Raw genomic sequence first — 144,179 nt, 5'->3', positions numbered from 1 at the left:
TTCCTGGCATCAATCATTTCCTTCTAGATGATTCTGACAGCAAGAGAGCTGAGATTTTCCAGAAGAGCTCCATTTCAGGTCATGTCCTCATAAATCAGATTGAGCAGCCCTCCCACAATCCACTCCAAGGGCTGACTCTGGAGATGGCTGGAGATGGCTGGAGATGGCTGAGGACCAGCCCAGGACCCCAAAAGAGAAGTTAAATGCAACAGGCCTTGTACCCTGGAGGCATTTGAAAAACTGAAGCGAAACAGCCAAGCAGATGGAAGTACAAAAATACCGCAGCTTTGTGTTTTGCAGCATTTTCTAATCAAATTTAGAAATATTATTATTAATAACAAAAAAGTTAGAAAGCAGTCCACAAGGAAGAAGCAGCAAGGAGAAACACCAACTAAAATAGATGTAGCTAACACTGTAGTGCTGAAGACGGTGCCCCCTTGTGAAGATTCAGGGAGACAGCACCAGGTTAAAGAAACTCAAGAAACTCCAGCAAGCTGGAGAGCCGGGAGGAAAGACATCAGAAATCAAAGTGCAGCTGCTCTTTTTGCTGTTTAAAGCATTATATATTAGCTACAAATTTAGTTTGTTGGCCAACACTCAAAAGTGACATATGGCCAACAAAAGGTTCAGTAGAGTTTTCCATCTGCCGCTCAACTTTACCACGGTTTCCATGCATGGGGCTCAGTGTCAGAGCAGGCTGCACTTCAGAGTCTTTTCCTGAGCTGTATGCCAGCTGTTAAATGGGCACTACCCTAAGCCAGCTTATGCCACCAATCTAGCAGAACAGTTGACAGGATGATGTGAGTTTTCTGAAATCTGTTCCACACTCAATTCTAACTGCCTTCCAGGATCCATAGACCAAAAAGTATCTGGATGGATGAGCCCCTGGAATGACACAGGTGGGGATGCCATAGGTTCTACAAGTAGAGTTCTCCCAAGGAGTCCATCTGGATGGTGTGCAAAAAGCCTGTGAGAGACGACTAGACTCTGGGTTCTCGTTAAAACCCACACCCAAAGCAAAGGAATTGGCAAGCATTAATGGCTAGTCCTGGAAACTGTATCTACTGGTGTTAAAACGCAAGGGAAAGAGGTTTATTTTCCTGGCTCTGGATTGTTCATTTTACCCACCTTGGAACAAGAATTGCTTGCAATAAAGCAAACCAGGGTGAGCTGGTCCAGTTCACCCTCAGTTTTCACACATCCATCAACCTGTACATGCCATCCAGCTGCCTTCTGCACCCAAAATTCAGGGACACCTTAATGGTCCTCCCACATTTCACTTTGGGAACCACACTGCAACAGGGGACAAAGTTTTACCCAAAACACAAAATGGGAAGAGTCTAAGTACTCATGATCATTCCAACCCTTTCCTAATTGGTGTGCTCCTTAAAAGGAGAACTTGAATGATTAATGATATTCACGGTGGTTTGTTCAAGTAAAAGAACAAAGCCTGTCCCAAAATGTGATTTCACTGCATTTCGCACAGTGCCATCATTTCTCCTGCCTCTTCTGCACCTGTTGGAAAAATACTGCCAGAGGCAGAATGAGATTCAGGGCTAGACTCAAAAAAGCCCTGTTACTGACTCCTGTTTTGAATTCATTGGCAGAGACACGGGAAGGGCAGAGGAGAATGGGGGAGGAAAGAGACTCATTGAAATACTACATAGGAATTGATGTCAAAAATAAGTCCCTGAGTCTGTGAGGAGGTGGCACGAATCATAACAATGAATCATTTGCACAGAAATCAGCTCTCAGGTGACAGACAGTGAGGATTTAGGGAGATGGATTCCTCCTAGGTTCAGCAAAGAGCTGAGGCAAGGAGGCCAGCAGCATTTGGGGTTTGGCAGAGAGTCACCAACTCCTTCTCCAGTGTGCTGACTTAGCAAAAACTCAATCCTCAAGGAGCCAGCCTCTCTAGAGACTATAATTTTTTTTAACCCCTGTGTATTTGAGGGAAAATTTAATCCTTCTGCCTCTGACCCATTTACAGTGAACTCATCAAAAAGTTGTTTTCCTTTGTCCTATTTGATGGTCACTAAGTTAGAGTCTGATTTAGAAATGGCCTCTGGTCCTGGAAAAAGACCCAAACCAAGACCAAAACTCAGACCAAGCTTCTGCTTTAATTACAAAGGGCAGGAGGTTGTTCCTTTTGGGTAACACTTAAGGAAAAGGAAGGGGTCTCTGTGTTTTTAACCTTTCTCCAGCTCCCTTGCTGTCACCACCCAATGCGCAAGCATGCACACACACACACCACACACCCACTCATTTGAGGAACTGAGTCCTGGTCAGAGGCCAACAGTGGAACAGGATGCCTGAATGACTCTAGTCCATAAAGTTAATTTGGGTCATGGTAAAGCTGTGAATAGTAATGGTTACAAAGCATGATCATTAACCATTAACTTTAGAGGTCCGTCTCTGTATCTGTGTCTGTGGCGCTGTTGAGGGTTCCATGCCTGCCTCCCAGCTTGCTAGTACTGGTACAGAGATAACATGCACAATCCCAGGCTGCTCCCCACCAATCCCCACCCCTCTGGCCCACTCCAGCTGGGGCTTCCCTGCTTCTTCCTTACCAGGAAATACTCTCTGGAAAATGAATATGCATCTCTTTGCTTTTGTAAGGACAAAGCACAAGTGAACATTCAACAAGGATTGTCACCTCCGCCCACTGTGAACAGGTAGGATCAGTGGGGACCCAGGTGATGTGATTTCCAAATGCTCCTCCTGCCCAGAATTCACCCACAGAAGGGAACCTGAACCTGTAGAAGGAGGAATTGCCATTTATTGGGTGCTTATGCACAGGTTCTGCACTGGATACTCTCGAGAGGTTAACTCAAGGGTCATCAAAGTTTTTCTGTAAGACCCAGATGGCAAATATTTTAGGCTTTGTGGTCCACAAGGTCTCTGTCATAACTGCTCTACTCTGCCATTGTAGCTTCAAAGCAGCCATAGATAACAAATACATGAATGGGTGTGGCTGGGCTCCCGGAAAACTTGATTTGCAAAAACTTTTGCCAATCCTTGGGTTAACTTACCTCACCTTCTTAAACACTCATGGGGGGTAAGAATTGTCCTCTTTGTGAAATGCCTCTTCAAGTGTAATCACTCTTGAGAAATTACTCAACAAATCCTAATTGATTTAAGAGATTTGTTCGAACATTTTTGATTAGTTGTTCCAAATTCTGTGTCTCCTCCGAAATTCTGATTTATTTGATGAATTGATTTATTATCTACTCTCCTAGAGCTGAGACATGAGGGAAAAAGGAGATCCTAAGAGTAAATGTAAATATCAGGAGATGGAAAAAGAAAGCCAGAGGGAGAAAAGGAGGGGAAAAGTTACAGAAATTGTGAGTGAGAACAAGGGGTGCAGTGGATGAGTGTAGATTGAGAAGGAAGGGAGGGCAGTGCTTTAAGAATAAACTTTTATAAGGTTACAATGTCCCAAATTTACAGGAAAAGTTTAGGCAATGTCACACTGTAGTTAAAAGCATGGTCCCAGAAGTTAAAGTGCCTGCATATTTTGCCCATAACTGGCTCTGCTTCAGATAGGTTTTGGGACCTTGGATATTGTGAACCCAGCACCTCAGTTTCCTCATCTGTCATGTAGGGAGTGATAAGACTGAAGCAAGGATTAAATGAGATAACATACATAAAGTCCTTGGCAAAGTACCTGCTATGATGTGAGTGACCAGTAAAGGCTGTTACTGTTATTTTTGTATGGTTGTCACTGAGAACAAGCCCAAAGAAGAATTCAAAAAGGGGATATCAGAATGAAAATGCCAATTCTAATTTCACAAATGCTATTAGCGGATATTCTATTGCCCCCTCTCCCTTACAATAAGAATCTTATCAGTGGGTCAACTGGACTGCTCAGGCTAATAAATGAATTGTAAATAGCAACACACACTTAGACATAGAATATGCCCCTCCATAAACCTGGAATCTATCAGTCCTTGCTCCAAAGAAGTCTCTTTTCCCCATCTTATAAGCTTAAATGTTTTGTGTTTTAATAGTTGATCACTAATACAACAGTCTGTAATCAAATCACAATGCTAGAACTTATATTTCTAATCATTTATTTCAAAATTGCTTTGTCAAGGATTTATTATGGGTTGAGTAGAAATATAAGAAAAAGTACAAGAACTTCTGGGAAGATAGTGGATTAGGGACCTACAGGACTCACTCCTCCTACAAAAACAGCTAGTGGACAGGCAGAAACTGTCTGAAACATCTGTTCCAGGGCTCTGGAGGCCAGGAAAGCACTGTACGGCATTCCAGGAAGAGCAGGATGAAGAGGCTGCAAAACTGTAATAAAAACTGTGAGTAACTCACCCTGCAGCAGCTGCTGATGCATATCCTCTGATCTCGAGGATAGCCACTTGGGGTCCAGTCCCTGGCTGGTTTCTGCAGCTGGAAAGGGACATGGAAGCCCTCTTCCCCAAGAACAGGAGGTGGCAGGCACAGCCAAGTACGGATCATGGCTTTTGATCAATGAATTCAAATCCCTGGGTCCCAGCACTGAACTGCTGTTTCAGCCCACCCTGGACAGGGACCAATGCAGCCATTGTTTCAACCCCATCCTTGAAAGGGGTGAAGGTGGTGGAGGTTTAAAGATGCAAGACCTCTCTAGGTCTGTGGGGAAGAGTCTTCTGAAGAGCACCATCTATGGGCAGGACAGGAAATTGCAGCTTCGGGGAGTCATGAAAAAACTTTTTGGCATCTTTCCTGACCCTCTCCCCAGGGCTCTTTGGAACTGGTCTGTGCCCCCTTCATGGGTCCCTGCCCCTGCTTTAGCTGGGAAATACAGACTTTGGAAAGTCCTCTCCAAGGTGACCCTCCTCCCAGAATTTACCCTCCAGGCAAAAGAAGCTAGAAGCAACAAAAAGGGAGTAAAAAAAATAATAGAGGCAAAACAAAAGCAAATGGAACAAATCAAGATTCTCAGAGAAGGAACAGAGGAAAGGAAGCTTTCTTCTGGGGATGAGACAATTACACAAATAGTACAATCTTTAAAATTGTACCACATACTCAGGGCAAGAATCAGATAATTAGAGCTGAAAAATCTGATGAATTAAGCATAGGCAATTTTAAAGGACTAAAATAAGTTGAACCAAGTGTCAAAGAAGTGTCTTAACACAAAGCCAATTAACAATAAAACCCTAGGCAAGAAAGAGATACTGACTTTCAGAGTTAACTCATCAAGACAATCAGATGCCTAAACATCTGGAGAAATTACAATCCTTATTAAAAAATAAGAAGGTATGATGCAAAGGAACATATTAAAGTATTGGAGGAGACACAGAATTTGGAACAACTAATCAAAGATGTTTGAACAAATCTCTTAAATCAATTCAAGGAGATGAAGGAAAATATACATAAAGAGATAAAGGATATTAAGAAGACACTGAATGAGCATAAAGAAGAATTTGAAAGCATGAAAAGAAGCATAACAGAATTTATGGGCATGAAAGTCACAATAAAAAGTTAAAAATACACTAGAGGCATACAACAGCAAATTTGAACAGGCAGAAGAAAGAATCAGTGAACTATAAGATAGGACAATCAAAATCTTACAGAGAGAAGAATGAATACAGAAAAGAAAGGAAAAAAATTGAGCAGCGTCTCAGGGAATTGAATGATAGCAAGAAATGCACAAATATATGCATCACAGGTGTCCCAGAAAGAGAAGACAAAGTAAAAAGAGCAGAAAGAATATTTGAGGAAATGATGGCCAAAATTTCCCCCACTTTTATGAAAGACATAAAAATACATGTCCAAAAAGTGCAATGCACTCCAAACAGGATAAATGCTTATAGAGCTACTCTGAGACACGTACTAATCAGAATGTCAAATACCAAAGATAGAGAATCCTGAAAATGGCAAGAGGAAAGCAATTTGTCACATACAAGGAAACTGCAATAAGATTAAGTGCCAGTTTCTCATCAGAAACCATGCAGGTGATAAGGCAGTGGTATGAAATATTTAAGGCACTGAAAGAGAAAAACTGCCAGCCAAAATTTTTTATCTGGTATAACTGTCCTTCAAAAATGAGGGAGAGTTAATATAGTTACAGAAAAACAGAAACTGAGAGAATTTGTCAACAAGATACCTGCCCTACAAGAAATACTAAAAGGACTTCTGCAGGCTGAAAGGAGAAGACAGGAGAGAGGCTTGGAGGGGAGTGTAGAAATGAAGATTATCAGGAAGGGTAACTAAAAGGGCAAAAAGAGAGAAAAAAATAAAACGCAATATATAAAAACCAGAAGATAAAATGGCTTAAGTAAGTACTGACTTTTCAGTAATAACTTGAATGTTAATGGATTAAACTCCCCAATCAAAAGACACAGATTGGCAGAATGGATAAAAATGTATGATCCATCTATATGCTGTCACAAAAGACCCACATTAGACCCAAGGACATAAATAGGTTGAAAGTGAAAGGTTAGAAAAAGATATTCCATGCAAATGGTAACCAAAAAAGAGCTGGGGTAGTTATACTAATATCAGACAAAATAGACTTTAAATGCAAACTGTTGTAAGAGACAAAGAAGGACACTGTGTATTAACAAAAGGGGCAATCCACCAAGAAGAAATAGCATCATAAATATATATGCCCCTAACCAAGTCACCCCAAAATACCTGAGATAAACAGGCAAAGCTGAAGGGAGAAACAGACATCTCCACAATAATAGACAATTCAATAAACCACTCTCATAAACAGATAGAATACCTATACAGAGGATCAATAAAAAAACAGGAAACTTGAATAATAAGATAAATGAATTAGACCTTATAGACATATACAGCACATTGCCCCCCAAAACAGCAATATATACATTTTTCTCAAGTGCCTATGACTCAGTCCCCAGGATAGACAACATTTTAAAAAGCCTGAAATCATCAAAGCACTTTCTCTGACCATTATGGAATGAAAGTGTAAATCAATAACATGTAGAGAACCAGAAAATTCACAAATATAGGGAAGTTAAACAATACACTCTTAAACAATCAGTGGGTCAAAGAGGAAATTGCAAGAGAAATCAGTAAATAACTCTATATGAATGAAAACAAGAACACAACATATAAAAACTTATGGGATGCATGAAGGCAGAGCTGAGAGTGAAATTTATAGCCTTAAACACCTACATTAAAAAAGAAAAAGCTAAAATCAAATCCTTAAATACGCACTTGGAGGAATTAGAAAAAGAACAGCAAACTAATCCTTAATCAAGCAGAAGGAAAGAAGTAACAAACATTGGAGCAGAAATTAATGAAATTGAGAATAGAAAAGCAATAGAGAGAATTAACAAAACCAAAAGTTGGTTCTTTGAGAAGATCAATAAAATTGACAAACTGTTAGCTAGATTGTAAACAAAAAAAAAAAAAGAGAGAAGATAAAAATAAATAAAATCAGAAATGAGAGGGAGGACATTACTACTGACCCCACAGAATAAAATGGATCATACTATGAACAACTGTATGCCAACAAATAAGACAACCTAGATGAAATGGACAAATTTCTAGAAACACATGAGCAACCTACTCTGACTCTAGAAGAAATAGGAGACCTCAACAGACCAAATACAAGTCAAGAGATTAAATCAGTCACCAAATCCTCCACCTTCACTGGTGAATTCTACCAATCATTCCAAAAAGAATTAATATCAATTCTGCTCAAACTCTTCCAAAAAACTGAAGAGGAGGGAACACTACCTAACTCACTCTATGAAATCAACATCACCCTAATACCAAAGCCAGATAAAGATACTACAAGAAAAATTTTAAAGACTAATTTCTATTAGACGTAAAAATCCTCAACAAAATACTTGCAAATTGAGTCCAACAGCACATTAAAAAAATTATGCACCTTGATCAAGTGAGTTTTATCCCAGTATGCAAGGGTTGTTCAACACAAGAAAATGAATTAATGTAATGTACCACATTAACAAATTGAAAGGGGAAAACTATATGATCATCCCAAGTGATACAGAGAAGTCATTTGAAAAATCAAGCATCTATTCTTGATAAAAACAGTTCAAAAGATCTGAATATAAGGAAACTTCCCCAACATGATAAAGGGCATTTATGAAAAATCCACAGCAAACATCTACTCAATGGTGAAAGACTGAAAGCTTTCTCTCTAAGATCTGGAACAAGACAAGGATACCCACTGTCATCATTGTTATTCAACATTAAGCTAGAAGTTCTAGTTATACCAGTTAGGCAAGAAAAAGAAATAAAAGGCATCCAAATAAAAGGCATCCAAAAGGAAGAAGTAAAACATTCACCATATGCAGACAACATGATCCTATATATAGAAAGTCCTGAAAAATCTATGACAAAAATACTAGAGCTAATAAATGAGATCAGCAAAGTGGTGTGATACAAGATCAACACTCAAAAATCAGTAGTGTTTCTATATACTAGTAATTGGAAATCTGAGGAGGAAATCAAGAAAAAAAAGTCCATTTACAATAGCAACTGAAAGAATCAAATATCTAGGAATAAATAGAATCCAAGATGTAAAGGATGTGTACACAGAAAAGTACAAAACATTTGCTAAAAGAATCAAAGAAGACCTAACCAAATGGAAGGACATTCTGTGTTTATAGACTGGAAGACTATATATCATTAAGATGTCAATTCTACCCAAATTGATTTGTAGATTCGATGCAGCTCCAATCAAAATTCCAACAGCCTACTTTACAGAAATGGAAAAATCAATTATCAAATTTATTGGAAGGGTTAGGGGCCCTGAATAGCCAAAAACATCTTGAAAAAAAAGAATGACGACGGAGGACTCACACTTCCCGACTCTAAAGCATATTATAAAGCTACAGTAATCAGAACAGTACAGTGCTGGCATAAAGATAGATATATTGACCAATGGAATTGAATTGAGAGTTCAGAAATAGATCCTCATATCTACGGTCAATTGATTTTGGACAAGTCTGCCAAGTCCACTCAACTGGAACACAATAGTCTCTTTAACAAATGGTGCTGGGAAAACTGAGTATCCATATGCAAAAAGAATAAAAGAGAACCCCCTCTCTCACACCTTATACAAAAATTAATTCAAAATGTATGAAAGACTTAAATACAAGGGCAAAGATCATAAAATTCCAGATGATAATGTAGGGAAGCATCTTCAAGATCTTGTGGTAGGCGATGGTTTCTTATACACCCAAAACACAAGCAGAGAAAGAAAAAATAGATAAAAGAGACCTCCTCAAAATTAAAAACTTTTGCATTTCAAAGGACTTTGTCAAGGAAGTGAAAAGGCGCCTATTCAATGGGAGAAAATATTTGGAAACTACATATCCGATAAGGGTTTAATATCCAGTATATATTACAAAAAAAAATCCTACAACTCAAAAAGAAAAAGAAAAACAACACAATTTAAAAATGAACAAATGACTTCAATAGACATTTTTCCAAAGAGGAAATACAAATGGCTATAAAGCACATGAAAAGGTTCTCAACATCACTAGCTATTAGGGAAATGCAAATGAAAACCACAATGATCATTTCACACCTACTAGAATGGCCACTATTAAAAAAAGCACAGAAAACTACAAATGTTGGAGAGAATGTGGAGAAATAAGAACACTTATGTAAATGGGAATGTGAAATGGCACAACCACTGTAAAAGATAGCGTGGCAGTTACTCAGGAAGCTAAGGATAGGATTGCCATATGACCCAGCAATCCCATCACTAGCCGCATTCCCAGAAGGACAGAAAGCAGGGACTCAAACAGACATTTGCACAATGGCATTCATAGCGGCATTATTTACAATTGCCAAAAGATGAAAGCGACCCAAATGTCCATCAACCAATGAATGGAAAACAGAATGTGGTATATACATATGATGGAATATTACTAGCTGTAAGAAAAAACGAAGTCCTGATGCATGCAACAACATGGATATTGAAGATATTATGTTGAGTGAAATAAACCAGACACAAAAGGACAAATATTGTATGATCTCACTGATATGAAATAATTGGAAAAAGCAAACTCATAGAGTTAGAAACTATCATATAGGTTACCAGGAGATAGAATAGGGTTAGAGATAGAATAGGGATAGAGCTGATGCTTAATTTGTGCAGAATTTCTAATTAGGTTGATTGTGAATATTTGAAAATGGATAGTGGTGATGGTAGCACATTATTTGGAGTGTATTTAATAGTGCTGAATTATGTATGTGAATGTGGTCGAAAGGGGAAGTTTTGGGTCAGGTATACTAGAAAGAAGAGGGGAAAACATGGGACTGTATAACACAGTGAACCCTGTTGTGCATTATGACTGTGGTTAATATTACAAATATAAAAATGTTCTTTCATGATATAACAAATGTATATCTCTGTTACAAGGTGTTAATAATAGGGTGATACATGGAAAAAATAAACCTAATACAAACTATTGGCTATAGTTAACATTCTTTCATCATTTGTAAAAAAGGTTCCATGCCAATGCAAAATGTTAACAATAGGGGGTATTTGGGAACATTGTATGTTTTACATGACTTTTATGTAAACTTACAATTTCTCTAATTAAAGGAAATAATAATTTTTTTAAAAAACATTATGCTAAGTTAAAGAAACCAGGCACAAAGAACTATAGATTGTATGATTCCGTTTGTATAAAATGTAAATATAAATAAATCTATAGAGACAGAATTTGATTAGTGGTTATGTAGGGCTGGGGAAGGATAGAGGGATTGAGAGGTGACTGCTAAGAAGTCTGGGGTTTTTCTTTTTAGAGTAATGAAATTGTTCTAAAATTGATTGTGGCGTTGAACACACAACTCAGATTATACTAAAAGCCATTGATCTTACACTTTAGATGGACTGTATGGTATGTGAATATATCCCAATAAAATTGCTTTAAAAAAAGTGCAAATTAGATAGAATATAGTGATCAGGATACACAAGACTAACTAATTTCTTTTGCATTTTTTTAAATTCAATTTTATTGAGATATATTCACATACCATGCAGTCATACAAAGCGTACATTCACTTGTTCACAGTACCATTATATAGTTGTGTGTCCATCACCAAAATTAATTTTGGAACATTTTCCTTACCACACACACAAAAATAATAAGAATAAAAATTAAAGTGAAAAAGAACAAAGTGCCTCCCCCCACCCATTTTTCTACTCATCCATCCATACACTGGACAAAGGGGAGTGTAGTCCACATGGCCTTCCAATCACATTGTCACCCCTCATAAGCTACATTTTTTATACAATCATCTTCAAGATTCAAGGGTTCTGGGTTGTAGTTGGATACTAACTACTTTTTAACTATTTCTATTTGCATGAAGCCTGATGAGACCTTGTTCGCAGCTCTTGATCTTAATGGGTCAACATGTAACAAGAGCGTTTAAGGTGAAGAATAAAATTTCCAAGCAAAAATGTAACCAATAAAAGAAAATTTAAAAATGAGACTTGGAAATGGAATGTCTCCCTGACTCTAAATTCTCACTTATCATGGAGCCCTGCTGGTCTCATCAATCCTTCCCAGTCTTTGAGAATTCAGACATGACTAGCTCTGCTGTCCTCTTACCACTAACAGGACAAATAGCAAAGTCTCCCAAGCCTGGGTGCACTTTAGAATAATATAGGGACCTTTTCAAAATTAGTAATGCCCAGGGCTTCCCCAAGAAGTTCTGGTTTAGTTAGTTTGAGTAGGACTGGACAACAGAATAGTTTTTAATTTTTATTGAAATAAATATGCATACAGAAACATACACATAATTGTACAGCCCAATGAATTTTTACAGTGGAACACACCCGTGTCACCAGCACTCAGATCAAGAAACAACATGGCCAGTACCCCAGGACCCCCCTTGTGCCCCCTTCCCCAGGGGAACAACTATCCTGACTTCTTAAAGGCATGGATGAAGTTTGCCTAGCTTTGTATTTGATATAAATGGAATAATATATTATGACATTTTTATGCTTAAATAATCTTTGTTTTAGAATAGTTTCAAATTTACAGAAAAAGTTCATATAGTACAGAGTTTCCATATACCCTGTGTGCCAGTTTGAATGTATTGTGTCCCCCAAACGCCATTATCTTTGATGTAGTCTTTTGGGGCAGAAGTTTTGGTGCTGATTGGATTTGCTTGGAATGTGCCCCACCCAGCTGTGGGTGATGACTCTGATGAGATATTCCCATGGAGGCATGGCCCCACCCATTCAGGGTGGGCCTTGATCAGTGGAGCCATATAAATGAGCTCACTCAAAGAGAAGGAACTCAGTGCAGCTGTGAGTGACGTTTTGAAGAGGAGCAAGCTTGCTAGAGAGGAACGTCCTGGGAGAAAGCCATTTTGAAACCAGAACTTTGGAGCCGATGCCAGCCACGTGCCTTCCCAGCTAACAGAGGTTTTCCGGACGCCATTGGCCATCCTCCAGTGAAGGTACCCGATTACTGATGTGTTACCTTGGACACTTTATGGCCTTAAGACTGTAACTGTGTAGCCAAATAAACCCCCTTTTTATAAAAGCCAATCCGTCTCTGGTGTTTTGCATTCTGCAGCATTAGCAAACTAGAACATCCTGTACCTAGCTTTCCCTGTTGTTAGCCTCTTCCATAACTGTGATACATTTGAGTGTGACTCCTTTTTAACTGATTTCTTTCACATAACATTATGTTTAATAGTTTTATCCACATTATTGTGTGCAGTTGTTGAGCTTTCCATTGCATGAACAATCCATAATTATTTGTCCATACGACTGTTGATGTGCTTTGGGATAGTTTCCAGTTTGGAGCTCTTAACAAACAGGGCTGCCATGAACAATCTAGCAGTCATCAGTGTTTTAAAAAGCTCTCTAGGGATTCTAATGTGCAGCCAGATCTGCAAACCATTAATACAATCTTGGCCAAGTAATTCATTCTCCCTTGGATTGTGGTCCTATGATTTATTATGACTTGGACTTTTCTCCTCCACAGTGGGCCTGGGAACCTTGTACTCCCCCAGTGCATGGCAGTGCTGGAGACACAGTAGGTCCTCAATAAATGCCTGATTTTTTATCAGTCAATCAGTTAGGTTCTCATGCTTCACACAATCCTTTGTTTTGGATTTGGGGAAACCATTTCTGCACAGCAGCAGCATCTCTTCTGCTGAGGAAGCGTTGCACAGCTGCTGCTTCTTCCTTTATCTGGCCTGAGGTAGGCTTTCTCTCTGGTCCTCATAGGCTGGGGCCTGAACAAGTGTTTTTGGGATACACTTGAAAGGCAAATCCTGAGTACAAATTTAAGGGAGGCAGGATGCACAATGAGCCCAGGTCATCCAGGTGGCCATCTATTGGCCAGTTGTCGTCCTTCCTTTGTATATTGATTGTTTCCAGACTTTGCCCACTGTCTAACTGACTGTTTATCCTTCTCTTATTGATTTTTTGGTAGCAACTCTTCATATACAAGGAAATTAAAGCCTGTTTTCTTTTCAGGATTTTGTTGGTCATTGACTTTTGTGTGTGGTGGCCCCTGGTTTGGTAATGAAGACTCCCACTGATCTAGCTCTCAAACAACTTTTTCAAACTCTTCTCCCACTATACCTCTCCATAACCCTACAAAGTTGAATACTTAATGATTCCAAATCATAACAGGCATGTCAGAGCACCTTGTTTTTTTTTTTTTTAATTCCCTTCGCTTTGCCAAGATCTACCTTCTTTTCCCTCCTGTTATTCATTTTTTCATTTTTCAAAGCTCAGCTTAAATGTCATCACCATTCTAATGTATTTCTATTCTATCCTATCTTAATTCTTTCTTTATCCACAAATCCATAGCACTTAATTTATATTTATTTAGCCCTTATTTTATTCTGCCTCATCTTACAATAAATGGTTACTTATCTGATTTCCTCTAAGATGGAAAGTTGATTGAAGGCAAAAAGTGTGTCTTATTTCCCCTAATCTCTCTTCTGTGTATCAGGCACACAGCAGGTGATCAGCAAATGTTTGCAGGCAGTTGAACTGGCAACAACCAGCTCTGATTGTTCCATGCCAGCTTAACGTGTGCTCTTCCAGTTTCCCACTCATCTTTGGTTTATTTGTGTTGTACTCCTTGAAATTCCTTTGGAGGATGTTCTCTTTTCTCCTCATCACTCTAGATCATACACCTGAATTTGCCCTAGAGGAACCATTTATACACCCTTCTCCATTATCCTCATATGCCCTGCTGAGTGGGACTAGGTCATAGCAACTTAACTCTGAAAGAATGAGTTAGGAGCACCACAGGGCTCCAGTATAGGAACTCTCATCTTTGCTATTGTCATTCTAGTTGTGCCTACATTATTGCACGAGCATGTTATCAGTACATTTGGGATGAGGCAAACCTACCTGCAAACTGGCAATCTTGACCTGCCCAATCACAGAGCTTTGTTAAGTTGTTAACTCAGGAATCCAAAAAACATAAACAACCAAGACATGATACAGAATCCCAAAGTGCCTGAGTTCCAACACCCATATAGATGTTACTGTACCCAAGTGGTCTCCAAAGGGTAAGCCAGATGATTTCTTAAGAAATCTCACATGCAGAAATACAGCTTGCATTGAAAGTCTTTATGTCTCTGGTGACAGATGAAGAAAGATTTACCTTCATTATATTCTGAGATTCTTGGTACAGCGATATTTAGTCCCCTAGCCAGTAAGCATGGTGGAAACAGATAAACTCTGCCTTCTCTCTCCAAGCCATCCTCCACACTATGACCAGAGATGTCATTATGAAGTCCGACCATATCCCTCTTCTGATTCAAAATGTTCCAAGGCTCCCCATTCATACAAGGCCACGCATAATCCAGGACCAAGCTTCCTCTAGAGAAATAGGTCATTCCCCACTCCTCAACCACACCGTAACCCTGCCACTCTACTGTCCATTACCCAAACACACAGGTTGTCACTCTTCCATGCCTTGACTCATGTTAATCCCCTACCTGTACTCCATCTTCCATTGCCCTCCCAGAAAACTGGATTTCAAGTATACCTCTATTGCCACTACACCATATTGCAATGAATCAGAATCAGGAAGTCATTGTAGACTAATTCCTTTTTTGTAGAAACCAGCCACGATAAAAGTGTTTTAAAACATTCTTACCCTATGGGCATGAGTCTGTTTAAGATGGGATTGTAGGTTTTCCCACTGGTGATGGAGGCTAGAACACAGAATGCCGTCGGTGCTTATACACCATTAAGACTTAATCACAAATTCCTGTTATATTACTTTAGGCAACCAAATGTCCTAATCAGATTCCAAGCTGATCAGAGGGCTGTCACTAAAGCTTTGTTTACATATAGCAGAATATTTTGAAGCAGACACTTCAAGTTTTAAATATTGGTTTTTGAAAAAACTAATCTGCACACATTCCTGATTCTTAGCCCATCTCTCAACCCCACCCACCTCTGACCCATCACCATACTTGCCCCCATATGTGAGCTTCACAATATCCTTACTCCCACTTTCTTTCTTATCTCATCTATGATGGGGTAAATGTCAGAGTTTGGTTAAGAAAGGCCTGGTAATAAGGAATGAGGCGAACAGTGCAATTGTGCATAGATATTTTTTGATAGTTTTTGTTAAGATGAAAGTTTAATAGCTTTTTTTAAATTCAAATAAAACCATATTCTCATGCCAAATTACCTAAATCAAAATGTCACATAACCACAGAAATGGAAAACATTAATTGCTGTGGCTTGGGGATGGGGTGTGAAGGAACACTACATTTCACTATATATAATTTACACCTTTTGTGTTTTGTATTGTGAGTACTACCTTTTCACCGAAACATATATGAATGTTCTTTTAAAGTCACATTTGCCCTTAGCATACCCCTTGCACTGAAAGCATTTTGGATACTAGGAAATATGCACATCAACTCCAGGAGGGTACAAGATTAAAATCCTCATTAATTCCAATGTATTTGGGTCACAGGTTTATTACAGATGGAAAATTGCAGCCTGTCTTAGAGGCGTTCGCTCTTTCCAGTTATTGGAGCTAGAATCTAGAATTGATTGTGAATTTGTAAATAATAATTGAACACAAGGATATCGATTCAGCATCAGTCTTCCCATGGGAGAGCTGGGGAATTATCCAATACGTGTCTGAGAAACAAAGGCCTCTTTAGAAATGCAAGCTCGTGTTTCTTGATTGGGGATAAATATTACAGTTTGGTAATTCAAGACACAGCCAACAATCTTGCAATAGTAGAGTTTATTGGCTTATTTATTTTTTAGAAATGAAATCACCAAAATACAACAGGCTGCAAATTTGTTTCATTTGCTCTCTTCAGTCAACTCCAGATGACTTATAAGAGTGTTACACTTTTATAGACTATCAATAGTTTTTTCCCTTCAAAAAGCTATTTTAATTCCTTATTGATGCTTTTCTTAAAATGCCCTGTCTAGCCACCACTTTATTGATGTCAGAAGATAAAAGAGAAAACATCTAGGGAAATGGAAACATGAATTTAGTGAGTACAACCATTGCTTTTGTTTAAATACGATTCACTAAATTACCTCTTGCAATGCAAATAAACCAAGCAATGTCTCCGTTGCCCCCCAGAGTACTAGGAACACTAACTGAGAAATTCCCTGTACACACCTCTGCTCTTCTCTCCTGAAACCAGATAGCATGGCATAGAATTAAGCTTTGGGGCTTTGGAGTTAGTTTTTAACAGTCCATTAGCTACTCGCTATTAACTTTGGCCAATTTTCTTAACTTTTCTGCCTCAATTTTCTCATCTGTAATAGGGACAACAGTTTTACCTCTCTTGTGGTGTAGTTACGTGGAGGAACCAAGAAAATGCGTGTAAAGAGCTTGACAGTGAGTGAGCATGGTGATTACATCAAAATACAGCAGAGTAACTTGGGAACTGCTATCTGGGAACTGCTCTATTCAGTTACCTTCTCTAGTAAGCCATTGACTCACCGATAATCCTTGTGTGGAGATCCCCATGCTCCCCACATTTTTCTGTCTCATTCTGCCTTAGGGATTCCCCATGTTTGATATCTAGCAATTTATGTCTGAAAAACCCAGAGACGTTGGCTCTTCTCTACCATCTTCTCCTCTCTGCTCTTCTGCTACAACGATACTGCTCTTATGCACAGACAGAATAGTGGGGGCCAGTGGTTTCATTCAATGGGTAAGGGAAGCCCCAAACCATCTTCCCATCCCCTCCCCTGCAATCATCTCTGATCTTTGGGGAATGCTTACAATTACACCATTGTCTCAGCTAAATCTTCAGGTAAAGAGAAAAGAATGAAAAGGAGAAAGGGAACAGAATTTAAACTTTCCTAAAAAGAAATGGAAGGTGATCACAATTTATTCTAATTTACCTCAGACTGGGGATTAAGATGTGATGGAAAAAAAACATGGTTGCCTGTGGTTTATCTTAAAACAATTCCACAGACCTTTGCTTCAAGACCTCATCAAAAAATATGCATGTGGATTACCCTTTTTTTTCCTCTGCCTACCCAAATCCTACCCATCAATCAAGACTATTCCACGAGTATTCCATCCTGAAATGAATACTCCCTTCTTGAAAGGCCCATAATGCTTTGTAACTTGATTCTAGCCCTCATTAATTCCTGCCTTATTTTTGAGGTTGGTCATGTGTTACAGCTTGGGGTGACTATTCTGTAGCTTTTCCATTGGGCTGTCAGAAACCTGAGATCAGGGCTCCTACCTTCTCTGTCTTTATTTCTCAATTTCTGCTTGTAATCAATGTTCATTTTCATGTTGTGTCATCCTTATTATTCCAGCCTGCATTGATAGCCCCATTTGTTGTGTGAGCAACAATTATTAGAGACCCATACTTAGTGACTTAGTGACATTATATCATCGCAGCCTCAGAAACCATGACATAAACCAATGAATAATCAATGGCACAGTTTTTAATGGCACAAATAAAAATGAATTACCTGCCCATAAGCATAGGGAAACAATTATAGCTGGAACTCTTATGGGGGTGGTGATGTTTAATAGTGTGATACAGGAAATATCATGATGCTACAGAAATGGATGGTCTATTAGCTCCAATCTGCAAGTGACTTTTTCCACTCAGAGAGGCTGCAAATCCCATCAATGATCAAAGCCCTCAAAAACTCCGGCTTCTCATCCCCAAAATACTAAGACTCACAGAAAGAATATAGCAGTCCAATTGATCTCAGAGCCACAAAACTTGGGAATCTATACGAACATAGGAAGCATAATGGGTGCATATTGAAGGGAAACAAGGTCTTCTAAAGAATGTATCTAAAGAATATATCTGATGGACTCAGAGCCAATAACATCAGAGCCAGAAATATCATTATCTTTGTTTTTTTTCCTTCAGTTTAAATCATGCCCTTCAGGACTGAAGAGATGTGGCCTCTCGGATTTTATTTCAGCCCTTTTCCCCTCCAGTATTTGAAAGATTCACAAGGATCCCTAGAACTGAGGGCAGGTACTCCGTTCTCTAATGACTAACCTCTGACGTCTTCATGAAGTCCACTTAGTCCCTTTAAGTCTGACTGCCCCAAAGCAGGGATCTAAGCCCATGTTGCCTAGGAGCTCCAGCAGCCATTTTACTCTTGAAAGTCTTGTTCCCTCCCAGGGCACTGCTAGGGATCAGGGCAAGGGTCCCAGTTGCCGCCTGGATGGGCTGGCTTTCAGAACCTTCTAATGACTGGGACTTCCCCACACTCACCTGTCCTCAAGGGGTCCCCTCTTTGCCTCTCCCTTCCAGAACACCCAACACCATCTCTTTGGTGAGTTTAAGGGTTTATAAAAACTGGAGGAGGTTTTGCCCTCAAGTAGCTTGCCCTCTCTGCCCAGCAAAAGTCCCCAAGGTAAGAAATGCAAATAGCCTTGTTTCACCGTATGAAACAGGGAAGTAGGAGGAAAAGCAGGGAAAATCCTTACCAATTAATATTTCAGTCCTATGATCTGCCATAAACAAAGATTCTGTTATAAAGGTATAAGAAGGATGCTGCTATCCCAGGGCACATAAGACCTTATCAGATTAGAGCAAGATTGACATGCAGCAAAGAAACCAGTCTGGACCAGAATTTGCTCACAGGTTATCTCCAAGTTCCTTAGTAAGGAGAAAAGAGAAAAGGGTAAATAGCAGATCCTGCTACATATCCTTCCTTTTTGGTTTGAAGTTTTTATGTAGGAAGGGTGAATGATGTTTTCATTCATTCTCTATGACACTTTTACCATCCTCATAAAACCCAACTTAAAGAACCCTTTCAAGAAGTGTTAAAAACAGACACCCGGTTTCGATGTGCCCACTTACTTGAACACCAGAGTCAAAATGGTGGACAAAACCAGATAAGCGTCTCCCTCTGAGAGAACTGACTTAACCCAAGATTATTTCCAGGTATCCTCATGAAATTTTTGCACAGCATAGATTTGAAAACTAGCAGACGCTTTTATCCCATTGATCACACCACTTGGTTACTGAGGAAATGGAAATTCTGGAAGTTGGCCAGCCATGCTTAATCTAAAGATTTGTGCTTTCCAAAAAGGAGTGACTATAAACCGAGCTTATCTTTCCCATCGCAGACACGGTTTACCCAAGGAGGAAATTTTCCAACCATAATATATGGTTCCCAAAGTTTTTCTTTTTTGTTTTTCCTAGTTTCTGGCCAAACAGTCCTAAATGGAACAACAGAAGAATCTTAAATAAGTGTGGTGAGCAGGCAGCCAGCCAATCTGCATACACATGGGGAAATAATTTATAACTCTATTTTGTACAAGTAATCAAGAAATACATATTTATCATTAAACAAACAAAAAACTCTAGAAATTGTATAGATAAGCTAATAGTAGAAAGTAAGAATTGCCCATAAACCTATCACCTAATAATAACTACTATTAATGTTTTTGTAAATATTTTTTCAGATTTTTTCATACACACAATAAGTAGAATATATATCTAAGTCTTACAAGAAAAGAGGCATCGTACACATTATTTTTTAACCTATTTTTTCATTTAGGAATATATTTCCATATAAATAAATAAACTTCTATTTAATAATTTTAATGTCTTCATAGCAATCCATTGTAACATAATTATTTTACTTCTCATGTAGGTTATCTCTAGTTTTTTTTTTCTTTTTTTTTTTTTGACATTATAAACAATGCTACAATGAATGAATCCACTCTAATGTATTTCTGGCCATTCCCTTATAACAAATACCTTAAAAAGGAGTTTGAGGTCAAAGCTGTTTAGATTTCATGGGTTGTTTTGATGTACATTGCTAAATTGTCCTTCAGAAGAGCTGTTCCAATTTATACTCCCACTTGCACGGTGTGGGTGAGAGTCCAAAGTATTAATCTCAATACTATGCAATAAACTAACTGACAGACTGAACTTCTCTTTGTAACTGGCAAGAATCTGAGGCCCTTACAACATATTGACCATCATTTTGCACACAAACAAACCTAGAAACAAAGTGCTTGTATTGATAGATAATACACACGTTTCACCTCCTGCCCAGCACCTGCCCCAAAAAATAACCCCTTGGGAGGTTCTCATTTGGCATTACCTCCTACATCATGTTATGTTTAAAAACCTAATCAATGTATAAAAATGTAGCTTATGAGGGTGACAATGTGATTGGGAAAGCCATATGGACCACACTCCCCTTCTTCCAGTTTATGGATGGATGAGTAGAAAAATGGGAGCAAAAAAAAAAGGCACCCAGTGTTTTTGTGTTCTTTTTTACTTTAATTGTTCTTTTTCACTTTAATTTTTATTCTTATGATTTTTGTGTGTATGTTAATGAAAACGTTCAAAAATTAATTTTGGGGATGAACGCACAACTGTATAATGGTACTGCGCACAATTGAACGTATGCTTTGTATGACTGCATGGTATGTGAATATATCTCAATAAAAATGAATGTTAAAAAAAAACACCTAATCAAATCACCATCTGAGTCTCATATTCTTAAGTGACTAGAGGCTCTTTAAGGTCCTTGCTGTTCTAAAAATCTATGGTTCCGCTCCACAAAGGGAAAGGAAAAGGCCCAGGCCCCTTAGCCAGGAGCAGAAAGCCCTTCGTCTGGCCCAGCCTCCTCTCCAGCCATCTCTCTCGCTCCCTCTTTCCTTCAGGGGCAACTTCATGCTGGCCATGCTATTTCCTGAGCAAGCCAGGCCATTCCTGAACTCTGTCTTTGGACCCAGTATCTCCTCTATCTTATAATACAACCCTTCTTGTCTTCTTCATCTGGAAAATGCTACTCCAAGAGTCACTCTGTTAAGACCTTTTTTTTTCTAAAGTAATTATATATTAATTTATTTTCTTTACTCATTGGGTGGTGTTTGGGCAAGATAGAAAAAGGGGGTGCTAGGTTGTGGATGGTCTGAGGGCCTGGGAAGGAATTTTGCCTGGAAATTCCACCTTCAGCATTTGAACCCCAGTTTACCTGGGATCATCCCTATCAGGGAAACCAAAGGTAAAGAGTTACACAACAGAGCCATAGATAAACACAGTTCACCTTACAACCAGCCTAATTATATGAGATACTCAAGTTCCTCAAAAATATTTCAAATGATTTTTTAAAATATTGGATTAATGTTCAGAAGCTCCACAGATAAGATACCATTCCCCATCCTCAACCCCTCATTTTTAAGGTACAGGTTGTGATATCGGCCCTGAAGGAGTGAATGTAGGGCTCCTTTTTGACTTTGTAAACCTGGTTCTCTTAGCTTCTCTCCCAGGGAATGCAAAAACAGAAGCTTTACTTCTATAAGGAGTTTTTTGGTTAAGATAATGTTTTCCAAACTTTAATACTTTGTGCCGCCTTCACTATCTTTGCCATATAGAGGTGAAATATTCACTTAGTTTGCAATCAACTGGCTCCTTATTTAATTTAAATTTGTTTTTTTTAAATTCAGTTTTATTGAGATATATTCACATACCATACAATCATCCATGGTGTACAATCAACTGTTCGCAGTGCTATCATATAGTTGTGCATTCATCACCCCCAATCTATTTTTGAACATTTTCCTTATACCAGAAAGAATCAGAATAAGAATAAAAAATAAAAATAAAAAAGAACATTCAAATCATCCCCTCATCGCACCCTATTTTTCATTTAGTTTTTGTCCCCATTTATCTACTCATCCATCTATACGCTGGATAAAGGGAGTGTGATCCACAAGGTTTTCACAATCACACTGTCACCCCTTGTAATCTACATTGTTATACAGTCATCTTCAAGATTCAAGGCATTTACTTCTAGCTATTCAAATATAATAAAACCTAAGAAGTGTTATCTATATAGTTTGTAAGAATGTCCACCAGAGTGAACTTTCGACTCCATTTGAAATTTCTCAGCCACTGAAGCTTTATTTTGTTTCATTTCGCATCCCCTTTTTGGTCAAGATGTTCTCAATCCCACGATGCTGGGTTCAGATTCATCCCTGGGAGTCATATCCTGTATTGCCAGGGAGATTTACACCCCTGGGAGTCAGGTCCTATGTAGAGGGGAGGGCAGTGAGATCACCTGCCGAGGTGGCTTAGTTAGAGAGAGAGGCCACATCTGAGCAACAAAGAGGCACTCAGGGGGAGAATCTTAGGCACAATTATAAGCAGGTTTAGCCTCTCCTTTGCAGTAACAAGCTTCATAGGGGCAAGCCCCAAGACAGAGGGCTCAGCACGTCAAGCTGTCAGAGTTTAGACCTTTTGTTACTACACATACAACACTAGTGGATTGCAAAGATCCAGGTCATGTCTTTCTTTTCCATGACACCTGGTACTGTCTGTATCTCCTGGGTTAAGAACTTTGCTGTGCATACTGACAATATTTAACAAGTACTTGATAAAGGTATGAATAATTAAATAAATTAGCAGACTATAATTCTTCCCAAGTCCCTCTGTGACATCCCTCAGAGCCCCAGAGAGTAACTCAAACCTACGTTAGCTTGAACATTGTCCCTTTGCACATCTATGGGCCAGGGTCTCCTCCAAGGCTTGCCTCAGATCCAGGATCCTCTCAATAGTATGCTCTTCCCTCTTTCTGATGAATAAGCACCCATTACCATTTCTCATTCCCGGAGTAGGAAAGGTGATTAAATGCAGTCCATACACACATGCCGAGGGGTCATCTAGGTATTTCCAGCCATCCATATTAAGGGAAGGTGGGGCATCAAGGGAGAGAAGGATGATTACAGAAATTCTGGTTGAACAAAGGTGAGCTGATAAGTACAAAGGGGATAAGATCTTTGCACTCCCTTCCAGCAAAGACTACAACATGACAGGGAAAATAAATGAGAGGAGATTACAAGGGGGGCGGGAATGCATTTCCATTGCCATCAATTTTATCATGTAGGACTCAGGTTAAGGGCGCAACATAAATTACCCTCAAGCAATGTGAACATCCTGCATTTAGGAACATCAAGTAATGCTTTAGAAGAGCTAACACTGCAAAACACAACTCCCAATGACACTCCCTCCCCACTATTTTCATGCAACAAAACAGACTCCCAGCTGTTTTTCAAATCTCTTCCAATGAAAGACATGTTTATCTACTTGCCATGAAATTGCAGCACCATAGCAGAACCACCCCAGGGTCTCCAATGGGCAGCAGGTCCAGACTTTGATAGTTGTCACTGTGGGCAGTCCTTCATTCAAACTGCCCTCTAGACCTGTAATGGAATTAGCTCAGCACTTTGAGGCAGTGAAATACAATGTTTAAAAGTAAGGACTCAAACAGAACATGTACACCAATGTTCTTAGCAGCATTAACAATAGCCAAAAAGTGGGAGCAACCACAGTGTTCACCAACAGATAAACAAAATGTGGTATGCACATACAATGGAATATTATTCAGACATAAAAAAGACATTTCTTATACATGCCACAACATGGATGAAACTTGAAGACATTGTGTTGAGTGAAACAAGCCAGACACAAAAGGAAAACTGTTGCATGATCCCTTGTATATGAAATCTCTCAAATATGCAAATTCATGGAGACAGAAAGTAGATTACAGGTTATGAGGGGCCAGAGGGAAGTAGGGGAGGGGAAAAGGGAGTTAGTGCTTAATAGGTACATAGTTTCTGTTTGGGGTAAGAAAAAATTTTCAGTAATGGATGATGGTGATGGTAGCACAATATTGCAAATATAATTAATACCACTGAATTGTGTATTTGAAAGTGGTAAAAATGCTACATTTTGAGTTGTATATATGTTACCATGATAAAAAGTTTGTTTTTTTAAAAAGAGAAGTCTTCACAGCCTGACACTCCTGGGCTTGAATTCCAGCTCTGCCATTTTCTATCTGTGTGACTTTAAGCTTTTGTTACCGCTTCTGTAAGATCTCCCACCTCTTGGTAGTATAAGATTTTCTTCTCAAATGTTACTGTTCAGAGGGGCAATCCCAGAAAACCCTGTCTAAAATGTGACTTCTTTTCACTCTCCATCTCCTTGTGTAGCTTTACTTTTCCTCCTAGCACTTATCCTCACCAATGTTCTGTAATACAATTTGGTCATTATCTCCCATTATTGTTATAATCTATCTATACATAAATGTATACATAAGTTGTATATATTATTCAGTCATTTTACCCCATTAGTAGGTAAACTCCCTGAAAAAAGTAAGGTCTTTTTCTCATTCACTCTTGTATACATGGTCCTTAGAAGAGTAGCCAGTACATATTAGGAAATTAATCAATATTTGTTGAATGAATGGATGAGTTTTGTAATTGTAACTATCATTGGATTGCTATAAGGATTAAATCAACAATACACAAAAAATGTTGAGCATATTGCTTAGCATACCAGGTACATACACTATATGGTACCTAGCAGTAGTAGTAGTAATAATAATAATAACAGTAATAATAGACATCCCTTTTACCAGTCATTTTAAAAAATCTAATAGTGAAAATATGACTTGGCATAGTCTTGTTTTTGCTCTTTAACAAATAATCCAGTTTCTCCCAGGAAAGAATTTGAGGTAACTTACAAAAATATATAAACCTAGCAGTACGAACATACCATAAACTTCTAGAAGATTTTTTTACAGTTGTTGATAAAATTTTAATGCTTTATTTACTTATTCACATATTTCATGGCAAACACAATGAACAATCACATTCTTTTCATAGACAAGACTTAATGAGTCCAGTGATCAACCTTTGGAGAAAGAAGCATGCAGATGACCCTAACAGAATTACAGTCAGAGGTTTGGTGTCAGCCCTGCTGGTGTGAGTGCTGTTGCTGAGTTGTATTCATGTGTCATTCTCTGTCTTTGAGAGCTTTGCATCTGTATCTGCTGAAAACAGCTCTTGTAAAACACAGTAGTTGTTTCAATTTGTGGCATGAAATAAACTTTTCCATCATAAACGTATTAAATGGTCTTCAATATTGTGCATCACAGAGCTCATACCTGGAACAGATTTCCCCTTTTTCTCCGTGTAGATTTTTGCTTCTGTACTCCTGTGTGGTTAGTTTTGTAGAGTTTCACTTGCCTGCTCATTTCTATTCATTCTTCTCTTTCTGAAGTGGCCTTTGTCCATAATTGTTATCTTGATCTCTGCTTTGTTATTGCATATGAATGTGTTATAAGATTCTCAGAGTCTTTATTCGTAATTTAGATTTACTCTTCTTAAATTATTTAATTAAACAAACAAATGCTCAAAAAGCTCATGAAATTTTAGATTAAATTAACAAAAGCTTAGATAGGAGTCTTTGATTAAATTAACAAAGACTCAGAAATACTTTTTTTTTTTAATTAAAGAACTTGTAGGTTTACATAAAAATCATGCCAAAGTAGAGTTCCCATGCACTGCCCCATTATTAACACTTTGCATTAGTGTGTACCTTTGTTACACCTGATGAAAGAATGTTATAACTATACTATTAAGTATAGTCCATTGTTTACATTAGGGTTCGCTGTTTCACAGTACTATTTTTTCTTTATTTTATGTAAAATACATGCTACCTAAAATTTCTCCCTTTAAACATTCAAATACATAATTCAGTGGTGATAATTATATTCACAACATTACGATCAACACCATCCATTACCAAAATTTTTCCATCATTTCAAACAGAAATTCTGTACCAATTAAGCGTTAACTCACCATCAATGGCTCATACAATATTTGTCCTTCTTGTGTCTGGCTTATTTCACTCAACATGATGTCTTCAAGGTTCCTCCATGTTGTAGCCTGTATCAGAACTTCATTCCTTTCCACACCTGAATAGTATTACATTGTATCTACCACATTTTGTTTATCATTCATCTATTGATGGACACTTGGGGTACTTTGCTCTTTAGGCTACTGTGAATAATGCCACTATGATCATCAATGTGCAAATATCTGGTCAAGTCCCTGCTTTCAATTCTGCTGGGTATATACCTAGAAGTAGGATTGCCAAGTTGTGTGGCAATTCCATATTTAATTTTCTGAACCACCAAATTGTTTCCCACAGTGATGGCACCATTTTAAATTCCTGCAAACAATGAACATTTATTCCTATTTCTTTATATCCTCTCCAAGCCTTGTTTTTTGTTGTTGTTGTTGCTGTTTTTTCAGTTTTTTGATAGCAGCCATTCTACCGAGTGTGAAATGATATCTCATTGGGGTTTTGATTTGCATTTCCCTAAAGGCTAATGATGTCAAGGATCTTTTCATGTGATTCTTGGTCATTTGTATATCTTCTATAGAGAAATGTCTATTCAAGTCTTTTGCCCATTTTATACTTGGATTGTTTGTCTTTTTGTTGTTGGGTTGTAGGATTTCTTTATATATTTTGGATATGAAAGCCATATCAGATATGTGGTTCTCAAATATATGCTCACATTCTATAAGTGGTCATTTTTACTTTCATGAAAAACAACTTTTTATGCACAAAAGTTTTTAAGTTTGATGACGACCCCATTTATCTATTTTTCTTTTGTTGTTTGTGCCTTGGGTGTAAAGTCAAAGAAACCATTACTTAACATAAGGTCCTGAAGATGCTTCCCGACGTTTTCTTTTTTTTTTTTTTTTTCATGTTGTCACATGTATCAGGACTTTATTCTTTCAATGGCTGAATAATGTTCCATTTTATGTATACACCACATTTTATTTATCTATTCATTGGTTGATGGACACTTGGGTTGCTTCCATATTTTGGCAATTGTGAATAATGCTGCTGTGGACATTGGCAAGCAAACATCTTTTTATTTTTTTTTATTTTTTTTTTTAATCATCATTTTATTGAGATATATTCACATACCATGCAGTCATACAAAACAAATCGTACTTTCGATTGTTTACAGTACCATTACATAGTTGTACATTCATCACCTAAATCAATCCCTGACACCTTCATTAGCACACACACAAAAATAACAAGAATAATAATTAGTGAAAAAGAGCAATTGAAGTAAAAAAGAACACTGGGTACCTTCGTCTGTTTGTTTCCTTCCCCTATTTTTCTACTCATCCATCCATAAACTAGACAAAGTGGAGTGTGGTCCTTATGGCTTTCTCAATCCCATTGTCACCCCTCATAAGCTACATTTTTATACAACTGTCTTCGAGATTCATGGGTTCTGGGTTGTAGTTTGATAGTTTCAGGTATCCACCACCAGCTACCCCAATTCTTTAGAACTTAAAAAGGGTTGTCTAAAGTGTGCGTAAGAGTGCCCACCAGAGTGACCTCTCGGCTCGTTTTGGAATCTCTCTGCCACTGAAGCTTATTTCATTTCCTTTCACATCCCCCTTTTGGTCAAGAAGATGTTCTCCGTCCCACAATGCCGGGTCAACATTCCTCCCCGGGAGTCATATTCTACGTTGCCAAGGAGATTCACTCCCCTGGGTGTCTGATCCCACGTAGGGGGGAGGGCAGTGATTTCACCTTTCAAGTTGGCTTAGCCAGAGAGAGAGGGCCACATCTGAGCAACAAAAAGGCATTCAGGAGGAGACTCTTAGGCACAAATATAGGGAGGCCTCGCCTCTCCTTTGCAGCAACCTTCTTCCCAAGGGTAAAACTTCTGGTAGAGGGCTCAACCCATCAAACCACCAGTCCCCTATGTCTGTGGTCATGTTAGCAACCATGGAGGTGGGGTAGGCGAATACCCCTGCATTCTCCACAGGCTCCTCAAGGGGGCACTACATCTTTTTTTTTTTCCTTGTTTTTCTTTCTTTTTTTTTTTTTAACTTTCCCTTCTTTTTTAAATCAACTGTATGAAAAAAAAAATTAAAAGGAAAACAAACATACAATAAAAGAACATTTCAAAGAGACCATAACAAGGGAGTAAGAAAAAGACAACTAACCTAAGATAACTGCTTAACTTCCAACATGTTCCTACTTTACCCCAAGAAAGTTACATAATATAGCAACATTTCTGTGAACTTGTTCCTACTATATCCATCAGAATTTAACAGACCATAGTCATTCCTGGGCATCCCCAGAACGTTAAATAGTTTATCTGTTCTTCTTGGATTATTGTTCCCCCTTCCTTAATTGCTCTCCACTGCTAGTTCCCCTACATTCTACATTATAAACCATTTGTTTTACATTTTTCAAAGTTCACATTAGTGGTAGCATATAATATTTCTCTTTTTGTGCCTGGCTTATTTCGCTCAGCATTATGTCTTCAAGGTTCATCCATGTTGTCATATGTTTCACCAGATCGTTCCTTCTTACTGCCGCGTAGTATTCCATCGTGTGTATATACCACATTTTATTTATCCACTCATCTGTTGAAGGACATTTGGGTTGTTTCCATCTCTTGGCAATTGTGAATAATGCTGCTATGAACATTGGCGTGCAGATATCTGTTCGTGTCACTGCTTTCCGATCTTCCGGGTATATACCGAGAAGTGCAATCGCTGGATCGAATGGTAGCTCTATATCTAGTTTTCTAAGGAACTGCCAGACTGACTTCCAGAGTGGCTGAACCATTATACAGTCCCACCAACAATGAATAAGAGTTCCAGTTTCTCCACATCCCCTCCAGCATTTGTAGTTTCCTGTTTGTTTAATGGCAGCCATTCTAACCAGTGTTAGATGGTATCTCATTGTGGTCTTAATTTGCATCTCTCTAATACCTAGTGAAGCTAAACATTTTTTCATGTGTTTCTTGGCCATTTGTATTTCCTCTTCAGAGAACTGTCTTTTCATATCTTTTGCCCATTTTATAATTGGGCTGTCTGTACTATTGTCATTGAGTTGTAGGATTTCTTTGTATATGCAAGATATCAGTCTTTTGTCAGATACATGGTTTCCAAAAATTTTCTCCCATTGAGTTGGCTGCCTCTTTACCTTTTTGAGAAATTCATTTGAGGTGCAGAAACTTCTAAGCTTGAGGAGTTCCCATTTATCTATTTTTTCTTTTGTTGCTTGTGCTTTTGGTGTAAAGTCTAGGAAGTGGCCGCCTAATACAAGGTCTTGAAAATGTCTTCCTACATTATCTTCTAGGAGTTTTATGGTACTTTCTTTTATATTGAGATCGTTGGTCCATTTTGAGTTAATTTTTGTGTAGGGGGTGAGGTAGGGGTCCTCTTTCATTCTTTTGGATATGGATATCCAACTCTCCCAGCCCCATTTGTTGAAAAGACCATTATGGCTCAGTTCAGTGACTTTGGGGGCCTTATCAAAGATCAGTCGGCCATAGATCTGAGGGTCTATCTCTGAATTCTCAATTCGATTCCATTGATCCATATGTCTATCTTTGTGCCAGTACCATGCTGTTTTGGCAACTGTGGCTTTATAATAAGCTTCAAAGTCAGGGAGGGTAAGTCCTCCCACTTCGTTTTTCTTTTTTAGAGTGTCTTTAGCAATTCGAGGCATCTTCCCTTTCCAAATAAATTTGATAGCTAGCTTTTCCAAGTCTGCAAAGTAGGTTGTTGGAATTTTGATTGGGATTGCATTGAATCTGTAGATGAGTTTGGGTAGAATTGACATCTTAATGACATTTAGCCTTCCTATCCATGAACATGGAATATTTTTCCATCTTTTAAGGTCCCCTTCTATTTCTTTTAGTAGAGTTATGTAGTTTTCTTTGTATAGGTCTTTTACATCTTTGGTTAAGTTTATTCCTAGGTACTTGATTTTTTTAGTTGCTATTGAAAATGGTATCTTTTTCTTGAGTGTCTCTTCACTTTGTTCATTTCTAGCATATAGAAACATTACTGACTTATGTGCATTAATCTTGTATCCCGCTACTTTGCTAAATTTGTTTATTAGCTCTAGTAGCTATATCGTCGATTTCTCAGGGTTTTCTAGATATAAGATCATATCATCTGCAAACAATGACAGTTTTACTTCTTCTTTTCCAATTTGGATGCCTTTTATTTCTTTGTCTTGCCGGATTGCCCTGGCTAGCACTTCCAGCACAATGTTGAATAACAGTGGTGACAGCGGGCATCCTTGTCTTGTTCCTGATCTTAGAGGGAAGGCTTTCAGTCTCTCACCATTGAGTACTATGCTGGCTGTGGGTTTTTCATATATGCTCTTTATCATGTTGAGGAAGTTTCCTTCAATTCCTACCTTTTGAAGTGTTTTTATCAAAAAGGGATGTTGGATTTTGTCAAATGCTTTTTCAGCATCTATTGAGATGATCAATTGATTTTTCCCTTTCGAGTTTTTAATGTGTTGTAATACATTGATTGTTTTTCTTATGTTGAACCATCCTTGCATGCCTGGAATGAACCCCACTTGGTCATGGTGTATGATTTTTTTAATGTGTCTTTGGATTCGATTTGCAAGTATTTTGTTGAGGATTTTTGCATCTATATTCATTAGGGAGATTGGCCGGTAGTTTTGCTTTTTTGTAGCATCTTTGCCTGGTTTTGGTATTAGATTGATGTTAGCTTCATAAAGTGAGTTAGGTAGTATTCCATTTTCTTCAATGTTTTGAAAGAGTTTGAGTAACATTGGTGTCAGTTCTTTCTGGAAAGTTTGGTAGAATTCCCCTGTGAAGCCATCTGGCCCTGGGCATTTATTTGTGGGAAGATTTTTGATGACTGATTGGATCTCTTTGCTTGTGATGGGTTGGTTGAGGTCTTCTATTTCTTCTCTGGTCAGTCTAGGTTGTTCATATGTTTCCAGGAAATTGTCCATTTCTTCTACATTGTCCAGTTTGTTGCCATACAGTTGTTCATAATATCCTCTTATAATTTTTTTAATTTCTTCAGGATCTGCAGTTATGTCACCTTTTTCATTCATTATTTTGTTTATATGGGTCTTCTCTCTTTTTGATTTTGTCAGTCTAGCTAGGGGCTTGTCAATCTTGTTGATCTTCTCAAAGAACCAACTTTTGGTGATATTTATACTCTATTGTTTTTTTGTTCTCTATGTCATTTATTTCTGCTTTAATCCTTGTTATTTCTTTTCTTGTACTTGGTTTAGGATTGGTTTGCTGTTCATTTTCTAGCTTCTTCAGTTGATCCATTAGTTCTTTGATTTTGGCTCTTTCTTCCTTTTTAATATATGCGTTTAGTGCTATAAATTTCCCCCTTAGCACTGCTTTTGCTGCATCCCATAGGTTTTGGTATGTTGTGTTCTCATTTTCATTCGTCTCTATGTATTTAGCAATTTCTCTTGCTATTTCTTCTTTAACCCACTGATTGTTTAGGAGTGTGTTGTTTAACCTCCAGGTATTTGTGAATTTTCTAAGTCTCTGATGGTTATTGACTTCTAATTGTATTCCATTGTGGTCAGAAAATGTGCTTTGAATAATTTCAATCTTTTTAAATTTATTGAGGCTTGTTTTATGTCCCAGCATATGATCTATTCTGGAGAAAGTTCCGTGAGCACTAGAAAAGTATGTGTATCCTGGTGATTTGGGATGTAATGTCCTGTAGATGTCTGTTAAAACTAATTCATTTATCAGATTGTTTAGGTTTTCAATTTCTTTATTGGTCTTCTGTCTGGTTGATCTATCTATAGGAGAGAGTGATGTGTTGAAGTCTCCCACAATTATTGTGGAAACATCAATTGCTTCCTTTAGTTTTGCCAATGTTTCTCTCATGTATTTTGTGGCACCTTGATTGGGTGCATAGACATTTACGATTGTTATTTCTTCTTGCTGAATTGCCCCTTTTATTAGTATGTAGTGGCCTTCTTTGTCTCTCAAAACATCCCTGCATTTGAAGTCTATTTTATCTGAGATTAATATTGCTACACCTGCTTTCTTTTGGCTGTAGCTTGCATGAAATATTTTTTTCCATCCTTTCACTTTCAGTTTCTTTGTGTCCCTGTGTCTAAGATGAGTCTCTTGTATGCAACATATTGATGGTTCATTTTTTTTGATCCATTCTGCAAATCTATATCTTTTAATTGGGGAGTTTAATCCATTTACATTCAACGTTACAACCGTGAAGGCATTTCTTGAATCAGCCATCTTATCCTTTGGTTTATGTTTGCCATATTTTTCCCTCTCTCTATTAATATCCTTTATTGTACCCATACTGAATCTCTTTAGTGCTGAACCTTTCTCCAAGTCTCTCTGTCCTGTCTTTGTTTCTCTGTCTGTAGGGCTCCCTCTAGTATCTCCAGTAGGGCAGGTCTCTTGTTAGCAAATTCTCTCAGCATTTGTTTGTCTGTGAAAAATTTAAGCTCTCCCTCAAATTTGAAGGAGAGCTTTGCTGGATAAAGTATTCTTGGCTGGAAATTTTTCTCACTCAGAATTTTAAATATATCGTGCCACTGCCTTCTCGCCTCCATGGTGGCTGCTGAGTAGTCACTAATTAGTCTTATGCTGTTTCCTTTGTATGTGGTGAATTGCTTTTCTCTTGCTGCTTTCAGAACTTGCTCCTTCTCTTCTGTGTTTGACAGTGTGATCAGTATATGTCTCGGAGTGGGTTTATTTGGATTTATTCTATTTGGGGTTCGCTGAGCATTTATGATTTGTGTATTTATGTTGTTTAGAAGATTTGGGAAGTTTTCCCCAACAATTTCTTTGAATACTCTTCCTAGACCTTTACCCTTTTCTTCCCCTTCTGGGACACCAATGAGTCTTATATTTGGACGTTTCATATTATCTATCATATCCCTGAGGTCCATTTCGATTTTTTCAATTTTTTTCTCCATTCTTTCTTTTATGCTTTCATTTTCCATTCTGTCATCTTCCAGGTCACTGATTTGTTGTTCAACTTCCTCTAGTCTTGTACTACGAGTGTCCAGAATCTTTTTAATTTGGTCAACAGTTTCTTTAATTTCCATAAGATCATCCATTTTTTTATTTAGTCTTGCAATGTCTTCTTTATGCTCTTCTAGAGTCTTCTTGATTTCCTTTATATCCCGTACTATGGTCTCATTGTTCATCTTTAGTTCTTTGAGTAGCTGCTCTAGGTGCTGTGTCTCTTCTGATCTTTTGATTTGGGTGCTTGGGCTTGGGTTATCCATATCGTCTGGTTTTTTCATATGCTTTATAATTTTCTGTTGTTTTTGGCCTCGTGGCATTTGCTGAACTTGATAGGGTTCTTTTAGGGTTTGTAGACCTATTGAAGTCCTTGTCTCTAATTTATCAGATCTACAGCTTCGTGGAGTACACTTTCTCTAACTAACCAGCAGGTGGCGTCCACGAGCCACCTGTTCTCCACAAGCCAGTTCTCCCCTGCTTAGCCTTTTTGGTGAGTGGGGGAGTGAGTCTTGTGGGGCCCAATTGGTGTACCATGCTTGCATGTGTAGTTGGTGTTGCCTGCCCTGTATGTGGGGCGTGTTTCTGGGCAGTCGGGGAGGGGGGTGGCCCTAACAATCAAATCTCCCTGGTGATCCTAGAGTTTTAAAGCTGCTGCAATAGTCTAATTCTTCAGTTCAGTCCTGCCACAGTTTGTCTCTGCCACTGACCCACAAGTCCTTGGTATTGGCGTATGGCTCCTGAGACTTGCAAGTGGGCCCCTCTTCCAGGCTGTGCACCCCGGGTCCTCTGTTGAGGGATGACTGTGCTATGTCACAGGTGAGTGCCGTCCCCCCAGGGCAGTTCTGGGCTGCTGGGCTGTGTAGGGAGGCTCCCAGTCTGCTCAAATGATGGCTGAATGGGGCTTTGTTAATTCACACTGCTCTACCTTCCCAACTCTGGGACAATCAGCTGAGGTTGCAGGGAAGGCTAATGTCCACGCCCAGTTTTGTGGTGTGTGCCTGTTATTTGAAGCACTTCCGTCACACTGGGTTGTCTGGGGCAGCTCTGGGCTATGGGGCTGGCGATGGGCAGGAGTGTTTCCTGTCCACCAGGATGGTGGCTGTAAGCGGACACCTCCCTTTTCTTGGGAAGTTGTGGTGTTTAGTGAATTTTCTCAGCCACTGGATTATTGCCTTTTGTCTCAGAGCTCTCTTAGTTCTGCTCTTGACTTGATGTGCCCAAATTGAAACTCTTTGAAGCTTTCTGTATTGGGCTTCTTTGAGTAATTGTTTTAGAAAAAGAAAAAAGGATTAAAAAAAAAAAAAAAAAAAAAAAGGCCCTCCTCAGAGATCTAATGGGTTATTGAAATGCTAATAGACAAAGCAACCAGGGCCATTAAAGAAAGGTCCACAGGGCAGAGAGATCAGCTTTTCTTCGGGATTTGCATATGCGCCTCAAGGCCTGAGCTCCGCCCTTCCCCTTTCTGTGTTCACCAGAACTCCAAAAATCCTCTGCTTTTATTTTGGAGTTTTTCGTGTTGTTGTTTTTTTCTGTGCCTTTCTCCTCTCTGCTGGGCTGGCTGCTCTCAGATTCTCTGGTGTCTGGTCTCAGTCTATCTATGGTTGGAGTTTGGATCAGTAGAATGAGTTTCCGATAAGGGCTGCCACTGCAGTTCTCCCTTCTCCTTCCCGGAGCTGACAGCCCCTCCTCCCACGGGACTGAGCCTGGCAGGGAGGGGCGCGGGTCCCCTGGCCGCAAAAACTTACAGATTTCGCTGATCTCAGCAGTTCCACGTTTTCATGAGTGTTGTATGAAGTATGCCCAAAGTCAGATTGCTCTGTGGTGTCCAGTCCACGCAGTTCCTGGCTTTCTACCTACTTTCCTGGAGGAGTAACTAAAACATACAGCTCACCAGTCTGCCATCCCAACATTTTCTTTTATGAGTTTTATAGCCTTGGTTCTTATATTTAGGTCTCTGACCCATTTTGAGTTGATTTTTATACATGGTGTGAGGTAAAGGTCCACCTTCATTCTTTCACCTATGGATATATAGTTTTCCCAGCACCATTTGTTGAAGAGACTATTCTTTCCCAATTGAGTAGACTTGGTACCCTTGCCCCAAAACAAGTGGCCATAGATGTGAGGGTCTATTTCTGAACTCTCAATTCTAGTTAGTTTAGAGTTTTGCTCAATTCATGTATTTCCTTATTGATCTTCTGTTTAGATGTTCTATCCATTATTGAAAGTGGTATATTGAAGTCTCCTGCTATTAATTAGAACTATCTATTTCTCCCTTCAAAAGCTGTCAATATTTGCTTCATATGTTTTGAGACTCTGCCATTAGGTGTATATATATTTATAGTTGTTATGTCTTCTTATTGAATTGGTCCTTTTATCAGTATATAATGACCTTCTTTGTCCCTCAAAACAATTTTTTAATGTAAGTCTATTTTATCTGTTATTAGTATAGCTGCCCCAGCACTTTTTGGTTTCTGTTTGCATGGTATATTTTTTTCCATTCTTTTACTTTCAGTCCACTTATGTCTTTGAGTTTCAGGTGAGTTTCTTATAAACAGCATTTAGTTGGGTCTTGCTGTTTTGGCGATTCTGGAAATCTCTGCCTTTTGACTGGAGAATTTATTTCATCTACATTTAAGGTAACTAGTGATAATGCAGCACTTTATTCTGCCATTTTGTTATGTAGTCTTTGTAGCTCTTATACCTTTGTTGTCCCTCAATTGTTCCATTAATGATTACTTCATATTTATTTGATTTTTTATATTGTACCTTTTTGAGTTCCTTCTCATTTCTTTCCATATATATATTTCATATATTTTCAAATCACATTTGATCTGATACCAACTTAACTTCAATAGCACAAACATACACTGTTCCTTCTGCCACCCCACCTTTTTGATGTACTTGTTACAAATCATATCTTTATCAACTGTATGTCCATAACCATAGGTTTATCTTTTCTTTTATGCATTTGAACTTTGGAACCTGTAAGAAGTAAAAGTGGAGTCACACACCAAAAAATACAGTATATTAGTGATGGCATTTATAATTATCCATATGGTTGCCTTTTCTGGAGTTCTTTATTTCTTTATGCCAGTTTGATCCATTGTCTAATGTCCTTTCCTTTCAGTCTGAAGAATTCATTTTAGCATTGCTTATAGAGCTGGTCTATTAGTGAGAACTCCCTTAGCTTTTAGCTGGGAATGCTTTAATCTCTCCCTCATTTTTGAAAGAAATTCTTACTGGATATAAAATTCTTGGTTAACAATTGTTTTCTTTCAGCCCTTTAAATATTTTTTATCACTTCCTTCTTGCCTCCACGGTTTCAGATGAAAAATTCACACAATCTTATTGGGACTCCCTTATTCGTAACATGTTGCTTTTCTTTTGAAGCTTTCAGGAATCTCTCCTTGTCCTCGTCATTTGACAGTTTGACTACCATGTGCAGAGAATGTTTCTCTTCAAGATTATCCTGTTTGGGGTTCATTGAGATTCTTGAATGTACATATTCATGTCTTTCATTAAATTTGGGAATTTTCTGCCATTATTTATTTGAATATTCCTTTTGCTTCTTTCTCTCTTTCTTCTCCTTCTAGAACTCTTAAATGTGCATAATAGTGCACTTGATGAGCCCCACATGTCTCTTAGGCTCTGTTCACTTTTTTAAATTATTTTTTCTTTCTGCCCCTCAGCTTGAATCATTTCAATTGTCTTGTCTTCAGATTCACTGATTCTTTCTTCTGCTAGTTCCAATCTGCTGCTGAAACCCTTTAGGGAATTTTTCATTTCAATTGTTGTGGTCTTCAATGCCACTATCTTTTGATCCCTTTTAAAAATTTCTCTTTATTGAGATTCTCATATTGTTCATTCATTATTTTCTTGATATCCTTTAATAATTTCTCAGTGTTTTTTTTTATCTCTTTGAACATATGGAGTATCATTTTTTAAAGTCTTTGTCTGATATGTCCAAAGTCTGGTATTCTTCATTGATAGTTTCTAGATTTTTATCCTCTTCCTTTGGATGTCTTTATTTGTCTTGTAATCCTTTGTTGCACACAATCCGTTTTAACACTGTAAAATGTTAACTCTGGGTTTTAGTCCCTGAGTGTCTATTCCTTACATTTATATTTGGGTAGTGGTATGACAGATATTTCCTTAATGCCAGGAGCTAACAAAAACAAACAAACAAATGCAAAAGCACACCTTTCACAATCTTTGCAAAATGTCTCTGCATTAGCCAGTTCTCTCCTTCAGTGTTTAGCCCTCTATCAGGAAGATTATCCCAAGGCAAGTGGAAAGTTCAGGGTTCTTTCCATCTTTCCTGAGCCTGTGTCTTGTTCTGAGATCATGCTTGCTTGTGGCCTTAGGAATTTCTCTGTACACAGGAATCTAAATGCCCTCTCTACTCTCTGTAAAATAGATTTTCTCCCTCTCCTAGGTGTTCTACTGTATGACTTAAAGCAGGTAATCCTTTGTCCGAAGATGCTCTGACTTAATTGTTTCTTACACTTAATAATACATATATATCATATTATATATATTATATTATAATATAGCTATAATATAAAAGTAGCTGTGGCAAGCTACTTTTGCCTGCAGGGCAAGTTCTGGATAGGCAAGCCCAAGATGAGTTTCCGAGTTCAGTCTTTCAGTCTGCCACACAATTGATTGTCATCACATACAAGCACTGCAGTGTGCACTTGTGTTACTCTGCTCTAGCTGAAACACGGCCGGAAGCCCACAATATGAGCACAGACTGATTCCACATTGCACTATGAAGGAATTGGGGCAGAGGTCAGTAAGGATGCTACAAGCTTCTCCTACCTCTTTTAAAGCTGTATTTTCTTGATTCTGCACTTGCCCAGTTACTGCTTCCTTTAGTTATTTTCAGAGGTTTTGAGAAAGATAGCTTTGCTAGGTTTTGCTACTTGTTCAAAGATTCTGTGGGGGAATGGGGGGATGGCACCCTGGAACACCTTATGCCACCATATAGGTCAACCAGATGGCTTTTACTTCTTGTAAGCTGTTTTGTGCTCAGTATTAAGTTCAAAATAGGTGGCATGTTTAACATTATATGTTGTAGAAATTTTAAGCTTAAGTCTAAAAGATTAGGTGACTAAATCTTAAGAAAAACTGCTTATAAACTGTCATAATCTGAATCTTCACTATCATTGTTTATTAAATAACAGGCTTGCTTTTCATACTATCAACAGCAACTTGCACCATCTGAAATGGTGAAGAGACGATTTCAACCAGCTGAACCTTGGGTTGACACACTTTACCGTTAATAATCTAGAAAGATTAAGAATCAAAAAAGAAACCAGCTGTCATCAAAATGGGGAAATCAGGATAAAATAGTCAAATAAAGCCAAGGGTAAAATTATATCTGAGAAATAGATACCATATTATGCTTCATAATTCCTAAGGTTACGCTTGAGACCCACACAAAGGTATCAGGTTCACTTAGGAGACCACAGATCTTCCTAGAAATGCAAGCTGAGAAAAAAACTTCCCCTTGTGGGTCCTTATGAAGGCTATGCAAGGGAGTAGACTACTTCCTCAGCAACCCCTTATATTAAATACTTGGAGAGTTAAACAGGAGTGCTTCTTACAGCATCCCACAGAAGCAGTAAATGTCACTACCCACAAGGCAATTCACAAAAAGTGGCCCATAAGAGCCAAGACAATGGTTTCCCAATGTACAGCTCTCACTTCAGTAGTAACTGAATAAGTTTCTCATTATCCACCAGTCCCCTCCTATCTTTTATTTCCTTCCTCATTCATTTAGATCACATGACCTATAATTATAATCCTCTCCTTGAAAATTGCCTCTCCTTCTTTACACTCTTCTCTTCTGTCACACTTGCCTGGAATAAGCATAGAAGCCTAGCTGAGTCTAGCTTATCCACACCTGCATTTGAAAAACTGAATATTACCAGAAAAAAAAAAAATCCCATCCCACACACTATGACTGACCAGTTTCATTTTAAATTCATAATCAAAAATCTGAATAAACTGCTCAACACTCCTTTGTTTCCCTAGTAAATTAGCTTTCCCAATCTCAATGTGATTATTTTATACCTTCTACAGTCCCTCTTTTCAAACTTCCTTCAGACATGATTAAAAAATAGAAACCATCAGACAAGAATTCACACATTTACACATCATTCTCCCAACCAAATCTATAAATCGCCTTTATCTATATCCATCTTCTCTATTTCTCCTATTTCAATGGAGGAGTCATAACTCCTCCAACAAAGGCTATCTCCTCTCTGGAGCTCTGGAACTCTGATTCCTCAACATCATCTTAAGGAATCCCCCCTACTTGTTGCATTTTCAATCTCTTTCTGGTTATTGGATCATTCACATAAATGGACAAACATGCTATTGAATTTCCCATGGTGAAAACAAACAAACAAATAAAAACCCAACTTCTTTTACCCAGTATCCCCTTCCAGCTACTATCATATTTCTCTTTCATATGCAGTAAATATTCTCCACTTCTTTCCAACAGTTTTCTACAGTCTTACTTCTACCTGCAGAATTCCATAGAAACTGCTCTTTTAGGGTCACCCATGATCTCTGTACTGCCAAATGTGATGGACTATTCTGTGTTTCATCTTAACTTCTATGTACATTTCTAACCACTGTCTGCATGAAAACCTCCCATCTTTCTACTCTGGTGATACTTCATTTCTCTGGCTTTCCTCCTCAGTGACCCTCCTTTGAGGCTTCATGTACTGGCTCCTCCTTTTCTACCAAACTGTGCCTCTGAGCTATTTACTCTTGTATTCAACTTGCACTTCACACGTAAATTGTTCTGTGGACAGTGGACTGTAGGGTGATGTTCTAGTTTGCTAATACTGCCAGAATGCAAAACACCAGAGATGGATCGGCTTTTATAAAAGGGGGTTTATTGGGTTACACAGTTACAGTCTTAAGGCCATAAAGTGTCCAAGGTAACACATCAGCAATTGGGGTACCTTCATTGGAGGATGGCCAATGGTGTCCAGAAAACCTCTGTTAGTTGGGAAGGCACGTGGCTGACGTCTTCTCCAAAGTTCAGGTTTCAAAGTGGCTTTCTCCCAGGATGTTCCTCTCTAGGCTGCAGTTCCTCAAAAATGTCACTCTTAGTTGCACTTGGGGTATTTGTCCTCTCTTAGCTTCTCCGGAGCAAGATTCTGCTTTCAACGGCTGTCTTCAAACTGTCTCTCATCTGCAGCTCCTGTGCTTTCTTCATAGTGTCCCTCTTGGCTGTGGCTCCTCTTCAAAATGTCACTCACAGCACTGAGTTCCTTCTGTTTGTCAGCTCATTTATATGGCTCCATTGATCAAGGCCCACCCTGAATGGGTGAGGCCACGCTTCCATGGAAATATCTCATCAGAGTTATCACCTACAGTTGGGTGGGGCGCATCTCCATGCAAATCTAATCAGCACCAAAACATCTGCCCCACAAGACTGCATCAAAGAATATGGCTTTTTCTGGGGGACATAATACATTCAAACTGGCACAGGTGACAAGAGAGACGGCAAGGGACAAATCAGGAGTTGTCATCTGGGCAAGAGATGATGGTGGCAATGGATGTGGAGAGGAGTGAGCTCACTCGAGATGTTGAGGAGGTAGAGTTATCAGGACCAAGACTGATAGATGTGATAAGGTCAAGAGAAGGGAGGTAACAGGCAGGGCAGTGCCATTCACTGGGATCTGGACCTTGGAAGGAGGATGGGCTGTGTATAATATATTCTTTAGAGATTTTCCCTAAACTTGCTTTATTCTACATGAGCCATTAAGAATTAGGCAGCAGAGAGTTTGAGGTTTATTCCCCAGCAAGAAACATGTTTTGCAGGTTTTGCCCATCAAAACTATATGTTCTGACCATCTTTCACTTCCAACAGTATAGGAACCATGTCTGTCTTGTTCAATCCCCCAGTTCTGGCATTGAAACTGGCAAAAAGCAGGTGCATACTGAATAATTACTGAGTAACTGAAAAGAAAACATAGCTAGCAATTCCTTATGAATAGTTAGGGACTGAATCCAATAGGTGCCTGTAATTTAACTTCTCTGTCTCTCTTTCCTCATTTATAAAATGAAAATATTAGTAGCAAATTTCTCCTAGATTTACTGGGAGAATTAAGTACCCATAAGTCTTAGAACAGTGAATGCCTCATGGTAATGTTCAAAAAAGCTGTTTTTATCCAACCCAACAAATAGCTAAATTAAAAAATGGGCAAAGGATGTCAATAGAAACTTCTCCAAAGAAGATATGCAAATGGCCAAAAAGCATATGAAAAGATGCTCAACATCGTTAGCCATTAGAGAAATTCAAATCAAAACCACAAGGTAGCACTTCACACCACTTGGGTGGCTATTATTAAACCAGAAAAAATGAGTCTTGATGAGGATGTGGAGACACTGGAACCTTATAGATCATTGAGGGGAATGTAATATGGTCCAGCCATTGTGGAAAACAATTAGACAGTCCCTCAAAAAGTTAAACATAGAATTACCATGACCCAGCAAAACCACTTCTAGGTATTTCCAAAAGACTTAAAAACAGGAACTAACATATACTTGTACACCAGTGTTCATAGCAACATTATTCACAGTAGTCACGTAGTGTAAACAACCCAAGTGTCCATCAACAGATAATAAGCAAAATGTGATATATGCATACAATGGAATATTGTTTACCCATAAAAAGGAATTAAGGTCTACTACATGCTACAACATGGATGAACTTGAAAAAATTATGCTAAGTGAAATAAGCCAAGCACAAAAGGACAAATATTGTATCATTCCATTTGTACAAAACATCTAGAAAAAGAAAATTAATAGAGACAGAAAGTGGAATGGAGCTTACCGGGGGTTCAGGGTGAGGGAAATAGGGATTTACTGTTTAATAGGTATAGAGTTTTTTTTTGAGTTAATGAAAAAATTTTGGTAATGGATGGAGGTGATGGTAGCACAACATTTAAAATGTAATTGAGACCACTGAATTGTATAATTAAAATGATTAAAGTAAGAAATTGTAGTTGATAAAGCTATTTTTATTTTAAGGAAATGTCTACTCTACCATGTGGAAGGGCCAAATGACTTTTATGATCTTATTTTTTAAAAGAAAACAAGTGTATCTTAAAGAAAGATAGTAAGAAACCTGAGACAACTAGAATTTCTGAGCTCTGCTGCAGTCTCCCAGGCCTATAAAAGACTTGCATTCCATGAAGAACAATAAGCTAAGAGACTACCCAAGTAGCAGCTCCAATCCTGTTTCTTTTTGCAATCCCTCCACAGAGGAAGCCAAATCTGCTAAGGAGGTTGTATTAGTTAGAGTTCTCCTTGGAAACAGAATCAATGAGAGATGTCTCTTATTATCAAATTGTAAAAGTGACTCACGCAACTGCGGGATCGCACGAGTCCAAATTCTGCAGAGCCGTCAACAAGCTGTCAACTCCAAGGAAGACGTCTGACGAACTCCTCGGGAAACGAACCGGCAACTTTGACGAACTCCTCAGGAAACGAACCGGCAACTTTGACGAACTCCTCAGGAAACAAACCGACAACTTTGACGAACTCCTCAGGAAACGAACTGGCAACTTCAACGAGCTCCCCAGGAAAAGCTTCACTGAGCAGCTGAAGAAGAAGGTTCTCTAACCGTCCGGTTTATAAGCCTCCAACTGATCACCCAGACCAAATCCAGCCAATTGCATTCCCTCACTGTGGAAGCACGCCCCTTGATGAGTCATCAGTCAGCTGCAGTCAATTGACTGATGATCCAACAAACCAGCCCGTTGGTTTATTAACCAGCCTCAAATAGCCTCACAGCAATCGTCAGGCCAGTGCCCACTTGACCAGACAGCTAGGCCACCTAGCCAAGTTGACACATGAACCCAACCATCACAGTCCACCCCTTGTCAACTTGGCAGTTGTACACATCACCTAAAACCATATCTTCAAAATGAACGTTACAGCTTATGCCATATGATAAGGGGATAAGACAGAGAAGAAAGCAAAAATATTTTCTTCACAGACAAATACAAACATAATCATAACAAAACGAGGAGGAAATATTCATATCATCATAGTCCTCGTTTCTGTAACTGGTCACGTGGCCGTAGTTCATATTTATCACGACCTTCTTCCACTACCCATTCCATGTTCCCTTTACCCTCAGCAAGCACTTCAGCTGGCCGTGGTTCTTTGCCTGATGGGGTGACCCAAACCTTCATTCCTGAAGTTTCTTGGCCATTGGTAGTCCTGCCTGGATTGGGTTGTTGCAGTTTTCCATTGACTTGAATCACGGGGCATGGTAGTACTAAGAGACGCCCCAGGGGATCTCCTGTATGCCAGGAAAACTCTTCTTTACTTCCATTGTGTAGTCGCAGTGCTATTTCCCCTTGATAGTCAGGATCAATCACCCCAGCCAGTACAGTAATCCCCTTACTTGCCTGTTGATTCAGAGGCATAAGAAGCCCAAAGTGGCCAGGTGGCAGCCTTAACTTCCAATTCAATGGGATTATTGTTGTGTTTCCTGGAGGAAGCACTCCTCCTTTTGGAACCAAGACTTGTAGACCAGCAGAGCTTAAACTTGCAGGGACAGGAAGCAAAAATTTCCCTAGTGGATCACTAGGAGTGATAGTGAGTGGTGCTACTCCTGTTTCCACCCCTTGATTCCTGGACCCATGAATCCTGGCTATGGGAGAAACAGCACCATAGAGTGGATGCTGATTCAGAGCATACACAGCCTCCTGGAGAAAACTGCCCCAGCCCTGCAAGGTATTGCCACCTAGTTGGCGCCGTAATTGAGTCTTCAATAGGCCATTCCACCGTTCTATCAACCCATCTGCTTCTGGATGATGGGGAACATGGTAAGACCACAGAATTCTATGAGCATGTGCCCATCCCCTCACTTCATTTGCTGTGAAGTGGGTTCCTTGGTCCGAAGCAATGCTGTGTGGAATACCATGACAGTGGATGAGGCATTCTGTAAGTCCACGTATTGTAGTTTTGGCAGAAGCATGTCGTGCAGGGAAAGCAAACCCATATCCGGAGTATGTGTCTATTCCAGTAAGAACTAATTGCTGCCCTTTCCATGATGGAAGTGGTCCGATGTAATCAACCTGCCACCAGGTAGCAGGCTGATCACCCCGAGGAATGGTGCCATATCGGGGACTGAGTGTGGGTCTCTGCTGCTGGCAAATTGGACACTCAGCAGTGGCTGTGGCCAGGTCAGCCTTGGTGAGTGGAAGTCCATGTTGCTGAGCCCATGCATAACCTCCATCCCTACCACCATGACCACTTTGTTCATGAGCCCATTGGGCAATGACAGGAGTTGCTGGGGAAAGAGGCTGATTGGTATCCACCAAACGGGTCATTTTATCCACTTGGTTATTAAAACTTTCTTCTACTGAAGTCACCCTCTGGTGAGCATTCACATGGGACACAAATATCTTCATGTTGTTTGCCCACTCAGAAAGGTCTATCCACATACCTCTTCCCCAGACTTCTTTGTCACCAATCTTCCAATCATGTTCCTTCCAAGTCCCTGACCATCCAGCCAAACCATTAGCAACAGCCCAGGAATCAGTATACAGACGCACCTCTGGCCAGTTCTCCTTCCAAGCAAAGTGAACAACCAGGTGCACTGCTCGAAGTTCTGCCCACTGGGAGGATTTCCCCTCACCACTGTCCTTCAGGGATATCCCAGAAAGGGGCTGCAGTGCTGCAGCTGTCCACTTTCGGGTGGTACCTGCATATCGTGCAGAACCATCTGTAAACCAGGCCCGAGTCTTCTCTTCCTCAGTCAACTGACTGTAAGGAACTCCCCAAGATGCCATAGCTGTGGGCTGGGAAAGAGAAGGTAAGGTGGAAGGAGTGGGGGCCATGGGCATTTGGGCCACTTCCTCATGTAACTTACTTGTACCTTCAGGACCTGCTTGAGCTCTATCTCGTATATACCATTTCCATTTTATGATGGAGTGCTGCTGTGCACGCCCAACTTTATGGCTTGGTGGGTCAGATAACACCCAGCTCATGATAGGTAACTCAGGTCTCATGGTAACTTGGTGGCCCATGGTTAAGCGTTCTGTCTCTACTAAGGCCCAGTAGCAGGCCAACAGTTGTTTCTCAAATGGAGAGTAGTTATCTGCAGAGGATGGTAAAGCTTTACTCCAAAATCCTAAGGGCCTGCGTTGTGATTCTCCTATAGGAGCCTGCCAAAGGCTCCAAACAGCATCTCTATTTGCCACTGACACTTCCAGCACCATTGGATCAGCTGGATCATATGGTCCAAGTGGCAGAGCAGCTTGCACAGCAGCCTGGACCTGTTGCAGAGCCTCATCTTGCTCCGGTCCCCACTCAAAACTAGAAGCTTTTCTAGTCACTTGGTAAATGGGCTGGAGTAGCACACCTAAATGAGGAATATGTTGTCTCCAAAACCCAAAGAGGCCAACTAAGCGTTGTGCCTCTTTTTTGGTTGTAGGAGGGGCCAGATGCATCAGCTTATCCTTCACCTTAGAAGGAATATCTCGACAGGCCCCACACCACTGGACACCTAGAAATTTTACTGAGGTGGAAGGACCCTGTATTTTTGTTGGATTTATCTCCCATCCTCTGCCACGCAAATACCTTACCAACAAATCTAGAGTAGTTGCTACTTCTTGCTCACTAGGTCCAATCAACATGATATCATCAATATAATGGAGCAGTGTGATGTCTTGTGGGAGGGAGAAATGATCAAGATCCCTGCAGACAATATTATGACATAGGGCTGGAGAGTTGATATAACCCTGAGGTAGCACAGGGAATGTAAACTGCTGGCCTTGCCAGCTAAATGCAAACTGTTTCTGGTGGTCCTTGCTGACAGCAATTAAGAAAAAAGCATTTTCCAGATCAATAGCTGCACACCAGGTACCAGGGGATGTGTTGATTTGCTCAAGCAATGATACCACATCTGGGACAGCAGCTGCAATTAGAGTCACCACCTGGTTAAGATTACGATGATCCACTGTCGTCCTCCAAGACCCATCTGTTTTCTGCACAGGCCAAATAGGAGAGTTGAATGGGGATGTGGTGGGAATCACCACCTCTGCATCCTTCAAGTCCTTAAGAGTGGCATTAATCCCTGCAATCCCTCCAGGAATCCGGTATTGCTTCTGGTTCACTACTTTGCTAGGCAAGGGCAGCTCTAGTGGCTTCCACTTGGCCTTTCCCACCATAATAGCCCTCACTCCAGGAGTCAGGGAACCAATGTGAGGATTCTGCCAGTTGCTGAGTATGTCTATTCCAATTATGCATTCCGGCACTGGGGAAATAACCACAGAATGGGTCCGGGGACCCACTGGACCCACTGTAAGATGGACCTGGGCTAAAACTCCATCAATCATCTCACCTCCATAAGCCCCAACTCTGACTGGTGGACCAGAGTGACGTTTTGGGTCTCCGGGAATTAATGTCACTTCTGACCCAGTGTCTAATAATCCACGAAATATCTGATCATTTCCTTTTCCCCAATGCACAGTCACCCTGGTAAAAGGCCGTAGGTCCCCCTGGGGAAGGCTGGGAGGAAGATTAACAGTATAAATTTTTGGCAGTGTGACAGGGTCCTTCTCCAAGGGTACCCGGCCTTCCCATCATTCAAGAGGCTCTGGATCTGTAAACTGTCTCAAGTCTGGGAATTGATTAAGGGGCTGTGACTCTCTGTTTTTGTAATTCAAGGGAGATTTTTGTTCACGTGGCCTAGAATTCTTCTGCTTATATAGTTCAAACAAGAATTTAGTCGATTGCCCATCTATTTTACTACTTGGTACTCCATGATCCACTAGCCAACACCATAAGTCTCTGCGAGTCATATTATTTTGATTGCTGCTTTGAGCCTGTTTTCCATTATGGTAGCCCTGTCCACCTTGTCTGTGGTGATTAACTGCAGCCACTTGGCTTCTGCTGACTCGGGACCCGATTATCCCCATTGTGTTTAAGGATTCCAGTTCAGTGACAGCAGTTCCTACAGTAATATCTGACCTACAGAGAAGGGTGACTACACAACTCTTCAGGGATGATGGAGCTAGTTTCACAAATTTATTCCTTACAGTCCTGGTAAAAGGTGTGTCCTCTGGACATTCCAGGGCTGTGTGAGCAGGTTTTCCATGATAAATCCACTCTAACATTCCAATCTCTCTAAGCCTTTGAATCCCCTCCTCCATGTTATACCAGGGCAGTTCTGGCATTTCAACTTCTGGTAATGCCGGCCACCTTTTGATCCATGTTTCAGCCAGCCACCCAAACAAACTGTTAACACCCTTTCTAACCCCTCGAGCTACAACACTGAATGCAGAATCTCTGCTTAGTGGGCCCATATCAGTAAATTCAGCCTGATCCAACCTTATATTCCTTCCACCATTATCCCACACTCTCAATATCCATTCCCACACATATTCCCCTGGTTTCTGTCTGTATAAGTTGGAAAACTCATACAGTTCTTTTGGAGTATAGCGTACTTCCTCATGGGTCACACTTCGTACCTCACCCTTTGGGGCTTGTTGGGACTTGAGCCTAGTTATAGGTCTTGAAGCAAAAACTGGTGGTGGGGGTGGGTCATGAAAAGAGTTAGAATTATCTCTCAAGCCATTCACCTCAGGGCACTCTGTTGCATTTTCATCTCTTAAAACAGGATTAATCTCTCCAGACAAAAGAGTGAGGGCTGCTTCCTCAGGGGAGGTGATTACAAGATCAGCAGGCATTGAAGGGTTAATCTCCTTAGGTGGGAGTTAGGTGGCAGGCTCCTTAGGGCAGACTGGAGGCAGAGAAGCTGTTTCCCCAGGACAGCCCTCTTCAGGTAAATCTAACAATGACCCAGCAGAATCCAGGGTTCCAATGTCCTCACTGTCATTATTATCAATCCATATGTCCCCATCCCAAGTTTCCGGGCCCATTCTTTTCCAATCAATGCCTTTACTTTAACAGCAGACACCCTGAGAGGTTGAGATTTTAGTTTACGCTGTAAATGTGCTACTCGCACAATAAGAAACTGCGTATGATTTTCAGAAACCTCCAGTCTGCGGGCACAGGAAATAAGATTTTCTTTCAGGGCACAGATGGAACCCTTTACATCTGTCATACGGCATTCAAGTTTTGAATTTGAAGCCTTTAGCTCATCCCTTTCTCTTACAACTGTATCCAAAGTATCTAAGAGCAGCCAGCCAACATCATTATACCTCTTAATACTGCAAAACTCCGTGAAAGTGTCGAAAACGCTGTCACCCAGAGCCTCGCTTCGTACTAGAGCACAATTAGGAGAATCAAATGGTGCTATTTTGCGTATTTCCTTTGCCGACTCCTGCCATGGACTCTTAGTACCCTCTTGATTATTGGAAATAGAGTCATTAGTGCCTCTGAATCTAATCAGAGTAGAAAACAAATTGTAAAAGCCCATTTTAAGATTCCGTTTCTCAAGAACCACTTCCGGTACCAAGTTGTATTAGTTAGGGTTCTCCTTGGAAACAGAATCAATGAGAGATGTCTCTTATTATCAAATTGTAAAAGTGACTCACGCAACTGCGGGAGTGCACGAGTCCAAATTCTGCAGAGCCGTCAACAAGCTGTCAACTCCAAGGAAGACGTCCGACGAACTCCTCAGGAAACGAACCGACAACTTTGACGAACTCCTCAGGAAACAAACTGGCAACTTTGACGAACTCCTCAGGAAATGAACCGACAACTTTGACGAACTCCTCAGGAAACGAACTGGCAACTTCAACGAGCTCCCCAGGAAAAGCTTCACTGAGCAGCTGAAGAAGAAGTGAAGGTTCTCTAACCGTCCGGCTTATAAGCCTCCAACTGATCACCCAGACCAAATCCAGCCAATTGCATTCTCTCACTGTGGAAGCACGCCCCTTGATGAGTCATCAGTCAGCTGCAGTCAATTGACTGATGATCCGACAAACCAGCCCGTTGGTTTATTAACCAGCCTCAAATAGCCTCACAGCAATCGTCAGGCCAGTGCCCACTTGACCAGACAGCTAGGCCACCTAGCCAAGTTGACACATGAACCCAACCATCACAGAGGTGCTGTGTGAATGTTATATGTTACAGTTAAATCACATTCTTTTAGAAGGAATCCAAAGCTGCTGGTCATTTGAAGGTTCTCCAGGGTGGCATGAGTGGGGTTCCAGATGCAAGAGAAATTCCCAGTTGCAATGAAAAAGTAAGCAAGGAAGGCACAGAAGAAGAGGCTGTACTTTGAAACTGAGCTTCTTGTTCCCTTTGTATCTAGTAGATTAATCAGAAAATCTAAAACACAGGCAGAAAGCATGATGCAAAGTAGAGACAGGGACTGAAATGAAAATATGGTAATTAGATAAAAACCATTCCCACCATCTTGGCATCTGCTTCATCTGGTCTACACATTCCAACTCTGAAATTACCTGGAGCAGTAGATTCTGCCAAGGAGGAGACTAAGACAAGGCCTGCCCAGTTGTTTAGTTAACTACAACGGGGCAGAAGAGACAATACTCTTCCACCCAAAACTGTAGCAACTAAGGTCTGCAGGACTCTCTAGGGTTTATAAAGATCTTTAAGAATGATGTAATGGGTATAATGATTTTTAAATATTTTCCAACTTTTTTTTTTTTTTTCCGTTTTCTCTATGTAATCTTGCCCTGTAGCTACCCACCCATTGAATCAATGGCATTCGTTGCTTCAGTAAAGGGTAGACCCAAACCAGAACAAAGTCATTCCACAACTTTGAGTTTCAAATTTAATTTCCTTTTTCCACCCATCAAGGACAGCAGTTTTGAAAGCCGAGATTTGTTGAGGGAGAAAATGATTTTCTAAAATCCAAAACTCGTGTTTACATATCAAGAGTAAATTTGGAAGTCTGCTCACAGAACCCTACCAAGCAGCCAGGAATGCTAGCGCCTGTCACAGGGAGGGTTCTTCAGAAGCAGGTACCGAGATGGAGTTTGGGGTGCAAGCACCTGGGAAAGGAAGGAAGAAAAAGTAGGATTGGGAGAGGGCGAAGTTGAACTGGGATTCAGGGCCAATGAAGACTCCACCAAATCAGCGGGGAGCTCTGAAATGAGTATTGCCCATCAGAGTTGTCTGTGTCAGACTGAAAAGGCTGGGCTTTTACATCCCTGCCTTGCTTAGTAACCAGATGCGGGCTGCCCTGTGAAAGCCGTGACCTTGAGGGAGGTGGTTCTCTGAGGCTAAAGCAGTCCCTAAAGGGGTGACAGCTGGAAGCTGTCTGCTAGCAGCACATTCAGCAGCTGGGCAACAGGTCCTCTCTCAAAGGTACATCTCCATGTTTAGCACAGTGTTCTTCCAGTTTTTGGAAGAACTGGAAAAAGGAGAGGACAAAAGGTGAGATATATTTGTCCAGGTCTTAGAAAAAACAATACAGTCCTAGTTCTTTGGGAATATCTAACCAGAGACCCAACAAACTGTGTATCCCAGCAGTCAGGAAAGCAGGGGCCCCTTTCACTAGACCTCTGCAGGCTATGCATTCAAGAGATCGATTTATGAAGAGTGACCGTAGTCTCAGTCCTAAGAACAGTCTTGAAATATATGAGTATGACATATTAAGCTATTCATGTTATAATAGACAATATTTTGGGTCAATCCCCCACTTCTTTTCTAGCTCCCCTGAGACAACATCAACAGAAGTATGATAACCTCCATCTCTGATTGCTAAAGACTGGCTTCAAAGCCCATTAATTTGTATAACCTATCTGCACGTGGAGAAGAATTACAAAGCATAGCTTGGCTTTCTCTCTCCAGGCCCAGATTCTCATTTGCTCAGTGTTTAGGAGCAAAATGACTCTTGAGTTCCAAGCCCAGGGGAGAACTTCCAAGCACGGCAAATTTTGAAGAATCCCTGATGAATGCCTTCATCCCGATTATTTAGAGTAAAGGAGGCATAACTCGCCCCACATAGGGGATGGCAGCCTTCACATAACAGACTCGGGAAAAATGATGATGCCAACTCAGACCCTGAGGGGGTTTATTATATTAAGTCAAGAAAATAAATCTCCACACTCTACAATGTCTGAGGTAGGGCTGCTACGCTTCTTGTTCTCACTTGCCGTCCCTTCACAACACCCCAGTGAAGTAGGGTGGAGAAGGAAATGAAAAAGCCAAGGTAGAGGAGGGATTTTCCAGATCATTCATTAAACCATTCATCACTGTAACAATCAGGGAAAGCTTCTATTTAAATTCAGAAAATGAAGAGTTTAGCCAGCACAAAGTAAGGCTAGCACAAATGAAGTGGGAGTAACAAGTATCAAAAATTAGGCTAAAAGTCAAAATTCATTTTTCATAAATATAGATAATGAAAATATCTTAACTATTAAAAAGTCTTCCAGCTCATGGCCTGCCTGGTACATTCAGTTTCATTGAGACTAAACATGTTGCCAGATTCTAGAAACATAAAATGTGTTCTGGCAAAGTTAAAGTGCAGAGGGAAAGGGGATGAATATTTATGTTCTAGGGTCTCTAATCAGGCAGCCTAAAAAGTATGAGAAATTATTCCTGGTTATCGAGTTTTAGAAAGAATGGAGGGAGTGGGATTTAAGCCAGATTTGGCTAATTCGAAAATTATTTCCATTCTATAATATTACTTATTTTGAATAACATTTGACCTGAAAAACTTGAATACTATCAAATAATTTGAACTCTTCTTTAGTGTTGAGAGAACTGGAATATGCTCTGCAATAAAAGAAAAAAAGAATAAGTACAAATTTTGAGAAGACTGGGAAGGTCTTCTAGGAATTGGAAAAGTTTTAAATCATTTTACTGAGTTGGAGCCACACAACAGTGGAATGAGGCCAATCTGAACTGGATTGAAAATTGGGACTGTTCACTTATACTCTAAATGGGTGCTTGACCCAATTTTTTGCTGATAAACTCACTAAGGATGTGGGTGCAGGGAACATGGCAGGCACGTTGTGGATATGCGAACCATTAAGTAGTAGGCTATCGAACCACGGCTGTGTCTCAAGCTAACAACTCATTTAATGGTTAGAGACAAAAGATGAAGGAGTTCGGTAGAATGAACTGCAAGCCCCTAGACATGACAACTCTCAGGTCACTCTCCTACTCAAGCAACCTGAGAGAGAGCCATACATGGGGCAGTAGCAATTGAAACACGGAAGGCCACATAATGCAGTGTGTTTATATTCAACACTCACTCTACTCTAGCCCTCTCCAATTGTTCTTAACTTGTTGTCAATCACTCACTCACCTTTATATTAAGGGCTACCCATGTGATGGGTTTCTGCATGTTTAAACTCAAAGGCAATGACAAAGTATGTGCACTTTTCCATATGTATGTTATATTTCAATAATATAAAAGTTAAAAAAATAAAAATATTAACAAGCTGGAGTCAAAACAATGCAAACAGCTCTAGCCATCTGCTTTCTTTCCCTTCCTCAGTCTTCAAAGTAATCAGGGCAGCTAACAAAACCCCTCTTTTCAGGGATGGGGGTGCAAATAATAAAGGGCAGTTGTTGGCCAACATTCCTAGCATTCTTTCCAAGGATGAGTGTCAACATATATTTTCAAATCACAGATGACACAAAGCTCCTAATAGCAGATTTTCCAGTATTCTTTCTAACAGGAAGTTAGAGAAGCCTAATCTGTGTTTGTGGTATCTGCAGGTGTTGCTGGGGAGCTAATTGAACTTCTGGGTTAAGTGTCACCTCAGATAAGTGCTTGGAACCAAACAGGTGGCATTTTGGATAGGACAAAAACAATAGATTTAGAAAAAACCCTATGTATTTTAACAGGGTCCTGTGGACATCATCAAAGAAAATTCATTATTGAATTCCTTACCTATTTCTTTTATTCATTCTCTCATCCAGTCTCCTTCCTTGCTTGCTTCCTTCCTTCCTTCTTTCTACAATATTTATTAGACACACACCATGTGCCCAGCAGTGTACTGAAAGCTAGTAGTGCAGTAGGAAATTAGACAAACATGGGTTTTGCCCTCATCCCATCGAACTTACATTGCAAGGAATCTGTTCAACTCAGTTGTTAAGAACATGCACTTTGGCATTAGACAAACTTTTGTCCTAGTTCTGTGTCTTAGCAACTATGGAACCTTAGATCTTAGGCAATTAACTCAATCTATCATCAATAAATCAGGAATACCAATATTCATCCCAGGAGTTCTCAACTCTCTGAAGATCACCTGGGATTTTTAAATACCCAAGTCTGAGCTACTCCCAAATATTTTGATTCAGTGGGTTTGGAGAAAGGCCACATCATCAGTAATTTTAAAAGCCACCAGATACTTCTATTGAATGGTCAGGTGAGAACTACTTCTCCATCCTCTAAGGTTGGTGGAAGAATTGCACTGAATAATTCACATGAATCTCCCATGCTTAGTAAAAACTTAACTGGTAGGTTTGATCCCAAGAATAAAAGGTACTACCTGACTCAGCCCAGCTCCAGGTATCTGGAAGAAGCTTGTTAACTTAATGTTGGTCAATGAATAAGGAAGAACTGAAGATAATTCTGGTGGTTTTGTTCTTTAAAAGAAAGAATGACTACCAGCCTATAATTTGATCACAGCTCAATAACTACCTCTGCCCTAATTTTAGTGGCTTAGCTTACTTGACTACTTTGAAGGATGGTGTTCTAGTTTGCTAATGCTGCTGGAATACAAAACACCAGAGATGGATTGGCTTTTATAAAAGGGGGTTTATCTGGTTACACAGTTACAGTCTTAAGGCCATAAAGTGTCCAAGGTAACACATCAGCAATTGGGTACCTTCACTGGAGGATGGCCAATGGTATCCAGAAAACCTCTGTTAGCTGAGAAGGCATGAAGCTGGCATCTGCTCCAAAGTTCTGGTTTCAAAATAGCTTTCTCCCAGGACATTCTTCTCTAGGCTACAGTTCCTCAAAAACGTCACTCTTAGTTGCACTTGGGATATTTGTCCTCTTTCAGCCTCTCCAGAGCAAGAGTCTGCTTTCAACGGCCATCTTCAAACTGTCTCTCATCTGCAGCTCCTGTGCTTTCTTCCAAGTGTCCCTCTTGGCTGTACTAGCTTGCTCCTTCTGTCTGATCTTATACAGTGCACCAGTAATTTAATTCAGACCCACCCTGAATGGGCGGGCCAACACCTCCATGGAAATTATCCAATCAGAGTCATCACCCACATTTAGGTGGGGCACATCTCCATGGAAGCACTCAAAGAATTACAATCTAACTAACACTGATAGGTCTGCCCAACAGGATTACATCAAAGATAATGGCGTTTGAGGGGACACAATACATGCAAACTGGCACAGATGGCTTGTTTAGGGAATTCCTTCCTTCATTCCTTCCTTTCTTCACTCTTTCCTTTCTTCCTTTCTCTTTCCATTTTGGGTACAAACCACTCAGAGCTATATAATGTGTAATGCTGTTAGGTGGTAAATAAGGAGAATTAAGAATACAGAACTTAGAATCATATATAACCTGGCACTTCCATTTTACAAATGCAAACAAGAAATCCATGAGAGGGGAAATGACTTTTCCCAAGATCAAACAACCAGTATGTTCATGGTTTTGTTTTGTTTGTTCTCAGCATGAGTCTATAGGACAATTTAGGTGTATTCAACTTTACATAATAGATGGCTGTCCTACTGGTTGTATGTAAATAGAATCTTTGTAACACATACTGCATGTTCAATGTATTAAAAGAATTTCTGGTTGAAATAATTCAACTATGAATCCCTTTGGTTAAAATTAAAAACCTTGTAAAGATGGAGACAGCAGTGGCATGGTTTTTTAATCTCTCCAAATCCCCACATAAAAAAAGACAAAGCAACTAGAGAGCAAATCCACAGGCCCATGGACAATATTTAAAGTAAACACATGGCAAGGTATCCTCATGATATCTTACTCAAAATACAAATGACTAAGGACAAACCACCACTGTGACGCCAAACATACATGATATCAGCTTCTATGTAAGAGAAAGCATAGGCACAGAAAATCTGATCAATCTGAGAATGGGAGACTCCAAAATAGACAACTGGTATTCACTGAAATACAGCAGAGCAATTTGGGAACAGCAGCCAAAACTAAAAAGAATTTTGCTCATTCCAACAGTAAGTGAATACAAGAGATCACAGTTAGGTGTAGCCCAAATGAATTCTCAGAATTGATCAACCAGTGATCCTTTTCAGGACAAGACCCAACACACAGGAGAAACTGCTAGTATTGGAACAAAAACTAAGCAGAATAGGGACACTAGAGAAAAAAGGGTAAACAAAATCCAGATAAAAGTGGGTGTGAAGGAGAGAGTCAGCAAAACTCAGAAGGCAAGCCAAATTATTTTTGTAAAACAAGAGAAACCAAAAGGTGCTCTATGAAGTTAGAAAAGATATACTGTACCACACCTAAAAGTTCAGGAAAAATAACTTCACACAAAAATGAGCAAAAGAGAAGTGTGAGGGTCAAATCCCACTCAAAGTTATCATAAGAATAAAAGAAAATAAGGAGAAGAATGACATCCTTACAGACAATGCAAACACACCAGGAAAATATGCCCACAGAACAAAACAAAACTGCAACCGTCTGAAGTCTAAAAATCATTAAGAAAATGATACCAGGCATGAAGAAGAACATAAATGAGAATTAGAAAAAAACTAATTAGAAGAAAACTAAAAAACATAAATGAACATTAGAAAAAATTAATCATAAATGAGAATTAGAAAAAACTCAGAAATTAGTGGTAGCACTCAGGAGAACAGTATATATAAAAGGAAAAATCATTTCAAAAATGAATTTTAAGTTAGAAGGAACACAAGAGCAATAAACAAAATGGCTAATGTCTTAAGAGGAGTAGAAAGAGAAAAACACAAAAATTTTAAACATCAAAAAAGAAATAAAGAGATAAAAATACTCTGTGAGAATAGTGAAGATACCCAAAAACTATCTAACTTAGAGATTATAGAAGTTCCTGAAGAAATCCAAAGGAAGAAGAGAAAAAATACTAAAAAAAATAATTTGAAAATATTTTTGAAACTACATACGGAAAGAGCATACCAAATATCTAATAACACTAACCAAGGATGATCAACACTATAATATATTCTAATAAAACTGCTGAACTTTAAAGAAACAGAAAAATCCTATGCTTATCTAGTAAAAGGAACAAGTGACTAGATAATTATCAGACTTTTCAACAATGATGCTTTGTGGCAGAAGAAAATAGAGTAACATATTTAACATATGCAAAGGAAAAATTGTGAACAAATGATTTTACAACCAGCAAATCTGACTTTCAAGTATAAAGACCAATGAAAAATTATTAATATGTACAAACTCAAGGAATATTTTTCCCATGGGCCCTTCCAAGAAATATACCAGAAAATAAGCTTCAGGCAATCTAAATATCTTGAGAAACATCAACCTAAGGACTAGTGGCAAGCATTAAACATACAGTTACTTAATAGAACCAAGAAGAATATAGCTTTTAAAAAGATTAGGGGGAGAATGGAGAGAGTTATACAAAAAGTTTTATCTCTTCTCAGTAATTATATTAGTAGTGACAGTATTAATAGTTGTTTTGAGGTTGTTATCTGTAAAAAATGAGACCAATAAATGAGTAACTATTAACTATTAGCTATTCTAATTCCATCACTCTCTGTGTCCATGAGGACGAGGATATCATATCCTTAGCATAAAAAAAAGGGGATACAGAGGTAGTACAGAAAAAGTTCAATTTAAAAACAAACCAAAAAAAGCTGCACTTCTGAATTTGAATTAGAAATATTAATATGAAATTATTGGGTATTTTATTATGAGAGAAAGAGAAAGAGATGAGAGAGAGTGAGTGAGTGTGTGTGTGTTTGTGTGTGTGTGTGGAGAGAGAGAGAGAGAAAGAGAGGGGGGGAGAAAGAAAGAGATTGAGAGAGACTTAGAAACAATGACTAAACCAGTAGCAATAAGCATCATTAGAAACCCAGGTTCTCAGAACATGGTCTTGAAATACATTCTGCTTAAAAGAAAAAACAGAGGATATTTTAGAGAAATGGCTGATTTCATGTATAAGATGTACCTTGAACATCTTTTTATATCAGTAGCAAGGAAATTATCAAAAGATCATGTCAAAGATCACATCAAATATCATGTCAGGATCAAAGTTGTCAGCAGTAAAGATGGTACAGTAGGAAGCCCTAAACTCTCGTACCACCACAGGCACATTAAAACAAACAAACAACAACAACAAAAAAAAACAGGAATGTCAGAACCAACTTTCTCATAACTATGGAAGACACCAAGCAAACACTGAATCAAGAGAAGGGCAACTTTTAAATGGTAGGAAAGCTTCTTGTACTTTTACTAGCCCATTCCCTACCCTTGCCTGACTTAGTGGCAGTCTGTGAGGTGGGAACTCCCAGTGTGAGTCTCTGGTTCCCAGTTCTGCAGTAAGAGAACACATCTCATTCACAAATTAGTATGTATGTATATCTGTTCCAAACTATCTAGTGGCAACCTGAAGTTCTGGCCCTAACTCAGAATTCACTTGGGTCAGAGAAGTAGCCAGCATTGCCAGGAGCACACCAAGGGAATGATCAAACTGAGCCACCTGGGATGAAAGATTGAGACACACAAGAGTTCCCAGGGCCTGGTAGGAAAGTCTATATAGAGAGAGTTTCCTTTGGGAGTGCCTGTGAATATGGGAGAATTTAGAAAGCCCAGGGCAAGATGCCTCAGAAAAGACCTGAGAAGACCCCAAACTTTCACTGCAGACTGATCTCTAGGCTCAGTGCAAGACTTATTAAGTGCTAAAGGAAAGCCCTATTTCAGAACCAATCTGCAAAAATTGGGAGAGAGGTTTTGTTTTGTTTCTTAGTTCTGACATTCAAAGAAATCTGTCATAACACTAGCTGAATATAAGCTAAAGTTACAGAGACTTCATTGACCACACATGACAAAGATTACAGTTGTTGCAAAAAAGAGTTTGGAAAAATTACTAAACAAATAGACTAAGGTAGCTGTCAACAATCAAAAGAAAAGAAAAATAAACCCTTGGGATAGGGGAGAATCTGATTTCCAGTATTAACATATTAAAATATTTAAATGTCCAAATTTCAACAAAAAAATCACAAGGCATACAAAGAAATAAGAAAAGGAACACAAGTGACAAAAGCCATCTCTGAGGACTTCCAGACCTTGGAATCACTAGTCAAAGATGTTAAGTCCACTATCCTAACTAAGCTCAATGAGCTAAAGGGAAAAATAGACAAAGGACTAAAGGAAATCAGGAAAATGGTATATGAACAAAATGAGAATTTCAAGAGACAGAAATTATAAAAAGAAATAAATTTTGTAGCTGAAAAGTATAATAACTGAGAGTTTAAAATTATTAGAGGGTCAATAGGAAATTGAACAGATAGAAGAAAGAATCAGTGAACTTGAAGATAGAATAATTGAAGTTATCCCATCTGAGAAGCAGAAAGAAAAAATGAAGAAAAGTGATTAGAATCTAAGGGGCCTGTGGGACACCATCAAGAAATGCAGAAGCAGGGGGAGGAATATTTGAAGAAATAAAGGCAAAAAATTACCAAATTTGATGAAAGATGTGAATATATGCAAACAAGAGCTCAAAAATCTTGAAATAGAATAAACTGAAAGAGATCCACACCAAGATACATTAAAATCAAACTGTTCAATGCCAAAGACAAAGACAGAGTATTGAAAGCAGCAAGAGAGAAGTTGTCACCTAAAAAGGATCCTTCACAATATTAACAGACTATTTCTCACAACCTTTGGAGGGCAGAAGGCAGTGGGATGACGTATTTAAAGTGATGAAAGAAAAAAACTGTCAACCATGAATTCTATACCCAATTCAGGACCCAGTGGGGGCAGCACAATGAGGTGGGTGACCCCATTCCTTAATGGCAGCCCCAAGAATGGAAAACTCCTCAGACACATTCTAAACCACCCAAAGGACCAACAGGATCCCACACAGACTGGCCGATGTTAAATGCTGGAGGGCGATATTTACTACTACATGCATTATTCCTACCAGATAAAGAATGCATCTTTTTGAGAGAGCAGCTGAGATCGAGTATACTCTTGATTAAATATGTTTCTTTATAAAGACAAATGGAGAAATAAATTTTTTCCCTGAATTCTTAGAAGCAGTTTAGTGAATAAAGAAGCTGATAGTATGCTGGCCTACATGTTTAAAGACAAAGATGTCTGGAGAAACAAGCAAGATCATAGAGGAGCTTTCTTAATTGACCAAAGTCCTGAGTACTTTGAACCCATTTTGAACTATTTGCGTCATGGACAGCTCATTGTAAATGACGGCATTAATTTATTAGGTGTGTTAGAAGCAGCCAGATTTTTTGGTATTGACTTATTGATTGAACACCTTGAAGTGGCAATAAAGAATTCTCAACTGCTAAAGGATCATTCAACAATATGCCGAAAGGAATTTGTCCAATTTCTACTAGTTACTCCAACTAAACCAGAATTGTGTTGCCAGGGTTTAAACTTTCATGGTGTTATCTTTCTTGCTTGGACCTTCAGTACATTAATTTCAAAATGTCCAATTTAAACCGCTGCAATCTTGCACATGCTAATCTCTGCTTTGTAAATCTTGAACAAGCTGATCTCTCTGTTTAGTGCTTGATTGTGCAAATCTTTAGGGGGTCAAGATGGTATGTTCTAATGCAGAAGGGGCATCCTTGAAACTGTAATTTTGAGGGTCCTTCTAGTCTTAAAGCCATTTAGAAGGTGCTAATCTGAAAGGTGTGGCTATTGAAGGCAGTCAGATGACAAGAATTAATATGAGGGTTGCTACATTAAAAAATACAAAGTTGAAGAATTTTTAAGCACATCACACATAGGTCTTTCAAATCTTTCTGCAGCTTTAGGTTATGCCTATAGAGGTATCTTAGAGAAGCAGCTTTGGCAGGAACTGATTTAGAGAATTGTGATTTGTCTGGGTGTGATCTTCAAGAAGCCAACCTGAGAGGTTCCAGTGTAAAGGGAGCTATATTTGAAGAGATGCTGACACCACTACATACGTCACAGAGGGTCAGATGAGGATTTTAGGGGCTGGAGGAAGATGTCCAAGATGAGAAATATTTTTCTTGTCACTTTTCCTCTCCATTCACTCAGTTGTCTAGAAGAGACAACACTGTAATGGGATTTAAAAAAAAAAAAAAAAACATTTAGAGAATTATGCTTGTTCTCAACAGTGTAGGAAAACTAGATTATCTTGCTGCCTTTTTAATGGGGTATGGGATTGCCTGGCTTTATGATCAGGAATAGTATCTATTATATTTGCTTTTAAATAGTCTTGATGTGAAAGTACCATAATGGTTCAAAATGCATTTGAGGATTTTAATTTATGTAAAGCACAACATATGCAATTATATTTATTGAATCTCTAGATGCAGTACGGATATTTAAATTGTTGGACTTTATGAAAATATTGAATAGATTGTTCAGGTTTATAAATAGCTTAAATATCTTTCACACCATATGAATATGGTGGGATTAGACTCTCCATCTCTCTTTTTTCAGGTTTATTTTTATAATGTTTATGCTTTAGACAAAACAGTAGCTAAATTAAAGACATCCCCCATTTGATTGAGACAGAGTAGAAAGAAAGACATCACACTACATCATTGTCATCCTGAAAGTACAGTGGAACTTTCCAGGTGGAGGAAAAATTTACCTATAGTTACAATTTTTAAATAAGCATTAGTAAATGAAAATAAAAATTCATTCAGCAAGTTCTACTCAACACCAGACTGGGCAATTTTACCTAATTACACTACTAACTTGGTTTCTCATATACAAGCATATGAAAATACTTCAATACCAAAAAATCAAGGTACTTCATTAATATTCATTTAATCCAAATGCCAAATAGTTTACCTAGGGCCAGCTTAGAAATAGGTATAAATCCAAATCTACTGCAATCAAAGCTATTAAATATAAATGAAAATGGCAAAGTCATTTTTTAGAAGTCAACATAATATAACTGCAGCTCAAATCCTACAGTGGGGAATGAGGAATTTAAACTGACAGTTTGATTATAGCCACTGAAAAAATAAATAAAAATAAAGGCAGTTGGCTGGTCCCAGACATAATACCGATCAGTCAGTACCTATGGTTCTTTTACTTATATTTTCTGCTTTTTTTTTAAATAAAAATTTAAAAATTTTAGCCTGATTTTCTTGAGTTGTTGTCTCCCTGCAGCAGCAGAGATAGGGCCTGCACTTCCTTATTGATAACCCGGGGTCATTTACGTATCCCCAAAGAGCAGGGATATAAGCTGTGTCCAAATGGGTACTGAATTCTATAGATTCATCAATTTGAGGTAGTGAATCATTAAAAACCAGTTTGCCTCCTTCGGGAGACTGACACATCTTCAATATTTATGTGCTTTATTCTTTTATACATACATATGCAAAGCATTCTTTAACAATAAAGCATACATATGCATAGTGGGAGGAGAATGGAACTTTACAAGTGAAGGAAAACAACTTCAGAAATGAATTATTTCCTTTACTTTGTTATTTTTTACCAAGACAGAGACATATTGAATTAAGAGAGCTCTATTTTCATAATCAATATGTGCCTAAATTATCTTTATATCATTCCACTCTGTACCATATTTTCAATAACTATAGAGTGTGTTGTTCATTCAATTAAAGTTACCTCTATAGGCATAACCTAAAACTGCAGAAGGATCTGAAAGACCTATATGTGGGTGTGCTTAGAAATTGCAGATTTTGGATCTAATGTATACTACATTAATAAACAACAAGAAATGTTGAAAAAAAAAAAGAATTCTATACCCACCAAAACTGTCCTTCAAAAGAGAGGGATATATTAAGACATTTTTAGATTAACAAAAACTGAGGAAGTTCCTTTCCACTAGACCTTCCCTACAATAAATATGAAAGGGAGTCCTTCAGAATAAAAGGAAAGGACACTAGACAGTAACTTGAAGCCGTATAAAGACATAAAGATCTCTGATAAAGGCAAACACATGGGTAAATATAAATACCAGTGTTGTTTTATTATTTTTTTTTGATTTGTTATTTCACTTTTTATTTCTTATGATTTAAAATACAAGTGGATAAAAATTATAAATCTTTATTATTGGCCACACAATGTATAAATGTGATTTGTGACAAGAATAACATAAAAGGAGGGAGTTGGAAGGGTATAGGAACATAGTTTATGTATGCTATTGAAGTTAAGGTGCTATAAAATCAAACTAGATTGCTATAGATTTAGGATAAGTATAATCCCCATGGTAACCATAAAGACAATATCTTTTTTAAATGTCCAGAAAAGAAAATGGGAAGGGAATCAAAATGATTCACTACAAAAGATGAACTAAACACAAAAGAAGGTAATGGAGGAAGTGAGATAGTAAAAGGATATAAAACATACAAAAAACAAATAGCAAAATGGCAGGTGTAAGTCCTGTCTAATTTTAAATTTTAAGTGGAAATGGAATGAACACTTCAGTCAAAAGGCAGAAATCGGCAGAATGAATTAAAAAGTATGATCCATGGAGTTTATAAGAGACTTAACTTAAATCCAAAGACACAAACATTGAAAGTGAAATGCTGTAAAAAAATATTTATTTCATGCAAATGGTAACCAAGAGATCTGGAGTGGCTACATTAATATCAGACAAAATAGAGTCTAACCAAAAAACTATTATAAGAGACAAAGAAGGACATAATATATGAATAGAAGTGTCAATTCATTGAGAAGATAAAACAATAAAAGAGTCCCAAAGTACCTGAGGCAAACATTGACCAAATTGAAGGGAGAAATAGACAGTTCTAAAATAACACTTGGGGACTTCAATACACCACTCTCAATAATGAACCAAACATCTAGACAGAAAATCAATAAGGAAATAGAGGACTCCAACAACACAGTAAACAAACTAGACCCAACAGACATGACACTCTACCCAACAAAAGCAGAATACATGTTGTTTTTAAGTGCACACAGATCATTCTCCAGTATATGTTAGGTCACAAAACAAATCTCAATAAAGTTAAAACAAATCTCAATAAAAGTAAAAAGTTGAAGTTGTACAAAATACCTTCTCCACCAATAATGGAATGACTAGAAATTAATAACAGAAGGAAAGTTGGAAAAAATCACAAATATGTGAATATTATATAACACAATCAGTGGTCAAAGAAGAAATACAAGGAATATTGCAAAATATTTAAAGACAAATGAAAGTTAAAAAAAAATACAATATACCAAAATTTAGAGATGCAATGAGGGCGGAGCTCAGAGGAAATTTATAGCTGTAAACACCTACATTTAAAAAAGAAGAAAGATTACAAACCAATAACCTAATTTCACACCTTGAAGAACTAGAAGAAGAAGAGCAAAGTAAACCCAAATTTAGCAGAAGGAAGAAAATAATAAAGATTAAAGCAGAGATTAATGAAATAGAAAACATAAGGACAATAGAGAATCAATGAAACTAAAATTCAGTTCTTTGAAAAGATCAATAAAACTGGCAAATCTTTAGCATGACCAATTAAAAAAGAGGTCTCAAATAATTAAATAATAAATTAAAGAGGCTGCATTACTACCAACCTTTCAGAAATGAAAGAATACTAGGAACAATTTTGTACCAAGAAATCAGATCATCTATAGCAAAATGAATGATTTTCTAGAAATGCACAAGTTACTTAAACTGACTCACATAAGGAAATGGCTACTATATAAATCAAGAAAGTGGTTACTTTTGGTGGAAGGAAGGGGTTAATAATAAGTCCCATGAAGGGGTTTCTAAGGTGGCTGGTAATGTTTTATTTCTTTATCTAGGGGTGATTAATATGTCCATCTTATAAAATAATAATTATAAAAATAATACAATAATAACATGATATACATACATTTATTTTGTGTGGCTTTCTGTATCTGTGTTTTATTTTACAACAAAAAGCCTTTTTTTAAAAAACCCTTTTATAAAATGAAGACTAAATGTGTAAAGCAAATTTAATCAGCCTCCTAAATTATCTTTTCTTTGTAAATCCATGTTTTATCACATAATTTGTTTAGATTAAGTACATGTGTGTTCTGAGAATGTGTTTTCAAGAACCATTAATGTAATCAATCAACAATATTTATTGAATATTACTATATGTGATTCACTCCTGTTCCATTGTAATTGGCTTGAATCTTCCATTTCTTAGAAGTATTCACTGTAGGTTTGAGTTTTTGTGCTATTGATAGTGTTTTGTTTGTATTGGCTGTTTAATTTTATTGGCTGACTGAACTATAATTACTGTCCTTTGAAGAGGACAGGCTAATGATGCACTTCCACTCAGTACAAAACCAAGTGACCTCTTCCCCCCAGTCCCAGCCACTGCTGGCCAGGAAGCCATGGCCAGTGGTCCAGGGCACAGCCTCCTGTGGGTGTCAACTGCTGGAATTCTGCCTGTGGAGCATCTGCTCTGTGACTGGGCTACACTCTGGTGACTCCAGTCTCACAACCACACCACACGCCTGGATATCCAGTTCCTAGAAATGACTTCAGAGTAATTTATAAGGCGTAGCAATTCCCAGCAAAACAAAAGTGAATTTGAGAATTTTTGCCAACCCAAGATCACAAACATCCAGAAGCAATTTATTCCTTCCCACCAGAAAAACCCACTTTCTAAATCTGAAACTCAGCACATCAATTTTTATGCTTTTCCTGCAAAGCAAAGGAAGCATGAAAGTTGCAGGTGAACTACAAAATTGCTCAATGACCAAGAAGCTTCTATCTCAATCAAGAGTAATAATAATAATAATAACAATAATAATAAATGGCTAAAATTGAAGATGTGGCAGATGCTCTACACAGAGGTAGTACTATAATATCCTCATTACAAATAGTCAAAAAGTGATCTGGCTCCCGAGTCTGTACTATTAACTGCAATGCTAGACTGCCACATATTCTTATTATCTGAGAAAGCCCAATAAATGCTAAGGCAGGGAAGCTAGTGACCTATATTTGAACACTCCCTGGCTTGCCAAATTTGCATTTTGGATAACTCCTTCTGACAGAGAGCACAGTCAATCGATAACCAAATATCATCCACTCTACTTTCTTAACTGTTGTTGAAGACGTTCGCTTCTCTCCATAAAACGCCATTGCCTTGGTTCAAGCCACCATCTTTCTGCTCTAAATTATTGCAGTAGCCTCCTTACTGATCTTTCTGCCTCTAGCCCTAACTGGAGATGGAGATGAAAGGCCAAAACATAAATATAAAAGGGTGCCAAGCTACCCAAAGAATGTGTATATACCAGCCCCAGCAACTTCTAGGAGCAAGAGCTAGAGAGAGTGATGGAAGGCCCCGGGTCCCGAGAAATCTACGGAGTCTAAAGCAGACCCACTATGAAAACATCAAACCACTCATTTTTATAAAGTGCAAGCTGCCTAAGAGACCGTGGGTCATGGGAACAGCTCTGGACAAAGACTCTGCTCTTCCAGGCTCCGTGGTGTGCGGGTCTCCTGATCAGGGCAGCTTGGCCGGCCCCAGTCACACTCCAATCCCCCTCCCTCCGGGGCTGGCCTTGATGAGATGTGCCCCGAGCAGGGCACTGGGCAGGAAGGAGCCTCCTCACATGATCCAGCTTAGTCCTCCTTTTCTCCCTTCCAAAGCTGCACGCTGCAGCAAGAGCACAGCCAAGATGCAGACAAACGGGGGCCCAAGGAGGGCAAGAAGGGCCCTGCTGCTCGGCATCCTCTGGACCGCTGCATACCTGGCCCCCCGTGGGGCCACCCTGTCCCCGCGTCTCCCGAGGGCCACAGGTAGGTGGATCCTGGGTGCATCTACCCCTGCTCCTTCTGCTACCACCTGTAGGTGAAGGGACAAAGAAAGGGAATATCCCACTTGCTTCACTTTTGCTTATACTTCCTGCTGTACTTGATCTGATTTTTAGCTTTGGGAAGGGGATCAAACACTTTCGATGCTCAAATAAGTTCTCAGAGATAGTGCCAAAGCAATTCACAGAGATCACAAAGCAGGCAAGTCTCCAGTTTTTATTGCTGGAGACTTAATCAGGAAAAAAATATATCCACCCTAGAAATTCTCTCTGCAAGGGGATGACTCTTTGCAGGCCTATGGATAACCTGGGTTCTGAAGTAGTAAAATGAAATTGTACAGACAATAGAAATTTTTATTCATCAGAGATATAGTTTCTGCTTGGGGTTGGGAGAGGGCTTCAGCATACACTTTCAGAAGTAAAGCAGATGAGGAGTGATTTCATGATTTTCTCTTTTTAATTCTTCTACCATCATCAGCTTATTTCATTAAAGCACCATTTTCCAATCCCCAAAAAATAATTTTTTAAAGCTCTACGACTTCATCATATTCAGAAGTGGTTTATAAATTTTCACTGGGTTTCTTAAAATTTCACCCAGATACCCCCACTTACAGTTTTCTAAGTAATCTCTTTTTGTGGGCTTGGAATGGGTGATGCCAACCCAACCTTGTTCAAATTTTCCCCTTTTCCCTTACCAGGAAATACCACCCAATGTGTTATTTCTCCATCATCAGAGTTTCCTGAAGGGTTTTTCACGAAACAGGAGCAAGCAGCTGGAGGCATCATAATCTACTTCCTAATTATCCTTTACATGTTCATGGCTATATCTATTGTCTGTAACGAGTACTTCCTACCCTCCCTGGAAATCATCAGTGAATGTAAGTGGCTAGAAACTTCCACTATAACCTTCCAGAATAGTTCTATCACACAGACATTGCTCTCTTTGAAATAGCTCAACAGTTCTGTCCTTCTCACGGGGTGGCAGAGCACTGACTTCTGGGTTGTGGGGTCCTGTGTCTTGGGCAACTGGCTGGAGTGTGATTTCCCTGGAGTGGTAGTTAATGTGAAAGCCAAGCATCTTTAAATGAGTACCCCACAGTGATTATTATATAGCCTATTACCAGAATCTTCCCTTTTGTCTACTCTACTTTCAGGTTGTTTGTTATAAGAACTTTCCAAGATTTGACAGGTATGTTCTTGGAGTATATTCCTAATATAGAACAAATATTTGCATTTTATCTTTAAAAATAATTATTTCATTTTTACTCCAAAATCAATATATATGTATTCGTTAAAGGCAGGTGATTAACAAATGCAATTAAAGGCATCCTTTTCCCCTTTCCTTTCCAGTATTCTGCCATTAATAAAGTTAATGGATGTTTATGAACCAGAAAACTAAAATGAATGAATGAATAAATAAATAAACAAATAAATAAATAGCAAGCCCTGCATCCTATGTAAAGTGACTTCAGGCATCTGTTAGTTGTAAATTTGACTTTTAAACATCAAATTTTTAAACAGTACTCGACAATAGAAGAGAAAGCACTCAGCACATATTTACTCAATGAAAAAAATTTATAGAGTAGGTCAGCTTTCAGTTTCCTAGTTTACTGTAACTAATATTAGATAGCTTAAGTAAAGGCACATCTTTACTTTTTTATATGACATTACATTTTACATTGACACTGCCACTATTCTTTGAGATTACATTACTTAAACATATAGTTTTCATTTAGATTAGTGAAATTCATTGTTTGAATATATTTTGTTTTTGATTAAAATAGTAATACACGGTAATTGTAAAAAAAAAAAAAAACTGGAAAATCCAAAAGAAAAGTAGAAGAAACATTAAAATAATATTATTTCCATCAACCAGAGATCCCCACAGTTACAATTTTGGTATATTTCTGTTCAGTCTTTAGGATCTTGCTTTATTTACAGTTTTGGCTCTTTCCTTGTGAAGTTTCATGATGCCAATTTTTCCATGTTATTTTCTATGTAATTAAATAATCTTCAAAAACATGATTTTAATGGTAGCATGGTAGTCCATGATTCAATATATTATTCAAGCACTTGACTCATAGCAGGCACCCAATAAAATTTTACCACCATTTTTCAAAAACTGATAATCTCTTTGGGCATTTGATTTGTTCTAAATTTTGTTATAATATTATGACCATACTTACATAAAATCTTTGTTCACTTCTCCAGTCATCTCCAGCTAAAGATGCAAAACTATGTATCTTTTAAGGTTTATGATATATGGTGCCAAAAAAGCATTCCTCAAAGTATGTGGCAACTTAAACTTCCATAGCATATGGTCCATCCATTCCATAAAACTGCAATAATACCATTTTAAATATTTTTTTAATCATTGCAAAATGGTACTTCATTTTATAAAATTTGTATTGGTTTTATTTTTAGTGAGGTTGGATATTTTACATGTTTATTGGCATTTGTGGTCTTGATTTTGTGCATTTTATCTATTTGAGCTTTATGCCCATATTCTGTTGGGATTATCTGCCTTTTTCTCATTAATTTTCAAGACATTTAAACCAGATATTAATCCTTTCATATAATCTTATCATATGTTTTTCTCATTGCATGCTTTTTTTATTTTGTGTGTTTATCACATTGAAGTTTACATTTTTTTTTAATTGAGATTGTTCACATACCACACAATTATCCAAAGATCCAAAGAATACAATCAATTGCCCCTGGTACCATCATACAGCTGTGCATCCATCATCACAATTAATTTTTTTTCAATTTTTAGAACATTTTCTTCAACCAGAAAAGAAATAAAGACAAAAAAAAGAAACTCAAATTCTCCCATACTCCTAACCACCCCACTTCCATTATTGATTCACAGTTTTGGTATAGTACATTTGTTACTGTTGAAGAAAGAATGTTGAAATACTATTAACTATAGTACATAGTTTGCAATAAGTATATTTTTTTCATATATGCCATAGTGTCATATATTAGTTCTAGTTCATTAGAGAGATTTCTAATATTTGTACAGTTAATCATGGACATTTTCCACCACAAGATTCACTGTTTTATACATTCCCATCTTTTAACCTCCAACTTTCCTTCTGGTGACATATGTGACCCCAAGCTTCCCCTTTCTACCACATTCACACACCATTCAGCACTGTTAGTTATTCTCACAACGTGCTACCATCATCTATGTCCATTTCCAAACATTTAAGTTCACCCTAATTGAACATTTTGCTCCACTCCCCATTCTTTAGCCTTGTTCTATATCCTGGTAACTTATATTTCATGTCTATGTGTTTACATGCCATAATTAGTTCATATCAGTGAGACCATACAATATTTGTCCTTACATGTCTGTTCTAGTTTGCTAATGCTGCCAGAATGCAAAACACCAGAGATGAATTGGCTTTTATAAAAGGGGGTTTATTTGGTTACACAGTTACAGTCTTAAGGCCATATAGTGTCCAAAGTAACACATCAGCAATCGGGTACCTTCACTGGAGGATAGTCAATGGTGTCCAGAAAACCTTTGTTAGCTGGGAAGACATGTGGCTGGCATCTGCTCCAAATTTCTGGTTTCAAAATGGCTTTCTCCCAGGATGTTCCTCTCCAGGCTGCAGTTCCTCAAAAATGTCACTCTTAGTTGCACTTGGGATATTTGTCCTCTCTTAGCTTTTCTGGAGCAAGAGTCTGCTTTCAACAGCTGTCTTAAAACTGTCTCTCATCTTCAGCTCCTGTGCTTTCTTCAAGGTGTCTCTCTTGGCTGTAGCAGCTTGCTCCTTCTGTTTGATCTTATATAGTGCATCAGTAATTTAATTCAGACCCACCCAATGGGCAGGCCAACACCTCCATGGAAATTATCCAATCAGAGTCATCACCCACAGTTGCGTGAGGCACATCTCCATGGAAACACTCAAAGAATTTCAATCTAATTAACATTGATAGGTCTGCTCGCACAAGATTACATCAAAGATAATGGCATTTGAGGGGACATAATACATTTAAACTGGCACAATGTCTGACTTATTTCACTAAATGTAGTGCCCTCAAAGTTTCTTCATTAATCCATTTTTTTGAGATGGTTTTGTTCACACACCATACATTCCATCTTAAGTGAACAGTTCATGGTTCCCTGTATAGTCACATACTTATGTATTCACAACCATTGCCTCTGTCTATATAAGGATATCTCCATTTCTTCCAGAAAGAAGGAGAAAGAGTCAAAGAAGGTAGAGAGACAAAAGAAAAGGGAAAAAGAAAGAGAGAAAAAAACAAAATAATAACAACAAAAAACATGACAGCTAAGAAGCAACAAAAGGAAAGATAGAATTAAACTAAAGTACAATAAAGAGTCAGATAACATCACCAATGCCAAGAGTCCCATACCCTTTCCCTATGCCCCCCCACCACCATACGCATTTAGCTTTGATATATTGCCTTTGTTATATTAAAAGAAGCATAATACAATGTTTCTGTTAATTATAGTCTCTAGTTTGCATCGATTGTATTTCCCCCAATTCCACCCTATTTTTAACACCTTACAATGTTGACATTCATTTGTTCTACCTCATGTAAAGACATATTTGTACCTTTTATTACAATCATTGAACACTCTAGGTTTCACTGAGTTATACAGTCCCAGTCGTTATCTTTCCTCTTTCCTTCTGGTGTCCCACATGCTCCTAACCTTCCTCTTTCAACCATACTCACAGTCATCTTTGTTCAGTGTACTTACATTGCTGTGCTACTATCTCCCAAAATTGTGTTCCAAACCTCTCATTCCTGTCTTTTCTTTTCTATCTGCAGTGCTTCCTTTAGTGTTTCCTGTAGAGCAGGTACCTTGTTCACAAACTCTGTCATTGTCTGTTTGTCTGAGAATATTTTAAGCTCTCCCTCATATTTGAAGGACAATTTTGTTGGATATAGGATTCTTGGTTGGTGGTTTTTCTCTTTCAGTATCTTAAATATATTACCTCACTTCCTTCTTGCCTCCATGGTTTCTATTGAGAAATCTGCACATAGTCTTACCAAGCTTTCTTTGTATGTGATGGATTGCTTTTCTCTTGCTGCTTTCAGGATTCTCTCTTTATCTTTGACATTTGATAATCTGATAAAGTGTCTTGGCATAGGCCTATTTAGATCTATTCTGTTTGGGGCACACTGTGCTTCTTGGATCTGTAATTTTATGTCTTTCATAAGAGATGAGAATTTTTCATTTTTATTTCCTCTATTATTGCTTCTGCCCCTTTTCCCTTCTCTTCTCCTTCTGGGACACCCATGAAATGTACATTCCTCTATTTCATGTTGTCATTCAATTCCTGGAGACATTGCTCATATTTTTCCATTCTTTTCTCTGTCTGTTCTTTTGTGTGTAGGATTTCAGGTGTCTTGTTCTCCAGTTCCTGAGTGTTTTCCTCTGCTTCTTGGGATCTGCTGCTGTATGTCTCCATTGTGTCTTTCATCTCTTGTGTTGTGCCTTTCATTTCCATAGATTCTGCCAGTTGTTTTTTTGAAGTTTCAATTTCTACCTTATGTACACTCAGTGTTTTCATTATATGCTTCATCTCTTTTGCCATATCTTCCCTAAACTTTTTGAATTGATTTAGCATTAGTTTCAACCCCTATATCTCAGTTGAAGTGTAAGTTTGTTCCTTTGGGCCATAGCTTCATTTTTCTTAGTGTAGGTTGCAGTTTTCTGTTGTCTAGGTATCTGGTTTCCTTGGTTACCCCAATCAGGTTTTCCCAGACCAGAACGGGCTCAGGTCTTGGAAGGAGGGAATAGTATCCAGTTTCTCTGAGGGCATCTTAGAAGCTTGATACACCCCGTGAGGCCTTTAGTCACTGTGCTTTTCTGCCCAGCAGGTGGCACCTGTCAGCCTGTAGCTCAAGACTGGTGTAAGGAGGTGTGGCCGGTGGCTGTTTACCCCCAGGCTCTGGGGTCTGGTTCTGAATGGAAGGTGGGTAGTAGAGCTGAGCCCCACCTCTTTCCTCTTAGGAAAGATACACCACTGGCGGGGGCGGATATCATTTGCATTTGAATAGTCTCTCTGATTCTGCTATCTCCACCCTTGTCTGGGTCAGAGTGCTGGAAACTGAAAATGGCTGAGGCTTTCTCCACTGAGCTGAAAAAGGAACAGAGAGCTCCCCTTCAGGGCCAGTACATGGCCAACCTCACTTTCACCCATCAGCCATAGATAGCAGTTGATCCTCTGGGCTCGCCCTCCCTCCCAGAGAGGTCCTCTGGCTTTCCAAGGTCAGTCATCACCAAATGCCTCTGTCTGTTTGTTGGGGATTTATAACTTCTATTAAGCAGTCCATGCTTGTTAATCAAAACCTCAGTTGGAACTGGGCTGAGCTATATTCGCTTGCTTGGAGAGTGCTGCTCTCTATCACAGCGAGGCTTTGCAGTTTGGGCTGCCAGTCAGGGGAATGGCCCTCACCATAGATCCACAGTTTTTACTTACAGATTTTATGCTGTTATCTTGGGCATTCCTCCCAATTCAGGTTGGTGTATGATGAGTGGGCAGTCATGCTTGTCCCCCTGCAATTATTCCAAGTTATTTACTAGTTGTTCCTGGTTGTTTATTAGCTGTTCCAGGGGGACTAACTAGCTTCCATTACTCTGTATGCCACCATCTTCTTCCTCTCCAAAGTCTATATTTTTTAACTAAAGCTATATATGTTTTCTTTTCTAAATCTTCCTTTGGTTTTATGCTTGCAAATACCTTTCTATCCCTAGGTCAGATAAGTTGTCATGTTTTCTTCTACTTGTATTATTGTTTTTGTTATTTGGTTTGTTTGTTTGTTTTGTTTTTTTTACATTTAACTGTTCCTTCCCCTAAGAATTGTTTTATTAGATTTGCTTTCCAAAGTGACCAATTTTCATTTACTAAATTCTTATATATGTGTATCTGTTTCTTACCTTTGTTTTAGCAATTTATTTTTGCATTCTTGTGTCAGTACTACACTTTTAATTAGAAAAGATAAAACCAAATGCATCATGTTAAGCATATAAAACCAAGACATTTAAAATTTAATGTACTATATGCCACTTAGCATCTTCTCTTCTGGAACAATAAAATTATTATTTTTCTGCTTTCACAATTTCAAAACAATGCCTTGACTGAACAATGACTCAATAGAAGGAATAAATACATCAAGAATTTTGCTTATAAAGAAAATCTTGCTTAGGTTTGGTGAAGAAAACTTTTCCTAATACTGCAGGAAAAAAAAAACTACTGCATTAAAGTTTAGATTCTTGCTTTGTAATAATCTTCATGAAATGACTTCATAAGTCTTTAATAATGACTTCCACCATGCCACTTGTGAAATTACTTTGAAGCATCATCAGCAAATACGCACTTCTCAAATGAATCACTCTTTGCTCTGAAACATAATACAGTAGCTATTATGGATGTGTGATTGATAGATGCTCCTGCCACTGTCAAATCTTCTTCAGCCATTAAGAATTGCCCCTGGTCTTGAGTACCAAAATACTGGCAACAAAATGAGGTAGAAATAGTGCTAGCCCAATTCATTTTTGAATGCCTATAAATTAACTCTGTCATTTGTCCTTTCAATATCTAGCATGGTCTCATCCAAATTATGACATCAGCAATAAAAAGCAATTCCCCTGCAATTTATTTATATCCACAGAAACTGGCTTCAGAAGAGTCTGCAAATGCTTTGCATTTTCCATATTTCCTTGTTGAACATTGAATTGACATAGTTACACCCACTTTGTCAATTAATGATTTTTAAATTCAGTTTTACTGAAATATATTCACAAACCATACAGTCATCCACAGTGTACAATCAGTTGTTAACAAGACCATTATATAGTTGTGCATTAATCACCACAATCAATTTTTGAACATTTTCATTACCACAAAAACAAAGAATAAGAATAAAAATTAAAGTAAAAAAGAACACCCAAAAAATCCCATACCCTTTCTCCCCCCTATTATTCATTTCCTTTTTGTCCTCATTTTTCTACTCATCTGTCCATACTCTGAATAAAGGGAGTGTGAGCCACAAGGCTTCCACATGCACATGGTCACACAGTGTAAGCTACATAGTTACACAACAGTGTTCAAGAATCAAGGCTACTGGGTTGCAGTTCAACAGTTTCAGGTATTTCCTTCTAGCTATTCCAATACACACAAAAAAGGGGGCAGGGATACCTATATAATGCATAATAACCTCCAGAATGACCTCTCAAGTCTATTTGAAATCTCTCAGCCGCTGAAACTTTATTTTGCTTCATTTCTCTTCCTGCTTTTGGTACAGAAGGATTTCTCCTTCCCACAATGCCAGGGCCAAGTTCATCCCCCTGAGTCATGTCCCATGTTGCCAGGAAGATTTACACCCCTGGGTGTTGTGTCCCACGTAGGGAGGAGGGCAGTGAGTTTACCAACAGAGTTGGCTTAGAGAGAGAGAACACACCTGAGCAATGAAAGACATTCTCTGGGGGTGACTCTTAGGCAAATTTATAAGTAGGCTCAGCCTTCTAAATTGGTAGTCCCCAATGCCTGTGAGGATATCAGTAATTCCTCAGGTGGGGAAGTTTCATAGTTCCACATTTCTCCCCAGTCCCTCAAGGGGGCTTTGCAAATACATTTTTATTCTCTGCCCAAATTTCTCTGGGATATTTCAGGGCTTCACAGTAACCTGTACAAACCAACCAGATTTCCCTCCCTAGTCAAAGTTCCATGTAATTATGGTGTTTGAATAAACTGATCATACAAGTTAAATTATATAGTTTCCTACAAAAAACAGATTTTGTACCTAATAAACATCTCTTCCTTTGGTCTTTGGTGTTGAAGTTTTAAAACACCATCAATAATCCTTTAACCTTTAGTCTGATTTACCTTAGTCCTAACCAAGTCAATTTCATTCATATCTCTAATTGAAGTCTGATCTCTTTTTCAGACTCTTTAACATTTGCTATATGGGGTAATGCTGACATTCATAGCTGCTGTACTCTGGCCCTGAGTCTCAGATGTCACACAGATACCCAAAGTTCCAGGGACTGATCAGGTTATAAACAAAGAGCTCACCATCTCAGAATTTAGAAATAGCCATTGCATCTCAGGAAAAGATATAATTACTGTAAGAGCTTACAATCTAGGAACCCTTACAATAAGTTTCCCCCTGATAACCTATGCTCTCAGATTCAATTGTCAGAGTTTGCACATTATAGTTCATCCATATTAGTGAGGCAATGTAATGTTTGTCTTTTCATTTCTGGTTTATTTCACTCAACATACTGTCTTCAATGTCCATTCACCTCACAACTTCATTCCTTCTTGTAGCAGCTCAATATTCCATTGTATGTATACACCATAGTTCGCCATTCTGTTCATAAGCCAATATACCCTTAGGCCCCCTTGATCCATTGCAAATTGTGAATACTGTCACCATAAACCCATTGTGCAAATGTCCATTCATGTCCCTCTTTTCAGTTCTTCCAAGTATATCCTTAATAACATGTTGCAGAATGATATGGAACCACCACACTGCCCTGCAAATGGGCTACACCATTCTACTTCCCCACCAACGGTGATTAGGTACATCCCTTTCTCCACATTTTCTCCAGACTTGTATCCCTCTGTTTATTTTTTAGACACTTTTATTCACACACCATACATTCCCTCTTAAGTAAGCAATCAGTGGTTCCCTGTATAATCACATAGTTGTGCATTATCCATCACTATCTCATGAGGACATTTCCATTTCTTCCACAAAGAAAGAAGAAGAGGCAAAAAAAGAAGAAAGAAAGAAAAAAGAAAAAATGGTGACTAAAAAACACAAAAGAAAAAATAAAATAAAAATAAAATATAATGAAAAGGTCATACAACACCACCAATGCCAAGAATCCTATATCTCTCTCTTATATCCCTCTCTTATAGACAATTAGCTTTGGTTTATTGCCTTTGTTACAATTAATGGAAGCATATTACAATGTTTCTGTTAAATATAGACTCTAGTTTCTATTGATTGTATTTTTCCCCAATACCATCCCATTTTCAGCACCTTGCAATGTTGACATTTAATTGTTCTCCCTCATGTAAAAACATTCTTATATTTGTACATTTTTTTAGATTCAATATTTTTTTATCTTCATTTTATTGAGATACATTCACATACAACGCAGTCATACAAAACAAATCGTACATTCGATTGTTCACAGTACCATTACATAGTTGTACATTCATCACCTAAATCAATCCCTGACACCTTCATTACAACACACACAAAAATAACAAGAATAATAATTAAAGTGAAAAAGAGCAATTGAAGTAAAAAAGAACACTGGGTACCTTCGTCTGTTTGTTTGTTTGTTTCCTTCCCCTATTTTTCCACTCATCCATCCATAAACTAGACAAAGTGGAGTGTGGTCCTTATGGCTTTTCCAATCCCATTGTCACCCCTCATAAGCTACATTTTTATACAATTGTCTTCGAGATTCATGAGTTCTGGGTTGTAGTTTGATAGTTTCAGGTATCCACCACCAGCTACCCCAATTCTTTAGAACCTAAAAAGAGTTGTCTAAATTGTGCGTAAGAGTGCCCACCAGAGTGACCTCTCGGCTCCTTTTGGACTCTCTCTGCCACTGAAGCTTATTTCATTTCCTTTCACATCTCCCTTTTGGTCAAAAAGATGTTCTTTGTCCCACGATGCCAGGTCTATATTCCTCCCTGGGAGTCATATTCCATGTTGCCAGGGAGATTCACTCCCCTGGGTGTCTGATCCCACGTAGAGGGGAGGGCAGTGATTTCACCTTTCAAGTTGGCTTAGCTAGAGAGAGAGGCCCACATCTGAGCAACAAAGAGGCATTCAGGAGGAGGCTCTTAGGCACAATTATAGGGAGGCCTAGCCTCTCCTTTACAGCAACCGTCTTCCCAAGGGTAAAACCTATGGTAGAGGGCTCAACCCATCAAACCACCAGTCCCCTATGTCTGTGGTCATGTTAGCAACCATCGAGGTGGGGTAGGCCAATACCCCTGCATTCTCCACAGGCTCCTCAAGGGGGCACTACATATTTTTTTCCTTGTTTTTTGTTTTTTTTTTTTTTTTTAACTTTTTTTCCTTTTTTAAATCAACTGTATGAAAAAAAAAAATTAAAAAAAAAACATACAATAAAAGAACATTTCAAAGAGACCATAACAAGGGAGTAAGAAAAAGACAACTAACCTAAGATAACTGCTTTACTTCCAACCTGTTCCTACTTTACCCCAAGAAAGTTACCTAATATAGCAACATTTCTGTGAACTTGTTCCTACTATATCCATCAGAAATTAACAGACCACAGTCATTCCTGGGCATCCCCAAAACGTTAAATAGCTTATCTGTTCTTCTTGGATTATTGTTCCCCCTTCCTTAATTGCTCTCTATTGCTAGTTCCCCTACATTCTACATTATAAACCATTTGTTTTACATTTTTCAAAGTTCACATTAGTGGTAGCATATAATATTTTTCTTTTTGTGCCTGGCTTATTTTGCTCAGCATTATGTCTTCAAGGTTCATCCATGTTGTCATATGTTTCACGAGATCGTTCCTTCTTACTGCCGTGTAGTATTCCATCGTGTGTATATACCACATTTTATTTATCCACTCATCTGTTGAAGGACATTTGGGTTGTTTCCATCTCTTGGCAATTGTGAATAATGCTGCTATGAACATTGGCGTGCAGACATCTGTTCGTGTCACTGCTTTCCGATCTTCCGGGTATATACCGAGAAGTGCAATCACTGGATCGAATGGTAACTCTGTATCTAGTCTTCTAAGGAACTGCCAGACTGACTTCCAGAGTGGCTGAACCATTATACAGTCCCACCAACAACAAATAAGAGTTCCAATTTCTCCACATCCTCTCCAGCATTTGTAGTTTCCTGTTTGTTTAATGGCAGCCACTCTAATCGGTGTTAGACGGTATCTCATTGTGGTCTTAATTTGCATCTCTCTAATAGCTAGTGAAGCTGAACATTTTTCCATGTGTTTCTTGGCCATTTGTATTTCCTCTTCAGAGAACTGTCTTTTCATATCTTTTGCCCATTTTATAATTGGGCTGTCTGTACTATTGTCATTGAGTTGTAGGATTTCTTTATATATGCAAGATATCAGTCTTTTGTCAGATACATGGTTCCCAAAAATTTTTTCCCATTGAGTTGGCTGCCTCTTTACCTTTTTGAGAAATTCCTTTGAGGTGCAGAAACTTCTAAGCTTTAGGAGTTCCCATTTATCTGTTTTTCCTTTTGTTGCTTGTGCTTTGGGTGTAAAGTCTAGGAAGTGGCCGCCTAATACAAGGTCTTGAAGATGTTTTCCTACATTATCTTCTAGGAGTTTTGTGGTACTTTCTTTTATATTGAGATCTTTGATCCATTTTGAGTTAATTTTGGTGTAGGGGTGAGGTAGGGGTCCTCTTTCATTCTTTTGGATATGGATATCCAACTCTCCCAGCCCCATTTGTTGAAAAGATCATTATGACTCAGTTCAGTGACTTTGGGGGCCTTATCAAAGATCAGTCAGCCATAGATCTGAGGGTCTAACACTGAATTCTCAATTCGATTCCATTGATCTATATGTCTATCTTTGTGCCAGTACCATGCTGTTTTGGCAACTGTGGCTTTATAATAAGCTTCAAAGTCAGGGAGTGTAAGTCCTCCCACTTCATTTTTCTTTTTTAGAGTGTCTTTAGCAATTCGAGGCATCTTCCCTTTCCAAATAAATTTGATAACTAGCTTTTCCAAGTCTGCAAAGTAGGTTGTTGGAATTTTGATTGGGATTGCATTGAATCTGTAGATGAGTTTGGGTAGAATTGACATCTTAATGACATTTAGCCTTCCTATCCATGAACATGGAATATTTTTCCATCTTTTAAGGTCCCCTTCTATTTCTTTTAGTAGAGTTATGTAGTTTTCTTTGTATAGGTCTTTTACATCTTTGGTTAAGTTTATTCCTAGGTACTTGATTTTTTTAGTTGCTATTGAAAATGGTATCTTTTTCTTGAGTGTCTCTTCAGTTTGTTCATTTCTAGCATATAGAAACATTACTGACTTATGTGCATTAATCTTGTATCCCGCTACTTTGCTAAATTTGTTTATTAGCTCTAGTAGCTATATCGTCGATTTCTCAGGGTTTTCCAGATATAAGATCATATCATCTGCAAACAATGACAGTTTTACTTCTTCTTTTCCAATTTGGATGCCTTTTATTTCTTTGTCTTGCCGGATTGCCCTGGCTAGCACTTCCAGCACAATGTTGAATAACAATGGTGACAGCGGGCATCCTTGTCTTGTTCCTGATCTTAGAGGGAAGGCTTTCAGTCTCTCACCATTGAGTACTATGCTGGCTGTGGGTTTTTCATATATGCTCTTTATCATATTGAGGAAGTTTCCTTCAATTTCTACCTTTTGAAGTGTTTTTATCAAAAATGGATGTTGGATTTTGTCAAATGCTTTTTTAGCATCTATTGAGATGATCATTTGATTTTTCCCTTTCGAATTTTTAATGTGTTGTAATACATTGACTGATTTTCTTATGTTGAACCATCCTTGCATGCCTGGAATGAACCCCACTTGGTCATGGTATATGATTTTTTTAATGTGTCTTTGGATTCGATTTGCAAGTATTTTGGTGAGGATTTTTGCATCTATATTCATTAGGGAAATTGGCCAGTAGTTTTCCTTTTTTGTAGCACCTCTCCCTGGTTTTGGTATTAGATTGATGTTAGCTTCATAAAATGAGTTAGGTAGTGTTCCATTTTTTTCAATGTTTTGAAAGAGTTTGAGTAAGATTGGTGTCAGTTCTTTCTGGAAAGTTTGGTAGAATTCCCCTGTGAAGCCATCTGGCCCTGGGCATTTATTTGTGGGAAGATTTTTGATGACTGATTGGATCTCTTTGCTTGTGATGGGTTGATTGAGGTCTTCTGTTTCTTCTCTGGTCAGTCTAGGTTGTTCATATGTTTCCAGGAAATTGTCCATTTCCACTACATTATCCAGTTTGTTGCCATACAGTTGTTCATAGTATCCACTTATAATTTTTTTAATTTCTTCAGGATCTGCAGTTATGTCACCTTTTTCATTCATTATTTTGTTTATATAGGTCTTCTTTCTTTTTGATTTTGTCAGTCTAGCTAGGGGCTTGTCAGTCTTGTTGATCTTCTCAAAGAACCAACTTTTGGTGATATTTATCCTCGCTATTGTTTTTTTGTTCTCCATGTCATTTATTTCTGCTTTAATCCTTGTTATTTCTTTTCTTCTACTTGGTTTAGGATTGGTTTGCTGTTCATTTTCTAGCTTCTTCAGTTGATCCATAAGTTCTTTGATTTTTGCTCTTTCTTCCTTTTTAATATATGCGTTTAGTGCTATAAATTTCCCCCTCAGCACTGCTTTTGCTGCATCCCATAGGTTTTGGTATGTTGTGTTCTCATTTTCATTCGTCCCTATATATTTAGCAATTTCTCTTGCTATTTCTTCTTTAACCCACTGATTGTTTAGGAGTGTGTTGTTTAACCTCCAGGTATTTGTGAATTTTCTAAGTCTCTGATGGTTATTGACTTCTAATTGTATTCCATTGTGGTCAGAGAATGTGCTTTGAATAATTTCAATCTTTTTAAATTTATTGAGGCTTGTTTTAGGTCCCAGCATATGATCTATTCTGGAGAAAGTTCCGTGAGCACTAGAGAAGTATGTGTATCCTGGTGATTTGGGATGTAATGTTCTGTATATGTCTGTTAAATCTAATTCATTTATCAGATTGTTTAGGTTTTCAATTTCCTTATTGGTCTTCTGTCTGGTTGATCTATCTATAGGAGAGAGTGATGTGCTGAAGTCTCCCACAATTACTGTGGAAACATCACTTGCTTCCTTTAGTTTTGCCAGTGTTTCTCTCATGTAATTTGTGGCACCTTGATTGGGTGCATAGACATTTATGATTGTTATTTCTTCTTGTTGAATTGCCCCTTTTATTAGTATGTAGGGGCCTTCTTTGTCTCTCAAAACATCCCTGCATTTAAAGTCTATTTTATCTGAGATAAATATTGCTACACCTGCTTTCTTTTGGCTGTAGCTTGCATGAAATATTTTTTTTCATCCTTTCACTTTCAATTTCTTTGTGTCCCTGTGTCTAAGATGAGTCTCTTGTATGCAACATACTGATGGTTCATTTTTTTTGATCCATTCTGCAAATCTATATCTTTTAATTGGGGAGTTTAATCCATTTACATTCAACGTTATAACCATGAAGGCATTTCTTGAATCAGCCATCTTATCCTTTGGTTTATGTTTGTCATATATATTTTTCCCCTCTATTAATATTCTTTATTGTACCCATACCAAATCTCTTTAGTACTGAACCTTTCTCCAAGTCTCTCTGTCCTTTCTTTGTTTCTCTGTCTGTAGGGCTCTCTTTAGTATCTCCAGTAGGGCAGGTCTCTTGTTAGCAAATTCTCTCAGCATTTGTTTGTCTGTGAAAAATTTAAGCTCTCCCTCAAATTTGAAGGAGACCTTTGCTGGATAAAGTATTCTGGTTGGAAATTTTTCTCACTCAGAATTTTAAATATATCTTGCCACTGCCTTCTCGCCTCCATGGTGGCTGCTGAGTAGTCACTACTTAGTCTTTTGCTGTTTCCTTTGTATGTGGTGAATTGCTTTTCTCTTGCTGCTTTCAGAACTTGCTCCTTCTCTTCCGTGTTTGACAGTGTGATCAGAATATGTCTCGGAGTGGGTTTATTTGGATTTATTCTATTTGGAGTTCGCTGAGCACTTATGATTTGTGTATTTATGTTGTTTAGAAGATTTGGGAAGTTTTCCCCAACGATTTCTTTGAATACTCTTCCTAGACCTTTACCCTTTTCTTTCCCTTCTGGAACACCAATGAGTCTTACATTCGGATGTTTTATATTATCTATCATATCCCTGAGGTCTGTTTCGATTTTTTCATTTTTTTTCCCCATTCTTTCTTTTATGCTTTCATTTTCCATTCGGTCATCTTCCAGGTCACTGATTTGTTGTTCAACTTCCTCTAGTCTTGTACTATGAGTGTCCAGAATCTTTTTAATTTGGTCAACAGTTTCTTTAATTTCCATAAGATCATCTATTTTTTTTATTTAGTCTTGCAATGTCTTCTTTATGCTCTTCTAGGGTCTTCTTGATATCCTTTGTATTCCATACTATGGTCTCATTGTTCATCTTTAGTTCTTTGAATAGCTGCTCTAGGTGCTGTCTCTCTTCTGATCTTTTGATTTGGGTGCTTGGGCTTGAGTTATCCATATTGTCTGGTTTTTTCATATGCTTTATAATTTTCTGTTGTTTTTGGCCTCTTGGCATTTGCTGAACTTGATAGGGTTCTTTAGGATTTGTAGACCAATTGAAGTCCTTATTTCTAATTTATCAGATCTACAGCTTCGTGGAGTACACTTTGTCTAACTAACCAGCAGGTGGCGTCCACAAGCCACCTGTTCACCATAAGCCAGTTCTCCCCTGCTTTGCCTTTGTGGTGAGTGGGGGAGTGAGTCTTGTGGGGTCCAACTGGTGTACCAGGCTTGCATGTGTAGTTGGTGCTGCCCACCCTGTATATGGGGCGTGTTTCTGGGCAGTCAGGGAGGGGGGGTGGCTTTAACAATCAAATCTCCCTGGTGATCCTGGAGTTTTAAAGCTACTGCAATAGTCTAATCCTTCAGTTCAGTACTGCCACAGTTTGTCTCTGCCACTGACCCACAAGTCCTTGGTATTGGTGTATGGCTCCTGAGACTTGCGAGTGGGTCCCTCTTCCAGGCCTTGCACCCCCTGGTCCTCTGTTGAGGGATGACTGTGCTATGTCACAGGTGAGTGCCATCCCCCCAGGCGGTTCTGGGCTGCTGGGCTGTGTAGGGAGGCTCCCAGTCTGCTGAAATGATGGCTGAATGGGGCTTTGTTAATTCACACTGCTCCACCTTCCCAACTCTGGGACAATCAGCTGAGGTTGCAGGGAAGGCTAATGTCCATGCCCAGTTTTGTGGTGTGTGCCTGTTATTTGAAGCACTTCCATCACACTGGGTTGTCTGGGGCAGCTCTGGGCTATGGGGCTGGCGATGGGCAGGAGTGTTTCCTGTCCACCAGAATGATGGCTGTGAGTGGACACCCCCTCTTTTCTTGGGAAGTTGTGGTGTTTAGTGAATTTTCTCAGCCACTGGATTATTGCCTTTTGTCTCAGAGCTCTCTTAGTTCTGCTCTTGTCTTGACCTGCCCAAATTGCAAGTCTTTGAAGCTTTCTGTATTGGGCTTCTTAGAGTAATTGTTTTAGAAAAAGAAAAAAGGATTTAAAAAAAAAAAAAAGGGCCCTCCTCACAGATCTAATGGGTTATTGAAATGCTAAGCAATTAGGGCCATTAAAGAAAGGTCCACAGGGCAGAGAGATCAGCTTTTCTTCGGGATTTGCATATGAGCCTCAGGGCCTGAGCTCTGCCCTTCCCCTTTGTATGTTCACCAGAACTCCAAAAATCCTCCGCTTTTATTTTGGAGATTTTCGTGCTGTTTTTTTCTATGCCTGTCTCCTCTCTGCTGGGCTGGCTGCTCTCAGATTCTCTGGTGTCTGGTCTCAGTCTATCTATGGTTGGAGTTTGGATCAGTAGAATGAGTTTCCGATAAGGGCTGCCACTGCAGTTCTCCCTTCTCCTTCCCGGAGCTGACAGCCCCTCCTCCCATGGGACTGAGCCTGGCAGGGTGGGGTGCGGGTCCCCTGGCCACAAAAACTTACAGATTTCGCTGATCTCAGCAGTTCCACGTTTTCATGAGTGTTGTATGATGTATGCCCAAAGTCAGATTGCTCTGTGGTGTCCAGTCCACGCAGTTCCTGGCTTTCTACCTACTTTCCTGGAGGAGTAACTAAAACATACAGCTCACCAGTCTGCCATCTTGCCCCACCTCATATTTGTACATTTAATCACAATCATTGATCACTCTAGGTTTCACTAAGTTATTCTGTCCCAGTCTTTATCTTCTATCTTTCCTTCTGGTGTCCTAATGTCCTTAACCTTCTTCTTTCAACTGTACTCACAGTCATCTTTGTTCAGTGTACTTACAATATTATGCTACCATCACCCATTATTGTACTATCCATTTCTGGATCTATATAATCAATATTGTTGAACATTCTGTACTCCTTCAGCATCAAATGCCTGATCTTTACCCTTTCTTTATCTCCTTGTATCTTCATTTCTACACTCTTCTCCAAACCTCTCTCTGTCTTTTCCTATCTGTCTGTATCATTCCCTTTAGTATTTCTTGTAGAGGGGGTCTCCTGTTCATGAACTCTCTCAGGGTCTGTTTATCTGTAAATATTTTAAACTCTCCCTCACTTTTGAAGGAAAGTTTTGCTGGACATAGGATTCTTGGTTGACAGTTTTTCTCTTTCTGTATCTTGAATATATCATGCCACTGCCTTCTTGCCTCCATGGTTCCTACAGAGAAATCTGCTCTTAGTCCTATTGAGCTTCCCTTGTATGTGATGGCTTGCTTTTCTCTTGCTGCTTTCAGAATTCTCTCTCTGCCTTTGACATCTGATAATCTGATTAGTAAGTGTCTTGGAGTAGGTTTATTTGTATCAGTCCTACTTGAGGTACACTGTGCTTGTTGGACCTGTAATTTTGTGTCTTTCATAAGAGTTGGGAAATTTTCATTGATTATTTCCTCTATTATTCTTTCTGCACCTTTTCTCTTCTTTTCTCCTTCTGAGACACCTGTAACATGTATAATCATGTGCTTCATGTTGTCATTCAGTTCCCTGAAACCCTGCTCATATTTTTCCATTCTTTACTCTATCTGTTCTATTGTGTGTAGGATTTCAGGTGTCCCATCCTCTAGTTCAGTAATCCTTTCTTCTGCCTCTCCAAATCTGCTGTTGTATGTCTTCATTGTGTTTTTCATCTCTTGTACTGTGCCTTTCATTCCCATAAGTTCTGCCATTTGTTTTTTCAAGCTTACATGTTCTTCCCTATGGTCACTCAGTGTCTTCTTTACATCCTTCATCTCTGTTCTAGTTTGCTGATGCTGCAGAATGCAAAACACCAGAGATGGATAGGCTTTTATAAAACGGGGGTTTATTTCGCTACATAGTTACAGTCTTAAGGCCACAAGTGTTCAAGGTAACACCTCAGCAATCAGGTACCCTCACCGGAGGATGGCCAATGGTGTCCGGAAAACCTCTGCTAGCTGGGAAGGCAGCTGGCATCTGCTCCAAAGCTCTGGCTTCAAAATGGCTTTCTCCCAGGACGTTTCTCTCTAGCAAGCTTGCTTCTCTTCAAAACATCACTCACAGCTGTACTCAGTTCCCCCTCCTTGAGTCAGCTCATTTATATAGCTCCACCGATTAAGGCCCACCCTGAATGGGCAGGGCCACGCCTCCATGGGAAGATCTCATCAGAATCATCACCCACAGCTGGGTGGGGCACACTCCAAGCAAATTCAGCCAGCACCAAAACATCTGCCCCACAAGACTACAAAGACAATGGCATTTGGGGGACACAATACATTCAAACTGGCACAATCTCTTTTGTCACATTTCTCCTCAACTCATTGATTTCATTTAGAAGATTTGCTTGAACATCTTTAGTTGTTTCAACTCTTGAGTCTCAGTTGAGTTGTTAGTTTGTTCCTTTGACTGGGCCATATCTATGTGTTTCCTGGTGTGGCTTGTGATTATTTTGCTCTCTAGGCATTTTATTTTCTTTATTAGTTTATTCTGGAGGTTGTTTTCTCTCTTTTGCCTTGGGTTTTATTGTTGGTTTTCTTTGATCTCTATATTTCTTTATTTCTCTCACTGGCCTGTTGTCAGATTACCTCTCCCTCCAGTCTTCCTCCAAAATCAAGCATCCACTGGGGCTTGCCACAGAGCTGCAGATAGGAACTGGGTACTCCAGCAAGTTCACTGTGTGTGGTAATATAGATCTGCTGGCTTCCAGTGGTTCTCTGTTTTTTGCCAGCCAGCAAGACTTGGGTTTGTTTTAGGGCCCTGCTTTATTAGTTGGAGTCCATATTTCTCAGCCAAAACAGGGCTGGGTTTTTGTGCAGGGTGTGTAGACCAGCTCCTGTGGTCCTAATAAAGGATCTGGAGAATCTTAGTGTTTCTATTCCCTTGCATTTTCTGGACTGTCCAGCAGATGGCGCTGTTCAATAATGTACTCATTCTCAGAGGCTGCTTTGCCTCCAAGCACAGATTGTGTCTATACAGGTGAGCTGAAACTATGGGATTTCTATGCCCTCGATTTGCCAGCCAAAATCTGGTTTGATATGGGGCTACACCTATGGCAGGGTACAACCACAGCTGACCCAGTACTCCAGCTGTCCCCAAGGCAAGGAAATGGCCTCTGGCTGCTACGTCCTTCAAGGATGGGGGAAAGTTTTTCAGATCCAGGGCTTGAAATGCAGTCTCTGTCCACCTTTTCTCTGTCTTTGTTCCTCACTAACCTGGACCTTGAAATGTCCTCCCATGTCCCCCAGGTCTTCAAACAGAGGTGGTATGTCTCACTGCTGTGAGAGATTTTATAGTCTGTGTCCCTGGTGGGAGGGGTCCCATCTGCTGATTCTGTGCCTTTCCCACACAGGGACCAAGTGAGGGGATGGGGAGAGGAACAGCTGATCTGGGACAGAAAATTCCTGCCTGATATTTCTTCTCTTTCTTCAATTCAGCATCTGTAGGATCCTTCTCCAGTCTATATCCTCCTCCAGAGTTTTGAACAATTCAGAATTGTCCTTTTTTTCATTGAATCTCTGGATACAGCTGTTTACATTTTCATGTTGAGGACATCGCCCCCAATTAATAATTTTTAATATAATCTTCAAAACATTTTACTGGAGCATTCCATAATGTGCCGGAGTGTTTTTACATATAATTTATTTTCCATGAAACAATTTTAGAAGACCAAGCATGGTACTAAATGCTATAGAGTTGATCCTCATTTTTCATAGATTCCATATTTGCAAGTTTGCTTACTTGTTGAAATTTATCTGTAACTACAAAATCAATGTTCCTGATGCTTTTGCAATCATTTGTGAACATGAACAGAGTGGCAAAAAAATTTGAGTTGTCCAACGTGCTTGTTCCCTGCTGAGGTCAAACAAAATGCTCTGCCTTCTTCTTTCATCCCTCATACTGTTAGACAAGGGTCCTTTTCATGGTATATTTTATGCCACATTTTTTGCATCTTTTATACTTTTTGCTGGTGATTTTGCTGCTTCAGATGGCCCCCAAGTGTAATGCTGAAATGCTGCCTAGTGTTCTTAAGTGCAAGTAGGCTGTGATGTGCCTTACAGAGAAAATATGTGTGTTAGTTAAGCTCTGTTCAGGTATGAGTCATAGTTCTGTTGGCTATGAGTTCATTGTTAATGAAGCAACAATATATATTAAATAAGGTATCTTTAAAAAGAAACAAACATAAAAGAAGATCATGTATTGATTGGTTTGCAAAAATGTTGTGACCAGAGGCAGGCAGGAACTTGTATCTCCCATTAGGAGTACTTGTTCAGTATTTGCTGATTCAGTATTCATGACAACTTTATAGAACATAACTAGCATGAATAACAAGAATCAGCTATATATATATATATATATATATATGTGTGTGTGTGGTTTCATTTAGTCTTCACAAAAAACCCTACAATATAAGGACTACTACATTTATACTGATGAGGAAATTGAGTCTAAGAATGTAGGAAATTTTCCAAGACCACACGGCCAACATGTGGCAGAGCCCTGGTCTTTCTAAAGCCAAAATACAAGCATTTTCTTAACTGCTATCTGATATAATTTTATACAATCTTGTTTGAGATTAACATCATTAATACGGTTGTTTCAGAGGAACTATTCCATTTGGACAATCTTAGATAGTATTTTCACCCCAAAAAGGCACTGAAATTTTTCACAAAAAGTATATCAAATACCCATTTTAACTATGGAGGAAGTATATTACAAAATAAAGAGAACTCACTGAATAACAGAAAATACAGTTTAGACTGTTAGCAACCTATGAAGTTTTGGAAATTAATGTTGTAAACACTTATCCACAATGATTAGAGTCCCACACCTAAATGTGCTATACCATTGTCTAAAATGTGCCTGAGATCATGGTACACTACTGTGGAAACTAATCATGTACGAATGCAATAACTTTCCATGGGGGATGGGTTCTGGGTTCCAACCTGAAATACAATGGTAGAATTGGCAGGCCCCTGTCCCACCCATCTCCATTCTATCATCCTCTCCTGAAATCCCCAGCAGTAGCTTAATGTTAAACAGTAGGATCTTCAGCAAGGTTAAGACAAGAGGGGGCCCAGAATTGGAGTCTCCATGTAATAGATGAGCTAAGAGGGTAGAGCATTGTGCCCCAACCCTGACTGAGCCACAGATCAGTTCTCATTCAAGTCAATTCTCTTTTCTTCTGCAGCAATACAGACTTGGCCACCAATTTCCCCAAGAGCTGCCACTACCTCAGGATTCCAGCAAGGATTTTGCCTTCTTGCTGTACTAATGATCAAAATCAGAGCCTATCCTCCATCCTCAACACTAGAAAAGAAAGCACATAACTTTCTTAGACTCCCTGAGCATTTTACTATCATTTTAACTGTGTAGCACCAATAGGAGAAAATGCTATTCCCCCTTCCTTCAATCCTGCCTTCTTTTTTCTACGCAGGAAAAGAGGTTAATGATGAGTCTCTGAACAAAGACAACTGAACAGAAATTAAGCCATATTGTAAATCATACTCTAGTTGTCCAGGACATTTTATCTTTGGAAATAAGACCTGGTTTCTGTGGTGAGAAACAGGATGGGGATTCTAGGAAAGGATTGAAGGTGTGACCAGAGAGGGGGACATTGTCTGAGACCAAACTAGAGCAAAGGGAGCTAGAGATAATATGACAAAGAATAAACCTAAGGTGAACTCCCTCATTCCCACCAGTTTTGCTACTCTAGATCCTTACTTGGGTGGATCCTCTGAGCTGTGTGTGTGCGTGTGTCTGTGTGTGTGTGTGTGTCTGTGTGTGTGTGTGTGTGTGTGTGTGTGTGTGTGTGTGAGAGAGAGAGAGAGAGAGAGAGAGAGAGATGAGGGAAGAGAAGGAATTCCAAATGATGACAAAGAAGAAATGGGAGCCTCTGTGTGATCTCTGGTCCTTTATGTCAGCCTGGCTTAGAAACTTTTATCTAAAATTCTCATGCTTGGATTGCAACGTTAGTAGTATTACCTTGTAGTCTTGTAGTCATATTTGGCAATATTTTCTTGAACATACAGAATATGGTTTTTCTATAACTATACACTGATATACTTGTTGAGTGGTCTATGACAATGCTGGAAATCCATGGTTGAAAGTGCCAGTTCTGGAACCAGACTCAACTTAGGTTCAAATCCTGGCTCCAATACTTACTAGCAATTTGACAAATGGCTTGAATTCTCTATGTTTCAGTTACTTCATCTGTAAAATGAAGATAATAAGTTCTTAGTTCACAGTGCTGTTGTGTCAATTACATGAGGAAATACAAGAGAACTTCTTACATAAGTACCTAGTTCATAGTAAACACTCACTAAATGTTCCTTATTTATAAGTACAGACTACAAAGAGCAAAAGGCTTTACCCCAGAAGGAAGAAAGCAGAGGAGGAGAATGATCAAACTCAATATAAGTATGTTTGGGGTAAATATCAAATATAGGGCATAACCTCTAGAGGTTGAAAATGAAGTTTAAGGCAAATATAAGCAAGTCCCAATTCATAGGGTGAGGGATAAGCTTACAAAGCCCATTCTTATATTTGACAAAATAATCTATAACGCAATTTTAATCTATACCTTCTATATCTCTAGAATGTTCTGATAAAAGTTTCTTGTATTTCTCTCATATTAATATGCAGACCTCTTTTTATTCCAATATTTTATTGGTTTAAAACTTGATACTGTTCAGAAGAACTTAACTCTTTATGTATCAACTTACAGTCCAAAGAGGACAATTATATCTCATCCTATAAAGAGTTCATTTTTAGAAACAAAAGTTCACTCTAAAACGAAATACTCTTTTGATTCATAATGGGGATCTCCTAGAGTTATTGAACTACTGTGTACAGCAGCTTTTTTAAAAATTTCCCAAGCTACCTATATAAAAAACTCTGTGAGTCCCTTAAAATTGGTAAAACTAGGTATAGCCCAAAGCCCACAATGACCTACTTATGAAACTTTTCTTTTTAAATGTTACACAATATACTATTTATTTAGAAATTCTAATCCCTCTGCCATGTAAGTTATAACATGTCTTAAGTGAAAATGATCTTAAGATTTTGGGGGAAACGTACTTTAAAAATATTTACTTTTTCATTAAAAAATTATTTCCACACACTCTGTTTTGAACTAATATTTGTCCATGTTCTACATTGTGTTTCAGAAATAGACAATAAGAAAGAAATGCAAGATTTAATTCCAGGTAGAATTGGCTCTAAATTGATAAAAATGGAAGGACATCAAATAATTCTGTGAATATGGCATTTAGCTAGCCTACAGTTTCAGGGGATTGTTTGATTCTTAATCCTCATGAAATTTACCAAGGCAAAAGCCTTCCCAAAGAACAAAGAATCTAAGAATAGTGTTTCCTCCCTGTCACACTGGCACTCACTCTCCTCTTAAGAACATTTTCAGCCTCTTTTTTTGTTTTTCTTTTTTCACTAATCTAAATTGTGGTCCCCTGGGAATGTATCTAAAACCAGGCTATGATCTGGATTAGAGCTAGGTAGTTTGGATATTGCCACAATGTTATTGCATGAACAAGCTAATAATAATAATAATAATAATAATAATAATGACACTGTGTATTAATTTCTTTACTTTACATGGATAACTGAAAGAGGAGCTTGGGTGACAAAAAAGATCTAGGTTTCAGTCCTGTCTCTTCAATTATTACCCACATGACCTTGGGCAAGTTGTGGAACCAAACTTCAGGTAATCTTGAAGTCTGGAGATAAAGTATCATACATATATGTTTTATATGACAGGCTGGGGCAAGTGGAAGTCCATTATAATATTATACTTATTAGAAAGGGGGGAGTCCTTATTTTTTGTTGGGATCAGGGCTTTAAAAACATTACACAGGGTTTCAGAATTCACTCCTTCTTAATACAAAGTATGAAGTGGTAACTGAAAGGTAATGAAATTGTTTTTATTTATTGTTATATATATATCACAGAGCATATCTGTGCAGCTGTCTATCATTGGGAGGCTTTGTGTTTATTCCAATGATAATGACTTTACTTAATATATTTCCAGCAATACATTTGAAAATAATTTCAGAACCAGTTTTGCAGATCATAAAAGAATAAGGCCCATTGGTTTGCTGTCATACTGCATTCTGGACCCTACCTAAAATTATTCATTATTCAGCACTACTACTCAATTTAGTCATTAGCATTAAGTCTGAATGACTTTTGATTGTTTCTAAAACTCTGTAACTATTTACAAAGCTTGCAAATTTGTTGCCATTGAGGACTTTTTAACATTGCACCCAAGGACATAATATAAAGTATAAATCCTATGGTTGTAACTCTATTAAAATGTGCACTGGAAAAAGGAATGGAAATATTAAAATAATAGTGGTGGTTAAGATACAATGATAAAAGCACGAGCGCATCTCTATTTTTCCCTCTCCATTTTCTCAATTTTCAATAATATAGGGTTTTTTTTAATTATAAGAGGAATTTATTTTAACTGCTTACATTTTAAGTAAACTCTGATGAAATTAGAAGATCCAACCCTCTATTTTATAGATGGCAAAATATGATGCTTAATACAGATGGCAAAATATGAGGCAAAATACGATGTGTCTAAAATCTACATCAAATTATTGGCAAGGCCAGAATCCAGGTCTCAGTTTTAATATTCTTCCTACTTGTTTCAGTTTGCTAAAGCTGCTGACACGTAATATACCAGCAATGGAAGGCTTTTACATTGGGGGTTTATTAGTTCACAAATTTACAGTTATAAGGCCATGAAAATGTCCCAATTAAGGCATCAACAGGATGATACCTTTTCTGAAGAAAGATCGATGACATCTGAGGTTCCTCTGTCACATGGGAAGGCACATGGCTGGAGTCTGCTTGCCCTCTGCCAGGTTCAGCTTCTGGTTTCCAAGGCTTTCTCCAAAATCTCTCTGGGCTTCCGTTTTAGCTTCTCTCGGCTCTCTGCTTGTTTCTCCCAGGTCGTTTCTGTCTAAGTGTCTCTCTTAGCTTCTCTCAGCTCCTGTGGGTCCTCTTTGCTTCTCCCGGGGGCAAACTCTGGATTACATATCTTAGCTTCTCTTCAAAATGTCTCTCTCGGCTTCTCTGAGCTCTCTTTCTCTATGAGCTCTCCTAAAGGATTAAGACCCACCTTGAATGGGTGGGATCATATCTCCATGGAAACAATCTAATCAAAAGGTCCCACCCACAATAGGTCTGCCCCCACAAGACTGGATTAAAAGAACGTAGCCTTTTATGTGGTACATAACAGATCCAAACTAGCACACTACTATATTATATTTCCAGAAGGGATTTTCAAAAACTGTTATAAACTTTCCAACATGGCATCACAGAAGAAAACACATTTAAGAAACAGTTTCATGAATTTTAATAATCAGCTCATTATCTTGAAGTTGCAGCTATATAAACAATATGCTCAAAACAAATCTATAAAGAAAACACACCTGGAACAGTTGTACTATTTCTGGAAGGAAATGTTATTATTCCTTTACAGAATTAGAGAAAAAAAAAATATATAGTAATAGAATAATGGGGGGCAGGGGAAAAACCCAGAACAATTTATCTTTAATAATAAACTATAGCAGAGAGAAATGCTACCCAAATGTCATGAAAGATAAAACCAATCTTTTCTAAAGTTCAAAGGTATAAACCATTTTACAAAATGTGCTTAGAACCTTAAGATATAACTTGTTAAAATATCTTTGAAGTTTTATACATCCATCTATCCAGAGTCTTTCCTTTCATACTCAATTAGACCTTAGTGAATAGCAACAAGCTTTATTTTTACTGCCTTTTGAGAAGGGAAGTGTTCTAAAGGACAATCTATTTTCTTACCTTGCAGCAGTGATCACCTTTTCTCCCTCTTGGGATTGAATTTTTCTAATGAAGCATTCTTCAGTTAGTATTAAATGAAGATTGGTAATTCAGTGTTCAGCTGTCCCAAGTTTGGACAGTTAATTCAAGATAATGCATTTTCTTCTTTTTCAGTGTCTTCTATATATTATCTCACCCTGATTTGGGAAGAGAATTCATGGTAATAGCCAATAATATCACATATTTATAAATTCTCCAGAGTATGCTAGAAAACTTTCAATATACTCCAGATTTCCAATAACTACTATTTTTTTTCCCCTAGGAAGGAATAGAATGGGGGTGGTTGTGTGCCAGCACCACAAGGAAGACAGTAATTCAATCACACACCAGGCTCATAACTGGTTTAAGGGCCACTCTTAGTTTGGGTTTTTGTGGTGAAATAGAAATAATACTGGGTTTAGAATCAATAGATTCATGACAGCCCTAACTACCATTTAAGATGCTTACTATCCATGTGACTTTGAGTTACTTAACTTCCTGGGCCTGTTTCTTTCTCTGTAAAATGGGAATACCACCATCATATCTAAGGATATGAAAATGAATTGTATACCATGAATATAAAATATTATTTACTTCATCCAACAAATGAAAAATTAATCACAGAGAAGTCTGCTTTATCTTGTTCTATTTTTAAATTTTTTGGCCAGTTGGTTTTACTACAAATCACAGAGTTGTAATGAAATAAGAAGAGGTATAAAGAAAAGCTATGAAATGTAAGCTACACAAATTATTACTTCTCTCCCTTCATTAGTTATTGTGATGTAACATGAGCAAAGGCATATGTTTAGTGAGGAATAGGATAGAGGGTCTGGATTAGATCATTCTAATTATCCTGAGAAGACTTTCCACAAACAGAAGCTTAACAGGTGGCACAACAGCTCAGACTAGAGCTAGTTGGGCCCCTGAGACCAAATAACCCCACAGAGATAAATGACTGGGGTTGGTATCATCAGCAGGCAGACAGATGACTTTCAAAGTGCTTCCCATATGTTTTGGAATAAAAAGCAAAGTCCTTACTAGGATCCACAAGGCCTTACATGATCTGGCCGCCTATCAGCACCAATGATCTCATCGTCTACTGCTCTCCCTTCACACACTTAATTCCAGACATGCTGGTCTTCTTGCTGTTTCTTGAGCACACACACAGCCTGGCTTCTGCCTCGCAGCCCTTGCACTCTCATTCATTCTAGTATCCTTAAACCAGATATATTTGTAGCTAGCTCCCTCACTTCAAGGTCTTTAATCAAGATGTCTTCCCAGTGAAGTTCTTTCAGGTTACTCAATTTAAAACTTCAGTCTTTCCTCCATGACATCTTTTTTTTTTTTTTTTTTTTTTTTTTTTTTTTTTTTTTTTTTTTACATCCAGTGTTATTACTCTAAAGGCACTATTTACTTCAACCGTTTTATCCTTTGGTTTTAATATATTGTATCTTATTTTTGTCTCTCTTTTTACCCTTTTAGTTACACTTAATGATAAACTTCATTTCTATACTTTCCTCCAAGCCTCTCTCTCCTGTCTTTTCCTTTCAGCCTGCAGAATCCCCTTCAGTAGTTCTCCCTTCAAGGGCTGGTCTCTTGTTAACAAACTCTGTTTTTGTTCATCTGTGATATTTTAAACTCTCCCTCATTATTGGAGGATGGCTTTTACAGATAAAGAATTCTTGGCTGGCAGTTTTTCTCTTTCAGTACTTAAATATATCATGCCACTGCCCTCTTTCCTCCATGGTTTCTGATGAGAAATAGGCACTTAATCTTATTGCAGTTCCCTCGTATGTGATGAATAGATTTTCTCTTGCCACTTTCTTTATTCTCTCTTTATCTTGGCATTTGACATTCTGATTAGTATGTGTCTCAGAGTGGTCTATTAGGATTTCTTCTGTTTGGAGCATGTTGTGCTTCTTGGACATGTATATTTATGTCTTTCATAAGAGTTTGGAAATTTTCAGCCATTGTTCCCTCAAATATTTTTTTCTGCCCCCTTTCCCTTCTCTTCTTCTTCTGGGACTCCCATGACACATATGTTCATATATTTAATACTCGCATTCAATTCCCTGAGACCCTGCTCAATTTTTTTCTTTTCTTTTCTCTATCTGTTTTCTGTCTGTTAGATTTCAATTGTCCTGCCTTCTAGTTTGCTGATTCTTTCTTCTGCCTGTTCAAATCTGCTGTTGTATGCCTCTAGTGTATTTTATTTTATTTTTTTTTTAATCATCATTTTATTGAGATATATTCACATACCACGCAGTCATACAAAACAAATTGTACTTTCGATTGTTTACAGTACCATTACATAGTTGTACATTCATCACCTAAATCAATCCCTGACACCTTCATTAGCACACACACAAAAATAACAAGAATAATAATTAGAGTGAAAAAGAGCAATTGAAGTAAAAAAGAACACTGGGTACCTTTGTCTGTTTGTTTGCTTCCCCTACTTTTCTACACATCCATCCATAAACTAGACAAAGTGGAGTGTGGTTCTTATGGCATTCCCAATCCCACTGTCACCCCTCATAAGCTACATTTTTATACAACTGTCTTCGAGATTCATGGGTTCTGGGTTGTAGTTTAATAGTTTCAGGTATCCACCACCAGCTACCCCAATTCTTTAGAACCTAAAAAAGGTTGTCTAAAGTGTGCGTAAGAGTGCCCACCAGAGTGATCTCTCGGCTCGTTTAGGAATCTCTCTGCCACTGAAGCTTATTTCATTTCCTTTCACATCCCCCTTTTGGTCAAGAAGATGTTCTCCATCCCATGATGCCGGGTCTACATTCCTCCCCGGGAGTCATATTCCACGTTGCCAGGGAGATTCACTTCCCTGGGTGTCTGATCCCACGTAGGAGGGAGGGCAGTGATTTCACCTTTCAAGTTGGCTTAGCCAGAGAGAGAGGGCCACATCTGAGCAACAAAGAGGCATTCAGGAGGAGACTCTTAGGCACAAATACAGGGAGGCCTAGCCTCTCCTTTGCAGCAACCGTCTTCCCAAGGGCAAAACTTATGGTAGAGGGCTCAACCCATCAAACCACCAGTCCCCTATGTCCGTGGTCATGCCAGCAACCATGAAGGTGGGGTAGGCAAACACCCCTGCATTCTCCACAGGCTCCTCAAGGGGGCACCACACCTTTTTTTTTTTTTTTTTTTTTCCTTGTTTGTCTTTTTTTCTTTTTTTTCTTTTTTTTTAACTTTCCCTTCTTTTTTAAATCAACTGTATGAAAAAAAAAGTTAAAAAGAAAACAAACATACAATAAAAGAACATTTCAAAGAGACCATAACAAGGGAGTAAGAAAAAGACAACTAACCTAAGATAACTGCTTAACTTCCAACATGTTCCTACTTTACCCCAAGAAAGTTACCTAATATAGCAACATTTCAGTGAACTTGTTCCTACTACATCCATCAGAAACCAACAGACCACAGTCATTTCTGGGCATCCCCAGAACGCTAAATAGCCTATCTATTCTTCTTGGATTATTGTTCCCCCTTCCTTAATTGCTCTCTACTGCTAGTTCCCCTACATTCTACATTCTAAACCATTTGTTTTACATTTTTCAAAGTTCACATTAGTGGTAGCATATAATATTTCTCTTTTTGTGCCTGGCTTATTTCGCTCAGCATTATGTCTTCAAGGTTCATCCATGTTGTCATATGTTTCACCAGATCGTTCCTTCTTACTGCCGCGTAGTATTCCATCGTGTGTATATACCACATTTTATTTATCCACTCATCCGTTGAAGGACATTTGGGTTGTTTCCATCTCTTGGCAATTGTGAATAATGCTGCTATGAACATTGGCGTGCAGATATCTGTTCGTGTCACTGCTTTCCGATCTTCCGGGTATATACCGAGAAGTGCAATCGCTGGATCGAATGGTAGCTCTATATCTAGTTTTCTAAGGAACTGCCAGACTGACTTCCAGAGTGGCTGAACCATTATACAGTCCCACCAACAATGAATAAGAGTTCCAATTTCTCCACATCCCCTCCAGCATTTGTAGTTTCCTGTTTGTTTAATGGCAGCCATTCTAACCGGTGTTAGATGGTATCTCATTGTGGTCTTAATTTGCATCTCTCTAATAGCTAGTGAAGCTGAACATTTTTTCATGTGTTTCTTGGCCATTTGTATTTCCTCTTCAGAGAACTGTCTTTTCATATCTTTTGCCCATTTTATAATTGGGCTGTCTGTACTATTGTCATTGAGTTGTAGGATTTCTTTGTATATGCAAGATATCAGTCTTTTGTCAGATACATGGTTTCCAAAAATTTTTTCCCATTGAGTTGGCTGCCTCTTTACCTTTTTGAGAAATTCCTTTGAGGTGCAGAAACTTCTAAGCTTGAGGAGTTCCCATTTATCTATTTTCTCTTTTGTTGCTTGTGCTTTGGGTGTAAAGTCTAGGAAGTGGCCTCCTAATACAAGGTCTTGAAGATGTTTTCCTACATTATCTTCTAGGAGTTTTATGGTACTTTCTTTTATATTGAGATCTTTGGTCCATTTTGAGTTAATTTTTGTGTAGGGGGTGAGGTAGGGGTCCTCTTTCATTCTTTTGGATATGGATATCCAACTCTCCCAGCCCCATTTGTTGAAAAGACCATTATGGCTCAGTTCGGTGACTTTGGGGGCCTTATCAAAGATCAGTCGGCCATAGATCTGAGGGTCTATCTCTGAATTCTCAATTCGATTCCATTGATCTATATGTCTATCTTTGTGCCAGTACCAGGCTGTTTTGGCAACTGTGGCTTTATAATAAGCTTCAAAGTCAGGGAGTGTAAGTCCTCCCACTTCGTTTTTCTTTTTTAGAGTGTCTTTAGCAATTCGAGGCATCTTCCCTTTCCAAATAAATTTGATAACTAGCTTTTCCAAGTCTGCAAAGTAGGTTGTTGGAACTTTGATTGGGATTGCATTGAATCTGTAGATGAGTTTGGGTAGAATTGACATCTTAATGACATTTAGCCTTCCTATCCATGAACATGGAATATTTTTCCATCTTTTAAGGTCCCCTTCTATTTCTTTTAGTAGAGTTATGTAGTTTTCTTTGTATAGGTCTTTTACATCTTTGGTTAAGTTTATTCCTAGGTACTTGATTTTTTTAGTTGCTATTGAAAATGGTATCTTTTTCTTGAGTGTCTCTTCAGTTTGTTCATTTCCAGCATATAGAAACATTACTGACTTATGTGCATTAATCTTGTATCCTGCTACTTTGCTAAATTTGTTTATTAGCTCTAGTAGGTGTATTGTCGATTTCTCAGGGTTTTCTAGATATAAGATCATATCATCTGCAAACAATGACAGTTTTACTTCTTCTTTTCCAATTTGGATGCCTTTTATTTCTTTGTCTTGCCGGATTGCCCTGGCTAGCACTTCCAGCACAATGTTGAATAACAGTGGTGACAGCGGGCATCCTTGTCTTGTTCCTGATCTTAGAGGGAAGGCTTTCAGTCTCTCACCATTGAGTACTATGCTGGCTGTGGGTTTTTCATATATGCTCTTTATCATGTTGAGGAAGTTTCCTTCAATTCCTACCTTTTGAAGTGTTTTTATCAAAAAGGGATGTTGGATTTTGTCAAATGCTTTTTCAGCATCTATTGAGATGATCAATTGATTTTTCCCTTTCGAGTTTTTAATGTGTTGTAATACATTGATTGTTTTTCTTATGTTGAACCATCCTTGCATGCCTGGAATGAACCCCACTTGGTCATGGTGTATGATTTTTTTAATGTGTCTTTGGATTCGATTTGCAAGTATTTTGTTGAGGATTTTTGCATCTATATTCATTAGGGAGATTGGCCGGTAGTTTTCCTTTTTTGTAGCATCTTTGCCTGGTTTTGGTATTAGATTGATGTTAGCTTCATAAAATGAGTTAGGTAGTGTTCCATTTTTTTCAATGTTTTGAAAGAGTTTGAGTAAGATTGGTGTCAGTTCTTTCTGGAAAGTTTGGTAGAATTCCCCTGTGAAGCCATCTGGCCCTGGGCATTTATTTGTGGGAAGATTTTTGATGACTGATTGGATCTCTTTGCTTGTGATGGGTTGGTTGAGGTCTTCTATTTCTTCTCTGGTCAGTCTAGGTTGTTCATATGTTTCCAGGAAATTGTCCATTTCTTCTACATTATCCAGTTTGTTGCCATACAGTTGTTCATAATATCCTCTTATAATTTTTTTAATTTCTTCAGGATCTGCAGTTATGTCACCTTTTTCATTCATTATTTTGTTTATATGGGTCTTCTCTCTTTTTGATTTTGTCAGTCTAGCTAGGGGCTTGTCAATCTTGTTGATCTTCTCAAAGAACCAACTTTTGGTGATATTTATCCTTTCTATTGTTTTTTTGTTCTCTATGTCATTTATTTCTGCTTTAATCCTTGTTATTTCTTTTCTTGTACTTGGTTTAGGATTGGTTTGCTGTTCATTTTCTAGCTTCTTCAGTTGATCCATTAGTTCTTTGATTTTGGCTCTTTCTTCCTTTTTAATATATGCGTTTAGTGCTATAAATTTCCCCCTTAGCACTGCTTTTGCTGCATCCCATAGGTTTTGGTATGTTGTGTTCTCATTTTCATTCGTCTCTATATATTTAGCAATTTCTCTTGCTATTTCTTCTTTAACCCACTGATTGTTTAGGAGTGTGTTGTTTAACCTCCAGGTATTTGTGAATTTTCTAAGTCTCTGATGGTTATTGACTTCTAATTGTATTCCATTGTGGTCAGAGAATGTGCTTTGAATAATTTCAATCTTTTTAAATTTATTGAGGCTTGTTTGATGTCCCAGCATATGATCTATTCTGGAGAAAGTTCCGTGAGCACTAGAAAAGTATGTGTATCCTGGTGATTTGGGATGTAATGTCCTGTAGATGTCTGTTAAATCTAATTCATTTATCAGATTGTTTAGGTTTTCAATTTCCTTATTGGTCTTCTGTCTGGTTGATCTATCTATAGGAGAGAGTGATGTGTTGAAGTCTCCCACAATTATTGTGGAAACATCAATTGCTTCCTTTAGTTTTGCCAATGTTTCTCTCATGTATTTTGTGGCACCTTGATTGGGTGCATAGACATTTACGATTGTTATTTCTTCTTGCTGAATTGCCCCTTTTATTAGTATGTAGTGGCCTTCTTTGTCTCTCAAAACATCCCTGCATTTGAAGTCTATTTTATCTGAGATTAATATTGCTACACCTGCTTTCTTTTGGCTGTAGCTTGCATGAAATATTTTTTTCCATCCTTTCACTTTCAGTTTCTTTGTGTCCCTGTGTCTAAGATGAGTCTCTTGTATGCAACATATTGATGGTTCATTTTTTTTGATCCATTCTGCGAATCTATATCTTTTAATTGGGGAGTTTAATCCATTTACATTCAACGTTAAAACCGTGAAGGCATTTCTTGAATCGGCCATCTTATCCTTTGGATTATGTTTGCCATATTTTTCCCTCTCTCTATTAATATCCTTTATTGTACCCATACCGAATCTCTTTAGTACTGAACCTTTCTCCAAGTCTCTCTGTCCTGTCTTTGTTTCTCTGTCTGTAGGGCTCCCTTTAGTATCTCTAGTAGGGCAGGTCTCTTGTTAGCAAATTCTCTCAGCATTTCTTTGTCTGTGAAAAATTTAAGCTCTCCCTCAAATTTGAAGGAGAGCTTTGCTGGATAAAGTATTCTTGGCTGGAAATTCCTCTCACTCAGAATTTTAAATATATCATGCCACTGCCTTCTTGCCTCCATGGTGGCTGCTGAGTAATCACTACTTAGTCTTATGCTGTTTCCTTTGTATGTGGTGAATTGCTTTTCTCTTGCTGCTTTCAGAACTTGCTCCTTCTCTTCTATGTTTGACAGTGTGATCAGTATATGTCTCGGAGTGGGTTTTTTTGGATTTATTCTATTTGGAGTTCGCTGAGCATTTATGATTTGTGTATTTATGTTGTTTAGAAGATTTGGGAAGTTTTCCCCAACAATTTCTTTGAATACTCTTCCTAGACCTTTACCCTTTTCTTCCCCTTCTGGGACACCAATGAGTCTTATATTCGGATGTTTCATATTATCTATCATATCCCTGAGGTCCATTTCGAGTTTTTCAATTTTTTTCCCCATTCTTTCTTTTATGCTTTCATTTTCCATTCTGTCATCTTCCAGGTCACTGATTCGTTGTTCAACTTCCTCTAGTCTTGTACTATGAGTGTCCAGAATCTTTTTAATTTGGTCAACAGTTTCTTTAATTTCCATAAGATCATCCATTTTTTTATTTAGTCTTGCAATGTCTTCTTTATGCTCTTCTAGGGTCTTCTTGATTTCCTTCATATCCCGTACTAGGGTCTCATTGTTCATCTTTAGTTCTTTGAGTAGCTGCTCTAGGTGGTGTGTCTCTTCTGGTCTTTTGATTTGGGTGCTTGGGCTTGGGTTATCCATATCGTCTGGTTTTTTCATATGCTTTATAATTTTCTGTTGTTTTTGGCCTCGTGGCATTTGCTGAATTTGATAGGGTTCTTTTAGGGTTTGTAGACCAGTTGAAGTCCTTATCTCTAATTTATCAGATCTACAGCTTCGTGGAGTACACTTTCTCTAACTAACCAGCAGGTGGCGTCCACGAGCCACCTGTTCTCCACAAGCCAGATCTCCCCTGCTTAGCCTTTTTGGTGAGTGGGGGAGTGAGTCTTGTGGGGCCCAATTGGTGTACCAAGCTTGCGTGTGTAGTTGGTGTTGCCTGCCCTGTATGTGGGGCGTGTTTCTGGGCAGTCGGGGAGGGGGGGTGGCCCTAACAATCAAATCTCCCTGATGATCCTAGAGTTTTAAAGCTGCTGCAATAGTCTAATCCTTCAGTTCAGTCCTGCCACAGTTTGTCTCTGCCACTGACCCACAAGTCTTTGGTATTGGCGTATGGCTCCTGAGACTTGCAAGTGGGCCCCTCTTCCAGGCTGTGCACCCCGGGTCCTCTGTTGAGGGATGACTGTGCTATGTCACAGGTGAGTGCCGTCCCCCCAGGGCAGTTCTGGGCTGCTGGGCTGTGTTGGGAGGCTCCCAGTCTGCTCAAATGATGGCTGAATGGGGCTCTGTTAATTCACACTGCTCCCCCTTCCCAGCTCTGGGACATTCAGCTGAGGTTGCAGGGAAGGCTAATGTCCACGCCCAGTTTTGTGGTGTGTGCCTGTTATTTGAAGCACTTCCGTCACACTGGGTTGTCTGGGGCAGCTCTGGGCTATGGGGCTGGCGATGGGCAGGAGTGTTTCCTGTCCACCAGGATGGTGGCTGTGAGCGGACACCCCCCTTTTCTTGGGAAGTTGTGTTGTTTAGTGAATTTTCTCAGCCACTGGAATATTGCCTTTTGTCTCAGAGCTCTCTTAGTTCTGCTCTTGACTTGACGTGCCCAAATTTCAATTCTTTGAAGCTTTCTGTATTGAGCTTCTTAGAGTAATTGTTTTAGAAAAAGCAAAAAGGATTTAAAAAAAAAAAAAAAAGAAAAAGAAAAAAAAAAAAACGGCCCTCCTCAGAGATCTAATGGGTTATTGAAATGCTAATAGACAAAGCAACCAGGGCCATTAAGGAAAGGTGGACAGGGCAGAGAGATCAGCCTTGCTTCAGGATTTGCATATGCGCCTCAAGGCCTGATCTCCGCCCTTCCCCTTTCTGTGTTCACCAGAACTCGAAAAATCCTCTGCTTTTATTTTGGAGTTTTTCGTGTTGTTTTTTTTCTATGTCTGTCTCCTCTCTGCTGGGCTGGCTGCTCTCAGAGTCTCTGGTGTCTGGTCTCAGTCTATCTATGGTTGGAGTTTGAATCAGTAGAATGAGTTTCCCATAAGAGCAGCCACTGCAATTCTGCCTTCTCCTTCCCGGAGCTGACAGCCCCTCCTCCCCCGGGACTGAGCCTGGCAGGGAGGGGCGCGGGTCCCCTGGCCGCAAAAACTTACAGATTTCGCTGATCTCAGCAGTTCCACGTTTTCATGAGTGTTGTATGAAGTATGCCCAAAGACAGATTGCTCTGTGGTGTCCAGTCCACGCAGTTCCTGGCTTTTTACCTACTTTCCTGGAGGAGTAACTAAAACATACAGCTCACCAGTCTGCCATCTTGCCCCGCCCTCCCTCCATGACATTTTAAATCTCCCCTCTCTGCTTTTCCTTCTTGCTACTTACCTCTAATGTGATAAATATTTTGCTCATTTATCTTGTTTGTCCCACCCCCACCCCACCCCCCAGGATTAAAGCTCCATGAAAGCAGAAACATTTTCTTTTTTCATTGCCATATTCCTAGTGCATTAAAAAAAAGTCTGGCATAGTGCGTAATCAATAAATACAGCAAATGAATGAACAATAGCCAGGTGCTCCAATTATGACAGCTTAACAAATCATCCCCAAACTGGCTTAAGAAAACAATTTTATTATCTGTCATAGCTTTGAGGGTTTATGGAGCTGGTTCTCACTCAGGATCTCTCACACAGTTATAGCCAGAGGATAAGGCTAGAATCATCTGAAAGTTCAGTCTCTCACTTGTCTGGCACCTGGACTGGGAAGAATCAAAATATCGGGACTGAAACAGCAGAGGCACCTCAGGCTTTTCCTTATCTATATGGACTCCTCGTGAGGTCTTCTCAACACTATGGTGGTTTCAGTTACTAAACTTTGTACATAGTGGCTTAGGGCTCCAAAGCCAATGTCCCAAGAGGGAGAAACATATACAAGTTGTATCACTTTATAGGCCCATGCCTCAGAAATCAATGTCACTTCTGCCATACTCTGTTAATCAAGGCAGTCACAAAAACTCACCATGTTTGAAGAGGAGACAGACTCCACCTTTTTATTTTTCTGATAGGGAACAGCAAGGTTCTGGAAAAGCATGTGGAATAGAAATATTGCAGCCATTTTTATAAAATACAATCTGCCACACCAAGAATAAAAGGAATCAGGAAGGTCAAAAGCAGATGTCCCAAATAAGTAGAGCATAGGTTGAACCCAAGAGAGGCAACGGTAATGGTCCCCATAGTCAAGAATAAGCAAATTTTGACCACAGGTGACAGCGACACAACCAAGCACACCAGTTTCAGGATCTGGAAAAACTGAAGTGTCAAGAATCAATAGGATATAAACAATAAATATCCACAAAGTGTTGGTATCCAGAACCTTGGAAAAAAAAGAGTTTTGGAAAAGCTGAATTCTAGTTCTTTGACACTAACTTTGTGCTCTTGAAGAAATAATTTAATGTTTAGTATGCTACCTCTAACAGCTAGGTTTTACCATTAAATCTTGGAGAATCCTGAAGCAACCTTGTTTCAGTCTTTCTAGAGCAAAGGTAAGTACTCTTTTCAGAATGGCTTCCTCTTTTCATCCCCATAGTAGGTCCCTCAGCTCTAAAATTGGAAGGGCCAAAAATTTAAGACCCTCATTCAGTCAATAACTGAAATCAATGGATCTGCATGCTCTGAAGAAGATATACAAACTATTTGGAAAATGGTATTTTCTTGTATGCCCTACTCTAGTGCAGTCTTAATAGCCATGTTTTAAATCAAGACTATAAAAATTAAATCTTATTTTTAATGATTTCTTTTGTATTTAGACAGAAATTTAAAATGCTCTGCCAAAAAGCTGCTAATTCAGCTTCATTTGTGGACTACTAATGTTCACTTATTTTCCTTTCAACTTGGATTAGGATTCCCAAATTACCTTATTTTCTTAGCTCCTATGGAGCACTAATGGCAGTTTTAAAGAAGGCATGTGTTGCTACTCAACTACAAGTCCTACAACTAGAAAGGAGCCTTATTTGGGTTCCAAATGATCTCCTATCTTGGCTCTCAGGCTACTGTGTGAGGGAGTTGCAGTACGATTCCTCCCAAGCCTCCTGGCCTTCTTACCCTTTCTGCAGAAGCATTAAATGACTCCTTTACTTTTTAACCTGTATGTTTTATTTTTCTAGTTTGGTCAATATTGGTACATTTTTATGTGAAGCTGTGGCTTTAAAAATATATTGTATTTAGTTATAAAGACCTACTTTTTCATTTATCGCTTTACCAGGCATAACAGTAATTTCATTTATCTTTAGCCCTTGGATTGTCTCAGGATGTTGCAGGTGCAACTTTTATGGCAGCGGGTAGTTCAGCTCCAGAATTAGTTACTGCTTTCCTAGGTAATTATTGCTCCTTATACTTTTTGCTTACTCAGTGTGATTTTATTTTCTTCTAGTCAATACTTACTTACCTACTATATCGCTTGTAGGTGTATTTATCACAAAGGGAGATATTGGCATTAGCACCATTCTTGGATCTGCAGTTTATAATCTCCTTGGCATCTGTGCAGCCTGTGGCTTGCTATCTAACATGGTAAGAAAATTTTATTCAACAAAATTTATTGTCTTGACAAATTGTGAGAATAATTTTTACAGTCAGGAACAAAAAACAAGATAGTAGTAACGTGTTCAGTCGACTTTATTAATCAGTAGGAAAACAACATGTATTCAATTTAAAGTTAACCCACAAATAGCTCTTGGTCAAATTTATGAAAATCAGTGTAAATTTAGAAACACAACCTTTCTTTAAAATTCCTTTACTTTTCTCAAAGTAATATGCAAAAGGTAACAATATTTAGCTACAAATATACAAAGAAGTTTACTATTACACTAAGCATTGTATTGAAGTAAATTAACTATCATTTTACAGGTTTCAAGGCTATCTTGTTGGCCCTTATTCAGAGACTGTGTGGCATACGCAATTAGTGTAGCAGCAGTCCTTGGCATAATATATGACAACCAAGTTTACTGGTAAGATTGAAATAATCACTACTCTTATGCAAGACACAATTACAGAGAGGATTTCATGAAATTCTGATGGTTCCGTTTTTGGTGTTGTTTTTTTCAGAAATGTTACTTCCGTCATTCTCGATATCTGCCACTTCTGCCCCATTTCCAGTGGGTCTCTGAGCGAACTTCCTTATCACAATTGCTGCTTAGGTTTTTCCACCTATTCAGCAATTTTTTAGTCAACTCAGTCTCCTTTTCTCCCTCACTAGTCACTGGAGATCACCATTCTTCCTTCTCCCCACTAGCTGCCTGTTGAAAGTTTTCCAATTTTTGTTGCCAGTTAAAGCCCCAACTGTTGGCTTTGTCTTCTTTTGGATTACTGTTGACCATGCCTGTTTAAAATGGTCATGGTCACAAAAGATTGGATAGAGATGGTGGAAGAAGTAAAGGAATCCCCTTTAAATTCCTCCAAATTTCTTATGGTCATTTAGCTGAAGAAACTATATAGCCTTCTTCCTCTAAGAAACGTTTAGGGTTCAGTATTTTATAATTGTTTGCTTTCTCTGTAATCTCCTTGTGCCTAACTGGCACAGGAAAATAAAAGATTTAGTGGGCAGATATTAACTTTTTCCAAGTTATAAGCATCAGGTGTCTACTAGGTATTTATCACTTTACTAGGCATCATACGAGATAAAGAAATGTAAAATACACAGCCATGCAAGTTGTGCACGGCACAACTCCAGGGGGCAGCAGAAAAATAGAAAACAATGTAACCAGCACTCCTCAAGAGTACAACAAAGCAGCTCTGAATAATACCTGCTACCAAGGAACTTAAGATCTAGCATGGAGCTGAGTTTCTAAATAATCATCCTGAACAATCTAGTTTGTCTCCCAAAGATAGGCTGTGTTGGTAGAGTACGGATCCTTGTGGGATTCAGCAGTTGTCTGTAAGGGTAGTAGCAGTGATTGTGAGTACCCAAGCTAACACTCCCTCCTTAGGGAAAACAAGAACTTTATTCTTCCACTGGTTATAAAATAAAAGGTATTCAAATACAAGGTTCAAAGGTGATGGCATTAGCTAATCACAATTCTTTAAGCAGGAAACCAAAGTATTGGAAAGAGTTCTTCATGCCTAGGGTCTAATTTTATTTTTGAGAATATCCTTTTCTTGTGAATACACACCAAATTCAGCTACATTAAAATCATAAAAAAAAAAAACTCTGTATAGCAAACTGTCCCAAAGCCTAATATATTCTGAACGATATTCCTGTACCAGAGAATTTAAACAGGACCATGTGAATAAAGTTGAAATGAATTAACAAATATATTCTATTAATTATTACATATATGGAGAAATGTATTCTGCCAATGAACTGAGGTAGAAAATGCCCATCACCATTCATTAGTTTTACCTTTATTTTTTAAATTCCCAATTATTATTTTCAAGGCATTTTTGTCACTACCATTTGGAAGGTATCTGGGAATGACAATGAATTTATAATCCTCATTTTTTCTTTGATATATAGAAAGAACAGGGTCAAGCTTTTATTGCTGAATTTACATTAACTCTGTAACAAGTTTAGACATATCTACAGGACAAAAAAATATGGAAAAGTTTGATTTTGTTAGAAAATTATGAAATAGACACTACAAAAATCTATTAAATCTAAAATGCTTTCATCTTTAATTTAAAAACACAAATTTCTCTAATTTATAGGTATGAAGCAACTTTACTGCTTTTGATATATGGATTCTATGTTTTGGTGCTGTGTTTTGACATAAAAATTAACCAATATATTATAAGGAAATGCAGTCCTTGCTGCACTCATCTTGTCAAAGATTTGGAGGAGAGGACTCAACAACAGCTATTGGCAGGATGGGAAGATGAAGGTCAATCATCCATCTGCCAACAATCAAGAACTGACAGTGGAATATTTCATGAAGATTCTGGCTACTCCCAACTTTCTTTAAGTTTATATGATCTTAGTCAGGTTTCTGAAGGTAATAACTACATCCTGCCCACTATTAACCCTATTCACCACAAAAACTAAAAATCTCTTTTCAATTGTGTACTTATTATGTAAAAGGTACTGTAAAGATTCAGAGATGATAAAGAGGCAATTCCTACCCCTAAGGGTTTCCAACATTGTACGGAAGATAGCCATTCCAGGAAGGTATAATTAGCACGAAGAGATCAAGTAATAATATGTAATTATAAATAGGACAGATTTTATAAAATTTGGTGAGGATGGTCAGAAAGAAGAGATTGTCATGGAAAAGGCAGCATTTAAACTGAGCCTTGTAGGATAGTAAGATTTTAATGGATGTACTGATGTTATGATGAATACATAACTTGCAGAGACAAGGGTAAAGTATAGTCCATGGAATGAGGACAAGGAAATATGAATAAAAGTCCTGTAAAAGGACTACTAATAGCTGGAGCACAGTGTGTGTACAGTAAGGAAGCATAGGAAAGGTAGACAGTAAGGGATAGGAAGAGTCTCAAATGTTAGCATAAGACTCACTGAGGTCTGTGAGCAGAGAAATGATTAGAACTGTACTTTAGAATATTAACGTGAAATGTTTACAGAAGAACTGAAAGAAGAGATGAGACAGGAAGTCCTATACAAGACTATCACAACAGCTGGTTCATTTAGTAGATGCCTCGACAAAGTAAAGGCAGTGGGAATGAAAGAGAACAGATGTGAGGCAATGTAGCCATAGCATCAAGAGTTGGCAACTGAGGGACTATATGGGACCAGAAGAGGGAGCAAACAAACCCAACTCTGAGGTTTTGATCATGAGGACTAGAAAATGGTGACACTACTTACAAGAATTGGGAATTTAAGAAAAAGAGTTGATTTGGAGGAAAGGAAGGAGATAGTCCAGTTTTAAACAAGCTGTTTGAAGCAGCAGCTAAGCATTTAGGTAAATAAGATCAGCAGGAAGTCAAATTCAGCTATGGCCAGAAATATAAATTTTATAAAGTGGTTGTAAAAAATAGATTCTAATTTTTATTAAGTACATTAAGAAGGTAACTTGTTGTAATTTACTATTTAAAAAATTAAAACATGAGTTCTTCCCCTTCCTAAAAAAACTGGATGCAAGAGGTGTACATCACTAAGTTAAATTTTATTAAAAAAACTTCAAAGAACCAGTCCTAATCCTTTTTTTAATGCTAAAATTATATCTAATATTATTTAGAGGCCCACTAGCCTAAATAGTGGGCAAAGTAAATAGTGGGCAAACTAGTGCTGGAAAACTATTTTATGACTTATTTTACTAAAATTAGGTATAATGTGACTTGATCCAATATATGGGACACACTATTCTGTAAATGTCATAAAATTTTAAACAGTTTTAAAGCACATTCCCATTTTTATCCATTATATTATCATTATCTTTGTTTTTCACTAACTTAATAAAACAAATTGAATAAAGGAATATGCTCAAGTTTTATAAGTTACATTGTAGCGTATATCCTAAGTTCCTATTTTCTTAAGGTTCTTTCTAAAAATTGTAATGAATTCTGAATTGAGGTATTCAAATGAATTAATGAAAGAAAGTAATGAAAGGTAAAAAAAAAAAAAAAATCACTGAGAATTAGAATGGAATACGCAGTTTAGTGAAAAGATTCTGCTATAATTATGTTATATTCCCTAAGTATGTATTATCTGATACATAGGGCAGGCCAGAGGACTCATCAATACTGGGATGTGGAGGCAACTGGAGTGATAGGAATACAAGCCAGATCAATCCCCAAAGCAAAAAGTTACTGCAACAATCCACATTGTAGGAAACCAAGAGATGTGCAACTGATAGATCATAAACATTATCTCTAACATATTCACTGAATGGCCCAAGACATTTTGAAGAATAAAAAGCCCCAAAACAAGAAACGCTGGGTATCACATTTTACATTTTCTGTCCTAAAACAACTTCAATTAGTTTCTTTTTGCCAGCAATATCAGTAATGAGGTATTCAAATGTTTTAAATAGTCTTTTAAAAACTGATACTGATAATTTATTTCAATATAGCTCTCTAAATGGACATTTCTAATTTAATTGGCCACGTGAGGAAACTCAAAATTGTTTAACTTTTCCTCAACAGATCCACCAAGTGTTTTCAACATGCCTGAAGCAGATTTAAAAAGAATTTTTTGGGTGTTGGCCCTTCCTATTATTACATTACTCTTTCTAACCACACCAGATTGCAGAAGAAAATTTTGGAAAAACTATTTTGTAATAACCTTTTTCATGTCTGCACTATGGATATCTGCATTTACATATATCCTGGTTTGGATGGTTACAATAACTGGTATGTATCTCAAGAACAATAGCACAATTTAAAAAGAAAATAATTTCATTTAAGAACAAATTACAAATGTTCACTAAAAGTGGACTAGATAGGAAGCCAATTTCCTTTTCAGCAAGACTATAAAGATTAGTGCTATTTACAAAAAAACTAAGTATTAATGTAATAAGAAGTAGTGCTATTTACAAAAAGACTAAGTATTAATATAATAAGATCATTGAAGTTTTGTGAGTTGCATATTACATGTTAACTAGTCTCACTATTACACAATGCAAGGATACAAGTCAAAGTGTCATCTTATAAATTAAATTAAATTCACAGGCTGTCTATCTTCCTAATAATTAAATCACATTGTATAGGGTCCATAATAAACTCTTTATATTGAATTCTGTTCCATAATGAGAAATATTATAGCAAAGAGCTAGTGTTTTGGAAAAACGATGGGCGATGTTTAGATTATACTTTACTTTGCTTTTTAATATGACAATACAAGCATTCTATGAAATAAGTGAAAAAGGATATAAAATAAAGTTTCACTGTAGGTTTCTACTACCTTCATGATTAAGATTTAAGTTACTACATGGCCATAATCAGCTCTGGTCCCAAAGTACTCCTAGTCCCAGAAGGAAAAACTGAATATAAACATAGACCAAAATATTAGGAATTTCTCCCAAAAAGGTTTATCTGAATTGACTGTTATCAAGGGTCAGCAATCACTGCCTATATGCCAAAATCACCTACCTCCTGTTTTTGTTAATAAAGTTTTACTGAACAAAGTCACGCCCATTCATCGATAGCTGCTTTCAGGCTACAGTGGCATAACAACAGAGACCATGTGGCCTGAAAGCTTAAAATGATAGCTATCTGGTCCTTTACAAAAAAAGTTTGCTGACACCGACATATATGAAGCTTTCCCCAAATTGATATATGATTTAGAACAGTATGCTAAAAAAAAGTGGAATGTTTGTTTTTTAATGAGGAAAGATTTAAGGTCCAATTAGCTTGCATATTAAATCTCTCCAAATTTTCTGTCAGAACACATATGATAAGAGGAAACAGGAAAAGAAGAGCAAAGTTAAGTAACAGATCATAGAACAGCCCCATGATGAAAAAAAAAGTAGTGTTATTTGGGTACATGTGAACTCTAGCAAGGCAAGTTACAAAGTTAACAACCAATTCCAATAACAATATGTAAGCATGCAATAAATAAACTTTTTAGTTGGCATTTTAAGCAAAAGAAAACACAAGAAGAAAAAAGATTCTAAAGGAAGTTTTCAACTACAACATTAAAAGGTTACATATAGTCCTTTTTTTTTTTTTTAATATATACCACCTTGGTTCTGTTTCCCAGACTAAATACATTTCTGAAAAATGAAGTGACATCAAATTTAACAGAATTTATTAATAAATTTGAGCCTTTTGTTAGTAAGACTCGAGTCTATTTTGTTTTCTTCAGAGATTTATGGTGCTTTCCCAAAGAAAACTCTAAATTAAGGGGCATCACTAAATTAGGACTTAAAAAATGTATATACTATGCTAACACATTTATAGCCTAAAATAGCTATAAGTAATTCATTTAACTCTTATCATTTTAAGTTTTTTTTTTTTTAAAAAAAAAAAAGAGAAAAATAATCATCCTCATTAAAATATCTTAAGCAACAGCCCTAACGAGTTAACAGTGGACATCCACAACTTCGGTAAATATACCAGACAGGGAAATCATTCATTAGCAGAATTTCAGCTGTTAAGTAGCTTTAGATATCTGTCATTAAAAATCTGTGCTACCTAGGTTTTGCATAATTCAGCAACCTTATTCTACTATCTTGTTAGCAAAAAAATTACATAAGCACACACTGGTTATAAAATCTAAATGTACATATTTCCTTTTTATTCAGGGAAGATGTATCTGAAGTATCTGTAGAGAATGGTTAGTGAACGTATAAGATTTGTAACGTGTCACATCTGTGTTTATTATAGGGGAAACACTAGAAATTCCAGATACAGTAATGGGCCTTACTTTATTAGCAGCAGGAACAAGCATACCAGACACAATTGCAAGTGTGTTGGTTGCAAGAAAAGGTAAGAAACAGGGTCCTGCAGCTGCAATGGACTTTCTTCAAGCCTGGATGAAATGCACTGAGCAAAGGTAGCTTTAAAAATATTTATTTCCTCAGTAACATACTTTGAAGAAAAGAGGAGTAACTTAAGAGGAAAAGTTTAATATTTAATAGCAGATTAATTTCACTAAATCTGATCCCTCAAATAATATTCATCTGAAATGTGCAATTATAATTAGCCATGTTAATTAGAATGAAAAGCAACGAGTTATCTACACACCTTATTGAAAAAAAGTTTAATAAATAATTATTAGATAAATAAATGTTAAAACTTTTAAATACTAACCAAAGATTAAAAAATATAAATTCATTAAGACTTTTGCTCTAATACAATTTTCCAAAATGAATAAAGAAAAAAAAGTATCCAGTGTATATTCATATGCAACTTACTAATAAAATAGTTATCATTATGCACATTTTAACAACATGCTTCTCTTCTGCAGGTAAAGGAGATATGGCTATGTCTAACATCGTGGGATCCAATGTGTTTGATATGCTATGCCTAGGTGTCCCATGGTTTATTAAAACTGCATTTATAAATACATCAGCTCCTGTAGAAGTGAACAGCAGAGGACTGACTTACATAAGCATCTCTCTCAATGTTTCAATTATTTTTCTTTTTTTAGCAATTCATTTTAATGGATGGAAACTAGAAAGAAAATTAGGAATAGCCTGCCTATTATTATATTTGGGGCTTACTACATTATCAGTTCTTTATGAACTTGGAATTATGGGAAATAATAAAACAAGGGGCTGTGGAGATTGATACTAGTAGTATTATGTGGAAAATGTGAATCATGGGGAGGGGCAGAGAAAAGGCAAAATCCATTTCTTCATTTAAGTCAAATAAAAAACATCCTAAACTTCAGGATCTAAAACTTACAGTAATTCTTTATGAACAAAGAAAAGTAATTTAGAACTAACTGAAATCACATCCTAATTTGTCTGGACCCTTTCCTTTCAAGGACAACTACATATACAAAAAAAGAAGTTTTGAAAAAATCCATCTATGTTTTGCCTTACAATGTTGATAAAAGTCAGGGAAACTTGAACAAATGAATCCCACTTTGAAAATAACAAGAAAATGGCTTATTTGATTAAAAACAGTATAACCATTCATTTAAACTGAATGACCAGACTCACTGTCTTAAAAACCCAAACTTGAGATTAACAAAAATCACAGTATATTTTTAACACTATACTGTTAAAAGCTGGTAGGAGTTTTAAAAGTCCATTTTTACAGCTTTTGTAACCATACAGTATTTCTAAAAAAATTACTTTTACTAGGAGATTCAGCAAAACAGATGTAGGAATGTTCCAACCGTGGTTTGAAATTATGCATTACGATCTAAGCGTACATCAATTTCTCTGCCACTGATTTTTATGCCATTCATTATTCTGCAGGCTTTTTCAGCAGATTCTGGGGAGTCAAATCTGACTGTTCCACAGCCTTTTGATTTTCCATTCTCCATTTTTATTTCTGCAAACATTACATGACCTATAAAAGAAAAGTTACAGAATTACAAGTTAGTTTAAATGGGTTCCATTTCACTATACAGGTTTGAAATTCTTCATAGCCAATGAAGAGTTAAGTAATTTGGTTAAAAACATTAACATTAATGATTTAAAAACAGCCCATCATATAAGCATTATTCCCATTTTGTTTTCTGAATATAATGCAATTAATATAAAGAAATGGATTTATAAATGTTAGAGTATACAAAACTGGAATCAGGGTAAATTTGCTTAGTGTTGAATATATTTTAGCTTTTATGTTAAATTCCTAATTTCTGAAGTGAACTTTATAGCAATAAGGCAAGCTAGGACAAAATGTCATCAAACCACTACACCATATAACGAGCTTACAAATTTAAGTAAATTATTTTTAGAATAAGTTGTTGCTTTCTGCCTTCTCAATTTCTCTTGCCTTCCCATCTATCCCTACTGCACTCCTTCATCCCTTCAAATAGTAGCAACTTCCCAGATATCTAATTTCTACTAACTCCCAAAGGCCTCACTATTTCTGCTTTTCAATCATAGTGCCAAGGCCATTTTTCAATATCACAATTTAAATTCAAAGACTAAGAGTGGCACTAAATTTGTTATGAAAATTAGTCATGGAAGAGAACTGGTAGATTTAAATCAATAAAGATAAAAACAGAGAATCTCCCAGAGGGAGGAAAACTAAACAAATATTCTTTGTACATATACTCACTTGTCTTCATTACATTTGGTGAGATCTGAAAACATTTTTTTTCCTGTATATTAACCTCAAACATAACATTTCCTTAGCTTCTGTAAGTGCCTCATCAAGGACAGTTAACCACTAGAGACATTTTATAAACAGAGGGCTTGCTAGTAGGATCATTTACTGGTATATATTGTTTATGGGAATAAAAAGATGGAATATCATTAGATTCTTACTAAGAAGCAAGCAAGAAAATTTACTGACTCACCTTGGGCTCAAAAAAAAAAAAATACACACACACACACACACACACACACACACACACACACACGGCCTTCTACTGCAAGCTAAAAGGAAAGTTCCTATGCTAAAACAAAAAAAATTTTTTTAACTCAAAGGTTTAAAATAAGTAAAGTGCTGAGGCAGAAAAAAAACTTAATAGCTGAGTTCAAACAAGCCAATTTCCAAAGTTGTCAACAGCTGGATACTTAATTCTATGTTACCATATCTTATTTTTTTTTTCACAACAACGAAATTCAAGGTTAAAGATTTAAATATAACTGATCAAAAAGGGCATAAGAAGAAAATAATAACTTAACCCCTTTATTTTAAATAGCTAAAATACTATACAAAAATCTTTAATGTAGATTTGGATACAAATTTTTTACTTCCAGAAAATGTTTTTCAATTGTTAATGTCCATCTGTCAAAACAATGCCACTCCAAACAGAAGCTCACCAAAAGGCCTCTGACCCTCAACTTTGCTGTAAGCCTTATTCATATTTGACTTCAAAAGGAAATATGCCTACAAGGGATAAAGAACAGTTAATTCAACATTGGTCACATTTTCATTAATATTATTTATTTGCCCCATTTTGCCTTTTATCTTGCCTTAAAGCTTCATTTCTACTTTTTAAAATAACGTCTCATCTTATTTGGAGAATTTGTTTCCACCGAAACTACAACAAGAAAGATTATCCATATGTGCTGCACCACTCCTCATTGATGTATTACACTAAGGCTTTAATATGTTCTTTCCTTTGTAGTCTATGAGATTCGTAGCCAGAGGCTGCTTAGCAATGTTAGGAGATCTCATTCCTTCAAAGACTACCAATACCCCAAAACAACTTTACTATTTTATCCTCTCTTAGTAGTGACTATTTTACTAGTTCTCAACAAAATATTTGTAAACTTATATTTATAAACTTATATACAAGTTTCCCTTCCTTGAGTTTTAGATTAGTGCCAAATAAAAGGGTGGTCAACAAAGGAAGCCAGTGGAACATTTTAAAAAAATTTACACTGTAAGTTCTTTGAGGAGAGGGACAATGCCTATTTTGTTCACCTTTGTAATTCTAATGTTTAGCTGACTGCCAGAAATATATTTGTAGATTTAATGGATGATTAAATGAAGATCTGCTCAGAATAATTAACTCATTCAGAGATAAGCACTGAATAAAACTCTTACTATATGTACAGAGGCAATGAAAGTTGCTAGGATAAAAGATTACAGTTCTTGCCTTCAAGAGCCTCAGTCTAGGAGGGAAGAAAATGTGAACAAATAATTCCAATACAATAAAAGCTACACTAGAGTTAGTTATAAAGTACTATGAGAACACAGCAGATATACTTAATATTAACTCTAATAGTGGCCACGAAGGTTATTTTTGTGGGAGAACACTAAACTATCTCCTTCATGACCTCAACAATTAAAGATATAGTCTAAACACTCTTAATATGCCATTAACTCTAAGGCTGAACATACCACCTTTAGCCCTTTCTTTTAAATCATTATTATAAATCTCTATAGTTTACTATTGTGATTATAGTTTCTGGGATTCAGTGTAATGGTAGAAAAATACTAACCGGAAATCTGGTAGTCTGTACAACCCACACTAAGTCTCCCAATGTCACACACACACACACACACACACACACACCAGCAAGATATTTACCAAATTAGATATTTTAGAGTAAAAATAAACCTGGTACCTAAAAGACCCTCTAATAAACTACCTAAGCTTCTACAGATCTGAGGAACATATTAAGGTTGGAGAGATAGTATCTTCATAGCCAAGAACAGTGTACAAAAGAATTAGAACGGCCACCAGAATGTAACTATATTTAAGACATTCCTAGCAGTGCGGTTATGCTACCAGCTAAATTTCCTCTGTTGTGTAGGCAATACAAAATGTACAGAATGGGTCTCCCATATTAAATCCATATCATTTGGATATCAGCATGTTGGTGGATCATGCTGATAATGTACTGCACTACACTATAAACAAGGAAGTAAACATACCATTCATTAACATTTCTCATGAGAAAAAAAGCCCTTATAAATGCAAGCAATGACAATATATTAACTTTTAAAAAATCAGGTTATAATAAAATAAGCCCTTTCTTTATCCATAGGAGACAACCACAGGTTCTACTCCAAACCTGATAATTTAGTAGCAATTTATACCGCTTAGTCAGAGTATAGCAAAATAATTCAATTATTTCAAGTGGAATTAGACCTAGTAAACTATCCAGGAATAAGCATCTGGAAAGATAAAGGTCTAAATACAGTGTTTCAAAAATTTTTAAGCCATTTTTTCCTCCACAATCAATGTCAACATATCTGTAGTCATTGGCATACTTACCACACTGACTGAATTTCTCTTTTAGTTTCTGCCAAGTCAAGTCAAAAGGCAGCTAGAATGAAAAAAATTATTAGTAACAGATATACAAGAAAAAAGTAATTGTAAGTATCCTTTGCATTTATTTGCTTACATTTCTGACAAATATCTGGTTGCCTTTGGAGCCTATTCTCTCTCTCATTCCGCTTCCCATTGGACCCGATAAAAATCCTCGATCCATATCGATGCTCCTTTCCAATACAGCTCCTATACCTGGTCCCATTCTATCAAAGCTGGAACTCATCCGGTCCAGTCCCATCCCTATTCCTCCAGTCATACTGTTCATGCTTCCCATTCCACCACCTGGATTTTCAGGGAGGGAAGGGAGAATTTGGGAGTTTTATGTTTTTGTTTCAAAAATAGGAGAAGAAAGAAGAGGAGGAAGAAGAGAAAGAGAAGGCAGATAATCAGTTTTAAGGAGAGAGAAAAATTACTTGAATCAAGTAATTAGGTAATGTATAAACATAAAATTATTTCCATATTGACAATGCAAAAATTTTCCAAGAACAAAATTTAATTTGGTATTATTTGGTTAGTTGAGAAAAATTAACTGTAACCCCTATATTATACATATAAACTTCTATAAAATTACATTAATAACACATATATAAATTATATTAATTATCAACCACTTTACCCATTAATGTTAAGTTTTTTTATTCTTATACTCTCCTACATAATATTCCTTTCCTACCTTAAGCTTTCCCCTCAGTATCTTCACTTCTGTTTTCTATACAATTTCTCTTCTCATATAAATTGAATATTCAATAAACATAGAAAAAAACACTACTTCTATTCTTGATATTGTACAGAACTTGTGCGGGGAACAAGAAATGTAATCAATTCCTGTTAACCACAGAGTTTGAGAATTTAGCTCCTAGCTCACACCTGCTTCATTCTAATGCTTTGACTCCTGTCCTCTTTATATCAATCTTTACCCAAAACTTATACTTTTTTCTTAAACCTACTATCTCCAAACACAGAACTTTTAAAAATTAACATATTCAAAATGGCTTTCTAGGGATAACAAATAAAAAATTAGGGAAACAGAAGTGTAAACACTGAGGTAAAAGAGGAAGGCAGGAAAATTAGGATTAATAGGAAAATGGCCAAGGCTGAAAAGATGATGAGAGAAGGAATAAAATGAGGAACAAGGCACAATGAAAGTAAATTTCTTCAGCTGACATGACTTTAGAATTCACTCTTAAAAAAACTCAAGTGTGCTGTATTTCCTATTTGTGAAATTTCATCAATTAAAAGACATCAGTAAAGGAGGGCAACCTCACAGAGACATGGCTCAGTAAGCAACAGAAGTAAAAAACTAAACCATGTTTTGGGGGGTAATATAAGACTTAAAAATGTAGTAGTGGAAACAGATGGGACAGAGTCCACATTCCCCAGTGCTACTACTCTTGATTCTTTTATGGGAAACGTTTAAGAGGAGAGGAAATAAACTACACTATAAACAAGGAAGTAAACACATCTTTCATTCTTACCCTCATCCTCAGTGGTCTAAAAGTGTTACAGCTGGGGCAATTCACAAATGAAAATAAGCTAGTCACCAACAGCAATTATAGAGACTAAGCAAGGAAGCAAAGCTGGTGCTTGAGTCAAAGTTGTTTCTGACACATGATCAGAGAAATCCTCAGACTAATTAACTGGAAAGAAGGTTCTTGGATATGCTGATAGTTAACACTCAGGTGTTGGTTTAGAAATGTCGAAGTAAAATTCAAACAGTTTAGAAATTCCAGTGATCAAACAAAGGCTTAGCTCAAGAACTATCTCCGAATTACGACAAGACATATTAACATATAAGAACAAAGTATTACTATACTACAATAGCTATGCTTGCAGTTTTTTGCAAGCACTCAAATATTACTGAATAAATTCTAGTAAAATTTAAACCTACTTATTCCAGATCCTACTGGACCCATGTTAGAAGCTCCTATTCTTCCTGCAAACCCTCCAATCATTGCACTGCCTAAACAGGGATGGAAAAATAATATACTAATTAATTTAAATAATCATACTTAAAAATTCCCAAGACACTAAACTCATAAGTTGTATAGTAACCGAAAAGTGTCAAGTCTTCAGGAAATAAAGGTCCAAATATGTAAGATATTGAAAAAGAGAGCTAGTACATTAAAATCTCTAGAGTGTTTTCTTCAGGTAATAAACTGAGTGAGACTAGATAAATTTCCAATTTCTCACAAAAAGAGAGAGAAATAAATTTTGAACAATATAACCCTCAAGAAAAGAAGTATGTAGCCCTACCCAGTCTACCAAAGGAATCTCCAAAGCCTCGATTTATTCCAATATCACCACGTCCAAAATCTCTCTCCATGCTACTAGTCATCGCACCACGGTATAGCTCTGAAAAGATTATACAGTAAATTAAACCTTTTTCAAGTATACTGATTTAAGATAAACCATTTAGGAATATTTGAAAGACAGCAGAAGTCATAAGTGCAAAAAATTTTGTGATGTTACCTAACTTATCTCACATGCCACATATATCATTCCCACTCCTGCCACACCAGTCCCTATCCCTCTAGTGCCCATATGCCCTCTCAAGACCTCTACAGCACCTATTTCCTACATGAAGGGGAGAAAATTTTAATAAAAGAGAAAACTAAATGTAGCATACACATCCCATTGTATACATTTACCTACCTCCCATTCGGCCAACTCCACCAAATCCCCCCATACTATTCATTGCTTCCAGGCCACCAAACCCGATTCCTATGGAATAAAGTTTCATTATTAGATCTGACAGCTGAATAACTGAATGGTATACTTTGTGAATATTAAATGTCACTGGTAAGCTTTTCAGCCACCGTACCTTGAGCAGCTACATCTTTACACATCATTTTCCATATTCCCTTGAGTATATACCAGACTTAATTTTTGCTAGCAGTCTTTAGGAAATGTACCACAAAACTATGCCTTTTTTCTTGGAATTCTCCACATGGTTTCTGGCTTATTAAAAAAACAGTGGTAGGTACACACAAAAAACAAATGCTTATACATACCTCCTCCAATTCTATTCATTCCTCCAAAACCTGGACCATCCATTCCCATACCTCAAATAAAATACACAGTATGTACTTTCAGTAAATCTTATTTTTATAACTAATGAATGACATAATGCAGTATAGCAAAATAGCTATCATTGGTCTAGCCACAACGGAAGATAGAGAAGAAGCAGGGTGCAGGAGAGATGGTTTAAAGTGCTATGCCAAGGCCATTTAGTCTTCTAAATGGCCTCTTTGAACATTTATTATACAAGAAAGCAAAAATCACAGTATTTCATTAGAGATTATCAAGGACCAGGTAATCAATTTTTTTTTTCCCTTGTAGAACAAGACACAAAAATATTATTCTCATTGGTTTTTTATTCAGCACAGGCATAGAATATTTCTATAGGAGATCTAGAGATCAGCCCAGTAGGTAAGAACTCCTCTAAACATGTAAACTAAGGAGCAGTAAAAACAAAAACAAAAACAAAAACAAAAAGCTATATTTAGGGAAGGTGACAGGGCATGCTGGCCTAAGAATAAGGAAGAAAATCTCCCTGTTTGGATCAGCATAATTACAATAGGCACCCTCAGAATTTTAAGTGTAGCCATAGCATTTCAACAAAAATACGATTCTGATAGCATTTATTAGTCCATCAATGAAAACAGCAGTTCTCAAAGTGTGGTCTAGGGATCCTTGAGGGTCAAACAGGCCCAAAACTATCTTCAAAGTGAGATATAATTTGACTGTTTAACCCTCATTCTCTCATGAGTATAATGCGAGATTTTCCAGAGATGTTGATGATTGTGCAACAATATAAATTCAGAAGCAGATATTATAATATTGCCGTTTTTTACTAAGCCAAACATTAAAGAGACTTGCAAAAAGGTAAAACCTTGCCACTTCTCACTGTTTTTCTGTGTTTTGGAAAATTCAGTTTATTTTCTTAAAAATGATTTTTATGTTAACGTGTGGATTTATTATTTTTTAAAATAAATATACAATTTTTTAAATTTCTGAGTTTTAATTAAAATACCGTAAATACTGATAAATATAACCACATAAGAGAACTTCAGGGCCCTTAAGAGTATAAAAGGGCACTGAAACCATAAAGGTTGAAAACTAATCTCCAGAGATAAACTGTAAGTCCAGGTGAGCAGCCAAAGGACTACATGGAAAGCTACTTTCCTATTACATACAATAATTTAAGTTGATTATGATATGGGAGCATTTCAGCCATTCCACAAATACTACATATCTATGAAACAGAGAGGTTAAGTATTCTCCTCCTGCCTTAAAGACGTCTTAAAGTCTGCAGTGCTAAAAAGCTAGCTACAACATGGCTAGCCTCAGAGGAAACCCGGCCATTGCCCACCTTCTTTCATGTCAGGTGCTCTCAAGATTTCCTTTCTTTTTCAGACTGAAGTGACATCCTAAATATCTAAAACAAGTATTACAGACTAGTAAATGTAAGCTTTACTATCTAGCAAATGTATCATTTAAAAATAACTAAGAAAGTTAGCATACTCACCACTTGGACCTAAATTTCCCATTACACCACCAAAGTTCAACTGGCTGGCACTAATAGGCTGTCCACCTGGACCAAGTCCCATTCCAATGCCTCCAAGACCACCTAAAACACAAATAAGAACAATATTTTCAAGATCATGTATGATTAACCAACTGGCACTAAAATAAAAAAAGCTGCATGTCTGCTTTAAATAAGAGCACCATTCTCACTTTCATTGAGAAAACAGCACAGTAAAGCCTCACTGTAATACTATTTATTGAGAAGTGTTTTATGAAGCAGATCCATCTTATACCCTACTTAAAGGCACACCAAAAAGGCATAATGAAATACCAAGAAGAACTTTAATAATATTGTATCACTTCATAGATGGCATATATATCTGAAAATGAGCATCCTGCCCAAATTTGTGGAACCAATTAAAATCTTAAGAATTACTTTTAAGATGGTTCTAATCAATCTGAAAAGTCAACAACCATGAAAACGTAATGAATAAAATAAATGCTACATTATCTAGCTTTATCATTGAAAAAAGTATTTCTTTACATTTTTATGGCACCTTAACTGTTTTCGTATCTATTATCCACAAAGATGATGAAATTTTTAAGATCATAAGTTACTTGCCCAATGTCATTTGCCTACGTAAGTAAGCTAGGCCTAGAATTGACCTTCTGTCTCTAGATCCAAAATTCATTTTACTACCTTTCTTAAAATAAACTACTTAAATTAGTTGAAATGGACTGTGCAATATAATTTGATTATCTTAAAATAGTATAACTAATTAACATTTTAGTGACAATTTTTATTCTATTGAATATGCATATGGTTTTTAAATTCTTGCTAGTCAGTGTATGAGAATGTCATAGAGGCCGAGAAAACCATATATTACGTTAATACTATATTATTAATATATTACAATTTTTAAAAAAGAGTAGAGTCCAGTAGCATGTTGTGTTACACAGGAAAGATTAACATGACCTTACAACTTCAAGAAAAATATCTTTTTCAACTCAGTCCCTAAAAATGGTCCAACTCAAAATAATACCACTGCTCACCTTCACCAATGCTCATGCGTACATGTAGCACCCATGTTTTCATCTCTGATATAACTGTTTACTATTCTAAGGAGCACTCCTAAAAAGAACTAGGACTCCTTGATGGCAGGCTGATTCCATGTCTCAGAACAAGAAAAATCAGAATAGATCTGGGAAATCTTGTTTTTACAAAAAAGTAAGAATATCAGAAGCATTTTTATAAGGAATGAGGAGTCTCCTATTTGCCAAGTTATAGTAATCTGAGCAAGGAAAGGAGGAAGATAGGGAAAAATGAGGGGGGAATGTAAGGGTTATTATGATTAACTTCAATGAAACAAACTACTTCTGTCAAAGTCTTATTATATAACTTCAGTTATATCTTAGAGTATATAAAAACGTATATTCTGAAAAGATAAGATGTAATATAAATACGGAAGAACATAATAGGATGTGTTTAATTTTTATCTCAATATAACAGTATTAATAGGGGAAAAGTTAGATTGGAATCCCCTGCATAAAGCCATAACCTTGAAAGATGACACCCTAAGTGAGAAGGTAAACTTGGAGAAAGGAGAGAGGACTGACCCACAAAGGGAAAAAAATTACAGACAATATTTGAAGATAAATGAGAATTTTCCAGAATTTATGCTAAAAAAACTGAATCCTCAGATTGTGACAGTTCAATAGTAAAACTGCATGCCAAAGAAAAAACTCTTAAAATCAGCTACACGAAGCAGACAACATACAAAGAAAGGACAGTTTGACATCTGACTTAACAGCAACAATGGACAGTAAAAGACTATAGAATATTTTTTAAAGTACTGAGAGAAAATAACTATCTTAAACTATATAACCAGTGAAACTAACTCTCAAAACATTTACAGACAAACCAAAATTGAGAGAATTTACTAACAACAGACCTTCATTAAAAGATCTTTTAAAAGATATACTTCAAGGAAAAAAAATTAATGCCAGAGTCTGCAAAGGCAGAAAAATAATAGGCCAAAAAAACGGTAAATAATAATATCTAATTTACAGGATTTAAAGAAACAAACCATACAGAACTAAAATAGTGAATGATGATTAGCATTTAATTCAGTAGGAAGGTACTTAGAATTAAAACATTTGAAGGTCACTTTACTCTTCAGTAAGAAAATAATTAGATTCAGACTTTAAGTAGACATATTAAAATATACAGGATAACCACTAAAATAGGAAAAGGAAGATAGGAGAAAAGAATCTGTAAAAAGTAGAAAAATAAAACACAATAGAATAATGGTAATTAATCAAAATAAACTAATAAATGTGAATAAATTAAACTCAATTTCCTGGAAAAGACTGCCAGTTAGATTTTTTAAAAATCTAATTCCAGCTATAATACTTTTAACACAGTAAAGGGATGGAAAAAAATGTACCAGACAAATACTAAACAGAACAAACTGTTGTACTTATATTAACATTAAACAAATAATCAGATGAAAAGCTGCTAAATCTCACAAGTAATGAAGAAAATGAAAATAAAATTAAAATTAAAATGGAATGATGACATTTATGCAAAGATCTCAGGATTTAAAGAAATGGAAAAACATCATAAATCACCGGTTGAAGTATAAATTGGAACAAGCACTTCAAGGAGCAATCTGGCAATATCAACAAAAGTTTAGATGTGCATGACCTATGATCCAAGAATTTTTCCATATATATATATATAACTAAGAAACTCATGCACATACAAATAAACAAGAATGTTCATTGCAGTACTGTTTGTAATAACAAAAAATAAGAATAACCTAAAAAAAATCAGGAAAATAGAGAAAATGTGGTATTAGCAGTTAAAAAGAAGAAAACAGAGCTACATCAAATCAACATAAATGAATCTCAAAAAAGTTAACCCAAAACAGCAAGTTTTAGAATAATATGTACAATATGATATCACTCTCAACAAGTTTTAAAGCCAGCAAAAAAATTCCATGTAAACAATTCCATGTAGTTCCATACACACATGAATGTATAAATGGATAGTCAAATTATAAAAACCTAAATGACAAACACTGAATTTAAAAGTTGTTTCCTCTGGGTAAGATATATGCTAGGAGGTGGCAGCAGGAAGGAGAGGAGGTCTGAAATTTATTTTATCTGTAAAATTTTAGATTTTTAAAGAAAAAATATCTAAAACAAATATGGCATATGATAGTTACATGATTCACTATTTTTCTGTCCATATATTTAAAATATTTTACAATAATAATTTAACAACCAGAGAGATGATACAGTAAAACAATAAGAACAATAACTAATATTTGATTGCTTACATTATGCAAGAACTGTTCTAAGTACCTGGCATATATTAACTCAGGTACTACTCACGCCAACCCCATGAAGTTGGTGCTATTACTGCCAATTTGCATATGGGGCATCAAGACACAGATGATAAATACATTACATTGTTGTTTTATAGTCCTTTGGAAAGCAATTTGATAATACTGATAAATGGGCATACCTTGAGAACTTATAAATCTACTTCAGCATATTTAAAGGTAACAACTAAAAGCATAACAACGATTTGTATACAAAAGACATGCCTTACTATGTTGGTTAAAAAAGGAAAAGAAGTTGAAACAGTGAATGTATGTAATAGTGAAACAGTTAAGCAAGTAAGGAACATCAATATGATGGACTATTACACAGCTAATAAAAATACTTGGAAAGAAATTTCAACATAAAAAATGCTTACACTTTAATGTTAAAAAAAACACCAAATTATTCATATAGTAGTTTTAAACTACTAAAAAGCATATATTAAAGACTGGAAGAAAATATGCAAAAATGTTAAACTGTGAGTGGTAAAATTACAGATTTCTTCCCCCTTATATACAAATTGCCAAATTTTTTGGTACGTGTTGGTTTTATAATCACACAAAAAAATCTATTAAAAAAAAATAGCACCTAACACTTTTCTTCTCAGTTTTCCTCATCATACCAAACTATCTCCATCACCTGAAACTAACCCCAAACTTGGGCTATTAGCACAAAGAGTTTTACTCAGCACATAATAAAGGTGAAAAAGAAGAGTCTCCATTACTTCCTAATAATAGCTTTTACTTACGTGGTAATTGTGGTGTCTTACTATCATGTGAACGATAGTCTTCATGAGGGACTGACTTGTCATCCTAATTGCAAAAAAGTTTATTATATGATTAATATATAACTAAAAAGAATTGTAATGTAGAGGAGAGCAAATAAAAGATTTGTAAAAGTTGGAGGGTTGAAACGATATACAGGAAACTCACCATTTTCACATGCATGGGTCTATCAAATAAAAACTGCCCATTGAACATAGCTGTTGATTCAGTCAAGGAAAGCCAATTAAGATGACTATAAAATTATACTTGACACAATGATTTTTAATAATCTTAAAAAGAGTCATCATATTGCCAATGTCTTAACATCTTTAATACATTTCACTTTTCTAGTATTCTCCAGATACGCAAATAAAAATCTTTGATTCTTGCTTTATAATTTTATTTTATACAGTATTTTTTTATTCAACCACTGAAAGAAAATTGACAATGCTTCATTTAAAGCAATTGTGTTAATGTACAACAGATTACATAATTGTCAAAAGCATGTATACATATGATTAGTTGTGGTAGGCAAGGAAAGTGGGAAAAAGTTCTTACCAGGACTATGCAATACAGCTAATTCAAGTTTTAAGAGTGACTTTAGTACTTGGACACAGTAATGGTTTTATGTGCTGGAGACTAATCTAACAAATTTCTAAGCCAGGCAACCTTAAATTCCATGACCGCCACAAAATGATATCCAGCTTCTTCAATCATTAAATAATGCTAAAATGTAAATCAGGATACAAATTGCTTGAACTGCTTCAATTGCTTGTTCAAAAGTGACTGTGCCCATTCCTCTGCTCTTGCCATCTTTGTCTTCTTTAATATCTGCCCGCTTTACAGTTCCAGCTATGCTGAACACTTCCTTTAGTTTCTTCCAACCAACTTTGAAGTCAAGCTTAACATAAAATTACATAGTTACATACCTAATAAATCCCTCTACCCACTTATAAATAATACAAAACCTTTTCTAAACTCTCAAACCTACAGAGAATTATAATTCTTGTTATACAGTATATAATAATGCTCAAATTAAAAATATGTTCAAAGTCAGTTATGCTACATTTATGTCATCCCCTTATCCTTAATTATTTTAAGTTCCCAAAATGTCTCTCAACTGCTCTATCCTGATTTGTACATTTAAAACTTGCACATCTACTTTTACTGAGAGAAATTCAGATTTTGGAGAGTACCACTGATTTCACTAACTTTCAAAAACTTAGGACAACTTGCAAGCTAACTACAACATGCACATTCACAATATCAAAACCACAAGAAAGAAGTCCATTCACCAATATGAACAAAAATAAAAAATAAAAGTAAATAATTTTAAGAACTGCTTAAATGTTTATAAATGCCACAGTTCTCTTTTTAAAAATCTTAAATAGCTGTATTTACACTCTAACTTGATATATATAGAGAGACTTAAATTGGGTTTGTGTTTACAAAAATTACTGTATCACTAACTTTAGTTAAAAACAAGCAAATTATTCTATAAACCAATTACCCATTCATCTAATGAAATAAACTACTGATTACAACTACATATCTGAATGACAAAATTTTAGACTAAAGCTTAAACTTACATTAGCAACAAAAATTGTGGAACCAAGTCTACCAGCCTGCAAATTACTGATAACTTCAGGAGGAATGTTTGGATTACTGAGAATGGAAGGTGGTAAATTCATCAACCCTGATCCCACATCAGGGACATGTCCTCCTGGAAATGATCCTCCTGTTCGTTGCAATGCCCTACGAGCATTTTCTCCATCAGGATCCTACAATACACGTTGAACATTAAATGCCACTAGATACATCAGTATACCCATATAATTAAAACAACTTCAAATTCTACAGTAGCTATGCCATCTGGTTCAAATGATTGACCCTCTTGAAGAGTGAGTTGTTTTTTTTTTTTTCTCATCCAAAGAAATCAGTCCCGTTAAAACCTGTGGATAGACAAAAGATTTCATTCTCCAGGGATGCCAATTAAATACTTCTTTCCAATCACTAAAGTCACTTAAGAACTTGAAATTAGTTTAATTTTGTCCTCATATTAGTGTACAAGTATATGACAGATACACATAAATATACATATAACTCAAAGAGAAGTAAAGTACTTACTGTGACTCTTTTCTTTCCAAAATGCAGTAATGGTGTGTTTAATCTCACCACCAGATGCCCCCAATGCAATGCCAAACTCAGACCAATTCAAAACTTTTCAATAAGGTAACAGACTATTAAAAGACCCAAGAGTACTGGAAAAGGGAAACTATTCTAATTCTAATCCACACATTTCTTTCCTGCCCAAAATACAATTATCTACCTTCTAGCCTCTTTCCTTCCTCAAAAATGATCATGATCTAAGAAGGGGACAAAAGATAAAGGAAGGCTAAGTGTCCAAGTGAAGAACGATACTAAACATTGTTGTTTTGTTTTGTTTTTTAAAAAAGTACATTAATTTTATAAGAGAAATATCCTACCTTTACACAAACCAAAAAAGCAAGTTTAAATGTACTTCTCACTCATTCTACCAGGTAGAAAGCAAAAAAACAAAAACCCACAAACCCATAGACTGTCATACACAACAGCAAATGATTACACTAAAATGTAACTATCAATTCTACTCTGCTAGCCTCAGTCTGAGAACACAAATAGAATAAATAAAATAAAAGAAAGTTGGATGACTTTAATAAATTCTCTAAGACACTTGGGAGAATAAAAGGGAGAAAACTAAATGAAAGAATAAAGATATTCTGGCTTCCAAGGTACTTCTTCACCATGAAGAAATAAAAAGAAATATGGAAGAAAATAAATAAATGTTTTGAGGAATGCTATAAAAATTTTAGGTTAATAAATATAAGTGCTTCAGGTCTGAAGTTTCAAAAATTTGTACAAATATAAAATTTAGGATAGTAGTTGCCTATGGGGGAAGGATGAAGACATAGTAGGGGAAATACTTCTTGAACTATTAGATAGATAGGACTGTTTGTCCTTATCATTAATAAAACACAGTACTGTTTTAATTTGTATGTAAGTATCCTATATAAACATATAATTTTTAATAACAAATTGCCTACTATTTAACAGACTCCTTGATTTCAGTCTGCAAAGTAATTGCTATTAGAGGAACTATAATAATTTTACAACTGCTACAAACCTCCATTCAATTAAAAAAATGTAATTCTAAGATCTCTTAAAAACATCCAAAACATACCTTTAGATTTCCATCTCATAATACTTCTAAGCACTGACTCTGGCCACACATTAATAAATCAGATAGTCCTAGGAAAGAGACCACCTTTATTGATGTTAATACAGAAAAGATAATTGAATAAAGAATGCCTAATCATTTAGCTAGGCCAAACTCAAACCATTTTTTTCCCCGCTAAAAAAAAGTAAAACTGGAGGCATACTATATCAATTTGGATCATACAACTCTATTCTAGGACCTACGAAATATTACTGAGGATAACAATGTGCTAAACTTAAAAGAACACAAACAACATGGCCTTGGCCTTTCAGGTCCAATAAACTTTTTCCCAAGGAAAAAAGAAAAAAAAAAAAAGACAATGAGAATCTATAATACTATCCTTTGAAGAGGAATAGGAAACATCATAAAACAGCAAATTACAATCATCAAAATAATTTTCCACAATGGTGGCTAATCTACAAAACACCATCCTTATGGGAAATTATTTAGGATACCAATACTTTTCTGAAACACTGGTTCTGCCTATGCATAAAAGCCACTAAATACATGAGCTGCACAGACCACAACACTATAAAGTCTTTCCCTGCTAATTCTCCATTTTCCTGCCAAAAATTTTCAAAAAATAAATCCCAAATAAACCCCAGGCTGGAACAGGAAATAGAGTTAGAGCAATTGGAGAGCTACCTCCAATAAAGAGATCTGAAGTACTTGTATTTGTTGGTAGCATGGCCTTTAAATTTTAAGCTATTACCACTTCACATTCAGGAACAAGAGAATAACTACCAGTAATATTCCTACCTTTTTACAGGAATAACAATCATAATTATTATTACAGCTAACATTTATTATGTAGTTACAATATTTTTATCTGTTAAGTGCTTTATATAATGATATTGTGATCATAATAAATAGCTAATATTTATTAAGTAGTTGACATATTAACTCTTTGAATTCTTATACCACTGTCAGGTAGGCTCTATTATGTCGCCATTTTACTAATAAGGAAACACAAAGAACAGAGAATTTAAGTAGCTTGCTCTGAGTCTCACAAGTTCTCTGATGCCTACTAGAGAAGTGAGCCTGAATTCTTTACTGTCTCTCATTTAATCCTCATAAAAATCCTATTAGAAAGGTCTTTTCAACAAATGGTACTAGAATAACTGTAAATATGCAAAAAAAAAAAAAAGGAATCTAGAGACAGACTTGAATACCTTTCACAAAATTCAACTCAAAATGGATTAGAAACCTGAATATAAAATATAAAACTGTACAACTTCTAGAAGATAACACATAAGAGAAAATCTGGGTGACCTTGGGTTTGGTGATGAGTTCTTAGGTACAACCCCAAAAAGCACAATCCTTGAAATAAACAATTGATAAAGATGGACTTCATTAAAATTAAAAACTTCTCCTCTGCAAAGAATACTTAAAAGAATGTAGACAAGCCACAGACAGGGAGAAAATATTTTGCAAAACACTATTCTAATAAAGGACTTGTATCCAAAATATACAAAGAACTCTTCAAACTCAATAATAAGCAGCCCAGTTTAAAAATGGTCAAAGGGTTGAACTGACACCTCACCAAAGAAGATTTACATATGGCAAATAAACATGTGAAAAGATGCGCAACATCATGTATAATTAAGGATTTGAAAATTAAAACGAGATACCACTACACACATATCAGAATGGATACAATATAAAACATTAACACCAAATGTTGGCATGGATGTGAAACAACAGAAACTCTCATTAATGGATGGTGGGAATGCAAAATGGTACAGCCACTTTGGAAGACAGTTCGGCAGTTTCTTACAAAGCTAAACGTAAGGCTTACTATATATCCAGCAATTGCACTCCCAGATTATTTACCCAAAGGAGCCGAAAACGTATGCCCACAAAGAAACCTGCACATGAATGTTATCAGCAGCTTTATTCATAATTGCCAAAAATTGGAGGCAACAAAGATGTCCTTCCATAGGTAAATGAATAAACTGTGGCACATCCATAAATTGGAATATATTATTCTGCAATAAAAATAAGTGAGCTATTAAGCCACACAAAGACATGCAAGAACTCTAAATGTACATTGTTAAGTGAAAGAAGCCAGTGTGAAGAGGCTACATACTGTATTAATTCCAACTATATCACATTATGGCAAAGGCAAAATTATAAACAGTAAAAAGATCACTGGTTGTCATAGACTGACAGAGGGGAGGATGGGGGAAGGGATGAACGGGTGGAGAACAGGGCATTTATAGGGCAGTGAAACTATTACACTATCTGTATGATAGTGTAATGGTTGATACATGGCATTATACATTTGTCAAAACTCATAGGACTGTTGACACAAAAAGGGAATCTTAATGTAAACTATGTACTTTAGTTAGTAATAATGTATCAATATTGAGTCATTGACAAATGTACCACACCACACTAATGCAAGATGTTAATAATAGGGGAAACTATGTGCATGGGGAGCAGTATATGGGAACTCCCTATACTTTCTGTGCAATATTTCTGTAAACCTAAAATTGTTCTAAAATAATTTATTACAAAAACCTCTATTAAGTAAATATTATTAATAGTACTATTATAATTACTGAGGCTTAGAGAAGTTAAGAAACATGCCTAGTAACACAGTTAGAAATCAATGGAACTGAAACTCAAATCATTACTCACTTAAAGGCAAAGGCTGCTCTACAACCAGTGATTAAAGCATAGGTATTGGTGGGGACTCTTTGAGATTGCAAAGTTACATTCTCTATCCATTTTAACATAGGCTTCAGCAAGGATCCATGCAGAAGCAGCTGTGTTCAAACTTTTCAGAGAGGCTTAACAATATGAAACAAAGGAGTGCATGAAAGTGACTTCTATCTAAGCTGGTCATTTCCTAATCAATTACAGCTAACTGTAAGTAAGTTTTTTCAATGTATCTTTTGAGCATTCTTTTGTCAACATAATTATACTGCTACAATTCCAAAAAAAGGGAACATTTGTGTCTTAGGGGTTTCCAAGTTCTAGTTTTAAATTTTGCTGGGAGATTTATAACTTTTCTTAACTTTTAATCTGGCAAGGTTTCCAGGTTAATTTCATTAAGAGTGAGAATCAATTTTATTCAAACCCATAAGATATTTATTTGCATTATTAAATAGTTAAGTAACATTTAATTATCAACAGGCATACCTACTATATTTCACAAATTAAACAACACAATCTAAAAATTGAAAACGTCTTTACCAAATAAAGTCAGCACCTAAAGTTTGTCATCTTTAAATACCTGGCTCCTGAGGTTTTTTAAATTCACATACCTCTGCTTATAACAACTTAGAGTAAATCAAATATATTGGACAACTGCCTAAGGGTAAACAGTAAATCATGTACAAGCAAAACCATCATCCATATATAATGTTTTAATAAAGTCTGCCATGCTAAAAAAGTGCTGTAGTCAGATAAATACATTACTAAAAATGAAAGTCCAAAGAAAACATGTCCTGATATTTGAATGTTTTAAATTATTCCAAATATAAGAAATCTTACCTCTTTAATATTCAGGGGTCTTCCACTAAGATCATATTTGTTCATAGTTTCTAGAGCTTTCTTTACAAATTCTTCATCTTTGAATTCAACCACACTTAACAGAGAAAAAAATTGATGGGAAATGTTTAAATACTACGATTTTTTTTCCCCAATCAGAAGTTTAAATTTGACTTAAGATACTGAAAGAAAAAAATTCTTACCCACAACCCTATATCCAGGTAGATTTGTCAATATATGCAAAAGAAAAAAAGTTTTAGATCAGTAGACGAAGTTAATGGTAGACTCCAACATTTAAGTCATTAAAAGACAATCAATAATATGATCATTTTTAATCTTTTATACCTCCAGAACATAACAGGCAAGTGACCACAAATTTTCTGCAAATTTTAAAAATCAATCTATTTTAATATTTAAGATAGTAGAACCTAGCAATTAACAAGCTTGGAGCATATTTTTACTTTTAGATGACTTTAAGTCAAAACCAAAGTAATGTCATTGCAAAATTCAATTAAAAGTAATTCAAGGAAATAATTGAAAGCTCCAAAATAACTATCTTTACACAACTACAAATATTTTCAAAATATATTGTGCACAAAACATTTTTTATGTACATTCAATATTCTTAAAGTCCAAATAGGAAATAAACACTAATTTCATTTTTAACAAAGTTCTCTATTAGAGAAAACTGGCTGTACACAATTAAATAGCACCCAGTTGTATGTATGTAAAAAATCACCTATGCTAAAGAAATCAATTTGTAGAATCATTTTTAAATTTTTCCTTGTGATTATTATTGTTTGAAATGCCATTGGAATGTAATGACAAAGTTTTTTCTCAGGCACCCACTGATTTTTGCTATTACATTAAACATTTTTAAGAGTTTTGCATTGTTCTCTTCAGTATGCAATCTTGTTGCTAAAAATCAAAATCTACTATCAACCAACTCCTTTTACATCAATTGAATCACTGATACCAGTCATACCAATTGGTCAGTGCATTGCCTCTTATGTAGTCCTGCAGGCTACCAAATTAAGCTCTTCAATAAAAGCTTCAAGCATATATTCTGTGAATTAACACCTTTAAATTTACAGGCCTCTCATGGAACTTCCTCTTAGGGAATATTATCAATTCAGTGACTTTTAAAATATCCTGAAGACATCAAAACACAACAACAAAAAAAAACCTCATGTTAAAATCTACTGGCTAAGGAGAAGGATTACCTTAGAGCATTAGAATAGTGAATGTTCTTTATAAGCATTTACAAAGCCCATCCCTTCCAAGCAGCTATTTTGGTTTGAATAAGTGTCAGAGTTGCTAGTATGAAACCTCAAATCTTGCATAATAAAGTAAAACAAAATGAAACTTAAGTTTCCAAAAAACCAATACGAAAGAATACAAAAGGTAAACTGCTGAGGAACTTTTAAACCTCTAGCAGATTATTGCCCACAGCACTTACCCTTGATTTTCCTTCCGCATCCTTAAAGAGCTCCACGTATGTAACCTCACCAACTACATAAGACATACAAAAGGAAGATACCAAGAAACAATACATTTAAACACCAATATCTTGCTTTACTGCACACCTGTGCACAACTCTACAGAGAAGCACCTATTATTCACCAACAATCAAAACCAGACCAACATACCTCCTGTCAATGGCTATGTAAATTTAACTAGTTTTCAGAAATGTACATCATCCACATTCTCTAAAAAAAGCTAACAACCATATTAACCAAATTCATACTACAGATCATATTTTGGCCAGAATGATATAGTTGGTGAACAAATGGACATATACATACAAATGGCCCCTTAGCCTATCATATTAAAAACATCAACATTAGCACTTTTCAAATAACTTTGGTCAGCCTACACACAACAGCTGTTTTAAGGTGACTTTCTACCTGAATGTCTTCAATCATGTTTGCCATCAGTAAACCAAATTTACAAGTCATGCTTCACAGCAAGCCACACACTTTCTAAATAAAGTCAATGAATAAAACCAATCAAATAGTTGTCACCTTACAACAGATACACCAATACAATTTTTTTATTAATTGGAAGAACAGCCTCAAAGCCAAGTACAGAGTTTGCAGGACTGTTGAAACTCAAATTTTCAAGAGATAACAAAACTAACTTTTACAAGATCAAGTATTAAAATTATTTTTCCCCAAAACCAACCATATATATAATATGAAGGTTTTCAGGTTCTTCTGAAAACAAAACTGCAACAGCAGTAAATCAATTTTAATATAGAACTGCAAAGACAGCATCATGGCAGTCATGACAATGCAAACAAAATGAATTCCAAAGCCAGATTCCAGATTCCACCAAGGTAATAACAAAACAGCTTTTGGGAGGGAGGAAAAAAAAGCAGGCCTTATTATTCATACTTTAACAAGCTAAATGTATTGCTTAACTAATGCAATAGTCCTTTAAAAATCTAAAAAAACTTCAACTAGACAAAGCAATCCCTTTAACAAAATTCTTGGTGGCATGCATATGCTGGCTCACTACAATCCTGCTAAAATGGCTAAAAGAAAAACAGTTCATTTATCCATTCTACCTTTGAAATTGTATCAAGTGAAAGAAGTGGAAAAGATTAATTCAGGTGTCAAGAAATAAAAACAATTTTTTTTGAGTCTGTGTGGTTCAGAGGAAAATAAAAGAAGTTTATTTAGTTCCCTCCCCCTCTAATATAAAGATTATCCAGAGACAGTTAGCAGAGATAGATTAGCAAAGATAGTTACCTTTTTCTCTCATTAGATCTTTAATAGCTTGCCATTTCATGTCATATGGGATGTTGCTAATGAAAACTCTGTTACGATTTGGACCCTTCTTTTCTCCAGTGCCTGAATTCTTGTCTTTTGAATAAGGATGAAATCTATTTGCTTTAACATTTCCTGTAGATTTTTCCTTTAAGTCAGATTTCTCTTCTTTTACTGATTCATCATTCTCCCTATAAATTAAAAAAAAAAAAAAAAAAAATCAGTTGTGCTTCTAAGAATGGCAGCCTGTTTTAAATAAATATCGCATATTTATCACTTTACTTCACAAAACCCTCCACTAAGTTAGAAAGCAGCAAAGCAGCTGGAAAGACAACATGCTGGCTTTGAAATTACCCATTTTAAAAGAAAGGGTTGGACATATAACCTGTCTCAAATAACAATCCTTATTTTCTACATTGCAAATAATTGCAGCAAACAATCATGCTACTTAAATGTTATTAGACCCTAAGAAGGGGGAAAATAGGTGATTTTACTCCTAGAATATGTGAAACTGCTATCTTTTAGGGAGAATTAACTTTCTGGGCCTCATTCATAGCTCAAAAACCACAAATTTACAAACTGATACCATGAAAAAGTTCATTCATCTTGGCTGACAATTTCTTTCCAGAACTCTTTCTTCCCCTCTGCTTAAAAAAATGATTAAAATATACAGATATAGCTATATATGTACACATTCAAATAAAATTCAAATTATTTCTATTTTCAGTTTTGATTAATATGTTGAATGTTTTCTGTGTTTTATTTTATAAAATAGGATGGGGTACTTGCCAGAATCATGCCATTTTTATTAGTAACATAACCTATATTTGGGGAGGGGGAGCAATGCTTAAATGCAATATGAATCAGAATTCATATTCTGAACTTTTAAATAAGGCCTTAATTAGGAAAAAATTTACAAAATTGAAATCACAATGCAACTATATGATGCTATCTACCAGCCATCCATAAGATGGAGGTATACATTTTTTTAATTCAGTTTTATTGAAATATATTCACATACCATACAATCATCCATGGTATACAATCAACTGGTCACAGTATGATCATATAGTTATGCATTCATCACCACAATCTATTTCGGAACACTTTCCTTACATCAGAAAGAATCAGGATAAGAATAAAAAAATAAAAGTAAAGAAAGAACATACAAACCATCCCCCACCATCCCACCCTATTTGTCATTTAGTTTTTGTCCCCATTTTTCTACTCATCCATCCATACACAAGATAAAGGGAGTGTGATCCACAAGGTTTTCACAATCACACTGTCACCCCTTTAATCTACATTATTATACAATCTCTTCAGGAGTTCAGACTACTGGGTTGGAGTTTGGTAGTTTCAGGTATTTACTTCCAGCTATTCCAATACATTAAAACCTAAGAGGTGTTATCTGCATAGTGCATAAGAATGTCCACCAGAGTGACCTCTCCAATCCATTTGAAATCTCTCAGTAGCTGAAAGTATTTCGTCTCATTTTGCATCCCCCTTTTGGTCAAGAAGATATTCTCAATCCCACAATGTCAGGTCCAGATTCATCCCCGGGAGTCATATCCTGCATTGCCAGGGAGATTTACACCGCTGGGAGTCGGGTCCCACATAGGGGGGAGAGTAGTGAGTTCACCTGCCGAGATGGCTCAGTTAGAGAGAGAGAGGGCCACATCTGAGCAACAAAGAGGCACTCAGGGGGAGGCTCTAAGGCACAATTATATGCAAGTTCAGCCTCTCCTTTGCAGTAACAATCTTCATAAGGGGAAGTCCCATGATAGAGGGCTCGGCACATCAAAGGTATATATTTAAAGCATATCCTAAAGATAAAAATCTGGATTTATACAAAAATAACACAATTTATTGTTCAAAAGGAATCTGTTTTTTTTTTAAAGAAGTAACAATAGGTTTCTTTTAAATCACTAATTACTGTACTGGATTTTAAACTATTTTTTAAAAAACTTCCATTTTAAAGCAATTTTTCAAAAACATATACTAATAAAAATCTCTGGGAATGACACCTAGGAATCTGAAACTTTAAAAGCTTCTTAGATTATTCTGGCAACCTGGGTATAGAAACCCAGGCTCTAAATTATCTTCCAAGTCAAGCACTCTGAGACTCTACACATTTCAAAGTGTTCCACAGGCACCTCATACTTATGTAATCACTTATTACATAATGTATTCAATTTTTTAGACACTATTCTTCTGAGGAGGTAGCAACACAGCCATAAATATAACCTGTAAACCCTATGAGAACAAAAACTATCTGTCGGGGTATCAGCAGAATCTAAAATGGTGACTATACATAACATGTACTTGAGAAATATTAATGTTTGAAAGAATGAACAATCAATCAAGATCCCATATTCGTCTGAGAACAGATGGTGCTACTGTCCGCCAAAACAAACAAACAAACAAACAAACAAAAAACCCTGCTAAAATCAAGGGAGAGACATTAGGGCCAAACTTGCTTTGCTACCGTTTCAGATCTTGACAGGGACTTCTTCACTGTCCAACATGTTCCCTCATCAGAAATGGCACTGCCTGGAAGGTATCTTCTCACTATCCAATCCTAGTCAGTACTCCCCTATCTGAACTGCGTGACACTTCTGAAAATGGCAGCAAGGAGCCAAAAGGCACAGAAACCTTTTCTCTGGGTTCTGGCTACAACAGAAGAAACAAGCATAAACTCTTCCTTTTAAACCTGCCAAAAACCCATTTACATAGTAGCCTGAATTCAATGAATGTTTATAAAATAAATCTTTATTCAGGTGGCAGACCTCTATCAATCTATTCTTTAACTAAACATCCCTTTCCTTGCCTATTTTCTTCCTGGAAGAAACCAGTTGCGAAAATTACACAAAGTTCTAGCAATAACGTTCTTCTATTCTTGAATAATGTTCTTCTATTCATATACCTGGCAATAATGTTCTATTCTTGACCTGGGTTACAAGGCTGTTATAAGCATATGCTTACAACAATCTGACAATGATTACGTAGGCTATCCTTTTAAAAATATTTCCTCAAAGAATGAGAAGGAAGGGTTTCTTCATGTCTTCCTGAGTTACAGGCACCTTAAAAATACTGTTACACTGCTCACCTACAATGCATAAATTATTCTCTATGGAAGGCAAATCAGTTTAGTGACTAGAGATACAGTCTGATTATTAAGAATTTAAATAATAATGACTCAGTTTCTGAACTCTTTCTATGTCACAAGTATACTACAGAAAATAAGTTAACATATATTTGAAAACTGTAAGGGAAATAACTATGTAGTTCCAAACTACTGGCACTCTACTCAGAATAAGTAGAAATAATTCACAAAATAGTCATTTAGGCAAATTCCCTCTTACATACTAAAATAAAGACTCTAGAAGAGAGTCACAAAAATGCTCTCTGCTCTTAAGACTGAATATACCTACTCAAATTACAGCATAAATTTCTGAAAAAATCAAAAGCCAACATAAAATGAAGAAGCATGGCTTTAAGGTGTGACTTAAGTAGAATCTATACAGTATAAGCCCAGTTCCAAAACTAAGTTCAGTTCCATTCCTTTTTCCTAATGTGATAAAAATTACTACTCCACTAGTGCAAACTTCACCTTGTGCCCAAGCTTATTTTATACAAGTACCTTAATATAATTCTCAATCTTCATATACTCCTATATACTCCAAGATGTTATTTACACATGAACAGTAACAAAATTGTTGTTTTGTTTTGTTTTGTTTTCCTATTCATTTTAAGGAAAGGGGAGCTATTTATACTGTTTTGGTGTAAAGAAAAAGACTAAACCTAGTCTTTCAATTTCTCATCCAGAGATGTGAATGTGCCAACTAAATCCCCTGCATGAATTTCATGATCATAAACGTTCACCACTTTATTTCTTCGAAAAGTTATACTAGGCTTTTTTAAATGTTAGGCCTTTGGGATACAAAGATAAGACATAGTGATCGCTATACGTAATGATAAAGGAATAACCTCAGACAAAGTCATTTCAATCTTGAGGACAAGCAGCATTCTGTTCACTTCTAAGTTATATATGTTTTAAGGCAATAATTGGTCGTTTTTATGATCATATATAAATTCTTATCATTAAGAATATGGTAATCAACTCAAGGTTTTTGTGTTGGGTTAACTACTCCTACTGGTTGATAGGGTCAAAAAGACTGTTAAGGATACATGGAATGTCCCTATTCAGCTTCAGTGACCCATTGTGGACTTAGCATATGTTCCTATGGAGTAGACAGCACAGGAAACACCTGATAGTAAACTGGCCTCTCTATTCAACTTTAGCGAAAAGAAGGAGGGAGCTGAATTACAATATGAACAGAACATGCATTTGTATTTATTTATAACATTTCTCAATTTCTTCACCTCATATTTTCCTCCTCAATTAGTAGTGGAAAAGATTCTTTTCCCACCTCTCTTTTTCCTGTCTGGCTAAACCACAACAGGACATTAAAAGGGATTAGGTCATCTTTAGATCTGATGGAGGTTGGATAACTACCTCCACCTGTACTGACATTATTACACTAAGCATAACCAAATGTAGCGGGGCTTCTGTCTGCAACTCAAGGCTGTAACTTTTGTTGATGTTACTAGAAGAAAAGGGATGGCATGTCCATGTTTAGATATAAACTAAGAGCAGATATTTTGAGTTTATCATTCTATTATTTTTCATTCTTACTTATGCCAAATCCCTGAAAGCCCCCATTCGACAGACATGGTGTAAAGTGCTTCACTCACTTTCTGTTCCTTGGTTACTAGGGTATTTTCATCTAGGAACAAATTCCAGAGATCCAATATTTTATACGTACAACAATATTCTGCCTAGAAGATGCTACCTATCCTATTCTAACACACTTGAGAACAAGAGTGTCATCACCCGGCTGGGGAGAACTATTCCATCTCACTTGCAATCAACTACCCTTACAACAATTGGTCCAGATCTTATGATACAGTTTCAAACATCCTGATACGAGAGAAAAGTCAGAACACTATGTCCTTTACTGCTTTCTATTCTGAGGTTTAAAGAAAAGGAAAAGGATGACTTCACTAAATTATTAAGGTACATTCAACTTCAGGTTAAAAGGGCTGGGCATATGAAAATAAATGCTTGACATCGTGTCCCCCACATGAAAAGAACAAAGGGAGGTAATTTTCATAACGAATGCTTATAACCAGAAATTATTATGAATTCGCGTCAACTAAATTCTTTATAGCCAATAACGGCAGTTGCTACCTTAAAAGTAATGGTTTTCTTATTTTACCATTATACCAAAATTAAGAACCTACCATCACACAGTTTTTAAAACAGCCTGCACAGCTGACAAACATTAGAAGGGAAAAAAAAGGCAACGTACAGCACATTTCCCTTTTAAAAATACCTCTAGCCAATTCAAACAAAAACGGATCCATTCTAACAGCACATTATTAAACTTCTTTCAGTGAATATAAATTACAAAAACGAATACACACTTTAGAAAACAGTACAAAACACTGAACTCATAAAGGGCCGAATGAGGCTGGAAAGATGGGGGGAGGGGTACACTGCTTTTAAATACTCTCTCAGTGGATGAGAGGAAATGTCCGATGATGTCATCCCTAGATACGCCCTAGTGATGAACACTAACTACTGCTCTTTAAAAGGGGGACCATTTTCCTGCAAACCGTGGCGACCGCCGAGCTATGCTCAAAGGTTCTCCTGACGATGTCAGGGAAATGGGGTTATTAATCAGGGAGGTGCGTCGGCCCCCAACCCCACCCCCGGCCTTCAGGCGGCGATGCCCGGGGCCGCCAGGGAAGGGCCTGGGGGCGGCGCAGCTGCACCTGCTGGTCTCGCCGCCGACGGCCCGAGGGCGGACCGGGGCCTGAGAAGCGCGCAGTGTCCCACCGAAGCCCAGCCCGGCTTTCCAGGCTGACTCCCCGCCCTACACTCGCCCCAGTCCCGGGAGGAAAACACAATACATTTTAACGCCATTGGAGCTGCTGCTGTGCTGTTGCTGCTTCTCCGGCTCTGGCGGGTGCGGTCCTCGCCGCGTCTCGCCCGGAGGCTCAGCGGGCTGCTGAAGCGGGCTGTCGTCGCCAGCGGCCCCAGGCTCTTCGGGCTTGTCGGCCTCCGCCATCTCGCCGCCGCTGCCTCCGCTTCCGCCGCCTGCGCTGAGGGGCTCCGAGCGCGACAATGGCGGCGGCCGGGGAAGCGGTAACGGATTCCGATTTGAACAGGCCCGGAGCGCTCAGCTGCCCGGATCTCGCGAGAACCGGTCGGGGCTGGGGCGACGGGGATGCGGTGTGAGCCGCTGTGGGGGGAGGGGTGGTGGTGGTGGGAGTGAATGGGGGAGGGGAAGGATGGGAGTTGGAGGGTATGGGCCGCGGTTGCTGCAGTCGACCCTGATGCAGCGCAGGGAGGGCTTGGCCTGTCCTGAGACCTCTGTTGGGCTCTTGTTCTGACCACTGACCTGCCTGTCGCTTGGTACCCAATGGGGTCTTCAGTTTCAAGTCTGCTCTGGGAATTGGAAACCTCTGAGACTCTGAAATCCAGCCTACTCAATCCCTTCTAGGCTAGGGCAGTTTAAGTAAGAGAAGCTCATTTCGCTTTGCGTCTACGCCTACACCTCTTCAGACTTCCCTTAAAAATCCTTTGAATGATGCAAATAGATCACTAGCACTTCTGATTCAAATGCCTAGGCATCCTGTGAATATTCAATAGTTATTGATGACTGGTTGCAATTCACCAGAGTAAATGGCTTTGAATTTCTTTGAGATCAAGTTGTTCATGAGAGTGAGGCTTTCCTCAGCTATCAGCGTATAAATAGAATGAAGATTTTTAATTCTCTGGGCAGCAATCAATGGTTGGAATCTATTATTTTCATAAGAGATCTTCTACTAGATTGGCTAATAATGGGCTTTTTGGGTTTTGATTATGTGTTTATTATATGCTGATGGAAATTATATTTGAAGCAGTTATAGGCTCTCAGATTTAATTACTGTATGGAATTTTAAAGTGTAGTCATAGATTTTTCCCCCTAAGTATGAAAAAAGAAACCCATTAAACTTAATCAACTTCTAACTCTTGAGTACTATAATATTTCCCATTGAAATCATCTTTTTCAGATCAAGAGTTCAAAGACCTTTTCAAATGTTTCTTAAAGAAGCAAACAATTTGTGTTTTGGAGAATATCAAATACATCAGTGGTAAAGTTGTAATTAGAAACTGTCACTCAAATAATAAATAATTTCCTCAATCTCCCATGTTCTTTGGCTTTTTCATTATGTAGTCTTCTGCTCTCTACCACAAAATACCATAAAACATCAAATCCTATTCCTGAAAAGAGCTATTTCACCAAACAGACACATAAAAATCAGAACTGTTTTAATCATGAAGAATACATTTGCTAAAATACTGTTATTAGGGTGCTGCCTTATATGCTGTTTTGTAGATACTACAGATGCTATTGTAGTTGCTGCATCTTTCTCCTAAGTCAATCCTGAGATTTGGAATTTGAGACAGAAAACCTGGATTAGACTCCCGGCTCTGACACTTTCTGCCCGTAATTTCTTGGGCAAGTCACTTAACGTCTCAATCCCTCCACAATAAATAAGGATAATAAAATATACCTTGCTGGATTAAGGTGAGGATTAAATGAAAGCACTTTATGTGGGACAAAGTGCTATAAGAATATAAAGTAGTTTAGAATTCCCTAGCTCTCCAAGCTGGTAAAGGTTTTAGTCAAAGAGAAGCCAGATGATTTTCCCATAGTACTGAATTGTAAGTACTTTCAAAATATTCATCACTCTGTGTTATTCTTTTGGTAAAGTTTAATTTAATGATGAACATTTAATCCTGTGGTCTCTAGTACAGTATATTCTTGTGAAGTCCTTCAAGAGATTCAAAATTGAATATTTATTAAGAAGCTGTGATGGTTAAGTTTCTGGTTCAACTTGGTTAGATTGTGGTGTCCGTTTGTTTACTCAAGCAAGCACTGGCCTGATTGTTAGTGTGAAAGTATTTCATGGATTTAAATCATTAGTCTGTTTATTGCCTCTGTGGTTGGTTACATCTATAATCAATAAAGGAGATTGCCGTCAGCAATGAGAGAAGTCTCATCCAATCAGTTGAAGGCCTAAAAGGGAGAACTGATGATTTCAACAGTAAGAAGAATTTCTGTCTCTACTTCAGCCAGCCTACTTCTCCTAGGGAATTAATCAATACTGTCATTGGAAATCCCAACTTGTGGCCTGCTCTATGAAATTCATACTTGTCTATCTACATGGTCACATGAGTGAATTCCTATAATAAATCTCGTAATAATTATGTACATGAAACTGTCAGTTCTGTTTCCCTGGAGAACACTTACTAATACAGAGAAGACTTTATGCTTAAAACAGGGAAGTAGGGGCATGGAGGATACAAAAATGAGTACAGCCCTGTTGGGAAAGGAATTTTATACGAAGAACTATTTGAGTACTATAATAGAGATAAAAGCCAAGTGTAACTAAAGCTTTATTTACAAAAACTGGAGACTGGCTCACATGTTCTAATGTGCCAGTTTGATTTCTTTAAAATCTTGCATTAAAACATTATTTTTCTTGATTACTGAGTTTGTTGGTACCCCTTTAAATTTTGCACCTGAGACAAAACACTTCACTGGCTGTATCCCAGTCATAGCCCTGTTAGATGCATAAAGGATAGAGGTTAACTCTATTAGGGGATGGGCAAGGGCATGAGAGAAGAGCTGGATCTTAAAAGGTGGGGAGAATTGGGCAAATTCTGAAGAGAAAAAAATAATTTGTCCTTACCATTCTATCTCCACTGATCTATACTATGATCTTTCCTTCCCCTCTTGCTATCAGTATTGCACCTACCTTAACTAAATTTGCAAAACTTAAAGAAAAAATTAGCTATTAACATTCTATTGT

The 144,179-nt window shown here is 37.3% G+C and overlaps 2 protein-coding genes and 1 pseudogene across 8 annotated transcripts; 2 read left to right on the top strand and 1 right to left on the bottom strand.

Moving 5' to 3' along the window:
- The first annotated feature begins 59,236 nt into the window (after positions 1-59,236).
- On the top strand, positions 59,237-60,135 carry LOC119533360 (annotated as a pseudogene).
- Positions 60,136-65,772: 5,637 nt separating this feature from the next.
- On the top strand, positions 65,773-112,919 carry SLC24A5 (solute carrier family 24 member 5). The gene is made up of 9 exons (XM_037834064.1): positions 65,773-65,893; positions 66,606-66,785; positions 105,029-105,112; positions 105,202-105,305; positions 105,642-105,742; positions 107,439-107,722; positions 109,833-110,039; positions 112,014-112,115; positions 112,597-112,919. The coding sequence occupies exons 1-9, from the start codon at positions 65,773-65,775 to the stop codon at positions 112,917-112,919; spliced, it is 1,506 nt and encodes a 501-aa protein (XP_037689992.1).
- Positions 105,393-141,544, bottom strand: MYEF2 (myelin expression factor 2). 7 transcript variants are annotated; one of them, XM_037834056.1, is made up of 17 exons: positions 141,228-141,385; positions 135,231-135,439; positions 133,937-133,989; positions 132,681-132,688; positions 132,481-132,574; positions 127,313-127,504; positions 126,471-126,624; positions 125,892-125,941; positions 125,708-125,771; positions 121,571-121,672; positions 120,054-120,104; positions 119,695-119,763; positions 119,296-119,394; positions 118,931-119,002; positions 117,116-117,324; positions 116,986-117,037; positions 105,393-113,651 (listed from the first exon to the last, which is right to left on the bottom strand). In XM_037834056.1, exons 1-17 carry the CDS (start codon positions 141,383-141,385, stop codon positions 113,488-113,490), a joined length of 1,800 nt encoding a protein of 599 aa, XP_037689984.1. In that variant the 3' UTR covers positions 105,393-113,487. The 7 variants fall into 7 exon arrangements, with proteins under 7 accessions (XP_037689984.1, XP_037689987.1, XP_037689985.1 ...); XM_037834059.1 differs by lacking the exon at positions 118,931-119,002 and having other exon boundaries at positions 113,488-113,651; XM_037834057.1 differs by lacking the exon at positions 120,054-120,104 and having other exon boundaries at positions 113,488-113,651.
- Positions 141,545-144,179: the final 2,635 nt, after the last annotated feature.

Source organism: Choloepus didactylus, chromosome 4, assembly GCF_015220235.1.
Source record: "Choloepus didactylus isolate mChoDid1 chromosome 4, mChoDid1.pri, whole genome shotgun sequence".
NCBI classification, from domain to species: domain Eukaryota; kingdom Metazoa; phylum Chordata; class Mammalia; order Pilosa; family Megalonychidae; genus Choloepus; species Choloepus didactylus.
Note: the sequence above shows the minus strand (reverse complement) of the source record. Positions and strands in the feature narration are given on the sequence as shown.

Coding starts and splice junctions, on each gene's coding strand:
- SLC24A5 (XM_037834064.1), top strand. CDS start 65,773: ATGCAGACAAACGGGGGCCCAAGGAGGGCAAGAAGGGCCCTGCTGCTC. Junction 107,723..109,832: donor TCTTAGTCAGGTTTCTGAAG/GTAATAACTACA, acceptor TTTCCTCAACAG/ATCCACCAAGTGTTTTCAAC. Junction 112,116..112,596: donor TGTGTTGGTTGCAAGAAAAG/GTAAGAAACAGG, acceptor TCTCTTCTGCAG/GTAAAGGAGATATGGCTATG.
- MYEF2 (XM_037834056.1), bottom strand. CDS start 141,385: ATGGCGGAGGCCGACAAGCCCGAAGAGCCTGGGGCCGCTGGCGACGAC. Junction 133,990..135,230: donor AGATCTAATGAGAGAAAAAG/GTAACTATCTTT, acceptor TGTCTTATGTAG/TTGGTGAGGTTACATACGTG. Junction 125,942..126,470: donor TGAAGCAGTTCAAGCAATTT/GTATCCTGATTT, acceptor CTGAATCAACAG/CTATGTTCAATGGGCAGTTT.